The sequence below is a fragment of the Ylistrum balloti genome, unplaced genomic scaffold, assembly GCF_031769215.1.
Source record: "Ylistrum balloti isolate Yb309-2 unplaced genomic scaffold, AGI_CSIRO_Ybal_v1 Utg369636, whole genome shotgun sequence".
In the NCBI taxonomy this organism is placed as follows: domain Eukaryota; kingdom Metazoa; phylum Mollusca; class Bivalvia; order Pectinida; family Pectinidae; genus Ylistrum; species Ylistrum balloti.
This window is the reverse complement of record NW_026781899.1, coordinates 1,395,288-1,531,014: the sequence shown is the minus strand read 5'-3', so window position 1 is coordinate 1,531,014 and position 135,727 is coordinate 1,395,288. Positions and strand designations below refer to the sequence as shown.

Here is a 135,727-nt window from a genome sequence, read left to right as displayed (position 1 = left end):
AATTTTCATCAGAGTTACCGTTGTTTTTAAACGCCCTTTTTCAAATAAAGAGAAACAAAGACGTTCTGAAGAAATATGAAAATGATATCGACATCAGTATAGAGAACGACCAACCAAAAGCTACATTCCAAAAACAATGGGAAAGATGGCCTCCGTTAATTGTTTTCGTTGGTAACGATTTTTTTGAATGCATTTCCTGTCGAATTACTTGTTTATATAGATAAATATATATTCAATGTTTATGATATGCACTGATGATACCGTGTAATTACTTGTAAACCCTGAAGGCTTACATTCTATGCTTAACTCACACTAACATTTCCTTCAGTATTTCTTATTTCAGAATATTTTATTGTCTTGATGTTGGTGACAAATGGAATTGGGAAACAGGCAGAGCCTATGAAAGCCCGCTCCATACAAATTAAACAAGTAAACAGACATATCAATCAAAATTTAAGATATTAAATAATAATGATAGCATTCCAGGAAAAGAATTTAGAATACAGATTCAGTTGAATAATTATCTAACAGAAATGTCAGGCAAGCATTACCATAATTTAAATTATAGTGTGAAAGAATAGTAAGATTAGATAGGTAATATAATTATTTATAACAAGATGGAGTCAAAGTTTGTCAATTGATCAGGGCACAGGCTGCAGTACACGGAAACTGTGAAGCATTGTAAACATAACAAACTTAGCCATGCTTGGTAATGGCACAACCACAAGTAAATAGTAGCCATGTATATGCTTTAGAACAGTACACAAGGAATACTTTTTCAATCATCATTGTTTTACAAGAACAGAAGCATGCTTCAGATCAAGGTAGAATAGCATAATGTTTTAAAAACAATTCTAAAAGTTACAAACGTGATATATTTAAACTCAATGCATTGTTTTTGATGTGTAACCCCTGTATTTTCCGCTATCGGAAGTATGAAGCTCCCACGGGGCTCCAGGTGTGAGAAGGGTGTATGAAAAGATCCTGGGTATTTTTTAACACACTTTGGTTTGTCGTGACTTTGAGAAATTATACACCAACAGAAAACAAAAGATTAAGAAGTTTTGGATTCAGAAATTGTATGATATAAACATTTTATCATTTATTTTCACAAATTTATCTGGCAAAACTAGGCAAATGTTGAAGTTGTTAGAATATATAGCAAATTAATACTTCAGGAGAATATTTGGAACTGCGTAAAACATATCATATATTATCATTTTAACTTAAATTATCAATTAAAAAAAAATACATTTCTCGGTCCAAAGTTTCATCACTAACTTTAGTTAAAAAATATATTGTGGCACAAACAGAAAAAAAGAAAGAATGGGCAGATTGTGTAAAATGTGCCATGAAGGATAAGTTGAAGATTCACTTCATACTTGGATGTCCCTTGAACCGGACACTTATATACTGTCAAACCTCGTTATCTCGAACTCCAATCATTTCGTAGATCCCTGCCTAACCTTACTCAAAATATTCGAGCTCACTTGAACCGAATAATTGGTTCCCATTGTCCTACCGAGTTCGATATAACGGAGTTCGACGGTTTGCGTTTGGGAAATCAATACAGTGGTATCTTGTTCATAATTTGAAAGAAATACCTTTGCGAAATTATTTTCATAACGAAATGGAAATGTGTATGGTTCTCAAGTGGATAACCAGTTGGCGAATTGTTCGTTTCTCCTAACATTTGTATTTTCGAAAAAAAAATTTTTTGTTTATTTCACCGGCATTCGGAAACCAAAAAATTGAAACTTAATTTGGCATTGAGTACACCTTATTCAGTGTGTTTAACAAGATATTTACCATGCCATCCGGGACGGTATTGTTGACAATCTCAGTTATATCCGGGCGGTCGGCTACCATTTTCTTCATCACTTCCTCTACATTGCTAGATCCCATCAAGGCCATCCGAGGGGCTCTGTAGAAGAGTTCCTTAGGAAGCCCAATATAAAATTCGATATCTGAAAAAGTCATGGTTATTGTTATGATTTAGGATTCGATGTAAAAATTACATTGTCATATCTCAGTATTTGTTACCAGAGAAAATTCAGTTCACTACCGCTGTCTTGAATGTAAAGAGTCACTTTCGACATCGTATCACTATCTTGATGATAATGTTAAATAAGAAAATAACTTATTGGAACACGAATTGAAACGGCGTCAGAAACTGAAAAAGACCCATGTATTTCGATACAAGTAAAAATGGTATGAATTTCACTTGTTCAAGAGAAATGTACATAAATAGGTTTTAGTTTACTTGATAATTCAAATAATACATAGAAAATTAATGTTAAAACATTATCTTACTAGTTTTTTTTAATATCATCGAGAGTTAATTTTCTAAAAATAAAAACGCTATAGGAACCAACCGAACGGCTTGGCCATCTCATCGTTGAAGTATTGAGAGAGACTTCGTCCCTCTGGATCTACCCTCCTCACAATTTGATCTAAATATAGGGCGAAGGTCAAAGGGTGGTAGCCATGTCTGGTGCCTGGTGAAATAATTATAAACAGAAGTATTTGATACTACAATACGAAGAATTGTCATTATGGATTTACTCCATTGAGAAATAAACAAATTCCAGTACTTAACTTTCCTTCAGGTGATGGTTTTTTGTAAGGTTAGCTTTTAGACCTATCCGATAAAGGCGTCAGAATATGTGTAACAGGAACAAAATTAAATTTCACATATCATTGTTATTGCTTTTCTGAATAGTATGATTCAATAGTAATATGCTTTGCTATACGGGAAAAAGACAAATGAAAATGCAAATCTGCACACTGACCAAAATTTTAAAAAGGACGTAAACCCTTTATTTGAAATGTTCCAGTATTTAAAGCTTGGATAGAGAAATTTTCGAGGATATTTTCTGCTTAAAAAGAGGGTTTACGTGTTTTATTTTTTCACCGGAATGGCCAATTTTCACAAGATCGAGAAACAAGCTGTATGATTTGGGTTTTTTTTTTGTTCTAAAAATCATGAAAAGTGGTCCATCAAGTCGAAATTTACAATTTTGAAATCTGTGATTTATGCAGAAAATTAATTGAAATTTATCTTAATATTTCAGAGTCATACTCAAGGGAAAAGATGAAATTGTTGAAACTGTTAAACAAATTACGCTGTAAAAATATAATTTACAAGCGGAATTTCTTCATTCTTCTGTTGTCATATAGAAAATCTCTTTCAGCATGTAAGCAAGGTATATAAAATTACAAAAATCCAGGATATCAGGTTTGAATTTATTTTTACATCAAATTATGTCCTACGTCTGGTCAAACATTAGAGAGGACTACATACTTAATGGACATATCTGTGGTGACACATATCGATAGTGTGAGAAATATAACATTTAATTTCAAGGACTATTTGCAATATTTCCTTTTAATCTTTTGTCTTTATTTAATTGTTTTACATTTACCCTGTATCTATTATTCCTTGTTTATAACTTGATCATTACATATGTAGTTGCTTTTTTGAAATTGTACTTAATCATAATTCTGCACATGTGATTAAGACACATTTCAATGATAAAGATAAATAAACATAATTACCTTGACGGAGTGATCATCATTTTTGTTTTAGATATTGTAAATATGGGTAAGACAAAAACACAAAAAACTTTTAAAAATATCAGAAATCCGAAATCTTTAAGAATGAGATCAACATCAATTTTGAAGAATATATTTTTGTATACATAATCATTCGTATTAATAACTTATGTACCTGGTTCCCATAGAGGCTTCTGTTTGGCTAAAACTTCTGAACATTGTTTGGGGTCATCAAGAATAATTCTGAAAGAAAACGGTTCTTCGTTCCCGCTAAGACCAGCCTATATAGAATTGATGCATATACATGGAATTATAAAATGATATAAAATGGAAAATTGTAAAATGAAAAAAAGTTTCAAATACCTCAAAATTTGTGTGTATGTTACGTCTTCGAGAACCTGTACAGTTATTCTGTTCAATATTTTGACTAAATTATGAAGTTAACATAAAATTAGGTTGGATGACTTTTATCGTCCGATAACCTTAAAACACGATTATATTAATTTGATGTATTTTAGTACTAACGGCCCATGATTTGTCAAATTTCAAATCAGATGAACGTCAATGATTGCTTTGCTTCCTATGAAATAACACCCCTACCTTGTTGGAGATGTAAGTTTCCAGAGTGATGTTCTCTTTGCCATTCTGTCCAAACTCTGGCCAATATGTGGATATTTTTTCACCATAGTCTAAAAGCCCTCTACAAGACATATAAAAAAGGATAAGATGTAGACAAAGAGGTAGAATATACCAAATTGTGTTAAGTTCAGCTTGGTAGTTGAAAACATTGTTTATGATATGATAATACGATGTTCACTTGTGTGAAGTACTGGAGAATGACGGCATCGCCTCAAACAAAGCATAGCATGACGGCGAGTCATTACAGGGATGATGAAAATATATGCTATAACAAAGAAGTTCCATTTACATCTAAACTTGGCCTTAAACTAAGACTCTACTAAACCAAGACCAAGACACTATCTCTCTTTACTGTATAACGTGTTAACTAAGAATGGCTTCACCATGCCTCACGATTCTTGACTAGTGTCCGCTCTACATGGCTCCTTACGTTTCGGATTTACAACGGGAATTAATGATTTCAAAGATATGACTTTAAAATTACACTTGCCTTCCTCACGAGAACAATTATCGTCTTGTAAAATGTACTTTGTTTATGCACATTTATCGGGAAAACAAAAACTCAAATTTCATAAAATTAGGGCAAAATATGATTTAAAGAACACTTTACACGAGGACTCCTAAAAAAGTACCAGGAGAATGAGACCAAGTATTCCGGAAGGGTAAACGTCTTCTGCATCATTGACGACACTCGCCATGTGAACATTGGTCACAAAAAGTAATTTTATAAGTAATGTCATGTTTTCGAATGAGAACAAGGGGTACAATAACGGAACCAACACGAAACCAACGATCAGCAAAGTACTCCAGCTTCATATCGCCCCATGTAGCAAAATATTTTTCAATAAGTTTAGTAAGAGGTAAAGTTTTTAAATCGTCTCTGTATTATACATGATACAGACGCAGATTATACAAAAGATCATTTGTTGGAAGAGGATACGTGCTAATAGAGTTTGTACACGTCCAGAACACTGGTTATACAAATATAAATTTCAATGTATTGAAAGATTTCTAATTCAGAGATATAACATTATATACAAGGACGAAGGGAAAGAAAAATCGATTGAATTTTATAATAGACTCGGTTTTAGCAACGTTGTTGTGTTGTGTATGATCCGGATTAAATTACAATATTTACAATGATAACAACTCGCGGTTTTAGCCTTGTGAGATATATATTACCTGTCTACAAGGTGAGCTATCACAAGGGCTGAAGGACTTTTTGTAGAGGAAAAGAAACACGGCATTGTGTCCTCTCTCCATTTCATTCCAGCCTCCATCTCCACCCAGCCTCCCCATAGGTTAACGACCAACTCTCTTTCATAGTAAACCGCTACGGAACTGCCTTTATCAGAACCATTCTCCAAATTGGCCCTGTGAACAGCAAAACATAACTTTTGTTCTTTTTTCTATATATATAATTTTTAAATGAAATATTTCTCTTTACTTTTAATCATGCCGTTATCAACTGGAGGTTATCTAATTATATAAAATTGAAGATCATGAACTCAATTTCTCAAAACCTGTTAATCACACGTTTTCAAACGATCCCGACAAAATGGATGAACTATATAAACATTGTGTCATTTTAAAATAGTTCGAAGACGTGAGACTAAATCTACTTGATTCATGTTAACACTAAGATCATTTATGACCTACAAAACGTATTTTCAATCTTAAAAATTGTAATGGAATTATATCCATCAAAGTTACACATTTACTGTCTCGTCCATTGTGAGTCATCAAACGATTTACCTGAACACATCTCTGACTTTTTCAAATCCATCTTTGACGAATCCGTCGACGTAAGGTGCTTCTGGTGTTTCTTTCACGTCAGCCATCGTGCAGTCGTCGGTAGGTATGACCTTACCCAGCTATGGACTTCAGTATATCAGAGTAATTGTTATCATACACACGTACCTGAGTATCTGTTTAGACACCTTTGAATAAACATGTATGTACGGTTTACTCTCATAGATAAAATTAGACATGGCGCGTTACGTCTAAAGCTTCGGTTAACTAGTATTAAGACGTGTACATTACTTAATAACGATAAATTTTACTCTAATTTGAATTTGTCTTTAAATGTTTTGTTTAAACGAATATTAAAGAAAGCTTTAAAAAAAAGATTAACCTATTTTATCATGTTCACATTACGTCATAGGTATCCGCTATAGTCATTATCATATAACTTCATATGTGCCTGCTATAATCATTATCACATTACCTCAGTGGGTTATCGATTTGCCCACTTTTCAGCAAACAATAGAAAGTGTTGGTTTTTACCTGAGTTCATTTACCTGCGATTCTACCTGTGTTACTTATATACCTTATAACTTTACTGTAACACTAAAACAGACAAACTTATTAATTTGATGAAATTTATTTCAAAATGTCACCTTACATACAGAACTTTCAGCATAATTTACATTTATTTTATTAAGCACTAACATGTTACATACTTGATATTATTTAGCAAAATACATACCATAAAATGTTATTCAGCACAATACATTCTTATATAGAAATTTTACATATATTTAAGGTATCAACATACATTTACTTTTATCATATAATTGTAAAATGATGAAATTGCATGGCGTTGAATCCGTTGAACTTCATTGGCAGCTTGGTTTTCCTGGAAAACTCTGATAATGTTGAATATGTTGGGGTGCGAGTGATGGACATTCCGCTTCAGTTTCCCATGTCAAGCTTCCAAGTTGTTGGTGGTGCGTGGTCCCTCGGTCTCGTAGTGGTTCCAGGTTTGGCGGTCTCCTTCAATCCATTGAGTGACGACGTAGTCGATGAATGGCGTAGTGTTTACGGGTAAGTCCACATCCTCCAGTTCTTCCAGTGATTTGAACCACACATTGTCCACTCTCTCCAGGGGTATCAGAGGCAGTACAGCTGCGAGGCAAACAAGGCTGATGTCATCATTCTCTCTGTAAAGTTGCTGGAGTCCGGTCTGTTTGGCTTTCCTCCAGATGCACTGTGCAAAATGGAAGAAACGGCCCTCGATGGTCACTCCAGGAAAAACGTGGCATAAAGCGTTGTGGGTGGCTGTCTCGCCGAAGGCTATTGTTGGACGGAGAGGTGGGAGGTGGAAGTTGGCCATCGTAGTTTTCAGAAGGGTCAGGAATCGGGTATACACCTGTTGAGTCTTCCTGAATAGAAAAGTGTAGAGGAGTGGGTACATCTTCCCGTCAATCGGTCCATGGATTGTGTAGATTTGGTAGAAGAGCTTAGGACAAGTGAAGAAAGTTCCATCGCATTGGTTGTCTCGAAGGTGGTAGTAGTGGGCAATGGTGATTTGAAAAAAAAATATCTGGCTTAGCTTGGAAGGTTGGCACAACATCAACTTGGAGAGATTAAAGTGAACTGATACAAGTAAAGACTGTTCACTTAATGATACACGTACCAATAGTGATCATAATAATAAATGGCTTACTTATCACCTGTAGTCATCAGTACATGTAATTATGATGGCTTACATCACTTCTCCTTAATGATATAAATAGCTTACATCACTTCTCGACGTTTGTACCCATAGCTTGGGTAATAATGGCCGTAATAATAATGTGCTTTAATTGTACCCTGAGAGGTCAGCTATGTTGACCTTGAAAAATAGTTCTGCACATAAAATACACTATGCCGAAAACGCGAATGCCGTGGAATGTTCCGTTACTGAGAAATTGCGACTTTTCTGAAAAACACACCTTTGGCTGAGAGGCGTTGACCTCGTTTTCGGGCACCCAAACCTGTGACGTCAGAAGTTCAACGCTTTTGTTGATGCAGCCATATTGTCTTTACTGTGCTACATGTGATTGTGATCTATTTTGGGATTTTCCGTGGTAATTTCTTTGTTTATTTACGTGAAAGTACTTCACATCTTCGCAATATCTAAGGTAGTGAACGAGGGGTCGGTGAATTAGCGCTTAAATCCGCTAAAATGGCTTCCTATCGAGGAGGGAAGCGGTGTGTATGGTTGTCCTAACACTAACACGGATGGGGTATCGATGCATGACGTCGATAAATAAAACTGATTGTTGATTAAATAAAAGTATATTTGTTAGGTTGATATTCTGTTATTAATTCTACAACTAAACATTTTAAATTGATAGGCTAGCCTATGACTTGGGCGGTCATAGGAATATTATTCCTTCGTAATCGTGAACGCCTAATACTCGGAGAAGGCCTAGTCGTGAATGGGTCACGGGAATGTTCACCCCGAGAATTTTCATACTACTATTATATAGTATAGAATAGAATTATTACAATTTATAGAATAGGTTATGTGTGTATGTTGTTTGTATAAGGTGTATTTGGTTTTTAGATCTTCCAGCAGACGATGTTGTTTAGTTATTAATTTTGCGATCGTAAAAATAACAATAAGATCACCAATCTTGATTTGAAAACACAGTTCACAGTGTAGGGATGTCAGCTAAACTCATAATCACACCTGTGCCAGGTTAGGTAATTAGCACCTCTGTGGCTGGAAAAAACAATTGTGACACCTGTGAGGCGACACGCCTCTCGGCTAACAACAGACGCGTACCAGTGCTAGGGTAAAAACCAGTCAAATAATTGTTTAAACTTCTAAAACATCAAATTTTTATTATTAACACAGCGGAGGGTGTTATAATTGGTTGTTGACACCCTATCTATATATATCCATAGTGCTACGAAAATTCCCTGGAAAGAAAATTCCCCTCGGACGAAACTTCTTCGGTAAGAAAATTCCCGACACCTCGTGAATGTATGCATAGTCTTGCACAAACGCGATTTCCCGACGTCAGAAATTGTTGATCGAGACTTGAAGATAGTAAAATTAGTCCAAAACCACACCCAATTTTATTTTGTTTCTTTGAAACGACGATTCACTGTTCGACTACTTTCACGACTACTGGTGAGACCCAGTGAAGTACGTGCCAATCTATGTTGCCCAAGCGATCGTCACTTTTCGAAGGGTCATTTTCCTCCTCACTGGATACATCGTCTTGTAATTCCAGTTCAAGTCGGTAGGGCTGGATTCCGTCTTCAGACATATCATTCACACCATAATCAGACTCCTCAAAACTCGTGCTCAAATCGCTATCAGTTGCGGTGTCATTGTCACTGTCAGTCATGTTGACTGCCATTTCTGTTGAACTTATGACGTCACGAGTAGAAGAGCCTCGATTCCGCGGAAATGACGATTCGGCTGATTAGGTCTGGGCGGACAGGTGAAAATCGACAACTTTGAGCTTTAATAACTCGACACTGGGGCAACGGATTTTGACGGGGTTTTCATTATTATTATTTTTACGGCATTCTTAACATTATATCTAAATATAAAATTACTCTCAAGGTACACTTTAAGCTTTATTTATGATAAATGATATTCATACATATTTTAGAGGAGATGAAAACAGTAATTACGTAAAATTGGAATAAGTAACATTTCTGTATACTGTGTTTTGATACATCATTGCAGGGTGTTATACATATAATAATATATGTAACTCAGTTTTTCTTTGCTAACATTAGTATAGAACACGGGTAACCACAGGTAAAAAACACAGGTAAATACAGATGGGATAGTATGAAACAGACTATAATCCTTCTAACAACATTTCTCAATTTTTTGTTTTTATGAAAAGTGTGCAAATCGAGGTACAGCCATTACTTCACACGGTTCTGCTATAGTCATTATTTCATACTGTTCAATTATAGTCATTATCATATAACGTCATATGTGTCTGTTATAGTTATTATCACATTACTTCATATGTGTCTGCTATAGTCATTATCAGATTACTTCATACGGTTCAGTTATAGTCATTATCACATTACGTCATAGGTGTCTGCTATAGTAATTATCCCTTTACTTCATACGTGTCCGCTATAGTCATTATGACATTACTTCATACGTGTCCGCTATAGTCATAATCACATTACGTCATATGTTATCAGTTTACAAAAAATATTTTTTGTTTAAATTGATTTTTAACAAGGTGATGAACAACTTAAATTAAGGACAGATCATCGCACAAAATTAAAATCCATTCACACTTTCTCATAGAATTATGTTAATAATAATAATAACTCCATAATGAAAACAATGTTGATCATCATAGGTACAAAGAGACTTTATGTATTCATTTTAAATTTTTTTACACGTAAAGATTTTCGCAACCTCTTTTTACTTTATTAAAACCATTTAAATAATTTCAATGAAGATCTGTTTATGTATTCAGATCAGGTAAAACAGCTGGAGAGATGTTTAACGATAGCTTAGCAGCGTTAAATGTATCGAGTTTATTAACGTTTATATGTCTTCAGCGAGTGCATAAAAAGTATTTAAGATTTGAATATTTTCACATCACCCAACATGGATATGTAAATTTAATTAAAAAATTGTTCGCCTTATGTTTGTGTACTTACTGGCTCATCATCATCAACTGAAGCCAAAATCACGGTTTCAAGGCTAAACATCCGTTCCATTCCACACACCAGGGCCCGTATTAATGAAACCATTTTCATGCTCAAATATAAAGTTTGTGCTCAAGCAAACTTGTTTATTATTTACCTAAATCATATCAAATAATACAAATGTCAAATATAAACATTGATTATGACTTTGACTTGAAGTCCTTTCAAAATGGTTTTCAAATCTTCAGCATAATCAGCCTTATTCATCAATTCTAAGCTTAAACAAGACATCAGCCTTGAACACAAAATTCATGCTTGAGCATGAGAACGGTTTCATAAATATGGGCCCAGCTGATCTATTTCTCTGGTCCTTGGTATCTGCTGTCGTTTAATAGCCTCTTCTGACAATAATCTCTTCCCGTTGTAGACGCCGCCATTAGCCAAGATGTCGTGGAGTTTGGCAAGAGAGGCTGCAGTCCCATGTCCTAGGGCTGACCCCAAGGGATCTTCCCGTATGTGTGAATTGTTAAAATTCTGAATATATAGTACATATCAGATAAACCAACTTCTATAAATTTTGGTATCAGAATATCTGGATAAAAGGGAAAGAAAAATTATGAATGTACATACTATAACAATGTGAAAACTTACTCAGGTGTACAATATTAGACAAATTAATTACCCAAAGGTTATCTGCGGTACTGTCGACAATTTGAGTTATGTCTGGATTGTCCCCAACAGTCTTCTTCAAGGCTTCATTTAAATTGGAGTTTTCGACCATGGCTACCCGAGGGGCTCTGTAGAAGTGTTCCTTAGGAAGCCCAATATGAAATTCGATATTTTGGAAACAAGTACATACTTATGGTACAGTTTAGTGTAGATATTAGCTCACCATGATTTCGGTTCAGAAAATATGTTGCTTCTTCTACCCAAAGTCTGCACTGAAATGTTTTACTCAATACTTCTTTTGACTGAAAAATCACGACCGATGTCTAGAATAATAAAATATTTTTTCTGCTTCACCGAACGGCTTGGTCATCTCATCGTTGAAATATAGATAGAGACTTCGTCCCTCTGGATCTACCCTCTTAACAATTTGATCAAAGTACATAGAAAACGTGAATGGGTGTTAGCCGTGTCCTCTGCCTGTTAAAATATTTATACAGCACACTTGTTTATAATACAAATATAAGGGATGTATATTGATGAATGCATTTTTTCATGGGCTGTTTGTATTATTCTTCACTTCAGTCTGTTATCAAACTGGCCTTGAGAAAACTACCGTTTCAGTGTGTGACTGAATGTTATCGTTGATCATCATTTTAAGAAGACTATAGGAAAGATTAGCCTTTTGGGTAATTTGGTTTCATTTCAAATGACATGTCATTTGTTATCATGGTATGTCTCGAAAGTATTGTTCTACAGGAGTGCTGATAAAATTATAATAATTTTGAATATCATTACGATATTGATGACGTCATCTAGATTTGCCATTTATGAATTAGTTCTGAATAATCTGATATGAACTTTTAAAAGTTAATATGTAAGATTAAATTATTCAAAATTGTGACATAAGTCAGATGTTTCATCATAATGTATCTGCTTTTGTTAATTTAGTAATGACATCTACTGTGAACAATTATGTATTGACCAGTGGACAGAGGTATTCTATCGTTGCTGAACTACTACACATGTTCATGTATTAATTTGTTCCCTGGTTATATAAGTCTTTGCCTGAGGTCTATTTAAGCAGTCTGTATGAAGGTCAGTGTCACTTTATCTTGTTGTAAACAGCTGAATCTATTGCGAGTAATGTGTGCAATACCATGTCAATAACTTATGTATACTTCAATCCATGTTTACCTGTTAGCTAATGAGTAATAGTACTTAATCAGTTTATTAGCATTTCTAGTATAAATACGACCACATTTCTAGCCAATATGTATCGGTTCTTGAAGGCATGTAAGTGATCCATCTCTCCATAGCCTACACCTTCATCACCTGAACAGCGTTTGGACTTCTTCATCTCCACTCATCACCACACGAAACTTCATTTTAGATAATACAATTAAGAATTTGTAAAAAGTGTAAATACTATCGAAAAATTATCAAACAAGTTTGGAGACGATGTCCACAGTTTTGAATAAATGCCTGGTTCCCAAAGAGGCATCTGTTTCGCCAAAATTTCTTCAAACTTTTCATGGCCATCTAACATCAACTAACAGAAAACTTTTCTTCAGTACCACTGGGACCAGCCTTCATAAAATTTGTAGAAGAGTAACTCAGTCATGACACAAATGAGTGGATGAAGTATTTCTTCATGCTGAATGTCTCAAATACGTCTTGGTTTGTTTGCAGGTAATATTCAATGTATTTTGTGTTCTAATTTTACTGAAATACGACCAACGAGCAATTTGTTTGATATGCTAAAATTTGTTGTATGGCAAACATGTCTTATATCCGTATCTATTATTAAGTTGGAGCGAGTGATTTTAATGAAGTCTACCCAGTCACATCAGATAAACATATAATTCTTACTTTCGGACCTACCTTGTTGGAAATTAAGTTTCCAGAGTGATGTTCTCTTTGCCATTCTGTCCAAACTCTGGCCAATATCTGGATATATTTTCACTATAGTCTAAAAGACCCTTACAACGCACAAGGAGGTGACGATAACCATAGGTTAAAAGAAACTGGTATTTTGACAACTTTCAATCACAAGGACTTTCATGTAACAATATGTAATATTTGATATTAAAACAAAGTTCATTAATTAACTTTTTATGAAGAATATCAATTTGTTATAAATATTGGGCCTATTCTAAAAGACCTCTTGTCGAATCACCTAAAATATTCACCATTAACAGTTATTTGACTCACTGGTCAGTATGGAGTCAAGACCAAAAGACCTGAAAGTAACATTAGGAGTACTCTACTTTGGCGGTTTTGGTTTTTGTGTCACGTGACTGGTCTGGTGAGCTGCTGAACAAATAGTAACGAAGGCAGACCTTCATGTTAGAGTTTCCCAAGTTACAAGAACGTATTTGACTTTTGAAATTAGATATGGTATACGCTCTTGTGATTATTCTCAAAGCATCATTTAAATAACCGAAAAAACCCCGTTTATTCAGAATATGTGTGATAGATAGTACCAGAAAGTATACTGGTGTTCAGTACTTAAGAGAAGCGAAAATTACCTATAACTGAATCATCTCAACAAAGGGCACATATCATTACATTAATTCATTGTAGATATATATACTGTCAATTTCAAATTGAAAAAAAAAAAAAATCCCACAACTTGGTCCGAGGTCGTCACTATCTCTGCACCGTTATATAACGTGCATTTCTAAATGATGAAGAGTTCATCAAACAATGAATTCTACGTTTTGAGATCCTTCGTGTAAATGTTAAAACATACACATATCAACCCCCTCCCCCCCCCACCCCCACCCCCCGGCAAGAAATCAATTGAAGAGGTTCGAGGTTGCTGACCTGTTATAACTTATGTGAGATTACATTGTGTACATTGATAACGTCTCCCGGCGTTCGTTTTATAAGGTACCTGTCTACAAGGTGAGCTATTACGAGGACTGAAGGATTGTATAGAATTACTTTCTGGTAACGAAAGATTGTTATTACGTTTTAAGCTCCCTTAAAAACGCCATTTCAATATGAATCATAAATCTAGTAAAGAAATCTTCAATAACAAAAAATACTTCAAATGGACTAAATTTTCAAACAATCCTGACAAAATGATAAGGTTCATTAACCATCAGCATTCTGTAAATTCATTATCATTTGAGGACATCACCATAAATTCGTCTGCATTGTGTTTGATACATACATTTGTCTCCAGCGTAAACATTGACACCAATTAACAATTGCATTGCGTCGAAAATATAGCCATTCAAATATAATTGGGAGTGATATACCTAAATCTCTAACTCTTTCAAACCCATCCTTGACGAATCCGTCCATATAAGGTGATTGGTTTATCTTTGTTATCTCCGTCCTTCGTAAGTACTTGTGTAAATAATTGATAGTATGGGTATCAGACAGTATTCTCATGCGTCTGTTGTTAAAACTGATATCAGCAATGAACTGTGTTTAGTCTATCAGGATAATAGTTATCGTTTACGTGTACCCGACTTTGCACTTGCACTTTAGAATTATACATTTAAGGATACTCTCCAAACACTATCTCTTCTTACTTTTACAGTGTACGTTTAAATGAAATTACACAGGCCATACCAAGCATATCGCCAGTTTTGTATGCTTAGTTTTAGAGAGGAAATTTTTTATTAAAATGTGCAAGTCACGTGCGTCATTGTACAATCTCTGATGATTAATAATGATATTGGTTTTGTAGTCCCCGAGGTTTGCCGTAATCTTCATGTCACGTTTTAATTCATTCGAATAGTGACATGGTAAGAATGTTCTTTCGAATATATGGTGCATTGAAAATTATGAAATGTATTGAGTTTTTGGGTAAATGGTCTCCTCATGACATTGGGAGGTGCACTAATTTTGAAATTTCTTTCGACCAATTTGTATTTTTTTTCATTCATGTCCTAGGTTAAAATATTGAACTCGTTAGCATACGTCACAATTTCTAGAACCAGTTGTGCGGTGCAGTTTAGTTCATTATTTGGGCTATTGTGACGTTTTCCCTCTGTGTTCTAAAGTTCACCTGATTGTTGATCATCAATGATGGTTGTGAAAAAAAAACGTTTTGGTAAGGTTCGCATTTTGACGAAAAAGCAAAACTAGGCTTCGTATATTTCTTATCTATTTCAAAATTATTTATCATTCCAAATACATTATTTCAATGATGAATCCAAAAATAGTTTTCAACTAACCGAATAAAGTGTTTCAGTTATCAATTAGTTATTGGAGATTGTGTTTTCACTCATTATTTTTAGACCCTGTCTTTGTATAATTGCACGAAAGCATCTGTCTTCTATAAGATTTCCAATTACGGAAAAAATCAGATCATGGTTGCTATTTTCTTGGAAACTCCAGTTGAATTTACTTCTGAAAACAGATTATTACCACTATGGTGCAAGTTATTTGGTTTAGAACCATGTAAAATTGTAACTTTGTTCCCTTTAGTTTTCCGGTTACCGATACCGGTTCTGCTTGTAATCAATACCGGTGTTGTCAGTGACCGATACCGGTTTCCAAAATCATTAATATTATTAAATGAAATGTAGATTACATGTAGTTTCCACTATTCAGTAAATTAAATATATTTGTTTATGTGGTTAAACACCATTGTTACCACAAAAAGTTTCAAGTTATGTTCATTGTACCAATACTGGTTCTATTGGTAAGCGATACCGGTTCATCTGCGTTACCAATAATGGCAAGTCCCAACCACTTCAATTGGTTATTTTGGAATGCCTATACCAACCATGAGTTGACTTGTAACCAGATTTGAAAATAAGCTTCGTATTTCCGTATCATTTCTGATACAAAGGACAATGCGACTTCACACAATGTATCTCACGTTGTGAAGCTTGCTAAAAAAAATTGGAAATTCCCGACGACATCGGAAATAGTACATATACAGGATGTAAGCTTGTTGCAAGGCATGTAACGTAAAACATTTAATTATATAATAAGAGTCAGGGCTGTAAGGTAAACTAGTACATCGTTCACAAGTAAATAGGTAACATTTTACACGTAACGAATAGTAATTAAAAAGTAATATATTGAACAAGTAAATGTCACGGATGTTTGGAGTAGACTCGTATATGTATTATATACGACTTTGCTTGGAGATATTTCTAGGTACATGGAACATTCTATCGGACACAGGGATCATTGGCGAGATTAAGGAAAACTGAAAATGTCATGTTCACCAGATTGACACGTAACCCGGCTGACAGTTATGTAGACCAGGTATTGTGTACATAAAGGATAATCTTATCAGCTGTGTCATATTATAACGTAAGTTGATTGATAATACATTCCAGTGTCCGCTCTGTAATATCTACTACCCGCCTTCAGTGTGAGCTATCACAAAAGCTGACAAACTCTTTGTAGACCAAAAGAAACATGGCACGGTGTCTTCTCACCAGATTCGAATCCTAACGGAGGCATTGAAATAAATTATGCAATCCAGGCGACAATGTAGCGAAGATATTTTTTAATTCAATGCCTCCGTTAGGATTCGAACCCTGGCTTACTACTCTGACGCTCAGCCGATCGAACTAAAGAGAAGTTATCTCTGGCCGAGGGATATATTGCCTCTAGTATTTTACCAGGGTTGTATCTAGTTATGTTCATTGTTCATATTACACTGTCTCTAATACTCATTATGTCTGGATTAATGCTATTTGTCGCAATTCCTTCAAGATCATATATTGAGTTTTTCAGAAGCTGATTCAAAGGAAATACTTTCAAATGTCTATTCTTCATTTCATCTTTTTCATTATTTTTTAAAAGGTGACCAGTTTATATCAAATGACGTGTACTGAGTTCTCGCTCCCTCGCGAACTAATTGAGATAACATCGACGAGATCGCGAAAATCCGCCGAAATCAGACCTCAGCTTTTTTCATGGAATTTTGCATTGTCCTTGCGGTATTTTAGCGTTGTATTATTCATGTACAGTAAGAGCATGTAACAAGTATTGCTTCTATAAATATTTATATTAACTAACGTATCATGAATTAAAGATACGCTTCTTAACGGCTGATCAAGGGTATCCAGATATATCATGTCTCTAAGACAATTCTGTTATGCATGTCCTGCCTACAAAACCAATCATAATCATTACTTTGTATATTAGCAAATAAATATACATGCCCTCACTGAAAATCTTTAGAAAATGCCCTTGATTGCTTTACAAATTCATAGCCTAGGTTTCGAATTTACATACTTACTATTACCAACAAGATGCATTTATGAAATGCTATGACCCCGGTTGCAAAAAAATCTGGAGCGGGACATTAAAACTGTACTGTGAAATTCCATGCACTCTTTGTGAAACATTTATGTCTTCATCGTGCAATAGTAAAGGTCAATGTTTAAGTTTTTCCAATGTAGGTCAAAGGTTACGATCAAGGTCACATGGTCAAAACGTTTGGTGCCAGTGGAAGGGACTTGTCACAAGGAATGTACATGCCAAATATGAAAGCCCTACATCTTACGGTTCTATAGTTATGGCAAGGTTAAAGTTGGCATTAGACAAACAAACAGAGACAAACAAACAGACAGCACAAAATCAATATGCCCCCTATCTTTCAGTCCGGGGCATAAATAAAGAAATTAAAACATATTAGAATACTTTTGACAATGGGTAAAATTATTATCTTTTTTATGCGAAATCTCGAAAAGACAACGGCAAGTATCGACCTCGCGCCGTTATGTTTTCGTATTTAAATCTTGTCTACTTCCTTGCGTTCTCTTAAAGTATAGTACTGGTGTTAGTCTGTTCTCACTTTGTCGATATCGTACTAATGTTTGGGTAATAACGAGGTTTATCCATTGGTCCATGTCGACAATCCTTGTTATGTGGTATAACCGTAGTGTTGATGATGTGACATACCAATTTGGAGACAAGACATGAGTCACCTTCGGTAAACACTCGCAGGTGACTATTTACACACACTTAAACATATGTCATATATGATTATGAGTTGGATCACAAGAAACTAATGAAGCCATGTATGATTACTGTCACGAGAAACAGTTGACGTCAGAATTTTATAATATGGTCACGAGAAACAGATGACGTCATAACTGATAATATTGGTCACTAGAGAGTAAAGACGTCAGATCCTATGTGCTTTGGGCCACTAGTGTGTGTGTGTGTGTGTGTGTGTGTGTGTGTGTGTGTGTGTGTGTGTGTGTGTGTGTGTGTGTGTGTGTGTGTGTGTGTGTGTGTGTGTGTGTGTGTGTGTGTGTGTGTGTGTGTGTGTGTGTGTGTGTGTGTGTGTGTGTGTGTGTGTGTGTGTGTGTGTGTGTGTGTGTGTGTGTGTGTGTGTGTGTGTGTGTGTGTGTGTGTGTGTGTGTGTGTGTGTGTGTGTGTGTGTGTGTGTGTGTGTGTGTGTGTGTGTGTGTGTGTGTGTGTGTGTGTGTGTGTGTGTGTGTGTGTGTGTGTGTGTGTGTGTGTGTGTGTGTGTGTGTGTGTGTGTGTGTGTGTGTGTGTGTGTGTGTGTGTGTGTGTGTGTGTGTGTGTGTGTGTGTGTGTGTGTGTGTGTGTGTGTGTGTGTGTGTGTGTGTGTGTGTGTGTGTGTGTGTGTGTGTGTGTGTGTGTGTGTGTTGTTGTTGTTGTTGTGTGTGTGTGTGTGTGTGTGTGTGTGTGTGTGTGTGTGTGTGTGTGTGTGGAGGTAATGACGCAGTTTCTATGAATGAGGTTAAATATACACGAATGCGAGCGGTCAGCCAACAGTTTTCATTACAAGAAAACAAAAACAAAAACAAAACACTGCGGAATACCTAAGGAGTGATTTGTAACCAAACGGTAGCACACATTCAATATGAACATTATACGGTTACCACATAAATCATCATGATCATTTCCGAAATCTGAAACAAGAATTTTCTGTCTTACCAAATACTGTCAAAACCAGCCGAATAGAGTAGTTTCTCGTGTCATCATACTTAAAAATCATATTAAAATTCAACTTGTCGCTTTTTATGTAAAAGTGTGAAATTATCTAAGCATTTTTTTTTTAGTAAATTCGTTTCTTTTGAATAAACGCCTTTTGATAATTGTTCCGAAAAACAGTATTGATAAAAAAAAACAAAGAACATAACGACACGTCACCAGAACTAAACAGAAAGAGTTACATGAAGGCCTCTTAAAAATTACAAGGGGTTTTCCGGAAAAGCAAGAATATTCTCTGTCATTGACAAAACTCGCCAAAATTAATCTTGGACAATCCAGTTAAGTAAAATTACGTTCCCAAACAAGAACAAACTAAACAACAGCTAAATCATCAGGCTTGAGCATCAAAGATGTCCAACTTCATATAGCAGAAGAAAAAGCGAATGTTTAAATAACGAGGTACATCTGAAAGTAGATTAGCGGACTGAAATTTGCTTCTGTCTTCGTTAATATAATATATCAACATGACTCTTCATGAGCCAGTCTGAAATATAAATAGAAACAAAACGTCGTTAGTTTGACTGGCAGTTTATTTCCCATTGCGAAAATCAGCGCTCTAAAACGTTATTTTAGCATCACTAACGTCTTAGACCATTCGTCAGCTGTACTCTATCTACTTTTAAATTTGTGTTTAAATGTGCTATTCACATACGTATATTTGGGTACAATCTCATCAAAATCGTGTTTATTACAACACTGCTAAATCAACATTTTTAGGGATACAGGTTCTGGAAATAAGTCTGACAAATGCAATCACTATTATCGTCATTGACCCTTGTTGGTACCATTTGGGTAAAACCTTTTTACTCACTCAAAAGAGACAGGACGATAATTTATATAAAATAAAAGTTCGGATGAAATAAACTTTCCGGATAGATAAGCATATTTTACTTCATACATATTTCGAATTAATGATACATGCATGTAGACTAATGCCCCCTTTTCCCCTGAGATCAGATATTCTTGTATGTGCAATCCTTGAAAAAGGATGAAAGTTTTATCTGATTCATTCATCTGACTATAGGTAATTATATTCAGCCCTCCCCCCACCCCTCCCCTAAAAAAAACAACAAAAAAAAATCACATCCGGTCCGCTGAGAATAGCACATATCAACGGTCTACCAAACATTATCACTGAGTTCAATCGACTACGTCTGCATGTTCTCGTTACCACTGTACATAAATCTCGTAGACTTCAGCATCACATCAGAGACACGTGCACGCAGGCGCTATAAATAGATAGCATGCACTGTTATGATACACAACACCAGGAACCTACAAGGGGTCTTAACAAGTTATTTTAGTAGCCGGTACTAATCCTCGTTTAGCAAATCCATCTGGTCAATTGCCATGGCAACTGGAGATTCGGTCATCATTTCGTAGAACAAGCTTTTGGATATTTTTTCATCGTTTCACTTTAAAAGAAAAAAGTGCTAGCTGTGAGTCATCGGTTACGTCACAGAATTATCAGGAAACATAGGAAGGTGGCTGTGAATTCCAAGCGAACAAAGTAATTGTTGTTAGTTACAAGTGGTGCGGTTATGGACTAGAGAAAGGTAAGTTGATCCTGTTTACTACAAAATTGATATATGAAGAAAGTATATCTGTTTTTAGTACATATTTGCAGGGTTGCTGTAGCAGATTTTAAATGATAGAGTTTCTGTACATTGAACACGCTATACAATATCTAACTCCTCAGGAAATCGGATATCTTAATATTCTAATCACTTACAATATAGATAAATGAGGTAAAACTTTTGAATATACGTTATTTCTCTGAGTCGTATTTACAAACTGTTGATATATATATATATATATATATATATATTTAATTCAAAAAACGATAAAAGCTTTGTGTATGGTAGATATAGAAAATCAAAATGTAAACATGGCAAATGAAATCGTATGAAATATCTAACGTTTTCTGGCCTGAAAACACCTGAAGATGGCCACAAGGCCGGAAAACTTATATATATATGCATTTGTGAGAATTGTAAGTAATTTGATCTCGGTTACAAGCATTTCTTAAGGTGGAATGATCCGTCTTGACGAACAATAGACAGATTGTGTCTAGAGATGATATCGTGGCAATATTATGTGTCTAAGGAAAGCTACATTACAGATAATCTATACAGCAATTCTTTCACAAACCTTCATTAAACTTTAAGGATGAAAAAACACTCCAATATATCGAGTGACGCTGGTGAACGTTCCAAGTACATACGGAGTAGTACTAAAAGTCAAACATTTTGCTTTTTAATATCACTTTTTTTACTTTCTGTGACTTACAATATCTTTGTGTTGTGATTCATGGTAATAATCCTCAAACGAAAGAAAAACAAAACAAACAAACAAGAAAACTAACAAACAAAAAACAATGCATTTGATATAATTCCTATTTTTAGGCGAAGTAAATTTAAACTGCGGGTCTCTATAATTATAAACATAGAGAGTCCCAGATATTTGTGGAGGAAACGTAACTTTACCCTATAACGACCCGCGGTTGTACGGCGGTATGTTCTGGAGTGGTAGGGCTGTTGATGGTTTGGCGTGGTGCCATCAGATAGGCAATACGACCCATTACCATGGCAGGAACTAGGGAAATCCTGGTGAAGATGAGTCAAAATGATTAGGTTATACGGTACTCAGTCGAAGTCAAAATGGATTAAAATGTCTGCGTTATACTTATCAACTCTATTTTTTGAGAGGAATGTTTGAGACTAAAGAGCTACAATTCAATATATAATGATAATGATAATTTTAGGTAGGAAACATATTCATTAAAATTGCTATACGGCTACTAGGATGTCAAATTGCATATTTTTTTTATCTTTTGGCAGTACGCAAACCAAAACATGTCTATATTTATGTGAACATAAGATAAACAACTCAAAACACTTTCAAAGATTTATTTTCGTTTGATGTTTACAGTAGTACCAAGTACCGGCCTGGAACAGAACGATGAGTCGCCCAAAACGTCAGCCCGTGAGTCAGCATTTGCTTGTACATTGTAATTTATGCGTGAATAAATGGTTGTACAAAATACACAAGTGTAAGTGAACAGCTTTTGTTAATGTCTAGCTTTACAAAATTTATATAGAAGGCGCCATTCACTTGCGATTTCGCGTAGAAATTCAAAATTGGAGACAGAATGAATGAAACTGCATCTATAATATCCTTCACGTGTCGATCGGATTTAGAAATTAATTATCGGGGTAATACATGTATCTTTTTGCTCAAGCATTCCATGCTTTTACACTACATTTCGGCAGTTAACTTCCTTTGTGAAGGGTCCTCAAGGCTACCAGAGACTTTATAGTTGTAATACATTGGCACATATTACATCAATGAATGCCAAAAGCTGTTCATTTCTGTGATAATGAGTTTTGTATATAATATTCTGGGGTTTTTTAATAATTCTTTTTACGTATGGATTAGAAAATTTAAAACATGATTCTGAGAGCTGGTATCACTAACAAGTCCCAAGTGAATGTAGCCCGGTTAAAAAAAAACCCAAAACAAACAAGACTGTATGGTTCTACTTCGAGTCTCCATATTGTAAGCTTGCATAATTGAATAATAATTCATTATCTAAAGTGGGTTGGTCCAATACTTTTAGAAGCTCATATAAATAAATCTGAGCACAACATCAATAGGACGTATAGAATTTGATCGCTAATGCCATCTTCACCATTAATCACGATTTGATAATTAAAATATAGTTAAAGGTTGTATATAATGTCTTGCTTTAAATAGGTGCCGTTCGCAAAGTCGTTTGAGAAGGCCGGAAGGAAATATGGTTTCAACAGAGAAAAAGTGAGAGGTAAGCGAAATCTAAAATTGATATGATCTTCAAGCCTATATTAGTTTATGTGTTTCAGAATACATTGAAATTTATTGATGTATTTTATGTGTTTTATTTTCGGTAAACATCATTGGTGTGTTGGTAAACGCGTCAGTGACACGTCGATAAACAGAATTGGCGCCTTCGTAAAGGCCATTGGCATCTCAAATTCTGCAAAATTTAACATCGATCTAAGAAAGTCAAAACCAAACATCAAATTGACATGAAAGGAAAGAGACAATGTAGGAAATGATAATTATTGATATTTTACAGAACTACACGACACGTTTTGTGTTTTTGACAAAAACGGAGACGGTCTGATAACGGCAGATGAACTAGGAACCGTCTTGTTTAAACTGGGACAAAGACCATCTGCGAACGTCCTCAACGGTCTGATGCGCTCCGTCGACGTCGATAGTAAGTCGTTTGGATATGTAACCTCTAACATTAAGGCACCGCCACCTCCTAGGGCAAACTATGATTCCATTAATGAGAAGGATAGTCTCTACAACGTGTTTATGTACAATGTAAACATATTACCAGGTAGATCACCAGACACGATTTTAGGATATTGGTTGGACTGACCCAAATAAATGACATACTTATCGTTTATCAGGCCGATTTTTGCTAGGTCTTACAACGATTGTTTGATACTTAGGTTGTCACGAGGTAACTTTATATCACGCATTTTTCATGTTAAGATTTAAATTCTAAATGCAGTTGCACCTCGTTATCTCAAACTCGAAAACAAATCTCGATGACCCCGTTTAATTCGAAGTATTTCGTTGGTCCCTGTCTAACTTTACACAAAATATTTGGACTCATTTAAATCGAATACTCGGTTAGCTCCAAGGTCAAGATGAGTTCGAGATAACGAGTTTGTTTACATCTTGATTTTGTCGGTGGAACATTACCGCAAACATTTAGCATCTTGATATAGACCAAGAACATCTGCAGGAATGTTTGACGCAGTGTATTTGATAAAAAAAACTATTTACTATTTTCAATTCAAATCTTGAAGTATAACGATTAAATATGAATAACAAGGAATACAAGTGTAGTTTTTTTTAATAGTTAAATTTCATTTTCCTATTGAGAGCTTGGTGTTTTTCAGGAAGCGGAAGTATAGATTTTGAGGAGTTCCTGGAGATTTTTACTCGGAAACTGTCGATTGACCCAGAAAAGGAATTACATGAGGTGTTCCAGGTGTTTGATAATGACAAGGACGGAGGCATATGTCCGGATGAGCTTTACACAGTACTGCAAAAGTTAGGCGAGAACATCACTCGGGTACGTAGCTTAAGATTGTGCCAGAGACCCACAAGAACATAGCATTTTTTATCACGAATTCTGAATAAGGTATAGTTTGATTCGAATGATAAAGGTGTATGATACTGTCACAAAAATAAGGCAATTAAGTCCAGCAGAACACAAACCAATGTACAGTCGAACTTCTTTATCACGAACTCGAAGGGACCGTGGAGAAATTCGAGGAAACCGAGTGCTCTATTTAAGTGAGTTCGAATGTTTTATGTAAAGTTATGCAGGGACCGGTGAAATGCTTCGCATTTAACGGGGTCTTCGATTTATAGGAGTTCGAGATAGTGAGGTTCGACTTATGTATTGAGTTTTAATGACATCTTTTTATATGAAGTGCTTTCTGGGTTATCATTTATAAGTTTAGAGCACTGTTTTCCTTTTTAATCCAGACATTTTTTTTTCATTTTTATGACGGATATATGGCTAGAACTTTCAATTTTTTGGTAGTTGAAGATCATTAAAAGATATATTTTTTTGTTTTCTTTCTCGACAGGATGAAGCCGATGCTATGATAAAGGAAGCAGATATTGACATGGATGGCAAGGTTGATTATAGAGGTAAATATTCAGTATATCAAAGTTTCTTACGATAAGCAGTGTCTTATTTCATTAATGTTGTCATACTCTTAAATGTTACTACAAGGATAAATGTCGAAAAGGTCAAACAGACTTAAAAATATTTTTTCAATCGTAACTGTTCCTTTTCTGGACAGTACCAAACATGCTTCCTTAACATGTTGCGTTCAATGTGGTTATTGATTCGGTATTCTAAGGCTTGTTTTCAATATCATTATTTCCATGACAGATGTTTCCTTATCAATAGATATTGACAGGTGATAGAATAACAAACAACACGCGATCTGAGGACAAGCAGGTCAATAAAGAAGGACACGCTCGTTAATATGACTGGTGGTTTTGATATCATTAATCTGATTATCATTTTGAGAACATGACACAGTTTTAACACACGCTAGATGACTTCGATGAAGCAGAAGACGCTTACCCTTTTAGAACACCTAGTCGTATTCTTGTACTCATTTTTATCCGAGTAAATTCTTCCTTGTCTGTAATTTACCCTGGTTTCATCAATTCTGAATTTTAATATGTCGGTATTACTATTTTTCAATGATTTTCATGAAGAAGTATTTTGATGTGTGGCCATATTTGAAACATTTACGCTAGTATGAAATTCCATCTCATGTCCTTCTTATTTTCTCTCTCCTTTTGTTTATTCCACAGAATTCAAAGCGATACTGAACGTGAGATAGTAATCAACAATGAAAGGAAATTATTCAGTATCTTATCGTCTGACAGTCATCCATTAGGTGGTATGGATGTTCCGGATAAATGGATTTACACTCTTTAATCCGGCGTAATCAGATTTATCCGGATAGGCGCATTCATATGATACATTTTTATGTTGATTTAACAGACAAATGGAACAATATGGTACTTGTAAATACAATACATTATCTGTATAATTTTCATAAGCGAAATGGACTCGACAATATATCAAGGAAATCTGCATTTTAGAATCGGCTTTGTATAACAATTTATTGATGTCTGTGAGTTTTTTTTTATTTGCTGTTCAGTTATCGTATTCAACGCATTTTTGTGTACCTTCGCTCCCAAATGGAGTTTACGCTGTAAAAAGCATACATGTAGATTATATGTGTGACGTTTAGACGATGGATAAAGACTATCCAAAGAGCACAGAGATTCATGACGTCACAACAATATGTGTACACAACAAAAGCAGTACTAGAGATGCTTGAACCTATGGAAGCAGGTATTGTCAGAAGAGTACACGGACTTAAATGAAAAACATGGACATAAGACCATTAATCATGATTTATCATCGACATATATACTTATATATACTAAAAAAAACTTTACATTTTTTTACTTTCATTTTGTTAAATTGAGGATATGCCATATACTAACTTACATTTATTGATTAAAGTAAATGTTGATGTTCTAAGCTGTATTTTTCTTGATGTTGTTTTCAGACAAGATGACGCACTAGAGGAAATGCTTACTTATAGAAATGTTTATAAAAGATAATCGTGGACAAGACAAAATCTGCTATATTATAGTCGTATAGCAGTCTTAACTGAAAGGGACAATTTTATTCGCTCGTTATCACGAATGGTATTGTAACCCGCAAACAGATACGGGAAATGAATGCATTTGTAATGCGCAAGAGGTCCATATGGTCTGTATCATTAACTTTAACGAAATCCACACATTGTATAAACAATACTGATTGCCGTTCAATCCAGTATGTTTTACACCAAAGTGGAATAGAATCTAATCATTTCTACAGAAGGAATAGGATGTTGAAGAATTGGATCTTTTTTCGGTATTGGGTCCTGTCCCTTTTGCCCTAGAGAGACATCCTATCCATCTCTTGGGGGTCAACAATATGAGTTTATACAGGACTGATATTTCTTTACTGAAAAATGCTTCATAAAAAACTGGGCGAAAATCCTGGCATTTCTTTACAAAAAGGATTTGAAATACTTTGCTATATTTGCTCTATTGGGTCCACCCCTCCTGCCCCATAGGGCCGAGACCCACCATATTTACAAAAATTGATTTCATCCAAGGATACTTCTGACCAAATTTGGATCAAATCCAATCATTCCTACAGAAGAAGGATTTAAAATAACTGACCAAATTTCCCTTTTAGGGCCACGCGCCTCATTTCCCAAGGGGCCGAGAACCACCATTTATATATATACTTGGTTTCCCTTCTCAATTGGACGATTCTGATCAAATTTGGTCCGTTCAGTCTTCATGTTAAGTTTCAATTTTTAGTAAAATGTTTACAGATGCTGGACGACGGACAGATGACGGAAGACGAACAGATGACGGACGTCGCACCATGAGATTAAGCAAATCATTCGATATGCATATTAATAACCAATCTTGCATAATCTGTTGGAGAATCTATGACTATTTAGGCCAAGACAAATGCTACAATAAAACATTTAAACACGACAAGATGACATGAAACTAACATTATGCTGCAACTGCCTACTGTTGAAGATACCGTGGAGCGATTACGAATTTTCACATTCAACGCATCAGAGCCCCAAATAACTCAAACTGATTCAATAACCAGAAAAAGATCGAAGTCGAAATTCTGGTTGTAACAATATGAAATAAATGACGGATGGTTTTTGTGCAGTCCTAAAGGTGGAATTTTAGTCACTATGTTGTCCTTAACCTACATGGCTCGTTTTAATTCATTCCAATAGTGACACGGTTCAGAGTGTAAATGAAGGCATTATTTAATACAGATCCAATGTTGAAATGATATATGAATTTCATTGAATTTTCGGGTTAATGCAGTGCTATATTTGCTTTTAGACATTCATTTATCATTTCCCGCTCGCCTCCTCAGTTTCAACATTTTAGGCTTTTAGCATCACTGACGATTCCTAGAAGGACGAAACAGCTGTATGATGTAGTATTACTGACGAGTCCTAGAAGGACGAAACAGCTGTATGATGTAGTATCACTGACGAGTCCTAGAAGGACGAAACAGCTGTATGATGCAGTATCACTGACGAGTCCTAGAAGGACGAAACAGCTATATGATGTAGTATCACTGACGAGTCCTAGAAGGACGAAACAGCTGTGTGATGTAGTATCACTGACTAGTCCTAGAAGGACGAAACAGCCGTATAATGTTGCATCAGTGATGCATCCTATAAGGACGAAACAGCTGTATGATGTAGTATCACTGACAAGTCATAGAAGGATGAAACAGCTGTATGATATAGTATCACTGAAGAGTCCTAGAAGGACGAAACAGCCGTATAATGTTGCATCAGTGATGCATCCTATAAGGACGAAACAGCTGTATGATGTAGTATCACTGAATAGTCCTAGAAGGACGAAACAGCCGTATAATGTTGCATCAGTGATGCATCCTATAAATTTGCATTGAATGGCGCTATATACTTCTGTCTCCTGTACAATAATTTGTTTCAACTCAATAATATGAACACATGACCGAAGGAATAGATGTACTTTCCTACAGCTTGGTGAGATTTTAACCCAAAACTTCAGCGTTTTGTTTTCAAACAATTTCTGACGAATTCCTTCTTCAAAAACCATCAAATAGGTTTATGAAAGATCGAGCGAAACATTGGGCTTCTGTAAAATAGAAGTGATGGAATTAACATAAACGCAAACATCATACATAATGTAACGAATAAATCTCAAAATAGACAACAATATATGCTATCATTTATTCAAATTTCGGTACAAATTGACAAAATATAAAAACTAAAATAACATATCATAAAATAAGCAAATTCAATATATATTCTATGTGTATTACACAATATACTATCTGTATTAACATATCACACAACATACTATCTATATGAACATATCACACAACATACTATCTGTATGAACATCACACAACATACTATCTGTATGAACATCACACAACATACTATCTGTATGAACATATCACAAAACATAATATTTGTATGTACATATCACACAACATACTATCTGTATGAACATATCACACAACATACTATCTGTATGTACATATCACACAACATACTATCTGTATGTACATATCACACAACATACTATCTGTATGTACATATCACACAGCATAATATCTGCATGAACATATCACACAACATACTATCTGTATGAACATCACACAACATACTATCTGTATGTACATATCACAAAACATAATATTTGTATGTACATATCACACAACATACTATCTGTATGAACATATCACAAAACATAATATTTGTATGTACATATCACACAACATACTATCTGTATGAACATATCACAAAACATAATATTTGTATGTACATATCACACAACATACTATCTGTATGTACATATCACACAACATACTATCTGTATGAGCATAACACACAACATACTATCTGTATGTACATATCACACAACATACTATCTGTATGAGCATAACACACAACATACTTTCTGTTTGAACATATCACACAACACACTATCTGTTTGAACATATCACACAACATACTATCTGTATGAACATATCACACAACATACTATCTGTATGAACATATCACACAACATACTATCTGTATGTACATATCACACAGCATAATATCTGCATGAACATCACACAACATACTATCTGTATGAACATATCACACAACATACTATCTGTATGAACATATCACACAACATACTATCTGTATGAACATATCACACAACATACTATCTGTATGTACATATCACACAACATACTATCTGTATGAACATATCACACAACATACTATCTGTATGTACATATCACACAACATACTATCTGTATGAACATATCACACAACATACTATCTGTATGAACATATCACACAACATACTATCTGTATGAACATATCACACAACATACTATCTGTATGAACATATCACACAACATACTATCTGTATGAACATATCACACAACATACTATCTGTATGAACATATCACACATCATACTATCTGTATGTACATATCACACAACATACTATCTGTATAAACATATCACACAACATACTATCTGTATGTACATATCACACAACATACTATCTGTATGAACATCACACAACATACTATCTGTATGAAAATATCACACAACATACTATCTGTATGAACATATCACACAACATACTATCTGTATGAACATATCACACAACATACTATCTGTATTAACATATCACACAACATACTATCTGTATGAACATTTCACACAACATACTATTTGTATGAACACATCACACAACATACTATCTGTATGAACATCACACAACATACTATCTGTATGAACATATCACACAACATACTATCTGTATGAACATATCACACAACATACTATCTGTATGAACATATCACACAACATACTATCTGTATGTACATATCACACAACATACTATCTATATCACACGACATACTATCTGTATTAACATATCACACAACATACTTTCTGTATGAACATATCACACAGCATACTATCTGTATGAACATATCACACAACATACTATCTGTATGAACATTTCACACAACATACTATTTGTATGAACACATCACACAACATACTATCTGTATGAACATCACATAACATACTATCTGTGTGTACATATCACACAACATGTATGAACATATCACACAACATACTATCTGTATGAACATATCACACAACATACTATCTGTATGAACATATCACACAACATACTATCTGTATGAACACATCACACAACATACTATCTGTATGAACATATCACACAACATACTATCTGTATGAACATATCACACAACATACTATCTGTATGTACATATCACACAACATACTATCTGTATGAACATATCACACAACATACTATCTGTATTAACATATCACACAACACACTATCTGTATGAGTATAACATATCGCATGGTATAATGAATATAAAAAGGTTGTTACATCTTGAAGCAAGCTACCTATTACACAAGTAATATTTGATAGCACACTCATCATCATTGCGATGTCTTAGTAAAAACGGCTTGATATCACGATAATAACTTTATCTCGGACCAACGGGTTCAATTTCCGGACAAGGTCCACAGGGACTGAACTCTATTTCTTTGTAACCGAAAGCACGAGGACCTATGAAGGCTAAAGCGCGCGGCGTCCTGAGCATTTGATGTGATGGAATAGTAAGAACGGTAACTCGTTGGCCGTAGCGCACGTTCTCTGTTGGAATAGGTTCGCCTGTATCACTGTCCACAACAGTGATAAGATCTGGTACACATGATACGACCGTGGTATCGTCCGTTTGACTTGATTTAGTACCGATCCTCGCAATAAGGTTTTCATTCTGAAACTCGATGAGACCTTTCTTGTCAGAGAAATTGTCGGTACCATCTATCTTCAACATCCCTTTATTAAAGCCACCAGTGGTCTCTCTACAGACGTCACTGATTTTGCCGACGATGGTCAGAAAGCCACTGGTTACGTTTCGTATCGCTTCAGTCGGCGATGTATTATCGCGACGACTCCGTAGGACGGCCCGGCCTAATCTCCAGGCGTAACTTATCGAGTAGTGGATCAGGGTATCGAGTTCATCCTCTACGCGAATGCTGGATAAAGTAACACCAGCACTACAGCCCATTTCTACTACAATTCTACGAAAGTGATCTTCCAGTGTTTTAGCATCATCAACTTTCAAAACCACATCTTTTCGTCCTTTGTCGTCAGCAAGTGTTGCTGGATAAGGCTTCACACCATATATCAAAGAACAGTCCATTTGAAGTTCCGGGAATGCCCGTCCCATACCATCAGCATCCAAAACTGGGATTCCTAGTTCTGCAGATACCAGTAACGGCTCTATACAGTTAAGTCCTCCGACCTCAGCCGATGTTAAGGCTACTATTTCCTGGTCGCCGAGATCCGCTTTTGAGCCTGTAGATGTGTTGATTGGTTCATAGTTTTGTATGAATGTTATGCCACTTTCAGACTCAATTGCTTGGTTGAATTCAGAAGACATTTCACCATTGCGATAACCATCTTTATACAGTTGTTGAAGGCACGAAAGTGACTTTGCAACTTCCCCACATGCCAGCTTCTCAGTCGTTATCAGCGGAGCGCCCATTGCAGCGACAGGAACAACAATGCCGGATCGACATCTTTCCAATAGTTTTTCTTTCGTGATGATACGAATTCTCTTCCCCTCTTGTATTGCCATTTTCGCCAAAAGTCTTCCGAGGTAGGGGCTACCACCTCCACCACACCCAAGAATTCCAGCGCCCAGTCCAATGCATTCCACGTCCCATGTAGATAGTACCCATTCACCGGTAGCTGAATCGATTTCTGGATCACGCTCTATCTCTGTGGTGTCCCCACTGTCAATCATTTCTCCAGTTGCAGTCGAAGTCTGTTTCTCTTGCAGATGAACGTCTTCCTTTTCGATTGAAGTAGGTATAGCAAAGTCGCATATTTTATTTTCAGATGTGAAAAATGTATTGAGATCGCCAACGACTTTTATCTGTATTCTTGTAGCATTGCCTGGGAGATATGATAACGGGGTGTCATTTTTCTCAGCAAGCTCGACATCCGCTCGACTTGCACCCGCGTCAACCGCCAAATCAACCGCGATGCCTTGAGCTTCTTCCAGTGCCCTTTCCCTCGCGGTTACATAAAACGACCTCCTGATTTCTTTTTCTGCATTTTCAATTTCGTCTTTTGATGCGCTAATGCCCAATTCATTTCTTTTGGTTTGAATGGCATGAGAGAGTTCCTCCTGGTCTAGAAAGTTCGACATAGAGTATACCTTATCGACAGACCCAGACACTTGGCTAAGGGCTGCACCCACAGCATTTGCCACATTGTGATAATCCGGTTTGAAAACTTCACTTGCACCATGAAGGCCTTTTTTGTGACCTAGCAATATCGTTCCACCTCCGACCAATATCACGGGCATATCGTCACCCGATACTTTCATCTGATTGATCACTTCTTCCACCATCTCACGTATTTTATCGATAATCGGGATCGGATGAATGTGAGACACGTTTCCCGGTGATCCGATATGGCAGAGTTTGGCTGCAACAGCCACGTCTGTAGCCGTTAGTCGCCTATCCTTCATGTCGGATTTCGTTCCGAACACAATTGCCTCATTTTTCAAATTATATCCAGCGCTCCTCGGACCGACCCTTACTGGGTCGACAGAAACGTAGGAGCCACCTCCGAGACCTATACTTTTAATGTCTGGCATCCGGAAGTTGGTCCGGATTCCGCCCACCATTACTTCCGAGGATGCTTCTCGAGGGAATCCCTTCCGCAGTATGCCGATATCTGTCGTGGTACCACCGATATCAACAACAATGCCATTCTTCACTCTAGACAGAAATGCTGCTCCTCTCATGCTGTTTGTGGGTCCGGACGCAAAAGTTCGGACGGGCTGGCGTAGAGCATCCTTCTCGCTGACAACTGTGCCGTCATTTTGTGTAAGAAAAAATGGACAGTTCAGACCAAGGTCAGATATTGCCATTCGGAAACCCTCTATTGTGTTCGCACTCAAAGGCTTCAGACATTCATTCAGAATGGATGCATTTTCTCTTTCCAACAAACCGATCTGCCCGATTTCACTTGAGAGTGTAATACTAGCATTAGGACACACATCGAGAATTATCTGTTTCGCTGTCTCTTCTTGATCTGTTTTTATCGGTGAGAACACTCCACAAACGACGAAGTTGTTGATTCTGTTTCTCACACACAATGCAACGTTTTCTTCAATCTCTGATTTTAAAACTTCAGTTATCACTTTCCCGTCAAACTCATACCCACCATTTACCATGAAAACTCCACCATTTACACAGTCCCTCAGATTGTCGTTGAAGTCACTAAATGGAGGAACAGACTTCGATGCCGGTCCACAAAGTCGGATGACTGCAACTCTTGCGAGATTTTTCCTTTGTACTATAGCATTGACAAAATGCGTGGTCCCTATATTCAATTGAATAATGTCAAGAGGGTTGCTACTGGAAGGGTGAGCGTTCAGGATAGATGTTGCCACGGCGCGTTTTATTCCTGTGGTAATATCGCTTGTAGTTATACATTTGGCAGACGACACAACTTTCGGCGGGACGGTGTTGACCTGGACAAGCACAGCATCAGTGTTCGTACCTCCCACGTCTACGCCAATAATGACCTTTCGCTCACTGTCAGCCATTTTTGTGTTGTTGCTCTGAAAGCCGTTACAAAGGATACTGTTAAGAAGTACCTAGTGACTAGCTATAAGATAGCGTTCAAGCACTTACCTTGACGTGTACAAGTTGTATAGACAGAGAAGAACGTTTCAAAAGATTTATAACCCAGTTTTGTTTTCAAGTAATGTCAGTGAGACCTAACAATTTGTATGCGGCAACACACGTGACGAAAATTACGGTACCAATGCGAAAGGATACAGATGTATGATATCAAGCGCTCATCACGTGTATTTTGTTGCGCAAATTATGTTCGTTATATTAACTTATCACTAATACATTGTGTACACTGAGTAATACACAGCAAAATTATATCAATTTTTTACAGGTACAATTGAATAAGTCACCACTCACTACCTCATTGCGCCTAGACATGGTTTGGAACTTGAGCTAATTAGTCAAAGTCAATCAAATCATGAAAAATATGTTTTAGATGGATATTTCATTTCGAGACGACCCCTTCAAAACCAGTGGACCATGCATAACAGAAAACGAGGCTGTCGTGAATTTTGTATCTCGATTTTATCTTTGTTGTGTATATACAGCTTGCAAATCAGTGTATTTACTTCCAAAATGTCACATCAAAAAAGAAGATAACGCTTGTAAATAATGTCTTGTATTCCCATGTACTACTTGAGTTGAACCTCAAGCTCTGCTAGTTAAGCTTATTTGAAAAAAAACATCGTTGGTTTGGCTTCTTTGGGAAAAAGCCGTTGGCTTGGCTTATTTCGAAAAAGCTCCGTCAGCTCACCCCTTTCTTTAACAAAACGTTATTAGCTAAGCTTCTTTAGAAAACAACTCATTAGCTCAGCTACTTTCTGAACAAAACGTCATTAGCTTCTTCAGAAAAAGGTCTGTTAGCTTAGCTTCTTCAGAAAAAAGCTCTGTTAGCTTAGCTTCTTCTTTAAAATCGTCGTTAGCTTAGCTTCTTCAGAAAAAAAGCTCTGTTAGCTTAGCTTCTTCTTTAAAAACGTCGTTAGCTTAGCTTCTTCAGAAAAAAGCTCTGTTAGCTTAACTTCTTCTTTAAAAACGTCGTTAGCTTAGCTTCTTCAGAAAAAGCTCTGTTAGCTTAGCTTCTTCAGAAAAAGCTCTGTTAGCTTAGCTTCTTCAGTAAAAGCTCTGTTAGCTTAGCTTCTTCTTTAAAAAAAACGTCGTTAGCTTAGTGTCTCTAGAAAAAAAAGAGGAACTTATACGGCTATAGCATTCGTGCAGAGGTACCTCCCTTCGTTTCAGTATGTTTAATATAGCGATAACCATGGCTGTTGATGGGGCACTGCGGCTTCAGGTATGGGACACAATACCCTTACCATGGTGTCGTGCTAGTGGACGTAACATCCGTTAAATAATAATTTTTAACTGCCGACGAATATTTATTTTAGCCCACCTTGATGATGAAGGGCTCTGCGTCCGCTCCCCATCCTTAAATTTTGTTTGTGCTTTTTTAAGTGCCTTTTAATTTTGAGACTGAGTAGAAAAATAAAATGGCCGACAGGCGGCCGTCTTGGAGGTTCATAATGGAAGATGGATATTTTCTCGTTTCTCATTTTAAAGTTGCATTTGGTCCATGGTTGTGTTGTTTTGATTTTGAGACTGTTCAGAGAAGCAAAATGGCAGACAGGCGACTATATGAAATATAATAAAGAGCAAAAACAGAGGAGTAAATGAAACTTTTTAAGAAATAGCGATAACAAACTTGCAAAGTCAAAATCCAAGATGGCCACCTTTCGGCCATTTTGTTTTCTGATTAGTCCCAAAGTTGAATGGCGATAACTAATGACTAAGGGGGACCTACATATGAAATTTGAGAAAGATGCATCCTGTCCTTCTCAAGAAATAGCGATAACAAAAATTGTTAATGGTCGGACGGACCGACGGAGAATTTGATGGTAGGCTAAAAATGTGAAAATGTTAATCAGTGGTGAATGACAAGAGGTGCTCTACGCAGATTATTGAGGTAGGGATCGAAGGTAAATATTACAAGGTCACTATGCCGTTCTAGAAACATCACACCATAAAGTGATAAACGGATGGACAGAGTACGCATCTCTTGCCCTCTCTGGAGGACTGGTGACAAAGAGATAGACAGATAGACAGAACAAACATCTGTAGTCCCCACTGGAGGACTAGTGATAAAGAGATAGACAGATGGAGCACACATCTCTTGCCCCCTCTGGAGGACTGGTGACAAAGTTATAGAAAGATGGACAGAGAACACATCTCTTGCCCCCTCTGGAGGACTGGTGACAAAGTTATAGAACAGATGGACAGAGAACACACATCTCTTGCCCCCTCTGGAGGACTGGTGACAAAGTTATAGAAAGATGGACAGAGAACACATCTCTTGCCCCCTCTGGAGGACTGGTGACAAAGTTATAGAAAGATGGACAGAGAACACATCTCTTGCCCCCTCTGGAGGACTGGTGACAAAGTTATAGAAAGATGGACAGAGAACACATCTCTGGTCCCCTCTGGAGGACTGGTGACAAAGAGATAGACAGATGGACAGAGCACACATCTCTGGTCCCCTCTGGAGGACTGGTGACAAAGAGATAGACAGATGGACAGAGCACACATCTCTGGTCCCCTCTGGAAGACTAATAAGGCAATTCTTATGAAATAATAAACAAAAACATCATGTTCTGTATTATTTTTTAAAAATATTTATTGAAGCAAATACTTATTTGCTATGATATACATGTGTTTAATACAAGTAAATAGTATATTGTAGACTAGACTCGATACAAACTATCTATATATATATATGTACATGATATTGCACACTGCTTGAATCCATTAATATTGACTGAAACAGGAAGTGAAATCACCCACCACTTAATACATTCAAGCCAATATTTAACCAGTGAAAATCAATTTTGCTGTTTCACTATTATCAAACACGAATAGCTCTTTTCAAATTTATCCCGGATATGAAACCAACCGAAAACCAATCTTTACACATCAGATGTTAGCCAAATGACATGTTTTTAAGATTCCCAATCCACTACTATCATGTATGGCAAACATTCACTGAATATTTACAGAATATAAAATGGCTCATCATATATACGGTATAGGTATTTGGTTTCATTTGAGATTTTTCATTTACCTTTCAAAATGTTTAATAACTACCTTTAAAAAATTGAGTGAAAATTTCTTCAAATGTTATGAAAGACAAAGCATACATCAAACCCAATTTTTCTTTAGTTTTTATGGAAATGTGTGAAATTCTAAGAAATGTAAAACAAATTTGAAGACAAATTATCTACTCTCAATGAACAAATTAAATATCTTATACAATGTATACCTACTGAGATAAATGACAAAACAGTTATCTAATGAAAAATCAGTTTCATTATGTGATATCTACAATGAAAGACAGATGTCTATTTCAACAAAATCAATCAATGATTGCTACAGTCTCAGTGGCAGCAGCCATTGTTTGTTATTGTTCATATGAAATAGGAGGACTGTGGAAGTATATGAATGGAGCTAGAAGCCTTTCAAAAACTTACCTCAAAACCCTGATGAATTTTGAAAAAATATGACTAAATTGAAATTACAGCGATATTTGACCTCTAAAGAATGTATATACAAGTTTAAGTGGTGTGGAATGTTATATATGAACTCATAGTACTTCTTATTACTTACTCTAAAAACTTTTAAGTTTTGATGCGTCTCTTAAATGGCAAGATAAAAAGAATGTGATAAGATGTAAAATTGAGTTTAAATGGTAATACTTTCAGTAAACTATTAAAAATCAAGATGACTATAAATATCAACATTAAACATATTTTGTCAGTTAGCATTTATTGTTGGTCTTCTGCTATCACACAAAAGAAACACTGGCGTACATTAAGCTGGATTTCATGTGGATGTATAGCTAGGTAAAGTGAAATGTACAGAAAACAAACATTGTAAATGTACATATTTTCATGTGAACCCTATTCTAGTGCATTTTCCACGGAAAATGTTGTGCAAAAATGTGACTGTTTTATTATGATCATAGTGTTTTGTCTGCGATATTTGTCAGAAACAATAATGTGCTGAAATTTGATGGTGCTAAGATTTGATGGTTCTAATATTTGATGGTGCTGAAATTTGACAGTGCTAAAATTTGACTGTGCTGAAATTTGATGTTGCTGAAATTTGATGTTGCTAAAATTTGATGGTGCTAAATAACCATTGTAAGTACGTTTATAATATACACCTGATGAATATCAGTGAGTAGGGTATCTGACTGGGGTGTTTGTAGTATACACACCCGATGAGGTCATCTTTAGGGACAGTAACTAGGACGTCGAAACTGTATACACACTTGATGAGATCATATTTCTTTTCATTTAATCCCTCTCAAAAGAAGTGATTCACAATACTTGTCAATCAAGTACACTTATACAAAAGTGCAGCTGTTTACAAATCAAGAGCAAATTATTTGTCTAATTATTGCCAAAGTGTATTTAGTTCTCCTTAGCTATTGGGTGGGTGCATTGTATTCCAACCTTCTATTAATTCTTTACTCCTAAATGGAGAGCAGGGAGCTCCAGCTCACTGCATCCCTGCTCATTCTAGTTTGTGTACACATCAAAACTGCCTGGCTTTGTGTCTGGTTTCTATTAGACCATCTCCCTAAACAGACCATATCTTATGTCCAAACCACTTATCTAAAATGTGTATAAAGTCCACTTGTCTATTAACACTGTCTCAAAGATTTCTTCCTTGGACATCAATGTCGGTCATTTCTGACTAATCAAACAAGACCATTCTATACACCATGTGTGCAGTCAGATATCTGTTACTAGTGTAGTGTGTCATTCCCTAATAGTTTGGTTTATTTATATTTACCAAAAGAGACTAGACAATTGTTGTATTGGATTAAAAGATGATAAAACACACCAGAATACCAGTACTGCTGACCTCTGAAGAGTGAAACATCAGGTCATGACCCGCTAAAACAAGGGTGAAAGGTCAAACCATATGTGTGACCTTTTTTTAAAAATATCTATTACATGTGTTACTTTCTTGACAAATACCAGTGTTAAGGCTTTTTTCCCCAATACTTTATCTTATGTAGATAACTTAAATCTTATCAACAATTTTAAGGGAGATAACTCCGAAAAAATCACAGACATAAAGGTGTAATGCCACTGAAATAATAATTATACTTTCTAGTAAACAAAGTTTAAACAACAAATTTGAAAATAAACATCATTTTCACATGATACATTAACAATACATTTGGATATCAAAAGTCAACCTGTGGTAAAGTTTAAGCATATAATTAAAAACAAGGCCAAAGGACCTTGCCCATGTCTGATTCTTTAAGAAAGTTTGAAATCTGTCCAAATTTTTGAAAAAGTAGTCCATTTATTTTGATGAAAGAAAAATTGATCACTAATACTAGTTTTCATCAAGGATGAGGTTGAGTTGATAACAATTTCTTTTTTACAATAAATAATATGTCAAAATGTAACAAACAAGCACACACTCTCATCCACAAAGAGAATGTTCGGATCACAGAAATAGCCATTAAATAGCTCAAATATATCTAACAAAGCAATACATTTAGATTGCTATATATTTACAACAGACATATATATCACTATGGAATAGACCCTTTTACAAGGAATCACAAAATAGATCTTTTCTATTTGAATCAGAATTTACATAAATTCTGGATCAAAATTTTTACATCGTACTTCATACCCATAATGCCCTCCTGACCTATTAATATCAGTAACAGTAGTCCTTCAGCCTCGACACTTATATCTGTAACGGTAGTCCTTCAGCCTCGACACATTTATCTGTAATGATAGTTCCAAAACATTACCGGTAATGGTAGCTCTTCATTCCCAACAACATTACCGGTAATGGTAGCTCTTCATTCCCAACAACATTACCGGTAATGGAAGCCCTTCATTCCCAACAACATTACCGGTAATGGTAGCTCTTCATTTCCAACAACATTACCGGTAATGGTAGCTCTTCATTCCCAACAACATTACCGGTAATGGTAGCTCTTCATTCCCAACAACATTACCGGTAATGGTAGCTCTTCATTCCCAACAACATTACCGGTAATGGAAGCTCTTCATTCCCAACAACATTACCGGTAATGGAAGCTCTTCATTCCCAACAACATTACCGGTAATGGTAGCTCTTCATTCCCAACAACATTACCGGTAATGGTAGCTCTTCATTCCCAACAACATTACCGGTAATGGAAGCTCTTCATTCCCAACAACATTACCGGTAATGGTAGCTCTTCATTCCCAACAACATTACCGGTAATGGTAGCTCTTCATTCCCAACAACATTACCGGTAATGGTAGCTCTTCATTCCCAACAACATTACCGGTAATGGAAGCTCTTCATTCCCAACAACATTACCGGTAATGGTAGCTCTTCATTCCCAACAACATTACCGGTAATGGAAGCCCTTCATTCCCAACAACATTTTTCACACTTCACTACCAGTAATGAAAGCCCTTCAGTCTCACAACCGTAAAAGTGGTTCCTGTCTTCTTGATATTGAAGGACAACATCATAACATTGTCCAAAGGTTCCATTTTACACTGACCTAGATTTGACCAGTATAAGATGTAAAATCCCATTTTGAAATTCTGTCCTGACTTATCTTTAGATACTGTATCTTTGCTCACTTCCATCCACAGTCAACATAATCACTGTTCTAGCATCCACCCACACAAGCCGAACCAATTTTAATAGATTTGTTAGATTAGTCACTGGACAAGGAGGAGTTGGTGCTGATTTTACGCATTTTGTCTGCTGAGACCCAATCCCAAATAAAGACGAGGATGCCGTCTAAAATAGAAAATATCTATTATTAGTATACATGTTTATTTTTAGCATAAAATGTTAAGTAAACAAAATTATGGGAAACATAAATTAACGATATTCAATAATAAATTACATATTCAGATTACGAAAACTCAAAATTGGAACAAATCAATCACAGATAAAATAAATCATTAATTTGGGAGAAAATTAATCAACGACTAGAGATCAAACAAATCGTATAAAATTAAGGAAGAAAACAAATCACAAATAAGAAATGAAATCAGTAAATGATCACGTAAATAACAAACAAGGGGCCTGCGGGTCTTCTGGTCATCTAACAACGAAATCATAATCAATTTCTGAAATTATCGCCATTTCAAAAGAATTATGCTTGAAATCAAATTGGGTGTCTAGGAATGCAGTTAACTTGAACTCCTATAATTTGAAAACCCCGTTTTAATTGAAAGCATTTCTATCATTGGTCCCTGCATAACTTAACACAAAGAATCCCATCTCATTTGGATAGAAAATTTGCTTGAAACCCATTTGGGCATCTAGGAATACAGTTGAATTTAGTTATCTTCAATTCGTATAACCTGAAGACATTTTATCAGCCCCTGCCTAACATAACATAACTCATCCCATCTCACTTCAATAACATACTCGGTTATCACAAAAACTTTTCCATGTTCTCGCCAAGTTCAATATAACGAGGTTTGACTGCACTAGTATTGGAATGCAAAATTTCAGCAAAATTCAACCATTTAAGGCCTTGCCCCCCAGTCCCCTCAGGTCTAATCACCTTTCTAAATCTAAGATATGATTGACCACTCCTAATGATGATTCAGACTTAATTTGGTTGAAATCCACAGAGGCATTCAGGAAAAGTAGCATTTTAAAGGAAAATATTACGGATGACAGTTAGCATATGACAAGGGATGAGTATAATGAGGTTGATGAATGTATGATGAAACATGACGGCTGTAGGTCATCTAAGGGTCAAGATAACCTAATAAGGATAAATTAAATCAAACAGAATCAAACTAATAAATTAAAATAAAATAAAATAATTCAGACATGCAGTATCTGCTGGGATTACAAGGAAAAAGAACTACACCATGAGACTCTATACATTATACAATTCCAACCAAAACTTCATGTTCAGTCCCACAGTTAAATATTTCATAGCGTTGACACTGAAATATAATCAATGAATTAGAATACTGAAAAAAAGACTCCACACATGGTTCTGTTAAAATGGATGAAATCTGAAAGAAAAATGACCTGCAAATTCTATAATGATATATTGGAGGCATACTGGAATATTATTGGGATTTGGGGTTTTAGTTTCATATTAAATTGGAAATCCTTAATATGGTCTCATACCTGTCATCAGGAACTTCTTCTTAACTTTTAAATCTATATGTACTATATTATATATAAAAAATATGCTGAGCTTTCATTTTAAAGCTTTTTAATTGTATGTAGACATTTCCAAATCGACACCATTATCCCCCCCCCCAAAAAAAAATTCTAATATTTCAGGTTTCCATGGTGATAAGGCAACTTTGATAGCTCATTGATGATCTTAACTGCTCTCAATGCGAAACAACATATTCAAAATAGAAATAATTTGTTCATTACATGTACCTAGTGAGTGATACCACACATAATAACCCAAGAAAAAATTTCATCACCCACTCAAATAACAGCTGTTATATTGATCAGAGGAAAAACAGAGCACAGTCCATACTGAAGTCGAATAGTGGCATTCTGAAAGGAGTAAAATCTTATTTACATGGAGGATCAGACTTTTTTCTCAAATTTCTCAAAATTCTCAGAATCACCTATTACTAAAATTCATTAGATGTATTTGAATGATGTAGTTTGTCAAAAACTGTTAAGTGCTATAGGCAGCTTTGTAACTGTTGGAAAATTATGTTGGATGTGTTGTTTTCCCTTCGTTTTCGTAGGAATAGCTCCTTTGCTGGGTTTGTTGCGCCTTTAACAGTCATGGTGATTTTGAGGCTGGGTCTCCTTATAAAAGATAGTGGCTACCTCACTGAACAACATATGGGAGGCCCATTGTATGCTGTAGGGAATGCTGGACCACACAACTCGGATGTTCACCTGAGTCTATGTTGATCAATACTCTAACCAACTAAGCCTCATGTCATCTTTGAGAAAGCAGGTGGTAGACACTGGTGACAGACTTCTTGTCCCCGAGGTTTGTCATAACCTGCATGCCATGTTTTAATTAATTCAAATTGTGGAACGGTTCAGATTAGATGTATTTGATGCTGTTCTAATATTATCAGATATATAAACATTACAAAATTCTTAAATTATGGGGCTGCTGCACCTCCCTGTTTACAATTCAACTATTCTTTCCAACACTTTGATTTTCTTCAGTTGCCTCACAGGCTTAAAAATTTTGGCCCTTAGCAACTGTATGATGTAGCATCACTGATGAGTCCTAGAAGGATGAAACAACTGTATGATGTAGCATTAATGACGAGTCCTAGAAGGACAAAACAGCTGTATGATGTAGCATCACTGACCAGTCCCAGAAGGACGAAACAGCTGTATGATGTAGCATCACTGACGAGTCCTAGAAGGACGAAACAACTGCATGAAGTAGCATCACTGATGCCTCCAAGAGTCCAGCTGTATGATGCAGTTTGATTTATAGTTTGGCTCTACTGTAACTAACTCAAAGTTATTCAAAGGTGCTATTCAATTGTGTGTCTTTTGTACAACCTCTGTACAGGACATATTAAATAACTTTACTGATAGGATGTTATAACTGCTGAAATAGAGCATCAACTGAAATCTATGGTTTGTCAATCATGAATTTGGTGTTGATGACTTGTCTTCAAACAAACTACACCTGTAATTCTATCACCAGGAACTGAAAACAGAAATTACCTACAAGTTAAGACAGATATGTTATCACCAGGTTAAAACTTCTGAAGGGCAAACACATGCTTACAAAACAAACTGGACCGACCATTACAGGACATACTTCTCACAAAACTCTTGTTCCACAGACATATTACAAACCCAATTTTCATACTGTGTAGTTACTCATCTTAGGCAGAAACTTTATTATAAATCAAATCAATGAATTTTATCCAAACCAAAAAAAAAGAAAAAAAAAAACCATAAAATAAAGTAAAAATAACCATTATAAATTTTAGGCAACAATTTGCACCTTTAAAATAATGTTTTACAACTATTGTGAAACAAGGTTTTCCAACTGATGTCAGCTGGTATTGAATCATGCGGAAGGTCTTTACTGTGGGAGGAAACCTGAACACCCAGGGGAAACCCACATGGTCAGGCTGGTGACCCTATATCTTTCCATGTCCATTCAGGGAATCAAACCCTGGATGGCTAGGTGAAAGGTGAGTGTGTCACCACTGCACCACCCGACCACACGAAAACTTTTGTAACTGAAAAGTTGAGTCACTACACAGTATTTATAACTTTTCTGTATATTTACCTTGTACTTGGTAAGTTGTATATCAAAACCATATATACAAGTGTCAGGTTACCAAGGTAACAACCTTAGATACCAGTCACAGGTTACCAAGATACCATCATAACAAATACTGTACCTTGTATACATATTGTGTAACCATGACAACATATGACACCTTCAATAGAAATTACCATGACAACAGCTCACAAGTTGTTTTCCCTTTTTAACATAATCAATGCAATTTTAAATCCCAAAAATAACATACCTTTCCTTTAGGATTTATTTTCTGAAAATCACTTTCCTGGTAATGAAAATACACATTTTTTTTGAAGTACAAAGTATTTGTTTGGGGTTTGAAAAGACAATAATAAGTTACTGTTTGTTTAGTAGTCCACCAAACAGCTGATGACTGGAGTAAATAAAGCATTCAAACCATTTCTGAAAATCACTCATATTGACAATTATGATATGTTCTACAACAACCTCTTATTAGATGTAGCAAAATCTAAGACTCGAGAGAGGTTTCTGATACTTACCTATAGAAAATCCTACTTATTACACCTGACTGGGATATATTTTGTAATACCCAGATTCATTTCTGGTATTTTTTGAAAAAAACATTTTGACATCATTTTTTTTCCATTGTTAACAAAATTTCTACCGAAGTAATGGTAACCTTGACCTTAACATTAGGTTCTTAAAATACCATCAACATGATGCATGTTTCAAATTTAAATTAAGTATAAAACTTTGATAAACATCTAAAATTAATGACAGTTTCTTATAAATAGTAAAAGTAACCTTGACATAGAGAGCCCAAAAAATCTACGGAAATATCATAACTAGGAAATTGTGATAATGACCTTGACATTGATAACCCTAAAACTGTAAGATACTATCACATCTGACATTTGTTAAATAAAAATTCACTAAAAAATAAAGTAACTTTTGAGCGAATACACTGAATCTCCCGATTTTGACCAAAATTCAAGAGATTCTCAAACCAGGGTACTTTTGGTACTCGCATTCTTTGGGTGACTAATGAGTATGCAAAGCTTTGATATACAACATCCTGAATTGCTAACAGTGGAATCAAACTCAAAGTGACCATTAAAGATCTTGTACATGTAGTACTAACCTGCCAGAACTTGAGTCTGTTGTCAATATGGGAGTAGGTAGCCAGGTATTTTCCTTCTGGAGACACACATGTGGCTACCACTGGGCCCGAGTGGGCAGTGGTCATCTGTGGATAATATTTTTAATATTTTAATAACAATATGACAATAGTGGCACATTAGTGTTGTGTAATTATAAACATACTATCTCACACATTCTGTTTTATTTCAAAAGATATTTAATGATAAACCAATTCATCCTTGATACTCCAAGGGTTACGGTCACTTTCGCTCTCTGCACCCCTGGAACATGCCATGGCAAAATTGAAGGCACAAGCAGTAATTTGATTACTTATTACAAGACAATATCATATTTACCTGACATTTTGAATGTTGTTTGAGATCATAGAAAGCCAAGCCACCATTTTTTGCTCCGACCCAGATCCTCTTCGTGACTGGACACACAGTGACCATGCTGAACCTGAAAGGAGAAAGTTTTTTTTTTTTTCTTTTTTAAATTTTTTTTTTTTAACTTTATTTGTTTTACAACTGTTGCAAAACAAGCTATCAGCTTATATTAATCACTGTTGTTGGTCCTGATGGAAGTGTACGAGGGGTCTTACTGAGAGAGGAAACAGAATACCTAGTAAAAACTCGCATAGTCGGGCAGGTGAGCCCATACCTTTACATGTCCGTTCCGGAAATCGAACCCCGAACAGCTAGGTAAAAGGTGAGTGCGTTACCACTACGCCACCTGATCACCCCAAACAAATCTGTTAGTATTCAGTAAAATGTTGTGTAATTAGTACAATATTGTGAAGGATCAGTGATGAAAAGTTCAACCTTGTCTCACAAAGTCAATCATTATCTATCTGCATACTGAACACATTCACATTTAGATAATATCGTGTGTAAAATAAAGATTTTGTGAACTATTAAAAGTTAATATGGAAGTTAATTAAATAACTAAAAATTGTGCTAGACATAAGTCAGATGTTTCATCATAATGTAAATAATTAATTTATTACTGACATTTACTGTGAATAATTATATATTGACCAGTCGCCAGAGACATTCTGTCGTTACTGATCTACTACACATGTTCATGTATTAATTTGTTCCCTGGTTATATAAGTCTTTACCTGAGGTCTATCTAAGCAGTCTGTATGATGGTCAGTGTAATTTCATCTGGTTGTAAACAGCCGAATCTATTGCCATTTATGTGTGCAAGACCATGTCAATAACTCATGTATTATTCAATCCTTGTTTACCTGTTAGCTAATGTGTAATATCACTTTATCAGTTAATTAACATGGCTAGTATAAATACGACCACATTTCTAGCCAGTATGTATCAGTTTCTGAAGGCATGTGAGTGTCCCATCTCTATAGTCTACACCTCAATAAACCTATAACAACCCCAACAGTGTTTGGACTTCTTCATCTCCACTCATCACCACACAAAACAAACTTCATTTTATTTGCTTCCTAGAGTTAATAGCTCAAATAAATACAGAACGAGAGGAAATTTCATTGCCAAAACACTTTATACCATACAAATATACCTATCTAGCTTTGTATAACTGCTCCAACACCAAAACGTATCTATGATACAGTATCTAGTCAATATAATGTTGTTGATTCAGGAAAACAGATATCCCGTAAGATCAGGAATTCAAAGGTCGCTTTCTTGGTGTTTTGTTAAGTTACAAAAAGCTTGTTATCAAATCTTACTCAACAAATTTCTATATACAGTTTAGAATGTATTTAGAAATTATTCACGTGCTGCTAAGATATGAAATGGTGACTTACCGACAAATGGCAGGGAACAGATCCATCAATCCTTTTGACTTGAGCTGACTGGGATCAAGACAGTGCATTGTGACATCCATCACCTACATCGACCAAATTAATAAGGTTTTCTTTATTATAAGACAACATTTTAGAACTATAACAAAAAAAATAGATTTTGCTTAGGTTAATACACTTAGAAAGTTTGGGAGTGTATGGGATGTGTGTGTGTGTGTGTGTGTGTGTGTGTGTGTGTGTGTGTGTGTGTGTGTGTGTGTGTGTGTGTGTGTGTGTGTGTGTGTGTGTGTGTGTGTGTGTGTGTGTGTGTGTGTGTGTGTGTGTGTGTGTATATAAAGTATACAGTCTTGTGTGTGGTGGTGTATGTGGTATGAATATGTGTATATAAGCAATTATGTTTATTGTGAGAATGTGTGTACATGAATGGATAACTTATGTATATATCACTGTGTATATGTCACTGTGTATGTGTGTATATGTCATTGTGTATATGTCACTGTGTATATGTCACTGTGTATATGTGTATATGTCACTGTGTATATGTCACGTATATGTCACTGTGTATATGTCACTGTGTATATGTGTATATGTCACTGTGTATGTGTGTATATGTCACTGTGTATGTGTGTATATGTCATTGTGTATATGTCACTGTGTATATGTCACTGTGTATATGTGTATATGTCACTGTGTATATGTCACTGTGTATATGTCACTGTGTATATATGTATAAATCACTGTGTATATGTGTATATATCACTGTGTATATGTGTATATATTACTGTGTATATGTGTATATATCACTGTGTATATGTGTATATATCACTGTGTATATGTGTATATATCACTGTGTATATATCACTGTGTATATATGTATATATCACTGTGTATATGTGTATATATTACTGTGTATATGTGTATATATCACTGTGTATATGTGTATATATCACTGTGTATATGTGTATATATCACTGTGTATATGTGTATATATTACTGTGTATATGTGTATATATCACTGTGTATATGTGTATATATCACTGTGTATATGTGTATATATTACTGTGTATATGTGTATATATCATCACTGTGTATATGTGTATATGTCACTGTGTATATGTGTATATGTCACTGTGTATATGTGTATATATCACTGTGTATATGTGTATATATCACTGTGTATATGTGTATATATCACTGTGTATATGTGTATATATCACTGTGTATATGTGTATATATCACTGTGTATATGTGTATATATCACTGTGTATATGTGTATATATCACTGTGTATATGTGTATATATCACTGTGTATATGTGTATATATTACTGTGTATATGTGTATATATCACTGTGTATATGTGTATATATTACTGTGTATATGTGTATATGTCACTGTGTATCTAATTTTTTTTTCATTTCGTATGACATTTTATTAAACTTGTCCCCTTACAAGGCTCATAAAGAAAAAAACTTTGTGTTTTGACTTGTTTCGTAAAATGCAATGAAACTCTGTAAGAGTATTTATTTAGGTATCAAATAATATACGCTGATACACGAACCTCCACCAGGTGATCAGCGACATCGTTTGGCATTTTCTCCACCAGGAGTTCCACCACACGCAGTATCTCTTGTTTACTCTTCACAAGGACATTATTGTGGATGTTGGAATGCTGAGACTGAGCTGTTTGTGCCAGAGCGTTGTAGCGTGCCACTTCCTTAGCTATAGTGATAATGAAAGCTGGCGGCCTCGCTGTGGCTATGAGAGAGAGGGCGTGGCGTGCACTTCTACAGGCATCGGCAGCCGGGGTCAAAGGTAAACCATATGTCATACTGCTGGAATTGTAAATATAAATTTCCTATCTTTGTTCCATTACATTAACAAAGAATTTACAGTAAAATTGTTAAAATTTTCGTCGTTTCTGAGGAATTCAAATGTCCTTGAACCCTTACAATTAATTTAAGTAGATTGATGGAGCTATACTTATCCATAAATAAATTGTCAACAAAAAAGTGATTTTTGAAAAAAAAGCAAAAAAAAAAAAAAAAAACTTCACAATATGTACACTGTATATGACTATACAGTGTACTGATATCCTAGAAAGAACTACCAATTTGAAAACGCTGTGCTTGATTCAGCTTCAGAAAAACAATTCTGAACATTTTCTGACAAATTTCAGTAACAGCTATACGTCTGAATAAATTCAGATGAGACCGATATACTATAAAACACTTATATGTGATTTTTTTTTGTGTGTTAATGTCATGTAAAGGAGTGGAATGAGGGACTGACATGACTGATAAATATTGATTAATTCTATCTGTGGTGAATATGGCTTACTGTGGTACTAGTCTTTCAGCATCTGAGCACAGCTCCAGTAGACCCATTAATACAGCAGATACGTCCAGATAGGGCTCCCACACAGTAAAACCACGTCCCAGGAGATCCACTGACGCACGTCTGATGGGTGTGTGAGCAGGCAGGCGCCGGCTCGGGGGCTGCTGTAGTAAATACATCAGTGCTTTACCTGTTAAAAGAAATACAGAAATTTTCCGCGACTCTGTCATTTTATCATCATAAACAAATTACAAAACCGTATTTTATCAATGTCAGTATAACTTAATCTTAGAACTATTATCCTGCAACAGCCCTGTTTGTGTGAAGAGGGTGGGGGAGGGTGTGGGAAGGGTGGGGGAGGTGGGGGGAGGGTGGGGGGAGGGAGGAGGGGATGGGTAAGCAACACATAATTTCTCATATAAAATCAGGGGATAGGCTTATCAAAGGACAATGAACTAATAATATTGATTTATAATCTTTGGGAAGAACAATATCTACAAGTTGTTGGATCTTTACCAAGCATGGGCTTACTTTCATTTAAATACTGTAATTAAAACCAATATGCTTACTCTGATTTAAATAAACATTCAAGTCGTTCTGTTAATTTCAATGGCAACATGATACAGCAATTAAAATATACAACCATTTCACAAAGATTCAGGCAAATGGGTGAAAAGTCATAAAAAAGTCGGATATACAATTGATGGACCAGACCACTGACCAAGCAAAGTGAGGAAACATTCTAGAGGCGTCTTGGGGCATGCCCCCCGAGAAAATTTTGAAATTTTAGAATGAAAATGGTGCCATTTGGAGGAGTATTAGGGAGTTTTAGTATGTCGTTTTATACTGATAAATTGTGTTATGGTAGTTCTACATCTAGGCATGGTAAGCGTTTGTACATCCTATATTGTTTTTTCTGATTTATTCTAATGCATTCTGATGATGCCTGGTGTGGTATGTCTAAGCAAATCAGTACCGATATTCCGGATTTTCAGTGGATTTTTGTCACTAGATTATAGATGCAAAAAAGTCGACAGGCAATTAAAAAAATGGATTTCTGAGGGAGAAAAGTAAGAATTTTTCCAATGGGCAGAAATTTCATATACTTAAATATTTTACTAAAATGAGTTAAACCCAAACGGAAGCTGGAAACAGACAGAAGCCTACACAAGCCCTTTTCTTGGAGGCAGTGAAATAATACTTGATATTAATTGTGAAGACGTTAATTACAAACAAGAGCCCTGAACCCCTCCTACACAATCTGAAAATTTTAATGCTACTGATCTGTAGCTACAGACTGTAACAAATCAGGCTAGGGTATAACATACTGGTATGTCTGGATAGGGAGTAGTTTGTCAGAGTGAAGCCGTCCTGGTTGATTGCTGACGATACTTTTCTGGATTTCTTAATATCCTCGTTTTTACGTCGTGATGGTTCCATCTCGTGTCCGAATTCAGCTCCGACCACACCTAACATGACAATAGCTGTTGCCTGCTTACGACGACTCTCAAATGAGGTTGATGTCTTGTTGACTGGGTAGTCACCTGAAAGAAACTTTCTATTTTATACTTCAAAGGACAAGAGTATCAGTGAAACTGAATGCTCCCCGAAAATGACTTTATTGAACACAAAAATTAATCAAAGGGAATTATTTTTGTAGTTAAGAAGTTGCAGGCCCTGAATTTGGTATACTGTACATTCTCTTAGTATGATCAATGTATTCACCAAGTTTCAATAATACCTAAATTATGCAAAAGAGAGTTATGGTTCTTGAACACTGCACTTCTCCCTATCGAGATCTATCTACCTATCAAGTTTCATGTTGATACATCTTGTAGTTTTTGTGATATGCTCCGGACAAAATTATGATGGACGGCAGGATGGACGAATGGACAGACAAATGGACAAAGCAGGTATTACATGCTCTCCATTTGGGGAGCAAAATAGTATTATTTTCAACAAATGATTCTTTATGAAAGCTTATAACTCAGTGTAAAATTGAATCAAAATAAAGCACCAGCATTTGAACTGACCTATCTGCAGAAATCAGAACAAATTTTTTCTGAGGTGCATTGGAATTTTATTTCATAGTTTCAAGCAGAAAGATACAAATGTTTTTTGAGGAAGGTAAAATTATTTTGTAAATATTCCTTTTCACTACAAAAAATAAAGTTTTAAAAACGGATTCTAAGTTTAGTAGCAATACCTGAAGCACAAGCAAATTTTACTTGGTGGTTTACCTGTAACCATTGGATCCTCATCATCATAATCCTCGTCTTCATCTTCGGCTCGCGAGCCATCACTGGCCATTAGACTGACATTCTGATCCACATAAGTAGGGAGGTAAGGAGACCAAATGTCCACCACCTCTTTCCTTCCTTCTGGTCCAATCCTACGAAGCTCAGCTAGCAACAGTGCTTGAGCTGCTTCCCGAATCTGTACCAGAAATTATGACAGAATATTATCTTTGATTCTATCATATTTTGATCAGCCATTTTACAATACTTGTCAGACAGTCCATTCTTAGAGCATAAGACACCTGTTCTGTCTGGGCTGTGTTTACATTTAGACAGGTAAACTTACCTCCAGACACCTGTTCTGTCTGGGCTGTGTTAACATTTAGACAGGTAAACTTACCTCCAGACATCTGTCTAGTCTGGTCTGTGTTTACATTTAGACAGGTAAACTTACCTCCAGACACCTGTCTAGTCTGGTCTGTGTTTACATTAAGACAGGTAAACTGTGTCCTGCCTGGTCTGTGTTTACATTAAGACAGGTAAACTTACCTCAAGACACCTGTCTTGTCTGGGCTGTGTTTACATTAAGACAAGTAAACTTACCTCAAGACACCTGTCTTGTCTGGGCTGTGTTTACATTAAGACAGGTAAACTTACCTCCAGACATCTGTCCTGCCTGGTCTGTGTTTACATTAAGACAGGTAAACTTACCTCAAGACACCTGTCTTGTCTGGGCTGTGTTTACATTAAGACAAGTAAACTTACCTCCAGACACCTGTCTAGTCTGGTCTGTGTTTACATTAAGACAGGTAAACTTACCTCAAGACACCTGTCTAGTCTGGTCTGTGTTTACATTAAGACAGGTAAACTTACCTCAAGACACCTGTCTTGTCTGGGCTGTGTTTACATTAAGACAGGTAAACTTACCTCCAGACACCTGTCCTGCCAGCGCCGTGCTAACATCTCCAGTTGAGGAGGCTGGATACTGGAGGAGCCAACCATTTCCGGGAGTAGAACACAGTGGAGTGCAGCGAGAAGACTCCATCCCTGTTTTATCTGTGATTGTTGCATCATGGCCATATCTGACTCATCCTCACTACCACCTTCTGAACTGTTGTCCTCAGCCACTAATAACCCTTTATGAACCCCAATCTTGGTTCTGTCAATACCACAAATAATAATGTATTCATCCAATCAGAAAATTGTTCCTTTATAAGGACAGAGATAATATTGTGTTCTGCATTTAAACAAAGGATAACATCATTTAAAAGATAAACTTTAAGTTTTGGGCTTATGTAATAAAAATGTAGATCAATGAATATAACTTCTATGCAAAATCAGGAAACTAGTTCAATACTTAATCCAGCTTATGAAGCAACACAGCATATCAAACATCCTAATTAGTTTAAATATTTCCATGACTTTCCTTTCCTTCTTTCGGGGGCTCTCACTCTGTTTTACCTGCGTGTTATCACTCTGTTAAAACATACGTTCATTTTTGGCACTTAATTCTTGGGGAATTTGACCCCCAATTCATAATAATAGAATATTCCCAATTTGTTTCAGCTTCTCTCATATCGTTGAGGGTCTAGCTGGTGGTGAATATTCTATTTATAATGCTGTTTTTCTAGGGCCACTTGCAGAGTCTAGTAGCTTCTCTGGTATCGTCCAGGGTCTAGTAACTTCTCTGTAGGGACTCTTAATCTAGCTCCGAAACAGCTCAGAGTCTTGTTTTAAGTTATAATTTTCTAGTAGTTAATAGTGATTATGAATAGAGTGAGTAGCCCCTGTTACGCCAAACCGTAGCTTGTCTATTTTCTTTAGTGTAATAAACATTTAACTGTTTTTGTGCGTTCTTGTTGTATATAAACTATTCGTTGAAATTCTTTGAATATCCTGATCATATCAAAGTTACAAAATCACGAAAAACTTAAGCCTGAACTATAATGCTTGTTCCTATTTAAGATTTGAATGCCAGTATATTCAGTTAAAATAATTAATTTTTCAGTTTTAAGGGTTTAGATAGGGGTAAGATAACACTATTGTCTCCCTCACCCTTTAAGATGTTTTTTGATGATGCGCTTCGTAGCAAATGTTGCGTGACTCATGCTCATTAGTGTGTTAGCTGTAGATATAACACTGAGGAGATGCTGTGTGGTTACTCCACTGGAAATCTGCCATCGAGCCTTGCTAGAAAAGATCTTCATCTCCTGCTGTTGGAAACTCTCCTTCCCTAACACAGCGCCATCTGATGGACGCTTGGTCAACGGACCATGCTCGTTTTCTATATCACTGTCGGTTGTGTAATCACCACTCAACCTGTTACGCTCTATTTCACTGTAAGTCGCCGACCTTGCCTGCTGTTTCAAAGTCACCTTTCCTCTTCCTCTGCCAGGCATGACTGATTTTTGTGGTTCAGGCACGCCCATTTCCTCATGACAAACCTTTTTATGCCAACCCGGTAACATGAGGGACATATGGCCGCTGCGAGATATCAGTCCAAATGATATAGGACACCGAGGTTTTAACAACCCTAACTTGTTAACACACAACTTGTCCAAGTCAGGGTCAAGACCCCAGGCATGGAGACAGGACATGAATAACTGCGCAATCTCCATCGTCAGGTTCGTGTCAGCTTGTCCAGAAATGTTGATTTTTGGCGAGCCTCTTCGCCCGAGACTTGGTGACTCCCGCGCACTTCCTGAAGGAGAGGCGCTCATTCCAGAAGAGTCCACTCTGGCTTGAATCTTTTGTCCCACGCTGTCGGCTTTCTCTTTAATCTTCGCCATCATACCTTTACAGATTACACATAACTCCAATAATACATAATATGTAATATAAGAAAGTTTGTAAAATATTTTCTTAAAAACTATTTGAGTTAAAATAAAATGTAACACTACAGTCTACTGTCAGCTTAGGTACGTAGACTATCAGAAATAACCAGAATGTGTTAAAATTCTACAGAATACAATATCTTTAAAATTCATTTTATCATTATAAAATACATGTTGAAATAATAAGGCTAATAGACATATTGAATGAAATAATTATCATCGCATTATGTACTCCATATTTATAACACTTCGGTACAGTGAATTTTTGGGGCATTAACAACAGCACATTAACCCTATAAATGTCCTTTACAACACACACAGTATTAATCGTATCACTCGTACAGCTGATGGAGGACCAGTCAAACACACCTGATTTATCACATTTTTAAATGTACAGCACACTGACGTCTATTTTTTGTCCTCAAATTCTTATTATCATTAGGAGATATAATGTACAATTCTCTTTTTGTGTCTTAAACAATTTTAGTCTGGTTTACAATTTGACACTGTTTTTTATATCGTCCAGTTATTTTGAGGAATAATGTCTTCTATAATGTGAGATATGTATCTTAAAACTGTAGAACAAACAATTTGCTGGCCTAACCAAGGTACAAATCATTAAGAGACAGTCATTTGAGAAAAAAATTGAATTTCAGAGTAATAAATCAGAACAGATCAACCATGCCCTCAAGCTGCTTTGATCACCAGGACAACATTGGGTGAGGATGGAGGGTCCCAACAAACCTGCTATCTTGGCCTGGGCCTCGTTTATGTCCCCACTAGGGGCATCTGTTGGTCCCGGTAAGAAAAAGCCCTTTGCCTCAAGCTCTCCTGGCGACATCAGGGCATATTCGTCAGTAAGCAGCTGGACTGTTTAGAAAGTAGGGGAGACAACCCATCACAAGGAAGGTAACAATACATCAAAAACAATCACCAACATGCACTGTTAGGAGGTAGACCGTTCAGCTTACCATGAACTGTTGATACACCACTTATTTAATTTGTTTTCATCATATTACCAGTTGAAGCCTTATCAAATATGCCATTAAACAAACAGACGACCATTCTGCTTGCGTTAACTGTAATATAAGTGTGATTATAACAGGAAAATATGCTTGCCTGTACAGCACATTGAAATGAAGTTGTAAGCCATAATCACAAAGACTACTTTTATCATTAAGTATCAGACCTGATGACCATTCAGCTTAACAAAAGCATGTCATTAACAACTAGGACAGATCTGCCTAAATATGTGATTATTTTAATTTTTATGAGCATGTATTACCTGTAACCCAGGTAAAATACTAGCCACAATATACCACTCAGCTAGAGAGAAATCCTCTTTAGCTCGATCGTTTGAGCATCAGACTATTAGGCCCAGGGTCCCGGGTTTGTTTCCTAGCAGAGGCATTGAAATAAATAATGACTTCTGTAACATACCTGTAATACTACCCTCTATTTGACTGAATTGAAAAAAGGCCGCTGTACTTACGGTATTGTAACTGTTATGTACCTATCTTACTAGTATTGATAATATCTAAGATATAATTATTTCTCCAACAACATAAATTGAAGTCCTTAATTAACCATTGATAGTACACACATGGTCAGAAGAGGTGGGAGGTCATCGTGCACGGTAAACAACCCTTAGAAACTAATAGACACAATCTTATAACAAACATGCAGTTAGGATTCAAATGGCATGCAAACATGTCTTCTCAATCAGTAGTTTTTAATCCCAGCATACCGTATAGCTGATGATTTTCACAGGACAAAATTTTTGCAATTTTCTTTATGAACAATTGAATAATATTTCAACGAATAAAAATTTCGTGATCTTGATGTAAAATGATATTTATACATGAATGTGTCTCATTATTTCATGGATTATATTTTTGCGATCACATTAATGTACAATGAAACAGCAAAAATTTTGTCTCCATGAAAATAAGCTGCTATAAGGTACCAGATCATAAAATATTTTGTTTCAAGACGTAAATGGCGTGAAAATGTTACAAATCTAAAGAAAATAGATTTCTGCAGCTGCCATATTTGCCATACAACAGAGAGCATTTATCTCTGCCAATCTCGCAAGTTTATATTGAGTCAAACAGAAAAAATATCAGCCCATTCAATGTTTATCTATGGATTCTTTGCACGAAAGAATCTATTTACTTTAAAATAGAATTTCCTTTCTATCATAATGTCAACAACAATTTATCTCATAAGCCCCGCCCATTTGCCTGTAACCCACCAATCAGAGACTCTGTATCAAAGAAGATGATGTGGGCATCAGGATTACGGGTATTGGTCCTCACGCCCTGTATGTACATCGGGTAGGATTGCGGTTTGACTAGGTCACAGCGAGCCCCTTGTGCCTGTTGTTGCTGAACCATCTGTTGTTGCAGTTTCTGTTGGGCCAGGTTTTTGAAAGTCAAGAGATTACGACGTTTGATGGCCTGGGCTAGCGTTAGATTGGGATTGATGAGCTGATCTGTAGGGGCGGCATTTTCATCACAATTATTTAGAATTTCTTCTGCTGTAATGCCATGTACCACCCTGTCTAGGTGCCCTGTTGGAGAAATACAAAAAAAAACAGACTAAAGAGAAGGACACTGCGGGTGGTCTACAGTGTATGGGTACCACTTAAAAACCTGACTGGAATCTCAACATGACTTTCCCTTTTCAGTTGATGTTTACAGGTATAGTCAAATATGTTTTCATGTTTCAAATTCTTCTGTTCAGTTTAAATGTATAAATAACTTACAGTGCATCTGACTCTATTTTTCAATTCAAATTCTTGAAAATTTTTATAAATCTTAGATGAAGTGGAAAATTGAGATGCAAAATAAAGCCAGTCATTGTATCATTGGATACTGTATCCAGATTCAGGTAAAATTTTTACATGTCTACATTTCAGTTTAGTAAAAGATCAAGCACATTTTATACACAAGATAAAAAGATCTTAAAGGTTAGATATCTTTGCCATTAGCCTTTACGTATCTAACATGTATCATCATTTGCATATTCATAATTTTTTTAATATTTTTCTCATATTCAAACAAATCTTCAACAAAAATACCTGTTTCCATCTGCCAGACGTACACTGTGCCATCAGAACAGCTCACAACCATGAAGTCATCAAGAGGGCGCCACTTTATGGTCTGTACGGGAAATAGGTGACGACCAGCGAGCATAATACATTTTCTCTCCTTCAGACTCAAGAGAGTTACTGAATGATCACTTGCCACTGAGCAAACGGATGACAAAATTCTTGTCTGAAAAAAATATAGGATTGCACAAATTTGACTTCAGTTCACAAACTGATATATTGTATATATATTTCACAAACTCTACATTCAGACTGCACTATTTACTTGAAAGGTTGCTTTTTTAAAATTTACATTTGACTTATTTTTCAAGTTAAGTACAAATAATATTCAAGAAATGTGAAAAAGTTTTCAAATAGAGAGATAAAAGAGACTCCTAAAGCTTACATTGCAGGAGCAGGGCGGAACAATGAGCTGAGTTATCTCCCCTCCATGCACTGTAAATGTATGAAGCTTCAACCCATTGTACATGTCCCACAGCATAACAGAAAAATCAGCTCCACCTGACAGGAGGTGACTCGGCTCGTATCGTGAACTGTCATTAAATGGGTATAACAGACATGTCACTCGACCATCATGTCCTCTCAATATACGGGTGGGAATGTCTGAAATAATATACGAAAGAATTTCAAAGAACTTCAAAATTGTAGACATTTGAAAGAAACAAAAAACAATACAAGTTCCACATCTACTTTGATATATCAGAATATCTTGTGTGATTTCAAGGCTGGTCTTAAAATGAAACTGATTAGCTTTCCTATCTTAGTGTGCAGTTGACTGTTATTCAAAGTGATTTGTGACTACACACAAATTTCAAATATATTTTGTTCTGAAATGAGATACTTTCTTTTTTCTTTTTTTTGAATGAAAAACATATCATACAAATGTTTAAGCCAATAATGATCACTAATTTTTATTTACATATTGTAACTGGTAAAATGATAATCACCATCTTTGTCGATCTTGAAGTCAAGCAGTTGGGTAATTATACTTTGGGTAGCAGGTGCAATAACTATGCTCCCATCCTCCCTGCCACACGCTACCTTGCCTTGAGATGGGATGTAGATAGTGGACGTGATATGGAGTGGTCTCCCTTCCTCGTCACACTGACAATACAAAATCATGTATGTTTTAAATTCATTTTTCAGTTATATTACCGAATGAAAAATAAACAAGTATTAGACATAAAATTCCTGTCATCTGCACAATAATTTCATGCGATATTTATGAAAATATAAATTATTTTTACCAAACAATAATGGACCCTTTGCCAAAAAATGAAAAATTCCTCTGTGCCATCAACCTAGAAACTTTCGCTAAATATGACTTACCAATCCGTCAATGATACCAGAAGGAGGCTGATAGAGGCTGTCCCATACTTCCTGTAGAGTTGTGCTGCATCGTGGAGGCAAAGCTGTACAAAAACGTAGATAATAATGTCATACATTTGTCAGTCGTATAACGACACAAAACTCATCAGTATACGTGTACTTGGGTTACTGGTTATAATTTTTCAATCTAAAGACTTCGAGATGAAAAAAATATCAAGTTCAGATTGTCCTACCTGGAAGGCGGTCAAAACTTTCTTGTCTGACCAAGGTCATCTGTCGTTCTGTCACAGTAGGCAGCGTCCAAGCAACCAGCTGACCTTCGGAGTCTCCACGGATCAAAAGTTGGGTAGGATTCTCCTCTTGACCTTGGTGAAAGGTCATAGCCGGAGAACAGGCCATAGACTGTCGGAAACACAAACAAGTTTAAGATTTGTTTGATGTCAATGTGTACCTATACTTATGTTACTTACCAGGTACATATGATATACATAGCCATCATTTCTGTTTCACATCAAATGTACATCATATTTGTACTTTTCTTTTAACTATAATATTGTTAAAGAACTAATCGAAAAAATGTTCAGTTTTACAGTGTACTGGAAAAATCCATAGAGAAACCATATTATGGATTAAAGAATTAATCATGATATTCTTTATACCTGTATGCCACAAAAGTTTTCAATAAAAAAACACAATGAAGTGAATGACAATGGAAAGCCATGAATATCCTGACTATAATATCAGTCTTTGTCTACATAGTAAACTTTCCACTTTTGAGATCCAATGATAAATAGATCAGAAACAATTTTGTGAAGAAATTCTGGTACATCATGCAAAATCATATAAAATTCTTTACAGCTTTAATATTTTATTATCTTTTTTTTTTTGTTTTTTTTTTAAAGGGATTTTAAAGTTTTTTTTTATAGGAACTTAATTTGATTTTTTATATTACTTGAATTTCAGTAATTTTCACTAAGTCATAATTTTCAATTTGTTAATGGAACAAATTACTGACAAATGAACCTTATTTAGAAAGCCCTCGCTATTGTAGGGTGTAAAAGAAGATTACCAGTTCCGAGTACATGTCGAGTATGTAGTATGCATGTGGTGATGACGGCTGGTGACTCTGTCGGTGGTAGTCAGGGCTGTCAGGTGTGGCACTGTAAAACAAGGACCAACATGTCACAACAATATTGTACATCTGTCTACAATAAACCTCAATAAACCGGTCATAACAAGCTCTGTTTCTATGGAAAGATGCAGATTACGTGTACAATTTAGTGGGTATAGTCTCGGTCTACAAAATCAATGTTCAAAATACTTATTAGGGCTGAATAATCAAAAGTGGCTTAATTAACATGGCTTTACTGGTTCCAGTGTCACCAATCTTACTTAACTTAAGGAATTTTAAAATTCCCCATAGGAAAGCATTACATAAATTAAGGAAATTTTCTTAAATTTAAGTTTTTCTATGGCAGTTAAGATCTCCTAAAGTTAAGAAAGATTTGTGATATTGAGGCCTGGTCATTTACGGAACCAAGTTAATACAGCAATGGTTACCAACTTTAATGTAGCCTGATTATCAAGTGGAAGGATTCCAGTTTCTTCACAATCTCTGCTAATCCAAACCATTCTGACATTCTATCGACTATTATATATCGGCTTGGAGTCAACTCAAAGCTGATATATAAAAGTTGACACAACGTCAGAATTATTTGACTAAATCTCTGCTGACAGTCACTTGGATTTGGGTTACATTGTACGTTTAATATGAACTGATTGTACTTTTTGTTAAACATGTAAAATACCAGATCTTTCTATCTACTTAATCAAAGTACGTTTGGAGACAGAATTAATCTACAACCAAAACGTCATTATGATTGAACATATAGCTCTATGACAAACTTAAATAAAAGCTGTTCAATATCATCTTCTTAAAACAATGCATCTGTATTCAACAGAATTTTTGACACATTTTCATATTTCAGTTTTTAAATTCTCACAATTTCTATTATTTTTTTTTTTTTATTCATAACTTGTAAAGATAAAAGCTGTTAAGATATAGCATGTTCAACATTCACAACAAGCCAAGAATAAATTAAAGAGTGCCACTATGTAAATCTGACAAAAACAATGACAAAACAGTAGCAGCTTTAGTTAGAAGTGAAACATGTGACATTCCTATAATATAAAAATATTGTTAAGATACGTTACAGAATACATGTAGATGACAGATCTGTCCTTCATCGCGTCAAATATCATTTATCAGTACATATACACCAACAAATAACTAAAAAATTATTATTTTTGACAAAAAGTTTGAAGCATACATGTTGAATAAATCTTACACCTGGTATGGATAGGAATGATTCAACTCTGATTAATTCAAATTTTTCCAACAAACAATTTAACACTGGTATCTATTCAAATGTTGAAACCTTGTATTGGAATTCTACACGATATTGTTGCAGTTTTTTATTTTCAAATATGTTCAAATCAAACTGTACTGTGATAGTAACATATATATTTCCAGAAGAGAGTCAACATTTTTGTGATGAAAAAAAATAAGTACACTTTTGAATTCGCACAATACAAGGAATTAAAGCCCAATAGAGAAATATATATCACACTGTAGAATTTCATTCAAGCACAGATCTAAGAAAAAGGTGAAGAGAAAGGCATTTCAGTTGAAGAAATTTAAAATTTTCCAAAGTGAAGCTTAGTATGTTTATAATTAACAGTCAAATAAGAAATTGTGTTATATCAATGGCAATCTACAAACTGGGAATCCAACTTACAAAATTAATGGATATCATGAGGTTAGTTATTTTAAAAGAGAATATATATGTATATAAATAATAAAAAAAATCAATAAAATAAACAAACAAAAAACAAAAAAAACTTTCAGATTGAAGTAGTACTCTACTGATGTCAAACTACTTGCTTTTTTAACATAAGCCCAAACTATCATAAGGATATTTCATATTTCAAGATGGCTGCCACAACAACCATCTTGAAAATAGCAGGATTTTTAATTATAGGAACCATCTGTATACAACAGGCAACTCAGAGTTAAAGTCCTGTTTCAATACAACTTTCTGTGCAGGTGTTCCGAAATACAATAAAATTATTTCTTTACAGATGGCGACCTCAGCAAAAATCTGGAATGAGGCAAAGGTTTAAATTTCACGTAAGAAATTTCAACCAGTATTAAACTGATGATCAATTCATCCAGTAAGTAAATTATAAAATTTTCTCAACATTTTTTTCCCTTTTTTCTTTGTGAATATTTATGTGAAATATGAGAATATAACAGATACCTAATCGATCTTGTCATTTCGTAGATAGCATTGTAAACTGAACCAATTTATACTTAATATGATTTCCTATGTACAACATTTCTGTAAAGTATGAAATATGAAAATATTAAGTGTTAATAAGAGCTGTACTTACTAACAAAATTCATTTGTTGAGTCAAAGACACCCTCGATACTCCAGAGGTTACGGTCACTCTCACTCTCTGCACCCTTGGAACATGTCATGGCAAAATTGAAGTCATAACCAAAGTAATTTGATTGGTTACAGAAGAAAAAAACTGACCAATCACAGGCTGTTATGCTCCTTTTGAAGATTACAAAAGAGCGACACCCAATTTAAAGCCATTCCAACATACCGTTATGCAACCTCAAGATCCTTTGATGTACATCAAAGGATCAAACTAGTTTTTTTCATCTTTTTCTACAAGGTGTCACACATAGATCCTTCAATTTTCCATGACATGCTCCAGGGGTGCAAAGAGCGAAAGTGACCATAATCCTGGAGTATCAAGGATGAGTCAAAGAATACAGAACATAGAATACAGATATGGATATATAAAAGCCTTGACGTCTGTGCAAAATTCAGGCATAAACAATCTTCACAGCTTAAACGTAATACCGTATCACACACACAAGAGTTGTACAAACTTTTCATGTTTTGTGAAATAAATTGTATATTCTTTATAGAGGTTTAGCATTAATTGTTAGTATTTCAAGTCAACATCAGCCAAAATAACCCTTGACCTTTCCCAGTCATGATACCAGGGTTGTGGGTACTTACATGTTTTGGGGAGAGATTTTTGATACGTCACAACTGTAAGTTTACATGAAAAGATATGCAAATCTAATTAAGTTACTGTGTAAATGAATTCGTATTTAAGTGTGAAAATAAACTTTTGACATCCTGATAAAGAATTTTCATGTCTACTCCTCAGCCTAAAGACACTAGAACTTCAAATACATTTACCAGTAGAAGTTCTACATGACTGTAAATATATGTACATACTTTTACTTGAAAGGACCAAAAATACTTCATGAAAATTTACAAAAAACTTGAGTTTTTTTATCCAAAATATTCATCATGACTTAAAATTTTTTTGCCAATAATTAAATCTCAAAAATCTTTATTCAAAGTTCTTTTGATTTCATTAAACTTCAAATCTACAACAGGTATGATAAAAATATTACTTTTGTCTGTTGAGATTGAACAATTCCTAACAGTTACCTCCCCTTTTCCAATCATACAAGACTGGAACTTACATGGTGTATGCTCTTAACTCTTGCCAATATAACACAATAAAGACTGTATTATTCTAATGATGAAATGAAGAAGCTCTTGGACAAATTCCAATAGGTCAGAAAAAATACAGATTTATAGTACTCACTACTCAGGTTTATAAATTTCAATACTAAATTCCAGTAAACAAACAACATTTGTCCCTGCTCTGTTGTACAAGTTATGATAGTTATCATATAACTGTCATGTTTCCTACATGCTGTAATGTTACACCTGAACAGACAGAATTCAAGCACAGAAGTTTATATATAACAATTTCTAGCCTCGTTTAGCGTCTCACAGGTGACTATAGCAATCTAGTAACCTGTACTACAAGTTTTGACCAATCACAAGCGCAGATTGTCATCAAATTATTAAACACTTATAGATCTGTTTCGAGATGAATACAAGGATTTATTAAATCTTAAAGGAATATTTCCCTCCGTCAGGTTGTACAACATTCCTACAGATAACAGTCTAAAACACTAATCGGAGTGATGGAAAATTAAAACAACCTAATCATATGAAAAATGACTTTATGTCATTAAAGATTACAATTCCATAGCAACAACAAACAAATCAAAGAGATCTGTATGACTGTTTGACAAAAGAAAAAGAAAACTTGGAAACTAACATAATTTTGACAATAAGAGAGTTCTACTTTCAGAGAGGTCAATAAATGGAGAAGTATACTAAAAATATCTTACGAATAAAAAATAAAAAAGAATCCATGCATAAAAAGCCAAGGCTATTTGGATTGATCCACATGTACTACTGTATGTTGTAGGTAATACTGAAACTGTCACCAAGTTTGTCAATGGTTTGATGCTATTTGCTACTAATTTTAGGCATCGTACTGTAATGTCCTTACAAATATAAGGAAATGTCAGTGTTTTGGACCAAAGTCTGTCTGGATTACTGGTACCTAAGTCTGTCAGGATTACTGGTACCTAAGTCTGTCTGGATTACTGGTACCCAAGTATGTCTGGATTACTGGTACATAAGTCTGTCTGGATTACTGGTTGGTAAGTCTATATCGGTTACTCATATGTATTTCAAGTCTGATATTGATACATACTTCTCAGTAGAAAATTAAACTAATATCTTTTTGCAGCACACTTAACGACTACACATGCAGACTACTGGCAGCCGACTGTATTCTCCTTTACCTGGAAAGCACCTTGCCCCTCAGAAGGCTTGTAAAGGAAAAAAAAACACTACAGTTATAACTAATTTAATTTTACCTATTTTCCAAAACATCTCAATTTTTCTGTTGATCATTTCAATTAATGAAATAGAGAAGACATACAGTATTTTTGTCCACCTTTTATTTAAATATTTCTTTGTTCGTTTTAGTTTCATACATATTACAGATATTTCATCTATTTTTTTTTTTATAAGAAATGTGAGAATTGCTTTTTGATACCTCGTAATTTCTTTTCCTACACATTAAAATTAAAAAGAAAAAATTACCAAAAATGTTTTATCAATGTAAGATTTTAGTACTTCTAGTTTGAGGAATGAAAGTTTTTTTCAAGCTGAGATAAAAAAAAAACTGAAATTTATTATTTTTTTTATCATTCAAGAAGAAAAGTATTCTGGTTAAATGAAAGAAAAATCTTTTTCAGGGTGACACGATAAAGTAGTTAACTGGAAACCAGAGTGAGCTGAGCAGAGTTGTCTCCACTATTTCTTCTACACCAAATATCATTCCCCTATATTAAATATTCCTGGAAAGGAAAATACATGATTGACTGACAAATTAACATAAATAATTTAATGTGCTCATGATTATAAAAGTGTGTGACCAACAACATCAATCAAATAAATTAATTCCCTTTTCTAAAAATTGAAAAAATAAAATTAAAACTTTTGAGTGGAGTCATTAATATTTTTTTCAAAAAAAAAAAAAAAAGTGTGTGTGGGGGGGGGGGGGGGAAAAAAATAAAAATATTATATAAACTTGCTTATAACTATACAGAATTTAATTTTAAATGTTTAATGGCTAATAAAAAAAGCATCTTCAGTTGTGGTACATGTGCTTAATCTTGAACTGCAAGTAAAGCTGAAATGCTAAATTATATTTTTTCCGGTTGAACCGTTATGTTAATTTTGCTTGAATAAACGGGGTAATATCAATGTAGGCAGCAGTACGTTCTCATGTCCTTCTTAAAAATGGCACTTATTTTATATAACAGGACCAGCCATGAGGTACACACTTCCTCTAATTCTGTCTGATATATTACTGTAAATCAATAAGATTTCGTGAAAACTTTTTTTCACAAACTTACCCCTAAGACATATTAGCGAATACATGATTTCGTGAACAGTGATCTAGAAAATTCACAAACGACGGGCTAATAGACTCAGATATCGGTAATCAAATCAGTGCGGATATCATCAAGAATTAATTCTATAAAATTAAATGCGAGAGATTTGAATTCGCAATTTACTCTTGTTGTGTATTAGCCTGAAAATAAATCCCACATAAATGGAAGTGATTTGCAGTATGGTAGATAATTCTTATTGATATTTTCACTAATTAGGTCGTTATCAAATGTTTAACGATGAAGTTTACAGTTTGAACAATTTTGGTGTACTCAACTGTTATAGTCTGAATTATACAGGAATCATTTAAGGAAATTTTCATACATTTTGATGTACTCAACTGTTATATTTTAAATTATACAGGAATCTTTTTAGGAAATTTTCATACATTTTGATGAACTCAACTGTTACATTTTAAATTATACAGGAATCTTTTTAGGAAATTTTCATACATTTTGATGAACTCAACTGTTACATTTTAAATTATACAGGAATCTTTTTAGGAAATTTTCATGCAAAGACTTAATACCTTTTAACTTCAGTATTTCTTCATACATAATGACTTTCATGTCAGAAACATGCATTTACCTGGGTAGGTATATTATACACCAATGTATATTTCAGTACTTGGTAAATTGTCTGAACAGGTAAGTTGTACAGGTAAATAATTAGGAATACTAACTTGGTAAGTAAGTTGTATAGGTAAGTATTACCCAGGTAATGTAAATATAAATATTACCTGGTATGTAATTAACATAGGTATGTCGTATATTTCAGAGTAAATGTTTACATGTTATGTAATTTATACAGGTAAATAATCATGAATACTTACTTGGTAGGTAATTTGTACAGGTAACCTTTGCCCTCATTACTCCACACGATGACTTTATCAACACTAACAAAGTCTCCACCTGACCACCTCTCCCCACACCTGTTGGACTCGGAACACAGGTTGGTGAAGTCTCCTGCATCATAGATCTGAGGAAACACCAAACAGTGAATCCTTAATTATAACTAATGTGTCAAGGATACTACACTATAGTAACTGAATGGAAATCATGCTAGCTGGCTGTCTGTGATAACTTATTAATATTTAATTAAAGATAAAAAACTACTTCTATCTAATTCTAACACCAGAAATGATTAACTATATTTCAAAGAATTTTGTTCATGAAGGAATGTTTGTATTGTGAGGATTGCTCTTAATAGACGTTTTTTGTGGAAAAGAATTGAGGTAACTGATGTCAAAATTGTGGGGAATTATACTGGTTTCATTTAACAGTTAGCTAATTTTGGGGAATTTAATTGGTTACATTTAATATGTGTCTATATTGAGAGGATTTCTATTGGTTACCTTTAATATTTGTCTTCATTGTGAGGAATTCTATTAATAACCCATAATATTCGTTCATATTGTGAGGATTTCTCATTGTTACTATTTGTAACAATTACTGCCCATCCCAGTTGAACAATCAATGCATACAGAAAGTTTCATTATCCTAGTGTAAATAAATGCGAGCAAAGTTATCATTCAGACATGAATTTTTAAACAAAGGGCAATAACTCTGTAATTTGGGGTTGTGAGCCCTGAATTTGGTACATTAAACATTGCCTTAGTATATGTATAAACTATGTTTCAAAGGCCTTGCGTAGCTGTTGGCAAAGTTGTGTTCCAGGATGGATGGAAGGATGGATGAAAAAATGGATTGATGGAAGGACGGACAAAGTGGCTACTAAATGGTAGATGTTCCCTTGAAAATTTTCAAGGGAACATTAAAACGTAGCATGTTGGGAAGTGTAATTCGAACATATTCCACTTTCAATTTGAGACACTGGATTCTCTGGTTTCTACAAAAGACCTAAGATCTATCCATACAGTATCACCAAGAATGATAAATAGAAGTTGATGTATTTTGATTCACAAGTCTTTGTATGTTTTAATGGTATGCTGTAATACAAATGCTGTATTTCTCGTCCCTTCTACGGCCAGGGTCACTTTGAAACAAAGTCTCCTTTTAGTAGCTATAGCCTACCTTACTAAACAACATACAGGCGATCTGACACATGCTATTCAGAACATTTGAGGTGAAGTGTCTTGCCCATGGACACAACTTTGACAGCAGACCAGTAAATTGCTCAGCTTCTCAAGAAACACAAACAGCCACAATTTCGGAGATTTGAATCACACACTTCAAATCTTCAACTGAGGTTGCAAAAGCCAACATGCATCCAACTGAAATATTGTGGCCCCTACATACTGTAATACAAATCTAAACAAACGCAGAATATTTCTATGACTTAAGTATGAAGTGAAAATGTTTTACATATAAAATGGGTGATATCATAAGGTGAAAAATATATTGCTCATAAAGACAAAAAAAATTCTGAAAAAAAAAATGTCAATGTTGGTTTTGAAAGTCAATTTAAAAAGCATTATATTTCATAAAATGCAGGGAAAACAGAATACATACATCATGTTAAAGTTTTCCATAAATATGTTACTGGTGATAAGTGAATAATGAGAAAAATATCTAGTAATTTGAGATATTCCTCTCTTACAAAATTCCTAGAAGATTGTCGGTTGTAATTGACTAGGGATATCTGACCTGTGACTACGTAAAGAAAATATCATGATACATCATAACTACAGTACACACCGACCAAAAAAATTATAATGTTCCCAAATTCATCGGACATAAGTCCTGTCTACTAGAAGTGTATCTACGTAAATATGTACTTAGATTGTTAACAATTTGTGAGAAACAGGTTACTTAACTTTCTAATTAAGACTAGGACATATTAATTCAATGTTTGAAGGAAATCAATTACCCGACAGTATATTCAATTTCAAAAGGTAAAATTGTCATTAACGAAATCAATATTCTGTTTCTGTGTGATTGACTTCAACGTACGTCTAACGTTTTCCATTTCATCATAGTATAATTTTATCACAATATTACTTATCATCAATCTTTGACATAGGAAAAATTTGTCAAAAATAACTGAATGGTTCACTCCGTCCAGGACGGGGGTTAACATTATTCTGGATTCTCAAAAAGATGTTAGAATATTACAAGATAAAAACCAATCAGATCCTGAGTTATAGATATATAAACACCGTGATCAGCAAATATGTATGACAGTAGACAGCAACTAACCAGCCAATATGTATACAGTATGAGCTATTTCAACAGAGATCAGTTTGACTCTGCCACTTTTGAAAACCTTGGATACTGTAAATGCTGATGCTGAAAAAAACAGATACAAAATATTCACATCTACAGCAGTGGTATTAGTATGGACAGCCAGAAATTGATTTCCATTGTTTCTTTCTTATTTGGAGCTTAACGTCCTTGTTCTGGTTATAACCGAGTCTAGGACGATTTCCATTGCCATGTGTTGTAGAGGTTATAAGCATGAGTGGTAAAGATGTGTTAAACCAATCATATCGACAGATACATTTTAAGTTATCCAATCAAAGTCATCTTCACATAGCAGTACCAGACATACAGACCTGTATGGAAAATAAAGCGCTATATGATATGTAAAATGTACATGAGTTGATTTGTGACTACGTATATATCACTAAAGTACATGTCTACATATTGTTACAATGATATGTAAAATGTACATAATTTGATTTGTGACTACGTATATATCACTAAAGTACATGTCTACATATTGTTACAATGATATGTAAAATGTACATAATTTGATTTGTGACTATGTATATATCGCTAAAGTACATGTCTACATATTGTTACAATGATATGTAAAATGTACATAATTTGATTTGTGACTACGTATATATCGCTAAAGTACATGTCTACATATTGTCACAACGATATGTAAAATGTACATAATTTGATTTGTGACTATGTATATATCGCTAAAGTACATGTCTACATATTGTCACAACGATATGTAAAATGTACATAATTTGATTTGTGACTACGTATATATCACTAAAGTATATGTCTACATATTATTACAATGATATGTAAAATGTACATAATTTGATTTGTGACTACGTATATATCACTAAAGTATATGTCTACATATTGTTACAATGATATGTAAAATGTACATAATTTGATTTGTGACTACGTATATATCACTAAAGTATATGTCTACATATTGTTACAATGATATGAAGTAATATATACAGCAGAACAAGAAAAAAATACTCTCGCTAATTAAACAATGAAAACATACTGTGTACCGTAATTATGTCACTAATCAAACAATGAAATTATATTGTGTACCATAAATGATCTATGAGAAAGTAAGAGAATGGGTTAGCCTAGAAAAGTAAAACAACTCAAAGATTTGTGAAAGCTAATCCTCTAAAACGAAAACCAACTGTGTTCAGTGGTTAAAGTATATATAACAGTAAAAAACAACATTGATTTATAAATATGCCACAATGCCAGTCTATATTTGCATAAAATATTAAGCGTATTTTCATTATTTGGATGTTATGAAAATATGTCAAACTTTTTTCGCAAGATTTATTTAGATTAAAAATTCTTTTTCGGAAGTTTACATTGTTTACAAAAAATCTTACTAAGCATTCCTTTTAAAATTTTCACTTTGAAATTGTTGAATCAAAAAGTTGGCAAATATTTTGTTAGCAACTTAAAAATTTGTATCCTTTAAAAATTATTTATTTATCAAAATATTTTGTTTGATATAGGTAGACATTGTTGGCCGTTACACTGCCAGGGGAGGTAACTCAACAGGGGATGATTCTATCGTACATGCACATGGAATCACCTAGCACCAGTCACCTTACCCCGCCATACTTTTGACTGCAACAAGTTCTCACATCGTAACTATAGACCTTGAAAACCAAACAGCAACACATCAGTTAATCATTCCAACAAGCACAAATTTAAAACGGTTTCACACAGAAACCTAAGAGGGCATCACAAACATCTAGAATGGAGAATAAAATGACCCCATTACAAGGAGTATCACACATCACACAAAACTAAGTCTAAAATCATGACATCATTTCCTGACATATTGCTTTACAGCAAAAACAAAAGATATGTATACATATCATTTCAAACGAAATATTTTTTTAAAAAATCACTAAAGAATCAACACGCCAACGAAACGAAGTACAAAGTCTGGTAATGCTTCAACAGATCATACAAACAGCTGAGAAAAATCATTCCAAGTAAATTTCTTCAGACTGAAGTGTAAAATCACTCTGAGGAATGAACCTATCACATCAGAAAACAAAAGTAAAAATGTAGGGAGACATAATTCTTATCATGGTACACTTTCTATTAATAAAAATATTTAAAAAAAAAAAAAAAAATGCTGTGGTGGCCATTTAAGTCATTCATATGAGCAAATGGTGGAAGTAACCATAATTTTCTTAATATATGTTCCAAATGGGTCAGTAATGATCACTTGTAAACATTTTTCAAAATCACTATTGCAAACAGACTTTCAGGTTGATAAAAAGGATAGTATATCAGTAACAAGGTGTTTCGCTCTCAGTCGCGTGTCATATCTATTAATTTTTCTCCTGCAAATTTGATCTATAAATAAAACACTAATAAAATACTACAATTCCTTATGTAATATCTGGAAAACTTGTTTTGTTGCAGTTTAATTTGATTTTTTATCAATAGTTTCTATCCCATAGGATAGAACCTTAAAGGCACGTGGTCAGCAAACTGCAGTTGAACCCTTTGGTAAAGTTGGAATTAAGTGCCTTAATAAAAACAACAAAAAAGTAATGACTAAAAATAATGCTTTAGAATCAAGTCATTAACACTAGAAAAACAAGAGGCCCATGGGCCTTAACGGTCATCTGACAAAAAGCAAGCCAAACTCTAACAACAGTGAGTCTGCCGTTAAAACAGTGGGCTTTTTTCATTTGAATAAACTTGGTAGCCCTTCCTCCCAGCATCCTACAGGCCCAATATCAGCACTCTGAGCCTTTTGGTTACTGAGAAGAAGTCGTTTACAGATTTTAACATATTTGAACCCTGTGATCTTGAAAGTGGGTCAAGGTTATTCACTTGAACACATTTGGTAACACTTCCTCAAAGCATCCTAATGGCCCAATATCAGCACTCTAATCATTTTGGTTATTGAGAAGTCATTTGCATATTTTAACATATCTAACCACTGTGACCTTGAAAGTGGGTCAAGGTAATTCCTTTGAACAAATTTAGTAGCATGTCATCCCAGCATCCTACAGGTCCATTATCAGCACTCTTGGACTTTTGCTTATTGAAGAGAAGTTGTTTGTATATTTTAACATATTTGACGCCTGTGACCTAGAAAGTGGGTCAAGGTCATTCATTTGAACAAACTTGGTAGCATGTCATCCCAGCATCCTACAGATCCATTATCAGCACTCTTGGACTTTTGCTTATTGAGAAGAAGTCGTTTGTATATTTTAATATATTTGACCCTGTGACCTTGAAAGTGGGTCAAGGTCATTAATTTGAACAAACTTTGTAGTGCTCTATGCCAGCATGCTATGGGCCAAGTATTAGCCCCCTAGGCCTTCTAGTATTAGAGAAGAAGATTTTTGAATGAAAAGTTTACAGACAACGCACGGCGCACGGACGAAGCACGATGGTTATAGGCCATCTCGACCCTTCGGGTCAGATGACCTAAAAATTTAACAGGTCAAAATTAATGGAAATTTCAGTCAAAATGAACTCTTTCACCAGAAGCATTTGATTGCATGTACTCTGAAATTCAACCAATTTCAAGCAGGCTAAACTTGCATTCTTTCTATTGAAGTATAATTGTGATATTATCAGTGTGTAATGATATTAATGAGTTTAATAAAAGTATATGATGATGTATGTACTCATCTATATGTACATTGAACAGCAAGGAATAAAAAAATAACTCCTTCAAGTTTATTTAATGTACATACAAAATGTATTAGGTATAAAATATTAAAAATGTTGAGTGCTGTGGGTATTGTCTGGAAAGAAAATATGGTGTCAGAGAAGAAAAGTCAAATGTAGGGTTATATTCTATAGGTTAAGTGTATTACCTGCCAATATTTGGAGCAGACGATAAGAACGGTTCTCTGGTTGAATGGACAGCAAGCAAGAGTCTGGGCATTCAGACATTTTATCTGTTTGGATTCATCCTCGTATACAGGCTGTGCCTATTAAAAAAAAAAAATAAAAACACAAATTTTAAATAAACAAGAGGCCCATGGGCCTTAACGGTCATCTGACAAAAAGCAAGCCAAACCTATTTTAACATATTTGACCCCTGTGACCTTTAAAGTGGGTCAAGGTCATTCATTTGAACAAACTTGGTAGAGCTCCTAGTATTTGAGAAGAAGTTGTTTGAATGAAAAGTTTATGCATGGCGGACGGCGCACGGCAGACCCTTTGGGTCAGATGACCTAAAAATGTATTGGGCAGCAATATTAAGCTAGAGTTCAATGTTTAAAAATTACTATTGGGGAAATTTTTTTTACAGAGAACATGTAATTAAGATTAAAGGGAGCGGATTCTTATTTATTGAGTTCAATAAACAAATGTATACACTTCTACGCCTATCTTTCCAATTCTATTAGATTTGAAGTAAATTTAACAAGATGTCACTGATACAACGTTGTAATATTTCCACAAATCAGAAAGCTAGGATTAGTATTTTCAAAACAGCTAGTTCCACAGACTGTGACAATAGGCTGAAACCTTCACTGCTTTATGTTCGGTCTAAAAATTTGAGAAATGTAAGCAATGTTAAATGTCTTACTCTATTCTCTGTCCCCATCAGACTCCAGACCTTGACTGCTCCAGAATTAGATATGGCCACGATGACATCATCTATGGGCATAAAATACCATATGTTTGCTATACACCTAACAAACACAATCAAATTACCACTGAATGAGATCAAATTATACTTGTAATGGATCTAAAGAAACAGTTGGATCACTGAATGTCTAAAAGTATTGGATAAATAGAAAAGACCGACAGAGAAATCAGTAAAACGAAACCTTTCTTTTACTGCCCAGTCAAAATAACACTGCAAATCAACAGTGTCTGGATCACATCAGCCAAAAATATACAACTCAAAAAGATTATAACTTTTTGTATCTTATTTTATAATAATCCAATTAATTATTGTTATGAAAGTTTGATTCCATGTGTAATCAAAACGAGATTTTATTCAGTATATAAGTCAATCGCAACAGGTTCAGGATAAGTTGATTTTTTATTAGTGTGAAACGTCTACCAGTTTCGCCCCAACAGTGGGCTTCTTCAGGACCCTGCATACCAGGTGGTATCTGGGCAAGGGATATAAAGAACCAACGGAACCTCAATAAGAATTTACGGTGTTGGCTCTACGCCTGGATTTATGATTTTATTCACATGCTCAAAATCTCGTGACCTGGAATGTTCTACAAGTTGAGGAGGCATATTACCTTGTCGTTTCACTGGTCGGAGAACACAGCAGGCACTGATCCAGTCGGGAGCAACTTTGGAAGACAGTGAGTAGATTTTTTCAAATGTTAAAGGGTCGATAATCAAAATCTCTGGATAGTAGCCATTACATACTAGCCGAACGTCCTTTCTGAACTGATAAGCCTGTGTAAAACATTAAACGCAGTGTTGTTTCATTTTTAGCAACAAGTGCAGCAACAAGAGCTAACTATAACATTTATAACTCTTAAATGTACACAGAATTAAGACTTTATTTTAAAATACAATATTCAGATGATACTTTTCATTTATTTTTTTTCTTTTTCATTCTGTCAATTTATTCCGTCCTCATATAAGCTGCACGCCTGACCGCAGAGGAAAACAAAAGCAGCTTACAGAGCCTTTTTAAGACTGAACTCCTTTTCAGTAAGTAGTGGCTACCTTACTGAACAAGATATGGGAGGTCTGTCACATGTCAGAGCAATTGGAGGTAAAGTATCCTGCCTATGGACACACCAATGGCCCAATGACTGCTATTCTTTCTGAGGGACACAAACTGCCAGAGTTAGGTAGAGTCAAACCACAAACCTTGGATTTTTATCCGAGGTTGCCTCGGGCAAATTTCTGTAGACATGTTGTACATGTGGTACATGTATAGCATTAATGAAAGTTGCTTTAAAAAAGTTATTGAAATTGAATTCAACCTGTTTACCTGCATATTAGAGTGGATGAATGACATCTTTGTACACTCTATACACCTGCCATCGGTAATGTCCCACAGGCACATCTCTCTGTTAAGATTAAATCATTAATCAAATCAAGCCATTTACAGTACTGCGTATCTACAGTTGCAGTGATATAACTGTTGATAATGATATGGAAACTTAAGATTTATCAGGAAGTATAGAGACATTATTGATATTTTATTGATCTCTGCGAATTGTTCTGTTTTGATCAGTATTTGTGGTCTCCGATGAAAATTTATATTATACATATATATTTTGTACAAAAATTAAGAACAGGCAGAACATTGAGTGTTATGATAAGACCAGGCAGAACATTGAGTGTTATGATAAGACCAGGCAGAACATTGAGTGTTATGATAAGACCAGGCTGTACATTGAGTATTATGATAAGACCTGGCAGTACAATGTTTAGAATCATGATTTTAAAAAATTGTGCATTATCTATCAAACAAATGCTGTATGTAGGTAACAAGAACTATTCATAGTATAAAATGATGACAGTATGAGACAGGTTTACACATCTATAGGTATCATAAAATAATAATATAGCCAGCTTACCCGTTCTCTGAAGCACTAACGATATAAGGTAGGTTTGGACGAGAACTGCCAAGAGCCAGACAGCTGATTGCAGAAGTATGTCCAAACAACATACTACGAGGGTAGATCTGAAATCATAATAATTATGAAAGCAGTGTGACATGACTGTTTATATTAATTTGTTTTAATTTTCTAAGGAAACTCTTGTTTGCTAGATCTAGCTATTCATTCTATGTCAAATTGTCAATCAACTGCATAATAAAAAACATGATATTTGTGCAATATGGCGTCTTTTGTAGTAAATTGTCCATTTTTAAAGCTAATTTTTTTTTTCAATATTTCAGAATGGGAAATGAGAGAAAAATACTATTTCGTATGTGAGAAATATTTCACCATTGAGATCACAAAATGTGGTCAAACTGTAGTCAAAGCCGCAGGTTTTACAACATTTTGTGACCCCTCAGGTGGAATATTTCTTTTCTACACTATAACACCTGTCTATAGTGACAACCTGTATACAACAGCTAGATTTGTCTACAAATGGATTGTGACTATGTCTTAAGGAAAACTACTGGTTCTTAACTGTCTCATGTGACCGTACACCTATTACAGCTACTTACCTGTCATCAGATCTGTAATCACCTGTCTTTACCTGTCTACAGTGATCACTTGTCTATAATAGGTGCCACCGTATATTGTACCTGTCTATGATTACCACTTGTTATAACAGCTACTCACCTGTCTAAAGTGACCACCTGCATATTACAATTTACAGCCATTTACCTGATTTACCTGTCTATTGTGACCAGCTGTTATAACAATTACTAACATTATGATGGTGATCTGACTTTGTAATATTTCCCAAATGATCTAGACCTCCTATCCATATAGTACATATGTGATATATATATATAGGCATCATCCATATTCGAATGGTTACAATCGCTTTCATTCTCTGCACCCCTGGAACATGTCATGGTAAAATTGAAGGTACAAGTGTTTTGGTTGGTTCCACGAGATCAATTCTGAACAATCATAGGCTTATATGCTTGAAGATTACAAGGGAATGATATCAAATTTCAAATCCAATGTAATATACTATTATGCGACCTTGAGATTCGTTTGATGTACATCAAAGGATCAAACTAGTCTTTAGTCTGGTCTACAAACAGTATCGAGGATGATATATAGGAGACCTTTCATAGTCCAATAACATTACAAGAAATTAATACATGTACATCTACAGGAATATCTCCCTGACTGAAAAATTGTAATCTCACCTCCCAGGTCTTTGTGACATCCCAAATAGCGATTTGTCCATCGTTGCAGCCAGTGATAATGTTTCTCTGATCTGGTGTCATCAGTAAGGTGGAAATACAGTGTGTTGGGGCATTCCTTCCCCATAACACAATCGGCACCACTAAGTTACTTCCGCCTGTCATTGTTATTGACCTACAACAAATTTTATATTTAAACCAACTTTGTGAAAACAATTATACTGTCCAGTGCCAGAAAAAAGACATCATTCAACTTTGATCCTTATAACACAGCAGTGTAAACTTTTGAAAGAAATGTAAACAAAAAAGTCCTTATTGTCTGATTTCAAAAAGAAATGACAAAAATAGAAAACCTAGACAAATTCTTTAATTTTAAGCACAAATAAAATTTTGGAAACTAGAAATTTCTAGCACAAGATGTTACTAGTTCTCTTTAAACAAAAAAAAAGAAAAAAGAAGAAAAAAAACAGAGACCTAAAGAGAAGTAAATGCTTGTTGGTAAGTTACTTGAAACTTTGTATGGATAAATGGATAGATGCCATACATATAGTCTGTAGCAATATGATGACGTAAAATGTGTAAAAAAAAAAAAAAAAAAAAAATACCAAGGAAAAGCACATTCCTGGTTCTTCAGCATGATAATCAACACCTCTATCTATCAACTGAGCTGAAGAAGTATGCTTTGTCACCTTCACGACAGACATCGAGACTGACATTTAGCATGATATATGGTCCACAACCTGCCCCTACCCCGCCTCTTAAAAATGTTTGATTATTTATTTGATGTTTGAATATAATACTATTTCGCTGCAATGATATATCAACTTTCTCACTTGAATGATAGTGATAGGTAATTATATATATATATATATGTACAATAAAGACACACATTTATCTTGACATCAGCAGACCATGCAAGTCACTCATTCAGTATTGAAAAGACTAGAGAAGTCTTGCCTCGGGCAGAACAAATCTGAACAGGAAGTGTTTATATACGTGGATGAAATACAAAACACATTCTGGGCAAAATAACCACAGCATTATAACCATTATAACAGTACCATCACTAAATAGCCAATCTCCCTTTGAATTCAAAGGCAAACTATCTGTCCATATTGAATTTGACACTTCTGAACGTGCTGTCAAATGGGGATTCCTGTCACAAGACATTATAAAGCGATCAAAATTAAAACAAAGATATGCAATAGAACACAGATCATTAATAACCACAGACGATGTAACGAAATCTCACCTTAATGAACAGCGGACAAAAATCAAAGGTATCCCTGTCAAATTCTCATCGTAAATCAATACTGTATTGCTAAGCAGGTGATTGTAATAATCAGAGAATTGCCGAACAACATTTCCGGTTGTTCTTGTTCCGCGTATGAAAAAAAGTTTATTAAAGAATACTAAAAACAAAACTATTTAGTCGTCTCAACCATGGTAAAAAATCTTATATTTAGACTTATCGTTTTTTTTTATAAAATTTCCCTTGAAACATCTGTAATTAGTCGTCAAAACAGTTATCAATAGTTTGCGAAAAAGCGCGGAAGGATACAAAGGGAGGTAAGTTTCTACTTTCATTTTGACCTATATAAAGGTATCAATCTACTAATACATGTAAAACAAGAAGAAAAATAAGATTGTGTCCAATAGATACGATATTCCTTATTTAAAGTATTTAAAACCAAATTTCCGTTCAACAGAAACTTATGTGCTGTGTTTTTAAACGATGTTTCTCCAAAAGGACATCTCTTTCCAAAAAAAAACAACAGTAGAAAGCTTGATAATTTTCAATTCATAGTGCTAACTTTTCTGGCAAATAATTTCTCTTAAATTTTCATATTTATAAAGCAAACTGCATGTTTAAGGTATTTACAACTGAAACACCACCCTTTATTGTGTACTGCTTTCAGTACGGTATATAAAGAAAATCAGTCATCCATAAATGAATTGATTTAAAAAGGCCGAGTAATTTTGTAATTGACTCGTGTAAGTTTTTTGATATGTCATTTTAGTTCATTACAATTATTTTTTGTTATGAATATGAGATTCACTTCTCACTGACTGACATAATTGCTATGGTTTATACTATATGAAATGTATTGTTGGAAATTTAGAATAAAACCAATAGCATGCAATGCAGAATCTACAGATTTGTCAAAATTGTCCACCAGGTACCGGTATTGCATTTAAAAATATTGAACCGCCAAAATCATTTTCTGACTGGCAAATTCCTAACACAAGAGATCAGAAGATGCAGTTGATGAAAATTATGGGAAAGTTTTCTTGGGGCAATAGTGATCTCATTAAAAAATATTCTATTTCTTTGTGCAACATGAGGCATTTGATGCTCAATAGTTTGCCTGTTTTTTCCATACATTGTTCTCATTGAAGAATGTGGCATTACTTACTTGGAGTGATCAAGGTCTACATGGCAGGTGTTGTCGATGCAGCAGAAGACACTTACTTTTCCGGAACACCTGGTCTTATTCTCCTTGTACTTTTTACGGAGTCTCTGTGTAAATGTTTCCTTTGTTGACATTTTTCCCTAGTTTTATGGAATATGAATTTGAATTATGATTATGTTGCCATGTTGGTATTTTCTTGATGTTTTTTTTCCAACAAGATGATAATACAAAGTACCCAGTTAAATAATCAATACCAATTTCTAACCACAATCTTTGGCCAGATTTTAGTATCCTTTCTGGATTAGGATTCTGGAAGCTCTTTTCTCTGTCTCTTCTTCTGCTCCTTTCTCACCATGTCTGCCCTTTAAAACTTGGTGCTATGTGTGTCTCCCCTTTGATAAAGTCTAGTGTGCACGCTAAAAAAATCCTTTCTGTTGATATAACAGAGGTGCAGTCTGATGTTCCTCCAAGGTCTTATCTACTGAGGCTAGCTTGTATTGCTTGTGTATCATACACAGATTGAAGGAAAAATTGCGTTAGAATTGAGTCTCGGTCATTATACATCTTGTAAAAACTCCTGGAATCCTTAGTTACACTATTATGATATGTCTGCTTTCTTCCTTCATATATCATTGTTCAGTTACCTCAACTTTCTTCCAGTAACTGCTTTTGGATGTCATGAGGCCTTGCCTTCCATCTGTTACTGTTCCGAAGATATCTTGATGTCGTAACCTGCTCTCGGCCTCAAGTTCATCAACTGCATTTGATGCTGACCATGTCCTGCCTTCTACAATTCCACTCAGACTGACCTCACCTTAGCATCTTTAGAATCTTTCAAGGTCAATACCAGCACGCTTTGAATTCTTTGGAAAAATATTTATCAATCTTTCAATCAAGCCTATCTTTATCATATCATACGTTTGACAAGTGTCGGGCACCTGTTTGAAATGGGATTAAAATAAAGAGAAATAGTTTTGTTATGAAAATGCATGTGATCTGTTCATTTGTTTTAAGCATTACCGGTAATTGGGAGAAGGAAAAACTATCCTGACAGTCATTTGCCACAATATATGAATATCAATCAATGGATTTATAAAACAAATAAATACAGAAAAACGGATTCCAACAATTGCAAGAGGATGTGATTACATCAAAAGTTTGTTATACATAGTACATAGCCATCACTAAATACAAGTACCTAGCTTTGTCCGAATATCTAAAATATCATATATGCATATTGCAGCTGGACACATATTTACAGACTGTATAATGCATTGCTACTATTTTAAGGCAGATATCATGCTTAGGTATATATAGGAACATCCACTGTGTTTGGGATACTCGCAATGATTGATAAAAATGGAAAGATGTCTTAATTCTTTGTGTTTTTGTTGCTGTGACGGTAACAAATCATTTTTGATATGGAAAACAATAAGCCTATATATAGACCCGAGCCAGAGTATAAACTGCTGTGTTTGTGTGTATAGTGTGCATTACATTTAAAAAAAAATAAAGCAAAACCAAAACGATACGAAGTTGAAAACATTTTTTTATTTGATTTTGATCACAACATTGATTAAACTTTTTTACTGTTGAATTTTTAATTAATTTAGTAATTTGCAAGCACTTTGTCATTATATACCTGACTGAACCACAATTACGTTTATGTACTTTTATACAATAAAATTCAAAACGTCAATGATGTATGAACTGGTAAACCTTAAACAATGATGCCAAAGGATTGCAAAAATATTTTGATAATGAAGACATGTACAAATTCACCGAACAGAATCTTCGGACATTTTGAAAAATAATCAGCAGACATTTGATACAATCCCTAATATGGCAGTTCTGAGAATATTATTGTATAAAAATACCAAATTCGGCATAAGTTATGGTTTTGATAGAAAACAGAAAGTAATGTTAGTGTAACAGTAATTGGCAGCTTAAAAATTAACACACAACTAAATGGCAATGGATCTAGAAGGACATGAAAATGAAAATGACAAATACTCGCATGTAGTTTCAATTGCATAAAAAACTTAATTATCATTTTGCCATGTGTATTATACTAAATTTCACCTGTCACAAGGAGTTTATGACAGATAAGGACTGTATCTAAAGCCAACAAGATCATGAATAGTACATGGAGTGGTTTACCAATAAGATGCTGAAATCTGATTGGTTGAAGAACTATCAATTTTAGTATTTAAATGCAAACTCCATTCAACCACAGAAAAGAAATATAAATTCTGTGAATGTCTTTTGTTTCAGTTTGATGATTGGTAGAGAAGGTACACATGCTTGGAAATCTTCACACGTTGAACAAACTGTGGAAAATATACAATTTTTTTCATGGACTGAACTAAAAAAGCTGAAATATCACTAAAGAGGAAAGTTGAATATCATGTCAGGGATGTAATTTATATCTCTAACCCCTTAAATTTGTGAAAAATAAAAATCAAACATTCAATTATAAGAGTAGATTTAGTGTTATGGATGATGATGATGATGATGATGATGATGATGATGATGATGATGATGACGACGACTAAGTGCATGTGACCATCATTTTAATTGACAATAATTGTGTCCTGATGATGATGATGATCATCATCATCATCATCATCGTCATCATTATATCTGATAGTGATAGTGTGATGTATGATGTCAAGATGTGTTGATGATGATGATGATGATGATGATGATGATGACGATGACGATGATGACGACGACGATGACGATGATAAGGTGTATGTAATTATCATTATAATGGTGAGTGATAGAGTGATGATGATGATGTTGTTGATAATATCATTACAGTTTGATATAAAATCAGCGAGTGTGAGAGCGTGTGAACGTAATTTTACGCCATTAAGTATATCATGGAAAATCTCCAGAAAATAAAAAATTTTAAAAATGAGTATTTACTTTTGGACATATTTATTTTTGTGACTGAATCTTCTTAAATAATACTTTAGCTTGTGTTATTCAAATTTCAACCCATATTTTGACTGCATAGATGGCCTTGTAATCAACTAAAACCTGAAATTACATGATTCAAATTTCAACTTGTGTGACTCTATTCAAATGTTTGTGTTTGCATAGTTCCAAATTTAACCAAAACTTGTAATTCAACTTATATGAGTGTTTATATTGTTCTGATTCCACGGAACTCATACAAGATAGTACAAAAGAATAGCATCGTAAAATACAAACTTCGAGTTAGATGCAGTAAAGTCAAACATTGAATTAAGCTAAATCAGCTGTTTCATTGTTAACTCTCGTTGTAGCTCCTTTGTTCTGATTTTACACCAGTACATGTGCAATATATGATTTATATTTTGAACGATGTAAATGTATTCTACGGGATTTTAACCAAAAACTCAAATCTTGATTGTGGATTCATTCCTAGAGTACAAATGTTACATGAAGGCAGTTGATAAAAATAAAGTACTGTTATTGTACTAATACTGACAGTTGCACATTTCAATGTAAAAAAACCCAAAAAGACATAAAATTTTAAAGAGAAGTTACCGTCATACAATAAAAAGTTTTACTTTCACTTGGGGAAAGGAATACTGATTTCTTAAATTAAAGCATTTAATGTAAAATATGTGAAAACACTGTGAAATTTCTTGTACCACACTAGTAAATATACCAAAAATAATCAAAACCACTCTTCATATCTTCAAAAATCCATTTCCAAAGGAAACCAACTAAGGCTAACAGTTTCCAAAGGAAACCAACTAAGGCTAACAGTTTCCAAAAAAAAAACCAACTAAGGTTAAAAGTTTCCAAAGGAAACCAACTAAGGTTAACAGTTTCCAAAGAAAACCAACTAAGGTTAACAGTTTCCAAAGAAAACCAACTCAGACTAACAGTTTCCAAAGAAAACCAACTAAGTTTAACAGTTTCCAAAGAAAACCAACTCAGACTAACAGTTTCCAAAGGAAACCAACTAAGGCTAACAGTTTCCAAAGGAAACCAACTAAGGCTAACAGTTTCCAATGGAAACCAACTAAAGCTAACAGTTTCCAAAAAAAACCAACTAAGGTTAACAGTTTCCAAAGGAAACCAACTAAGGTTAACAGTTTCCAAAGAAAACCAACTAAGGTTAACAGTTTCCAAAGAAAACCAACTCAGACTAACAGTTTCCAAAGAAAACCAACTAAGCTTAACAGTTTCCAAAGAAAACCAACTAAGCTTAACAGTTTCCAAAGAAAACCAACTCAGACTAACAGTTTCCAAAGGAAACCAACTAAGGCTAACAGTTTTCAAAGAAAACCAACTAAGGTTAACAGTTTCCAAAGAAAACCAACTAAGGCTAATAGATATTGGAACTATCATTATTAAATATCAGTATATCAGTTATTGGAAATGCAAAAAAATGTCTGTTTTTATTTTCACATCAACCCCATCAAAGCTCTCAACATCATCAATTTACAGTATAACTATATTTTATCAAATAATCGCGAGACAAAATTTCTTCAAAAGGGAAGAAATTTCACAAATATAAACAAAATTAAAGTGTGCAAAAACTTGACACTGGTATCACAGCGAGCTCACAAGATAAACACTAAATTGTAAAAGTACAATAAGCTATTTCTTCATGTCATGTAACATCTCAGGACTGGAGCCATTGAATGCTGGTCACCTTAATCAGCTTTCTATATTGGTGAAGCAAGGACTTGGAACAGGGGTAAATAGGGCCTGAGTGGTTCAAAGCATGGTAAGAGAGGTTAGTGAAAAAATCTTTTTGTTGCTCATTGAAACCCAAGGATTTTCAAAGCAAAATAAACACTTAAACATGAGGCCCATGGGCCTTAACGGTCATCTGACATAAAATACAAGATTTCAACTTGAACTTGAGAAGTCGAAAATGTGTTTTAAAGATGGCGGCCATGTTGGATTTAGGACCAACCTGAAATTAAGAAACTTTTGTCAGGATCAAGTCATGATCATTTCACATAAGTTTCAGCTCAATCACACATGTAGAATTTGAGAAGTTGAAAATGTTTACGACGGACGCCGGACGCCGCCGGATAAAAGGCGATCGAATAGGTCATCAGACTCTTTGGTCAGATGACCTAAAAAGTCAACTGATCTGTCCACAACATATCTGCAGCCATCGAAGTGATAGAAAATGTTCCAAAGTTTGTTTTCATTTCGTGTTTTGAAGATCTTAACAAGCCATCACTTAACTGTAACAAAGCTTTGAATTACTGAGACCAGATTTAATGTATGGTATGGCCTAATCCAATATTTTTCTCTCAAATAAGAAATTGATACAGTCATCATAAGTACTATTCATATTCATTTACTGGATCACAATCACACTGTAAAATACTATCTTCTAATGCACTTCACAAGCATACAAACTACTGTCACACCACACTGTCTCTACACTACAAATTGTATCATTGAAATTTTGAGATCTGTAATAAAACTTTATTTTCACGCCAATTTTTATTTGAATTTCAGATTAGTTGTAATATCTAGAGTAAATTTAGCTGAATTATCAGAAATGTCATTTTATTTTGTTTTTATTTTCACAGGAAATTTTCTAAAATCTGATAAATTTACTTTAATTGCCAATATTTCATGGCATTTAAACATTTTCAGTTTCAGTCATTGCCTGTTTTGATGAATTTCAAAAATTTCAAACGGAAAAATAGTTCTTAATTAATCAATACTTTGGAATGTGAGAATGTTAACTGCTGCAGAAGTACAAGTAGGTGTGTGTCCTTTAGGTGTTTCAAGATTATTCAACAGGAAGAGGTAGGTTGGTGAAAACATGATATATGCTAAAAGACATTTTGAGGAAGAAATCATTAATACAAATAAGGAAAACAGTATGCAGCTTTCCAGAACCTGGAAAAATTCTAGCGAGAAGTTTGCCGCAGATAGGGATTGAGAATTTCTATTACCGGGTAGGTACAATTAAACACATATATGTAAGTTTCTTTCATAGAATACAACAATGCAATGTTGTCAACCTAACTAATTTCATGAGATCAACCTAATATTATCTGTAACATCATCGCCTGATAAAATCATTTAAAAAATCTGGAATCTCTTGATATGTCACTTTTTTTTTATAGGAATTACAAAATGACAAATCAATTTTTTAAAGATAAATTATAAATCAAAACAATGATTAATATTTAACAAAAATATTGTCTTAAAATACAAACAAATTTAAGTTTTCAGTCATACTGGCAGTGAGCCTATTATGTTCAAATCAATTTATTTTGAACTTGAATATATTTATAGACTAGGTATCTGACTATTATCAATAAAGAAAAATGAATTGTATGTTTGTTAAACATTCAAACTTTCTTTGTGAGTGTTATCACAGCGATTTCTCTTGACGTGAATGTTCGCATAGGAATACCCCAAAAGTTGGTGCCCTGTGAAACGTAGACATGGCTGTTGGGTCCGTGCGGATAAAGCCCAACATAGTAAGGATTGGCTAGGTATGCGCCAATCACCAGAGGAAACATCTGACCTCCATGTGTGTGACCTGAATAAAATAGAGAGCCTAGTATTAATATCTTTTCCTGTCTTTTCATCTCTAGGAATAAAATCCATCAGTATGTACTGAGAGTCATATTTGTTTTGAAATGGAGGTGGTTGTTAGCATAACTAAGAATAAATTAGGGATCATAATAAAAAAAATAAGTCAAATTTATTCTTTGATTTTTTATTCTAATTATGCTTCCCTGCTTTGTATATCTTGGAAAGAAATCTAGCTAAAATCATGGACTATTCAGTGATAGGACAATGTCCAATAGAGTATCTGCAATAAGTTGCACTTCCATCAAGCAGTACTGTGCCTAATTATTTCTGAAGACCTCTGATACATACTTGTTCTACTAAAATAACACTTTTCCCCCCACCAACTATGAATAATCTTAAATGTTTTCACAGATTTGAACTTTGGGAAGAACATCAATGAAAACAAACAAAAAGAAATGCTATACACACCTGATAAAACGACGTCAATTCTATGTTCTGAAGTAAAGGCCATTTGAGCAGCTTTAGGTTGATGGGAGAGTAACAATACTGGTTGGCCCTCTCGACATCCTTCCATTGCCTTGTCCAGATGAAAGCCATGGTCCTTGTAACTAAACAAAAATGTGACTTTCCATGAAATCTTTGTAAGTCTTACAGTTTACAATGCAATAAAGGCATGTTTTTAACCATTAAACAGCAATTGGAAAACAGGAATATGTCTGAGGGTATTAAATCCAATTTTGTACAAAGTAATGTCCATGTTCTGATAATTTGTACTATTCATAACAGTGATATTGGCTGTTATAAATGTTCTTAGTTAGACAAATGTTTGAGAAGTCATTACATATATGTTTTATTACATAATTATTCCATGAAAAAAAAAATAATAAAAAAGCAACACCTGCTGCATTTTCTGTTTCAATCTCCAAATAAATTTTGTTTGACAAATTGTTCCGCGATCATAATTTTACACTCTTCAGTGTGCTTTCTTATGCTATCCTGCTTTATAATGCCTCAAATCTTCCACAGTATTGTAAAACAAATTCCCCTGTCAATCCCTTAGCCATCCAGGAGGCACTACAGTCAATATTAATTGAATGAATGAAATCAGTATGTTTTCAGAATTTTCACATGACGTCCTTCTTGACGACACTACTTCTGACACATTTTCCTACAATATTCCAGTCACAGGACCATGTACTTTACAACTATAATAACTTGTTTTTATTCTGCTTTCCACTTTGATAACAAAGTACCTGAAGACCAACAATCTTGACTTCTGTTTAAAGTTGTCAGTGATAAGGTGTTTCATAACACTGTCCATGAACAGAAAAGGAGTCATCCATTGGAAAATGCTATATCAAGCTTCTCTCCATAAAAATTTAGCAATTGACTACATAAACATTTAGGTCCTTTGAACTGTTTTTTTTTTTTAGATATGAAGCAGGGTTTTCCATAAGAGCGGGTTGCCGGCCAATTTGACCGGCTACTTTGATCATTTGGCCGCCTACACCAATCCAGTTCTGTAATAATGTTCCGTACACGACTACATGTACACGGCAGGCCAGCCTCCTACTTTCACTACACAGCCTACTACTAACAAAATTATGGAAAACCCTGTGAAGGTTTCAGTTCCTCACAACAGCTAGGGTCAACATGCAACACAGTTTGTCACTTTTTTAAATGAAATAAAATCAGCTGATAAAGTGATCTTACTGTATCCGTGAAGCTTCCAAGTCATCTGTTCCCACCACACAGATCTGTTGGGAGGATGGAGCATTCTTGGGTAGGTGGAAATTACTATTGTGGAGCACAGTAACACCGACTGACTTCAAATAACTAAACCATTCATCCACCTCCAATGCATAGTACTCATGATTTCCTAAAACAGATGTTTAATTTTGGTATACTTCACTGATTTAAGTGTGAAACAAAATCTACTGATATTGAATACAGTAAGTAAAATTACAATAAAGAATGCAGACTAGCATTCCAAAAGAGGAAGCATTGGCAGGTATATAATATAAACTTTATTTGTTTTACAACAATTGCGAAGCAAGTTATTTAAACTTATACTAATCACTCTTGTTTTCAATTTCTTTAACGCGCGAGGGGCCTTTTAAGGAATATTAGGAATGTTCAACTTTAAGTTGTTTGCTTTAATAAGCAGACAAGACTCAAGTGTTTTATGTAACTATTGTAACAATTGTACTAATTTATAACTAAAAAAGCATTGTAACAATTGTATTTTTTTTGTTTTTAATTTCTTTAACTTTTCTTAAATATATAACAACTTGATATCTTACAATTCATATCTGATATTGTGCAATGTGAAAAAAAAACTGTACAAAAAAACAAATACTGTCATTTTCTGAGCCTCTTGACAACATGATCATCTTTAAAAGAGAAAAACATCACCTGATCTCTAATAGACAAGGGAAGGATTGAAAATTATTTTTTTTTGTACAGATATATTCTTAGAATACTAATAAATATTTAATTAATTGATTGGTAAAGACACCATGGTTCTAGGTTTTGTTTGTGTAGCCATGGTAAATACTAGCCACAATATACTAGACAAGGGAGAGAAAATTCTCTTTTTTTCGTATCAGATATAATCAGTAAGCCTGGGGTTAATTTAATTAATTGATCAGTAAAGATACCATGGTTCTAGGTTTTGTTTGTGTAGCCATGGTAAATACTAGCCACAATATACTGCTCGGCTAGAGAGAACTTCTCTTTAGCTCGATCAGTTGATCAGTAAGCCTGGGGTTCCGGGTTCAAATCCTAGCAGAGGCATTGAAATAAATAATGACCTCTGTTAAATTTGTGTATGCTTAATATTTTATGGAAACAGTGACGATTACCTGTTACAAAGAAGGTTCCATATTTGGACTTTATCTTCTTTATTGGAGATGCTGCCTTACGTAGTTCATTTAGTCCACCATCTATAAGGTCCCCGACAATCACCACCACGTCTGCAAACAATTGATTCAAAACTCATCAAATTAACTTACTCCATATACAACATACAGCTAATGTCAGTATAACAACTTCATGACAAACATTATCATGACCATGACAAAAAATTGTGATGTTGATAAATGAAGTACTGCTAAGTGCTTTCACAGGAATTTCATGGGCATATATCCTTAAAATTTAAAGGCCATTAAAATTCATAGACTAATTTTATGGACATTAAAAACTGCAAATTTTTATGGGTTTCTCATATTTTCACAACTTTTTGAAGGCATTTTCATTGATTTTTCTGTAACATAAGGGATGATACATGTATAAGTGGGATGATCATACCAAAGTGTAAGCACACAGAATTATTAGTAAGGATGTAGAAATTACAATTTTTATTGAAGCTGAACCTACTGAATCAGATGTAGCCTGAAATGACACTACATAATGTGAGATTTAAAATGTTTTCCTAGAAATAAAAGTTTCCACCATCTGTCTTTTCATGTACATAGTATTCTTAAGCTTTGAAAAAATGTCTTTTTTTCAGATAACAAATACAACTGACACCTTTATGTGCTTTAACCTCACTGAACAATTTTCGAGGAAGGACTATGAAAGTAAAGATTGCTTTTATGTATAAATGTACGATGAAGACAGTGAATACTATTTAAAGATAAAAAAAGTGTTTCTTGACCTACTCCATACAAATTTTATTTAGAAGTGAATTGGTGGATCATGTCGTTATCAAGATTTGGTACTAACCAGACTGAATGTCATTCACCATCTTGACAATCTGAACCATTTCTCTCCGTCCATTCACCGGCCCCAAATGTATATCAGATAAATGTGTTATTGTGAGTCCTTCCAAATTTTGTGGCAAGTCTTTTACAGGTATTTTTACATTATTTACTGTAGGAAGTTTTCTGGTATTATAAAACCCGTACATACTTATTGTCACTGCATAGAACACTGCCATCATTACGGCTGCTCTATGTCTAAGTGTCTGATCGGAGACTAGTTTTATAAAGAAGTTCAAAATTGTGACCAGTACGAGACCTGTTGCCATTTGAACATGGAATCCGAGCATGAAGTAAGATACAATACTGTACATGTGTGGATGGGTTTGGACAAGGAACACATTACACAAGTAACATCCATGAGCTAAACAAAAATAGGCTGCAATAACCAATTTCCAAATTCGTGCTCCGGTGTCACTTCGAAATCTACATCCCGATTCTGGATTTCTATGCGACGGTTTCTTTATGGAGAAAATATTTGCCACATTTCTCCATACAAAATAGGACACACAACCAAGTACCCCTTGAATAAAAACGATAAACTCGGCTCTAAACAGCCGTCCTTTCAAATTATTGTCGTTCAAGGACACGACCCATTTGTTGAAGAAATACATTGCGATTCCAACGCTGGTAAGTCCCAACGATCCTGCCCAAATGTATCTTACGAATTGTGTCATCTTCTTGTCTTTAGCTTTAACCTCCTTCGATGGGGTGACGATGGAGCACCCGATATTGATCATATCATTGTAAGTAGGCTAGGCCTTGGTGTCATCCTTCACACACACCACTGTTTGTTGTGATCATGAGACCTTTGAAAGCACGCGACCGGCGATGTCGTATATATCATTTAAAATAAATATGATCGTTAGTAAGCTAAGTCATGAATGTAGGTAAAACTGACTTATCTACTGTTGCTTTAATATAATAAGATATTGTGTCCCTTCCCTGTATCTTTTTCTCAAGCGCTTGGAAAATTAATTTATTCCAAAGTGAAAGTAGGAAAATCTTTTCGCAAGTGTGTAAGCGACATAAATTTCCACATCATCAACAAATATCAAGCACACGTGAGTATAATATAGTGGTGAATCCAAAGTGTTAAATTGCAATACACATTCAGATTGGATATACAAAATTGGAAATTCAAAGACAGATTTGATGTTCTGCCTAACAATGATGTGCTACCATTCAATATAAATCGTATGCATAGCGATAGTGTACATAAATGTACATGTACAATCACAGAGGCTTGCAATGTCTTACAAGAGTTAGTCATTGGCCTCCACAGGTAAGTTCTCAGATACAGACAGATGTGATGCAATGATTGAGGGGATGGGATGGGGAAGTAGGGGTTTGTTAGCGGTCAGAATACAACTAAAAAGACATTGGTAATTAACTCGTGTATATAAACCCTGTGAACAGTAACAGGAACAGAAAACTGCAAGGTCAGGCCAGGGTTCCATATTCTCCTAGATGAAGGTTCTACTGATTGAATTCATGGTCGCTGATGATGTATCCAGTCCAGTTCCGCTATATTTCTCTCTCCTTTTTTCAAAGTCATTGCTTACAAAGACACAACTATTTATAACCCAGGATGTGGTTGCAGATGATTGACCCATGCCAGTCAAAGTCCACTTAATGTCATATCTTCTTCTGTATTATTAGCTTGTAAGTAAATTACTTTGCATGTCCTTGTGACAAATGTAATTTTTGAAAAGACTTGTACGTGTGTAAGATTTGAAACCGGATATGGGAAATGTTTTATTTGTAGTTTCAGAATTTTCTGACAAAAGTAAACAGTAAATTTTTAAGGAAATATTGGTTTGACATGGTACATGTGTTTGCCAAATATTTAACCACAGTAATGCCCTGTACTTCTTATGCTTCTTACCAGTTCAGATGGTCCAACTGATTATGCGTAAGTGGACAGCAATATACGTAACATATAGATTCAACTAGCAAAATTACCCTTTATAGCTGTTTAAGCAGTATGTTGTCCAAACCAATTAGAGAGTGAAAGGTTTCTTTTGTGAATTCTAGCAGGATACTCCTACAAATTAAAATTTGGTGTCATTGACTGGGAAGTTCTGATTTTGTGACTATATACATATATATATATACACTGGTCTCAACTAGTGGCAGCTTCCATTTAGGCAAGTAGTCAACCATTGCCTGCCTTTTACAGCCATTGAGGTAAAAAATCTTTGCCTCTCGCGACTGCTAATAGCTGTTGGATTTCCTTACTGGTAAAGAAGAATTGTTTTGTTTTCATTTCTTCCAGATTTGAGGTTTTTTGTGTTGTTTTCCTAAAATTTGCATCTTGATGATTCTACCCATTGTATGACACTCAATTTGAGTTTTTTTCCACTTTAGAGTTTGATGTGACTGACAACAGAGAAGACCAATATGTCGATACAGTTTTGTGTTGGATGTTTTTAACGCAAGTCTGAGAACAGTGGGACCTGAAGTAGCACTAAACAAGATGGGCAAGAAAGATACTCAAGCTAATAGGGGAGCACCAGTGGACATGTACCGAAAGCAAATAGGTGAGAGAGGGCTAAAAATAAGGTCAAGTGTCATAGTCTTGTAGATTTGTGAGAAATATCATTGAATGTAACATTAAAGAAAAAATAATTTGTTTATATATTTGCTTAGCTTGAATGGTCAAGTCATCATATATATATATATATATATATCAGTAGACTACTTTCCGCATAGTGTGACGTGCAATTGTTTTTGTTGCGATCACATACGCTCAGTGTCTAACGTGCAAAACATACGGAGATTGATATAAAACATTTTTGATATTTTAATCACCATCTTCTATTCGGCAACTTGGGATGGGTTTTTGTCCATTATAAAGGGCCTTTGGCATCCATTGGACGAAGGGATTACCGAGACACCTAAATTTACACCACTGTTCTCGATATATAACTTTGTATTTGTTTTATGTTCTATGTATGTGGTGTAATTTATGTAATATTTGTGTCTTGATAAAGGGGCAGATTGCCTAGAAAATTGGACAAGTCGGTGGTCCGTACTGTTGCTATTGGACCATACCATCGATATTACTTACTAGATTCTATATATATATATATATACATATATAAGCAAAGTAATTCTTCTTTTCAGGTAAACAAGATTACAAGAAGAGTAAAAGTGAAGTGAAAAAAAGCAAAGATAGGGCTGGTAAGCTCCAATCAGCCTTGGGAATTAAGGTAAGTCTCCGGTAGTGTTTATCTACGTGTAATGGGAGTTATGTCCCTTTACTTTTCAGTATCTTTACAAATACTTTATGATGCCCCTGGTCAGAAATACTATATCAATAATTTGGAGTTGGGACAACATTATTGTTGTAACTTTTAAGCTCAAATTTCTCTCTAATTGCATGTTTTTTTTGTCTACAGGATGTGGTGCTGATGCTGACTGGATTCTTACTAGTCATAGTGGCAGTGTATATGATTCTTTATGTTAGTCTGGATCGGACATCATAGGTCATGTCACTTATCGTCATGAAATAACTTTAACACTATTCATGAAAAATGGGCATTGCTGTATCAACGACTCTTATCCTGTTGTTTTCACAGACACAAATAATGAGTGATATGTTGTTGTCACAATGAGTAAATATACTTAAAATAGATGTGTAACATTCCAGTAAGTTCTTGTCACTCGAGGAAGTCCTGGAATGTCTGATAATTTTTTATGTCATGTTTTATATTTTAAATCAAGGTAGCATACAGGAAACACAGTCGCTGTTCCTGAATGACTTTAAAAATTAGATTATACACAAATATATTCCTCAAAACATTAAACTGGTCTTTGAATTCCAATAATGTGTTTGATGACCTGTACATGATATATCCTGATTTGGTCCCATGACACAATATGTGTGGGGCTACTAGAAACTAGAATTTCATTTTTCAGATATGTACCCCCACATCCCCACAGCCATGCAAAAAATATAGTTGATCGTCAATTTTGTTAAAATAATACATTTTCCAAGTAAGTTTGTCACAAACACAGATGAATTTCGTTGAAATTGATTATCAGTAAGATATATTTTTATATTAAGAATTTGCTCCATGGCGTAGAAAAAACAAATACTTACATAGAGATGTTTTTAACCATTTGTTGTGTATCGGTTGTGTTTCTCGATAAAAGTGTGATAGGAATGACTAATGAAAGATGCACTGTCACCACTGGGGTTGAACTAGCGATCCTTCAATTTGTAGTTGGACACTCTCTCGCTCGACTAAGGGGAAATTCACCCTAGCTGAGGCTAGCAAGGAAACCTTCACTCTCAACTTCTACAAATATATGTATTATTAGAGCGGGGAAAATACCAGCTTTCTATAAATGCTCTTCTGAAATACAAACTCTGACGGCAAGAAATGAATCTTACTGTAGCAAGAGTAGTGATAGATTTTTAAAAATACAGTTTGAAAGAAACATTTGAGCACAAAGTATCCATATTTGCAGCTGTTATGTTGACAGAAACACCTTTGTCTAAAAACGAAGGAAATTTTCCTTTATGACTTAGATGCAAGTATCTTACAATACCTGATTTTAAGTGATTATTTTTTTTCATGTAGACAAACCAAAATGTTTGCTCAACAAATAACTATGTACAAATGCACATTAACTTTATGGTATCATTTGTTTGTGATATTTTAACAAATATGCAATTAGGAAAATGTAGAAGGTTTGAAACAGCCATTTCCTTTTTTTTAAAGAGAGTTCAGAAACATTTGATTAACTTCAAAGGTCAAGTAAATGAGTTTATCTGGAACCATATTGACAAAGAAATGATTCCAGATAAATTTTGTATATATGTGATGTTTTACTTGTAATAAAGTTTTTTCCTTGTTCAGTATTGCAGGAATATTGTTAATAACCTCACACGTTTTAACGTTTGCCCTAGCATTAAAACAGATTGAAGTATTTGTATAAATTATTAAAAAAAACAACATAATATTAGACTAATGAAGTAGTAAAATTGTAACCCCAGTAGAAATTTCGCGCGAACAGCATACACACTTTTGTATTTACCCAATACTCTGCATAAAATCTATGATCCAGTGACTTTTACTACCGATGAAGGGAAGGTGTGAACGACACACTTACTATAGTATTGAACAAAGTATTGATACTATTGTATTGAAGTATTCAAATAATCGAGTCAAGTATACAACGACCTCTGTGATTGGTCGGGGGCGGAGTTTAGACAACCTGAATAGTTGATCTGACACCCAATTTGTTCCGGTAGGCGGAGTTAATGTACACTATCAGTTACATAACAATTACTAAGTAATCGCTGGAAAAATGTCCGACGACGGCAACAGTACGCAAAATTTTCTTCGACGAAATTATGTCCGATACGAACGATATGGGGAATCCTGTTTTTGTACAAGGCGATGTGGTTGTGATGGATAATTGTGGATTCCATCACCATAGACAGGGAGAGCGCATTTTAAGAAATATGCTGAAAGAATATGGCGTGTCCCTGGTTTTTCAGCCGCCTTAATACAACGTAACTGAATATGTATTCAATGTCATGAGACAGAGGCTTCGGGCAAATACCCGACTTGTGTCAGAATTTCTGGAACTTGCAGTAGTAAATGCTCTAGATATTCCGCCCAACCAACTTCAAAGTTTTTCACATGTTGCGGATATGTATAATTTTCGATGGAAAGATGAAAAATAAAATAAAAAATATATGGGACCACAGAATTCCTTTATTTTTTAATGCAGTATGAATTATCGGCATATATCAGGAGGTCCCAGGTAATTCGTAATTCTTTGTTACATATAGCCAACCCTCCCCCCCCCCTTTCAAAAAATAAATAAATAAATAAATAAATAAAACTAGTACAGAATGACTATATGACTATATTCACTGTTAAGATGTTATGAATTCTCCGGTCCCAGTGATCTAACCTGTTGATATATATTTTGTACGTAAATTAGTTTAGTACTGAGTAACTTTCGTTTTCTCGTTGTACCATCGATGGAAAAGCAAGGTATCATTGGGTGTAGAACGAAACAAATGGGACAACCCAATTAGGTCTGATCTGAAGCCACCTGTGACTTGGACTCTTCCAATTAACCTCTCGCGACAGTCGAGTGTTTGTAAAATGCCGATGTCTGCACAGTATTTTTTCACCTGGCTCCACCCACAATCGATCTAGACTTGGCTCTGCCAATCAGAGAGCTTGTTGCATAAATTTAAGGAATTCGATTGGTGAAGTACTTCAGTACAATACTATCAATACTTCGTTCAGTACTACAGTACTTGAAACGTTCACACCTTCCCTTCATCGGTAGTAAGTTCCGGATTTCCAGATGTGCTACATTTAGACGGCATGGCTGGGAGTTATCCCGTCAATTTCACCTGTCCTAACTGACCAAAGGGGAGATTTTTTTTTATGTTAACAATAGTTTCAAAAAAGATTAGAATGAATTTTTAAAATTTACAGAATAGGTAGAGATTTTGCAACTTTAGGCGGAATATTCCTTTAGCGTTTTTGTGCTATAGTCACCACCAGTTACCTGGTGACCGAACCTACAACTTCCTCATCCAAACTCATCCTTCCAGGTCCTACACGTTAAAGCCATTAGACGAAAGAAAATTGATTTCATCATATCATCTCTAGGTTTTTCTGGTCAATTAATTTCTTATATCACACACAATGAATTTTCAGAAATGCTTGGGTGTATGTAGACTTATTGGCGTTTGGTGACGGATAATTGTAAAAATAATTACACTATGCATATTTGTGTATTGTGTTGCCTAGCTGTCAAGAAATTATATAACAGGTACATACTGTCCAGTGATGTACATGTCTGTGTGTTGTTTCTGTGTGAATAATGTTGGTTAAGTGTACATGCTGATTTTTTTTTCGGGTTGGAAGACTGCTTTTTTAATATGTGTGTATCTGTTTATTTTTTCCTGATAAACGTTTGCTGTCCAAATGCAGATTTACCGTTCACATGCCTTGCGTTTTGTACATATATACAATGTACGTATCCATGGTGATAGTTTTGATTACATTGGCCTTGACCTTTACCTGTAATAGATGACTGAAACAGACACATATTAAACTGTTAAGTTTCCCTACTAAAGTGTTTGTGATTTGTCAGAAACAACTTCGTAACTTCAGGATTAAGGGGCGAACGTTCGCTTTATTTCGACTTCGAAGGAAAGTAGCGAATGTTCACAGTACAGTCGAGTTTTCGCTTTAAGAACGTTACATTAATTTGACCTAAATGCATACAGGACTCAGTGTTAAAAGTTTCACATCTTCGCATATCTAAGCTTCGTTTAACAGATTTGGAGTTTGAATTGCTAAAATGTCGGTATTCTATCACTGTTTTTATAATAAAAACAAACAAACAAACAAAAACAAAACAAAAAAACGCAGAGTGGTTTATCGGATAGTGCACATGTATAAGAAAAGTTTAACATCGTGTTGTCGACATATGGAATCTACATTCTTCCTCGAACTGCCCTTTACATGGTTTTTTTTTCAAATAGTCAATATTTATCACAATGCTTGTTAGTGTTATACATTGTAACAGTCAAAGATCAAAAGATCAAAGATCAAAAGACAAAAAATCGGTATGGTAGCAATCATATCCAATCAAATACAGAAAATGCATTTGTTACGTGTCACTTAGACGGAATAATCCTTGCTAGAATCATTACATTTCACAATCATTGTAAGTTGCTTATGTTTGGGCCACATATTGTAGCGCCATAGGTGGTCGGGTGGCGCAGTGGTTACTCACTCGCCTTTCACAAAGCCGTCCGGGGTTCGAATCCCGGAATTGATGTGAAAAGGTATGGGGTCACCTGCCCGACCTTATGGGTTTTCCCCGGATACTCCGGTTTCCTCCCACATTAAGACTCCTCGTGCGCTTTCATCCGAGCCAAACAAGAGTGATTAATATAAGTTGGAAATATTTCCTTCGCAATTGTTGTAAAATAAATAAAGTTTATCATGGCGTCATTAGATTAATTTTCGTTAAAGAAGCATTGTAGTCCGAAGGGTTCTGAATACCGCGATATTATTTTGTCTTGGTGGGGGATAGATAGTCGGAATCATTCGGACTAGGAGTATTTAAGACGCACGATGGCGGGACTAATATAAATGATATTAGGAATCTTTAGAACGGGCCTTCCTGGGAAATATTTCTATTATCACAATACACAGTCCTGATATGCGATTTTGGCAAAGTTATCATTTCCCCACTGAAGGAAGACCATTTCCAAAATATTCATATATATACATGTAGACGATTCCTTCAGATTTTCATTACTCTCTTTCAAATACATATTTTTCTCCAGTTTATGCACATCATTCATTTGTATGAACAATGAAAAAATAGACAACTAGACTTGACTCTAGATAAATTATTCTTTACCCAAGCTCTAGCAGTGTTCACTACTTTATTTGTCGCAATAAGACTTTTAATTGTAAAATTTGGGGGTCGGATGACGCAGTGGTAACGCACTCGCCTTTCACCTAGTTGTCTGGAGTTCGATTCCCGGAATGGACGCGAAAATTGAGGGTTACCTGCCCGATCACGTGGGTTTTCTGCGGGCACTCCGGTACTCTCCCACACTAAGACCCATTGTGCACTTACATCCGGGCAAACTAGAGTGGTAAGTTGAAATAACTTCTTTCATTATTGTTGTGAAATAGATTAAGTTGATATTTATATTAAATTGCAAACAAATTCGGCTCCATCACAATTTGGTGTAGAGTAAAATTATATGTACGAGTTATCTCTCTTTGGTCGCATTATACAGTTATACCGTGTACTTGTTTGATTTTATTGTAGCTAACCCACGAATTAATTCAAATTAATAAATGTCTTATCGACGTTCCTATCGTCGGAAAAAATACTTTCTTTTTCTTTTCTAATAAGTATGACATTTAAATTAAATCGGGACATATTTTTATTAACTATTTCGAGTCGATGCAACATTTATAAAAATCTAGGAGTTGCCTCTCTTCGGACAAATTGTGTATACAATGATAAGAGGTGTCGTTGTAAGATTTTCAAGGACATTGTGAAGATGTGATTCAATTTGTAATAGATGTTAGGAAAACATTTCATGGCATCTAGTGGTACCTCTACCGGCACGGGTCACCATCAGAATTGCTAGTAAATACAAAATGCTTTGTGTTGATTCTGTTTCTTGCCTGGCATATAAAAACAAAAACAAAACAAATATTCAGAAAGACCGGACAGTATTTAATATCTTAGATGTAAAAATATGATCAGAATAATATTTTATAGATATTTATATAAATGCCTAAATGCCTACGTGTTATTAATCAAAGTATTTTAGAAAATGGTCTAGTGCTATAACCGCTAATTTAATGAACTTTATCATTCGCATCTGATTTTGCTATTTCATACACCACCCTGTTAGGAAGGAATACAACTATTATTGATAACAACTTCTTTTGTCTTTTAAATATGATTTCAATGCCATCTTCCGTAGGTTCAAATAAAGATTGCTGTCGATAACTAATATTGTTTTCTTGTTCTAGATTTTAAAATTAAGCAACAACTAAGTATCGGTCCTCAGACAGAAGATCCTGTAAGAAAAATAGATATTGGGCTCTCAGAGTGGGTCTTGAACGCAAAAACCATATCATGTATATTTTTTACATTGAGCCTGTCCTGTCTTCGGTACATGAATTGGGAACAGGTCTCGTGCATTAAAAACCAGTGTTAAGAAAGTATAATCGAGAGCGTTCACCTTCAAACAATACGTCATATTTTATATGGGAGGGATAGGAATTTTCATGAAAGAAAATGCTCTTTAACGCCATATAAAGTCGAAGCGCTCTAGCAGCATTTCATCATTGACAACATCAGTAAGAGTTTACTAATCTTATAAGATGTTCTTTTATGGTATCAAAGAACAAGTATATACAACTGATATGATCTATTGTAATTACAGTTAAGTCTAATAGCATAGGTGTATCCCCTTATCAATGAACACAACAATAACGTGTAATTGGCCCACAGTCACAACCCTCGTGTAATACCCACAGTCTAATCCCTTGTGTAATTCACACACAGTCACACCCCTCGAGTAATTAACCAACAGTCACACCCCTCGTGTTATTGACCCACAGTCACACCCCTCGTGTAATTGGGCAACAGTCACACCTCTCGTGTAACTGGTCCACTGTCACGTCCCTCGTATTATTGGCCCACTGTCACACCCCTCGTGTATTTGGGTCATCGTCACACACCTCATGTAATTGGCCCATTGGTACACACCTCGTGTAATTGGCCCACAGTCACACCCCTCGTGTATTTGGGTCATCGTCACACACCTCGTGTAATTGGCCAATTGGTACACATCTCGTGTAATTGGCCCACAATCACATCCCTCATATAATTGGCCCCCAGTCATGTCCCTAGTGTAATTGGTTCATAGTCTCACGCGTCGTGTGATTGGCCATCAGTCACACGTGCGTGTAATTAGCCCACAGTCACATCCCTTCGTGTAATTGGCTTACAGTCGTATTCCTGGTGTAAATGGCCCGGAGTCACACCCCTCGTGTAATTAACCAACAGTCACACCCCTCGTGTTATTGACCCACAGTCACACCCCTCGTGTAATTGGCCCACAGTCACATCCCTCGTGTAATTGACCCACAGTCACACCCCTCGTGTAATTGGCCCACAGTCACATCTCCCGTGTAATTGGCCCACAGTCACATCCCTCGTGTAATTGGCCCATTGTCACACCCCTCGTGTAATTGGCCCACAGTCACATCCCTCATATAATTGGCCCCCAGTCATGTCCCTAATGTAATTGGTTCATAGTCCCAGGCGTCGTGTAATTGGCCAACATCCCCGAGCGTCGTGTAATTAGCCCACAATCACATCCCTTCGTGTAATTGGCTTACAGTCGTATTCCTGGTGTAAATAGCCCACAGTCACATCTCCTGTGTAATTGGCCCACAGCCACATCTCCCGTGTAATTGACCCACAGTCACACCCTTCGTGTAATTGGCCCACAGTGACATACCTCGTGTAATTGGCCTACAGTCACATCCCTCGTGTAATTGGCTCATCGTCACACACCTCGTGTAACTGACCCACAGTTGCACCCCTCGTGCAATTGGTCCACAGTTACATCCCTCGTGTAATTGGCCCATTGTCACACGCGTCGTGTAATTGACCAACAGTAACACAGCTCGTTTAATTGGCCCCGTCACACCCCTTGTGTATTTGGCTTACAATCGTATCCCCGGTGTAATTGGCCCGCAGTCATATCTCCCGTGTAATTGGCCCGCAGTCACATCTTCCGTGTAATTGACCCACAGTCACAATCCTCGTGTTATTGACCCACAGTCACACCCCTCGTATAATTGGCCCACAGTCACACCTCTCGTGTAATTGGCTCATCGTCACACACCTCGTGTAATTGGCTCACAGCCACATCCCTCGTGTAACTGACCCACAGTTGCATCCCTCGTGTAATTGGTCCACAGTCACATTCCTCGTGTAATTGGCCCACGGTCACATCTTTCATATAATTGACCCAGTCACATCTCCCGTGTAATTGGCCCACAGTCACATTTCCCATGTAATTGGCCCACAGTCACATTTCCCATGTAATTGGCCCAGAGTCACAATACTCGAATAATTGGCCAACAGTCACATCCCTTCATGTAATGGGCTAACAGGCACATACCTGTTGTAACTGGTCTAAAGTCATATCCCTTTGAATTGACCAAAACTCATGCCTCACGTGTTATTGGCCCACAGTCGCACGCCTCGTGTAATTGGTGCAAAGTCACATCCCTTTGTATAATTGGCCTGCAGTCACACCCCTCTTGTAATTGGCGCAGAGTCACATCTTTTCATGTAACTTGTGCAAAGTCACATCCCTTTGTGTAATTGGCCTTCAGTCACACTTCTATTGTAATCAGCCCACATTCACACCTCTGTTGTATTTTGCCAATAATCACACCCGTGTTCTAATCGGCGCACGGTAACACCCCTATTGTAATTGGCCCAAAGTCACACCCCTCGTGTAATTGGCCCAAAGTCACACCCCTCGTGTAATTGGCCCAAAGTCACATCCCTCGTGTAATTGGCTCAAAGTCACACCCCTATTGTAATTGGCCCAAAGTCACACCCCTCGTGTAATTGGCCCAAAGTCACACCCCTCATGTAATTGGCCCAAAGTCACACCCCTATTGTAATTGGCCCAAAGTCACACCCCTATTGTAATTGGCCCATACTCACATCCTTCGTATAATAGGCTGACTTTCGTATCCCTGGTGTAATTGATCCTGTAACATTTCCCATGCAATTGGCCCGCAATCACATCTTCCGTGTAATTGGCCCGCAGTCACACCCCTCGTGTAATGGCCCACAGTCACACCCCTCGTGTAATTGGCCCAAAGTCACATCCCTCGTGTAATTGGCCCACAGTCACACCCCTCGTGTAATTGGCCCACAGTAACACCCCTCGTGTAATTGATCAACAGTCATACCCCTATTGCAATCGGCCCACTGTCACACACCTCGTATAATTGGCCCACGATCACTCCGGTTTCCTCCCACTGTGCGATCCCCTGCGCCAACAAGAATGATTAATATAAGCTTGTTTCGCAATTGTAGTAAAGTAAATAAAGTTTATATATTGATAAATTGATGAAATGCAAGATCGACATGGTTCCTTATATACGTTTAGTTGGCTTACCAACATGTCGCTTATTTTATCATTATCGGGCTTTATTTAGTGTCACGTTCATATTGTTTCCGAAGTGTCCTTAGGGATTGGCCTTAATTACATTTCATTCAAATACTGTTTACTCAGGGAAGATTTCTGAAACATGATTTCGATAATAAAAATGTTATATAACACCCTGAATTTAATTTGAAAATAGAATTTATGTATGTATAGATTATATTGTAAAGAATTAAGTAGTACGTGGTACAGAAAGCGTAATCGTAAGACACCTACTCTTCCGGAACACCTGGTCTTTTCTCTTTGTACTTTTTCATTTGACATGTTGGTATTTTCTTGTTTGTTTTTCAGAACATTTATGTTTGTTTTTTCTTCGTTTTAAATATATTACAGGATACTATAGTTATCCAGGAAATATCCATTGAATTACAAAGAAAATCCTGTTGACAATACTACCAAATATTCTTGAAGATTATAGAAGAGTATATTTTAAGTTTTTAAATCATATTATTGCATTCTGAAATCTCTTACATGAAAATGTGATAAAACCGTTAAATAATGCGAAAAATATTTCTTCTAGATAATTATGGCTTAATAAGTCATCCAGAAAAAATCCAATGGGTGTGACATAAAACACATAGTGCAGGAAAACATGTGTAGTAATTAAAATCAAGAAATGTTGGAATTTCGTCACTGCGTTAACAGAGGCGTACATCACATGGAAATCGTTATTTTTGTGGAGGTATTCTTGTTATTTTACTGATCTGACGTAGTTCTTATAGAAGTATACATTTAAAAAATCTGATATCCAAATTTAAATTAAATATTTCAAAATTTGTAACATATCCAAACGAGACTTTTCCACTTTAAAAATAACATTTGTACACAATGTCCGTGTTACAATAACTGGAAAAAAATTGGACCAACTTTGTTCACCTTATGAAATGTCCGTACAGATTTGACCCAAAAATTCTCCTGAAAAAGCAACCATTTTCGGATAAGACAAAAACGGAAATGATGAAGGAATTTTTGCCAAAGGACTTTACAAGAACACAGCTGAGTAGTGTTTTCTTTACGAATTTAATGCCAAATACGGTATAGACCAGCCAATGAAATAAAATTGCATCATACAGCTATTTTATCTTTCTCGGACTCGTCATTAATGCTAGGGAGACATAGTGATTAAAAATCTGGAGAATAACTGGAGATTCTAACGCTACCCGGTGACGCTGGTCATTTGTCTAGTGAAGGTAGCCGAGTAGTCATGGAAAACGTCACACTGGTTGTGTTACAAGAACTTCTTTTCTATAGGTTAGCAAAATTATCGGTCTAAACAGTTATTTTGTGAAAATATTGTACAAGAAACACAAATTAATAGCACTGGGTTTTCTTTGCTAATTCTAAAGTAGATAAAGTACAGACCAAACAATTAAAAAACAGCTTTCTCGGACCTGTCTGTGGTGCTAAGGTTCTAAAGAATGGAAATCCAGAAGTTGGCAAATTTTCGTTCTAAATAGATGTTAAGTGATATGAGACTCTAACTACCCCAAACATCAATGAACTTGGTAAAGTTCGGACGCTAGATGCTATCAGAAGGGTGCCGATTGGATGTGTGCATCCTGAACCTATACCGCTACTTATAAATATGATATTTGTTAGTGAATATCAGCTGACTGATTTTGATAACTTCTCATACATATTTAATTTTCCGGAATATTTGCATATTTCATTTTATATAAATTTTATATGTAAAATCAAGAACACCGTTTCTATTCAATACATTCAACGTACAATACTTCAAGTTAAGCTATAGGTATAGTATAATGCTGGTATTTTTTAAACAGATCTAGAAGAGAAATTTTATTATTTATTTGACGTCGCAATCGAAAATATTTTGTTGTGAAAATGCGAGACAAAAGCGTTATTGAGTAGCGAATTAAAATTTTCAAAAAGTACTCATTCTGTCAGTTTACGCAAAGGATATAAATATTTATATAAATATATATTAATACAAAAAAAAAAAAAAAAAAAAAACAAAAAAACAACTCATGGATGTCAGTTTGATAATACGAATAATTGTCTCAAGATGCAGAAGACTTCGACATCGTGTTTTTGTGATCTGCACAGTTTAATAATATAGACACGTGGCACGTAATTCTTATTTATATTAAACGGGAAATAATTATATTTTCTATTTATAGGAATAAATATTACTGAATACTGATGTACAACAATAGGAAAGCAACACGTATCATGAGCGTAGCTTAAGAGTAATATTTCACATTGTTTTATCGTCCCAGTTTTCGATAGACTAATATCATTCGACGCGGTAGAGATGTCATTATTACATAATCTTTAATGGTATTAATACTGTTTAATAGCGTTTTATTTGTTATACTCTGTATCTAGATTGATAGACTGGAACGACAACTGCTGACATAACAGACAACCTTGCCGGGTCTACAAGCACACTAACGGTGTTTTAGGAAGGTATGACATGTACGCAAGCAAGACTAACTGTCCCTTTTCATAGACGTAACGAAACTAGCAAGGGCGTCGGGCGTACCTAGCCAATGAACTTATACATTCTCATATAGATATGAAAGTTCGACCCAAGAGACATCTCTCTATCTGACACGTATAGTCGTGTCAGCCATGTTGTCCCTGACAGAACATATGTTTCCCCCATGTTTTCTTCGTGCTGCACACCACTAGGAATGTCGAGGGCTCCCGTTTGGGGGCGCCCTTGTAACTACTCCGGGACTGTCATGTCCCACGCTGTTTATACCCGTCATTGACCAATTTCTTGCACCTGTCGTTTAGAATTTCGTGCACAATAATTATATGTACAATGCATATAAAATATATACGTTTAAAAAAAAAACATCATCTATTTCATTTAGTATGTTTTATTTGTTCCGCTGCAACTCCATTGTTCTGGAGGATGGTGGTTTACTGTGTTAACGGTATATAGCGAATCTTTTTTCTATGATCACGTTCACTTGGGAAAATCGTTTGTTTGGTTTGTTTGTTTGTTTAGCTGTTTTGTTTGTTATATATATATATTTGCTTTGGATTGTTTTGCTTGTTTTCGTTTTCGTTTTCATTCCAATAGATCCGGTATATGTTCATTAAATCCGGTACTGTGCTAAATGTTTAGTAGCTTGAGTTTTTCATGATTATAGATATAAAAGGACGTCGTTAAAACTGATTTAAATGCAAATCGTCATTTTTTCCCAAGAAACAGACAAAAAAAGAAAAAAAAAGAAAAGAAAAGAAAAAGGAACATACTATCGGGTCCTAAAATCAAAGAAAGACATCCTCCGAGTCAGAATTCCTGCATTTCAAATAAAAGATTTGTGTAATTTATCCATGCAAATTTTTATTAAAATTTGCCGTATTCTTCCAGAATTATACACAAAAAAACATAAAACCAGAAAAAACGTTGAAATTGTTAACGCTACTCACCGAGCGGATCATGATGTCGACTACGTTACAAAATGTTGTCGATAAGGATTTCCACAAAACGTCATATTAAACGATCCTCTCTACCTTACAAGTACAGCTACAATATCAAAGTACACATAGTTAAAAATGTATTCAAAATTCAGAGACTGCCTTTGAACTTAATACTGTCTGATGTTCTAGATTCCGTCAAATCTGACAATCATTCATCCTTTTGACCAGATTTAACTTATTTTGTTAATGAACAGAAACGTTTTTCACCCATACGAATCGTTCAATACAGTGTAGCAGTCGAAACATTTGTGATAGTAAATTAAATCAGAAGGAGAGAGAGAGAGAGAGAGAGAGAGAGAGAGAGAGAGAGAGAGAGAGAGAGAGAGAGAGAGAGAGAGAGAGAGAGAGAGAGAGAGAGAGAGAGAGAGAGAGAGAGATTCACCTTTGCTAAACTTATATTGAACTACATGTAACAAGACATCGAAAAACCAAAGTAAATACGATATCCTGTATTTACACTTAATTTAATTGCCTGAGTTTTTTTCGCTGAAGACCAGATTTGAAAACGATCATTTTTTAAGAAGAACATTTAATAATACGTCATACAACGGAGCTTTCCATAACGTATATCACTTTCGAAATTGGTATGAACATTGTAAATGTTGTTTTTTCATTGACTCAATTTTTTTTGTATAAAAAATTTAAGTTCCACGGAAGCCACCAAAATACTATCTAATATAATAGATTGTCACGGTATCAGTTTACTCCAATACCAAAATTTTGAAAAAAAATATTATCTACACTTTTTACAGTAGTAGTACTGTTCAGAAAAAGGCACAAGTAATTGGTATTCGACTGAAATATAGTTATAAAATTCACTGACGAATTGGGTTGGAGGTCATCCAATTTATGAGATCTATTTCGACCCTTTTTGATTTTAAGTAAACACCTCGGAGGTTTCAACAATTCAGGCCCTTAGGATCGCTGAAGAGTCCTAGAAGGACGAAACAGCTATACGATGCATTTTAATTCACTATTTTGCTACACTGTATTTCATACTTAATATTTATTGAAGAATGCTTTTCACTTTATGTGTCTTTTCTACTACTCTAAGTACCATTAGATCTAATAAACGAAATGACCACTACATTGGTTTCCTACGTATTGGTCAAATTACACTTTTGAGAAATGCGGTGAATTATGGAACGAGATTGTGTATGATTATCCGGTGGCCAGTATCTGGCACTGTTGATGGTGAGGAGGCTCTGGAGAATTCATTGTCCCTAGCTGTGTAGATGAATTTGATTGATATATCAGCGACCAGCGGATAGCGCGCGCGTGAAGAAGCTATCCAAACCTTAATGACCCGTCTAATTTGTTTTTACATTACATTCTGTTTGAGTCGCATCGTAACATGTGTATTTTCTCTTCATTGAAACAAAATGGCGTCCAGTGTAGAAATAAACCCGCTGGGAACGAGCGCAAACAGGAGAAATGATCTTAAATAAAAGATGCGAGCATGTGTTTTAAGAATTTATCCTGTTCGCGCTCTCTCCTAAAATGTCAATGGAGAGTTTATTACCGACGAGAGGACCAGATCCCTAGCGGGATACCTACCCCCTCCCCAACTACACTTGGTTGACGAGTCTCCCAGCCTAGGGTAATATACAGCGTCGTTAATTCACGACATGAAATCATCATATATGCATCATCTTCTAGTCTATTTCAAACGGCTTCCTCTTCCTGCACAAAATCAATTTACTTATCAGAATTCTGCAGCAATAATTCGCAATTAGTTTTTCTTTCCTGTGAAGGAAAAGTTTGTATTGAAAGAGGCAGAAACCATCCATCGTGGTTAGAATATTCATAAGCCACATCACTTTGGCTGCCGATGAAATATGACCTCCGCTTCCATTCGTCAGATAGGGGTACGGGCTTGACATAAATCGTGGAATAAATACGATATAAATACGCACGAGCTACTGCATTCCACTATCTGTTCATGCAGCCCTTCTCTCCGACATGGACCGATTTTATAATGACTAAAGATGTCCAGGAAGTGTCTAGCATCGTTCTTGGCACTGATATTGACAGCCGATATAGGTGTAATAATCAGAGCAAGGAATAAAGCTAAGGACATTGAATGTCGATTCTTCAAAACAGAATAGTAATTCATATTTAGGCTTGGCGTTATTTGTATTTGTTGAGCGTTCGCTTGTATTTTTTTTAAATGCCAATATATAAATTTAATCATAATCCAAACTTAAATTCAATAAAACTAGATCAAAATTTGAACGAAAGATAAATTTACACGGATATTCCTGAAAAAAAGTACAATGAGAATAAGACCAGGTGTACCGGAAGAGTAAGCGTCTTCTGCTTCGTCGAGGACGCCCGGCATGTGAACCCTGGTCAACCAAGTAAGTAATGTCACGTTCTGAAATGAAAACAAGGTATACAACAACGGAACAAGCAGTAATGGAAAAGAGGAGAAGATAACTCTTGAGGGGTTAGGGATTCGCCGTATTCTGTTACAAGGCGTCGGTATCTAAAACGGAATGCTTGTTTCATTGTTCTGAAGTTTTAATTAGTGTACATTGCAGAAATCAGCATTGCACGGTTGACTGATTTTAATATTTTAACATATATTTCTGTTTTACCTGTGTAGTTATTACAGCTGTTAAGTTGCTTCAGTAAAAGCAATTTAAAAGTGACATTTTCAAATGTAATTTATTTTAACACTCGGTGCTCGGTAGTCACCTCTCACAGAAGTTATCATCAAACACCGGAAGATATCCAATTTCAAATAGAATAAGTAGTCATCTAACTATTTTATTTACAAAGTACTTTCAAAGTTCTTATTTTCAAAAAAGTGCTATCTTCGTAAAAAATTTAGAGGCGGGTTGTAAATCGAGAAAATGAAAATAAAAGAAAACTTCGAAACCGCAAAATTTGAACAATGGGAATTGGAATATGGTACAAAGACTATATTGGACAAGCAAATAGGGTAGTTGTGGAATCGCACAACGTTACGTGATGTGCAATGTGCGCACGATGTCTGCACAATGTTAGTATAAAAGAAAACTTATTGAAGTTATCTGCCGCACTTCTGTGCACAATGTTCGGTTATATCGTACAAAGATGTTGTGAAATTCTATCGTGAGATGTGATCTCGATACCTGTCAGACTAAAAATAACATTTGTCATCAACGATCAACAGTAATTGAGCATATGGTCACTATTTAATCATTACTTCACGAGTTTTCCGTTTTTAATATTCAATCCGTAATATCAATCAACCATTTTTACCAAACCGCACAAAATGGGCGATCCTATCTGTGCGTTGGATTCTGTTTCGTGTCTCTGGCATGGTATACGGGTGATGTACGCACGATGTTGTACGAAGTTCTTGCTGTCTATTGCGATACCACAATTGTACATCTTATAGAACAGCAGAGGTGCTGGTTCAACGATTAAACAAGTTGTCATACTTGATGTAACTGTTAGAGAAGACGTTGACACAATTATGCCTATAAAATAATGATAAAACTGCACAAGCCGTAATATTTCAAATCAATGGTTAAAATGTGTTTATTTTGACAGGAGAGCAATTCCGGTTTCTGAAGTATTAAGTTTATAGATCCTGCAAGAGTCGTCATTGATTTTACCATACCGTTTGTTATATCAGTATTCAGAATGCGTAGAAACAAAGGGAAGCTACTCATGGTAAACCAAGCGATACTGTAGTTGCCTTGTTTCAGGGCTATACTGTAAAGGCTCTTTTTGTTGGGTATTTTTTCTCACGATTTCACTAAGCTTGAAGAAAAATGACGAAACGATAATTGTTTTCTCGACAAATTTGATTTTCAAAATATCTGTTTTTCCTTGTTTTTTGCATTGAAAAGGAATAGCACAATATTTCGTTTGATCTAACGCTAGAAAAAACATGAATTTATCGCATTGGCTTAATTGAATCTCACAGGTACCACCATGAAGAAAATGAAGATAAATGTATTTTAAAGTTTCCAACAGTAAAGAACTGGAAATGTTATGAAAGTGTCATATCTGGTTTACATTTCATAAACAAAATCCTTTTCATTTTTGATACCTACGTTGATCATGCGTTCGTATTTCGTTCTTGTGTGCTGTTATTTCACCTTTTAATAATATTATGACATGTTTTTATCAATTATAACCAGGATGCTGACGTTATTGTAATAGACTGAGTGTCAAGGCTATGTCGCGGTTTCGAATGATACAGGTTTGATGAAGACTGTGTATAAGATGCTATAGGCCAAATTATCTCATTTGGAAATACTGTATATCGGAAATATTTTGCGCGCATATAATTTTTGCGAATTTATCAACCCTTTCAATATCGCAAAATTTCAATGTTTTTGTCTTTTTATTTAAGAGCATGAATAACACATTTTTATAGCAGAGGTACCTACATGTACCTACATGTACCTGAGGACTCTCTAGTCGTGTAATACATCTATAGAGCTGATGTACCTACATGTACCTACATGTACCTACATGTAGGACTCCCTAGTCGTGTAATACATCTAGCTGACTCCCTAGTGTAATACATCTATAGAGCTGATGTACCTACATGTACCTAAGGACTCTCTAGTCGTGTAATACATCTATAGAGCTGATGTACCTACATGTACCTGAGGACTCCCTAGTCGTGTAATACATCTATAGAACTGATGTACCTACATGTACCTGAGGACTCCCTAGTCGTGTAATACATCTATAGAGCTGATGTACCTACATGTACCTGAGGACTCTCTAGTCGTGTAATACATCTATAGAGCTGATGTACCTACATGTACCTGAGGACTCCCTAGTCGTGTAATACATCTATAGAGCTGATGTACCTACATGTACCTGAGGACTCTCTAGTCGTGTAATACATCTATAGAGCTGATGTACCTACATGTACCTACATGTACCTGAGGACTCCCTAGTCGTGTAATACATCTATAGAGCTGATGTACCTACATGTACCTACATGTACCTGAGGACTCTCTAGTCGTGTAATACATCTATAGAGCTGATGTACCTACATGTACCTGAGGACTCCCTAGTCGTGTAATACATCTATAGAACTGATGTACCTACATGTACCTGAGGACTCCCTAGTCGTGTAATACATCTATAGAGCTGATGTACCTACATGTACCTGAGGACTCTCTAGTCGTGTAATACATCTATAGAGCTGATGTACCTACATGTACCTGAGGACTCCCTAGTCGTGTAATACATCTATAGAGCTGATGTACCTACATGTACCTGAGGACTCTCTAGTCGTGTAATACATCTATAGAGCTGATGTACCTACATGTACCTACATGTACCTGAGGACTCCCTAGTCGTGTAATACATCTATAGAGCTGATGTACCTACATGTACCTAAGGACTCTCTAGTCGTGTAATATACATCTATAGAGCTGATGTACCTACATGTACCTGAGGACTCTCTAGTCGTGTAATACATCTATAGAGCTGATGTACCTACATGTACCTACATGTACCTGAGGACTCTCTAGTCGTGTAATACATCTATAGAGCTGATGTACCTACATGTACCTAAGGACTCTCTAGTCGTGTAATACATCTATAGAGCTGATGTACCTACATGTACCTAAGGACTCTCTAGTCGTGTAATACATCTATAGAGCTGATGTACCTACATGTACCTACATGTACCTGAGGACCCTCTAGTCGTGTAACACATCTATAGAGCTGATGTACCTACATGTACCTGATGACCCTCTAGTCGTGTAATACATCTGTAGAGCTGATGTACCTACATGTACCTAAGGACTCTATAGTCGTGTAATACATCTATAGAGCTGATGTACCTACATGTACCTAAGGACTCTCTAGTCGTGTAATACATCTATAGAGCTGATGTACCTACATGTACCTGAGGACTCCCTAGTCGTGTAATACATATATAGAGCTGATGTACCTACATGTACCTAAGGACTCTCTAGTCGTGTAATACATCTATAGAGCTGATGTACCTACATGTACCTGAGGACTCCCTAGTCGTGTAATACATATATAGAGCTGATGTACCTACATGTACCTAAGGACTCTCTAGTCGTGTAATACATCTATAGAGCTGATGTACCTACATGTACCTGAGGACTCTCTAGTCGTGTAATACATCTATAGATCTGATGTACCTACATGTACCTGAAGACTCTCTAGTCGTGTAATACATCTATAGATCTGATGTACCTACATGTACCTGAGGACTCTCTAGTTGCGTAATACATCTATAGATCTGATGTACCTACATGTACCTGAAGACTCTCTAGTCGTGTAATACATCTATAGATCTGATGTACCTACATCTATCTTTATGATCGATAAATATCGGACGGCATGTAAATCTAGTTTGACTGTTCAGTGAGATCTCCGATGTAAGAATCTAAAATAAAGTCCTTTCTAAAGAGGTCTACCAAATATCTTAGACAGTGACTCCATGAAATCGCAAATAAGAGCAGGAATTGCAAAAGGTATATTTTGGGGAATTTTCGAAATTTCGGGTTAATATATCAGAATTTCAGATTACTAACTCGAAAATTCGAGTTGCTATCTCGAAATTACGAGATAAAATAAAACACAACATGGCCGGAATAAGCTTCCGTAAATATATGATCTCAACTTCCCCTTACATATATTTTTTCGCTTTTTTATTCACTGTTTATTAAAAATAAATAGCTGGTGGATCCGTTGCCGGAATGGGCCTGATGAAATCCCATGATACTATGTCAGTAAGCATTTAAAGTTGGCTTTTAAGCTGGCAATGTACCTTTACGTGATATGTCTCTAGACTACACAGCTGTACAGTTAGACAAAGACAAAATGAAATAGGCCTACCAACATGTGAACAGAATCATAATCCAAATTCAATGAAACTAGAGAAAGATATGGAAAAAATAAATTGACAATGAGACTCATGAAAAAAAATAAACAGAGAATATGATCAGTTGTTACGGAAGAGTAAGCGTCCTCTGCTTTTTCGACGACAACCGCCATGTAAATCTTGGTCAATACAAGTAAGTAATGTCATGTTCTAAAATTCTCAAATGAGAACAATGTATACGACAACGGAACAAGCAAGCCAACTAACCAGCATCAAACAAGGTCGGAAGGTCTTGCTATCTAGAAATGGAAAATTCACAACAGGGAAATTGAAATCACTCTTATACAGTTTGATGGAAAGCTGCACGTGTTCGTTGTAGGAAAATATCGAGATAAACGACTAATGTAGAGAAGAGTGTCGTGTTATACAGTATGACTAACTAATATGGAAATATTGTAAATAGACAAAATATACATTGGATTAAAATTTGTTTGACAAATCAAGACTAAATAGCTAGATTGTTTGGGTGATTAAACGTTATTAAAACATAAACTCTTGTCGATAAATTTTGTTTGTTGTTTTCTTACTCTGTTGAATAAAGATAGTTGAACATTCTTGAAATATTAACCATTTCTTTGTCTCGTGACACGTCATGCCTTCCATTTGATAAAATCTCGCCGTATCGACGAGAAGATTCGAGACTATTATATCATACACATGGACTGAACTGAAATGATGATGTACTTATATTTAGTCCACGTTTCCAAACGATCATACGATTCTGTCGGATTTGAGGTGCCATCCTGTAGATGTTTATTTCTAAAACACGAAACTCGCGGCCCCACAGCGTGTCCCGAACCGACACAACTCCTGCAGTGTTTCTGTGTCGCGGACCTCTCAAGTTTTGAAACATTTATGAGTATCACCATTAAGTAAGCAACCCTGTGTTTTATTGTTGATCATTGCGTGGGGTCATTCCATACTATCTGGATACTGTACACCTTAGGTACAGTTACAAGACACATCCTGTTAAAACATTTGCTATCGTTGCTCGATAGCTCAACTTTCACCTGGTCACGTGATACACACAGACTGAGCTGTCACTTTCACTTTTCACTAACCGGAAACACTGGGGTATAATGCCCGCCTTTTCAGAATTGGTTTTAATTGAATTTCCGGTTCAGATGATAACTTTCACACCAAGGGTGCTGATGGTACTTATCACCCATTTTGTAGCTTTTGGTGTGTGTAAGGGAGCTGTCAGTTTTTTTTTCGTGAAGGGAGCTGTCAGTGCCTGTAGTTTAAGGCCAGGGAGATGTCATTATTCCAGGGTCCAGGGAAAGATTGAATGAGCGGAGGAGGGAGTGAACGGCGACCATGATTTACAGCAGATATACACGTGTTGATTTCTATATCATAAAACAGCCTATCGGCTTCGGATTCTAACAGACCTCACATCTCGACCAGATGTGTTGCTCCGAGCTCCGTATTACATTTCCACACAAAATGTCTGACATATGTTACAGACTTTAATGTGTTTGGTCAATGCCTGATTACAAACAGCGGTCAGCGCACGAGAGAACGCGGTCTAGAGTTTCGTCTTTACATGCGAGATAAGAAAACTTTAAATTTTAATGAGAAATGCTAGTCAAAGAATAGACACATCTGTTTCGCTGTTCCAAGTAAACGTTTTTGACATGTTAACATTGAGATAAGCTTAATACTAACGATTTAGTGCCGTCAGCTCGACAGGGGCACGTAGGTATAAAATGTAATGTACTTGTAGAGTAAATGACCAACAATTTTGAATTTCCAACTTTTTAAGTGAAAAAAAAAATCCTACATGTCGGGGTTGAATTATTTGAACACGGATACAAAAATACGTGCAACACTAGTGTTTGATGAAAGAAACAGAAATGTTTGTCGAACGATTTTTTTTAAAATTTCAGTGAACTGAAGTTGAACTATCCCAACAAACTAATTAATTATGCCTTTCGGCCACATTTATTGCGTTTCAGAATAAGTCGAGTCGGGGTAAGTTTTTTAATTTTTTTTTTAAAAAAGACATTCGGTAACATTTCTGGTAGGTGGCGCTGCTCTGATCCAAAACAGACCCGTTCCATCCCATAACGTTTGTTATGACTAGCAGTTAATAATGTGACGGGTATACCGACCAGATTATTCTGTCAAAATCCACTCGCATGAGCACCTTACTCCAGTCTGTATCATAACTGTAATAGTGTGCTTAAGTTTTTCACAAACCCAATTCATCTTCCCCTGTGGTGATAGGTTCAAGTAAAACCCTTCAGCGGGGAATGTCTGAAACAGAATCTATGTCGAGGAAGCCTATCTGATAAAATTGACTATATCGCGAAATATTTAAGATGAAAGATGATAGTGTTTCTAAAGAACCCCAAATTGTAAACATCTTATCCCAATTAGATATTAGACGATCAAGTCTGATACATACGTTAACACACATCACATACATTTGATCCAATTAAATCGCCAATAAAGGGAGATAATCCGTGACCTCAAGTGACTTTTCTCCTTCTATTTTCTGCCAAAATCTTTCTGAACATTTGTTGCCATCATTTATCCACTTAAATTTTTGTTGGCGTGCTGTTGAGCTCTACGGGACGTAAGCGGTCTATTATCTGCCTGGGGGAACATAAATAACGGTAGTAAGCGCGAGACTCTCCCCCGCGTGAGGATAGGGAGGAGATGTAGGGAGGGGGAGGAGACTTGATAGACACCTTGTGTCAGAATTCTTTCACAATTACCCTAACCGTCCTTTGTGTGCGGAGATCTTTATTTTCACAAAATACCAATAAAATATCTAAGCCGACACACCTGTAAATACTATGTAGAGATACACATGGCTTAAATATCTTCATGTTGTCGATAAAAGTAGTTATCCTAATAATATACAGAGTACCTGTACCTCTAATACTAAGAGACAAAAAACAGAAGAAATCCGAAACGAATATTAGTACAACATGTAGTGGAAACAAGATAAGCTCAATCCAACGTTGCTGTAGGTTTCCCACATTTTATGATTGCAAACAAAAATATCTTCGTCTAGTTTTAAAATAAATATATCACCTTACACTTACAGGGATATCCACAGAAGCAAGGCCTTGGGCAGTCCAATTAACGAAATCCTTTTTCAATATAACACTAATATGTGTTGCATGGATGTGTTTTTGCTGTAAGTAAATATTTGAAGTAGTTAGTCTTGCTGTAAGAAAAGAAATGACATTTGGTCGAGTTTTTTTTCAGTAGCTATTCCTAAACAGATTGTTCCAAATTTAAATTTATAGGTTTGGGCATACTCAATCACTATTGTGAACAGAAACACGACAAACAAAACAAAACACAAAAATCCCAAGAAAATAAACAAACAACAAGTAAACAAACACACAAACAAACAAGTAAACAAACAAAACCTTAATATATCAGCAATTGTCGAAATTCTGTGTAGGGTTTTTATACAGATGTTCATTTTCGTATCAAATATGTCCGTTTATGTCGGGAATATATCGAATATATTCTCTTGAATCTTATTTTTCATGATTTGACGGAAAATGAGAAATAAAATAGTCAAATAAACGGAACGACTTCTGCAGAAGAATTCAGAAAGTTCCTTTTCTTTAAATCAACGTGTTACCCACAGTACCATAGCTTCGCAATACTGATGGTAAGGATTGTGCCGTAAAGCGGACACTGTACTCATATTCTTACAATGGGTAATTGGTACATGGCACAAATTCTTATTTCGAGTTGTGATGGTGAACATTTTCGCCTTATTGACGAATATTGAAAGAAATATAACTTTACACTTGTAAGCGTCTAATTCTAATAATTGTTAATAACTCTGTGTCAGCAGACGTAGCTATGTCGCTTGGCATACTAATATTAAAACGTCTGACCGGTCAAGCACATGATTAGTGCTGGTCAGGACATGTTCAAGAAAGTCCATGATCGTTACTGTTCCTCAGAGAATGGTGGGTCAAAATAAACTGATTATATCAAGGTCATAGCAAGGTTGAGCCGATGTTATCCGCCATAATTGTCACGGATATCACACGAATCTCGGGATAGCTGAGCAACCTGTCATAGCCAATTTCGATATCGCAACTCTGAAGCACACCTACATATGTAGCGTCGAATTCCGCGAAATGGTTGTGATATCTACGTCTGATAGACATCATATTCACATATACAGGGCCACGTCTCATCCCGGTGTCAGAAGCACGATGTACGTATACACCTTTACTGCATGTCATGTGCCACGCTTGATTTGTTCTTTCGAAGGAAAAACACAACGTAGGGACAAGCCCCCGTATAATTATTTTCAAAAAATCTATTTTGTGACGTTATGGATGCAAGATGTTCGAATAGTGACGTCATCGTACACGACACCAATCAAATGACTAGGAACGGTTTATGTTGTATGGGCGGCTTAGAGATTCAGTGACAATGCCCTCGAAATTTTGTCACGTAATAACCTACTATCATAGTGACCATAAATGAGCTTTAGCTGAGTGAGCTTTTGGTGAATGAGCTTTAGCTCAGCGAGCATTAGCTGAGTGAGCATTCATGGCATCACATTCATCATAGACGGCAAAATATCTTCTAGTAAGGTTTCAATGAAATTTTCTTAAAACGACATTCATATTCATTCTAAATCATCAAATTAAATCTATTTTCTCGGCTTTTAATTTTCGCGAATCTTCCTACCTTCACTATTTCGCGGTGATATAGTTTCGCGAATATTACCATTATTGCGATTATTGCGCTGTAATGTTGACATGTTCTAGGTGACTTATTTTCGCAACTTTACGAGAGTTTTGCAAAAAAATAGTCGCTTGAGAATATTTGTTTTTATTGCTACTCGTATCTTATATATTTTACGTTGTAATACATTTGTAAAACTTCTGAAGCTCTAAAAATATCACATATTTAACTTAATATTTGAAAAAAAATTGACAATGCACTTATATGCCTGCTTACTGCATGTCGAATTTCAGTGTGATGTTACTCTATATTTTTTAATTATAATTGATTCGTTTTTTATTTGTATAGCAGAAGAGATCTGAGTTATGCATGTGTGTGTAATACACAAATAAATAGCACTTCGAACACATGTTAGGGATCGTACTGGCCTGGGATATTCGTTCTGATGTGTGATCATTTTAACACGCCGTGTAATTAAACAGACGATAGAGACGTGATTACTCTAACAGAACTTTAATTACGTTTGATATGCCTCACTAGAGTATAAATCCGTGCAGTCGTGACGTACTTGACAGGCTAGAGGCGATATGGTCCGTCCGGAGCTTGCGGGGTACCGGACCGGCAACTAGCCGACAAACTTAACTTCCGCTCTCACAAATAGCAGGATTTTAAATGGAAGCCAAACAATTTTCAGGTTGAGTGGAAGTTTGATAACATTTGAAACCAGCATGAATCCGGTACATTGAGCCATTTACACGTTTAACCACTTGTCTATGAGACTATTTTATGTCATAGAGGTCTGGAAATCTCGTCAAGTCTCGTAAGGAAGTGACGTTCGTGACTTTTACGAAAATCGGAAAAGGTGATCTTCCTTATCACATTTTAAAACAAAGAGAAATTGTAACTACCACCACCAATGGCCTAGCTAACAACAACAACAACAGCAAAAACAACAACAAAAACAACAACAACAACAACAAAAACAACAACAACAACAAAAACAACAACAAAAACAACAACAACAACAACGACGACGACGAATATAATGATGTGGAAAAACAATGAGATATCCTTTATAGAAAATAAAAAAACAAAACAAAAAAATCGATTATATTGTTTGTTAGGACCATCACATGTTTGACAAAGCCCGGCATGGCGACTTATCCATGTCGTCTGTCACTCTCCTCAGCCCGCTGTATGACGTCCAGGGGACTTAACCTTGTCTCTCGTGTTCTACTTGGACTTAATATAAAAAAAGATCATCATTCACTGTAAGTTGGTGCATTAACACTTTGTTGACACAGTAATACACACCGCGTGGCACGCATTGCATTCAATAAAACTAAACTCCTTGATTATTGTATCGATATAATTGTAAATTCAATCATTAGGGCTGGTCGTTTCGTCTCTATCAATAGCAGAGTCTAAATCCCGGTCAATCCGATCAGCCGCATACGGGAACAATGTAAACAGGCATGCGCTGTTTGTTTTTGGATTATTTTCTTGCACGCTCTTGTTCGGAGGAGGTGCGGAGGTAGATTTTAGGACAAATGTGATAGGGCTTACTGTCAAATACGTGTTTAACTGGTAGTTAGTAAATCCTCGTAATTGAGTATAATGCACACCATATTCTACCTCGGTGTCAGGGGGGATATTGCATTCAAGCTTTTGATTGATAGAGATTTTTATTCATCGCAATCACATGGGTTCTTAGCATGCAGAACAGGCAATGACAATCGGATTTCTACAATGGAGATCTGTACCACTATACATGTGTACAAAGATGCACAACTGGAGACTTCTGTGCACAAACTGATTCATTTCAAGGACGTTTGTCTTAAAAATATGATCAATTGCAATTTAAAGGTCATTATGTGCTATCTCTGGTACAATCAGCAGGCAAATATGCACAATTCATTATCGGAATCGTGTAATGTCACTACAAAGTGATATCTCCCAATCTTCTTTCTCTTCCAACCTGTTCATAAGATATAACGTCGTGACATTTTGTTTGCGCATGCCATTTTGAAGCAATGAAATGCACGTGTAAATTTGTTGAGTGAAAGCATGATATTGTAAGTATTTTTTAACTTTACTTATTAGTTTAAAATATCTATACAAACAGTTATAGGAATACAAAAATAGAAACGATATATTGCATTGGAATAAAGTATTCTGCATTCAATGGAATGGTGATTATTTCACAGCAATTTGCAACGGATTGAAGGACGAAGACCAGGTGTTCCGGAAGTAAATGTATTGTAAGCTTCATTGATAATGACTCTATTACAGATTCGTTGGAGAAACCTGTTTTTATCAGGGCTATTCCTTATAAAAAGTAATGCAACCTTCACAATGTGAGACAGTTAAATAACATCAAAACAATCAGACATATAAACATGCACGTAGCACAGGAGATATTCAAAGACTTTCTAATTTCGTTATCTCGACCTCGGCGGATCGTTGAAAAATCGAGTATTCGAGTTCCAGTATTTTGTCCAATGTTAGGCAGGCACTGAGGAAATGCTTAGAAAAAAAAACGGAATCTTCGAGTTATGCGAGTTCGAGATAACGAGGTTCCCGAAATGAGAACAAGATAACGACCACAAATATTTCCATTTGTCTGCATAAACATCGTTAAGTCTCTGTCGAAGTCATTTGCTGTAAGTTTTCCCCTTTCGTCGTTATTTTGGAAACAAACTTTAGAATATCGAACCTACCACGACATTACAAATAAAGAGTTACAGTCGTATCACAACCAAAAATGAAAATTTAAAATCACGTCAGCGATTACCAACTTGTCGGCAAGAAAATTATTTTGAAGAATTACGTTGATGAGATAATGGCTAAAGCGGATAATATAGAGGATTTTGAAACAAAACAAGGCAAATGGATTTTTGTTTGTTTGTTTGTTTGTTTTTTTTTTCTCGAAACTGTCATTTGTTTTGTGACACAAATGTACCATGTAAATCTAGGTTCTTTTGATATTAGGGTTTATTAGTATAAAAATCGATTAGAGACAAGGACAACATGTCACAGATTAACAGCTATTGATACCAACGATGTGATCGTACAAGGCTATTGCTTCTACCAGTTATGTAATTGTCGCGAATTTTAAAAAAAGATATCCAAGTCTTCTGCAACATGCAACATTCGGAAACCGATGTTGTTAATTTGCCTGTAGACAGCTAGTATTCATCGTGATATTGGGACCAGTAAAACAGGAATCCAATCAACAACAATGGAGGTTTTTGAAAATAAAATAAACAATTGTTACAAAACTAACGGTAGAAAATTAATGGGAAAGATATAGAGGTTGTAGATCAGTTTTGTAACATAGGCTTGGTAACTTATTATGGATCTATACTTAGGAAAACATAATAATATTGTTACACAAGTAGAATGATTTATCGCCTTCTCAGTCGTAACGTAAATATATACATGTATATTTAATTAAAAGACCCAGCCATCATCAAATTCTTACATATGCACTTTGAATTCAGGTTTTAAGGCCAAGGATGAAAAAAGACATCTCAATCCTCATGGTTTCTTTTGTACTTGGTCGTTGTCCTTATCAAACACAGATTTCCTATTGTCAAATATTGGCTGCAACTTTGAAGGCTAATAACTGTACATTGATTTATTAGAATTTTAATACATAGACTCCCAATTGTACAACAAATTAGATCTACTTTTGAAACATGATTTATATAGACTGGGTTATGGTGATGTATGGTTTGCACATCAAGTAGCGATAAAAAATATGATTTAATTCTTTGTAAAAAAATTCAGTCGAACTTCGATATCTCGGACTAGTTGGGACCATGGGGAAAATTCGAGATAACCGAGTATTCGATTTAAGCGAGTTTGAATATTTTGTGTAAAATTAGGAAGAGACCGACGAAGTGCTTCGAATTAAACAGGGTCTTCAAGTTTTACGAGTTCGCGATAACAAGGATCGACTGGTGTTTATTTAAGAAAAAAGAAACCTTTTGGAAAATTCAAAGCGTTTATCATGAATCAGTATGGTAGACCAATCTGTAACAGTCTTATCTTAACACACTTCTAAATTTTAAAAAGATGACATTAAAAAACCCTCTTTCCTCGTACAATTGAATGCGCAAACCACGAGTGTTGAATTTGTAGATACCGGGGCATTTATATATCTCAAAGATTTTGAACACTATGTCAGAGAAATGAAGTTGAAAATGAAAATTATTATATATTATTATGTTCTGCATACCAGTTCGCTTCTCGAACCATACTTTTACCCTCAGAAATTTATTATCTAAAGCATGGGCTATTCATTTTTATATGTTCTTTGAATAAAAACGGTTCGACAAAAACGGGTTTTAAAATGTAGTTGTTGTGTTCGCCGCCATTAACACAAACTGGATATGTTATCATATATATACATATATATTCTAATGTTATATGCTGTTAATTCCATACGGAATAAAATGAAATTGAATATTTGCCTTTCACCCAGACGACCAGAGTTTGATTCCCTGATCGCTCGTGAGATAGCATGACGTCACGTAGGTTTTCCATCAGAGTAAGACCAATCGCGAGCTTCTATCGGTCAAACATAGAGACAAATATATGCTATATGTTTGTTTTGCAATGGTTGCAAAATAAATAAACTTTAAAATCGAAAGGATATTTTCATATCATCGTCTCATTGCCGATTTTAGATTTTTGTCACATACTTTCTGATAATTGCTTATCGCTGTTTGCCTATGTTCGAAGCTGTCATAAAAATATTGAAGGTTTTCGTTAAATTCTGTAAAATAAAGTGTCTATTAAAAAAAAGAAGAAGAAAAAAAGTAAACCTTTTGTAAATAGTGTTATGTTTACAGACAAAGGTTAGAAACTATACTCATTCTACCACCAACAGACCCAGTGATGCTATTTGCTTCGATGTTCATAAGTTCGATTCAACAGTCTTATAATTGAAAACGAGAGTGATATGTTTAAAATGGCTACATTTTTCATCAATTGTTAAATTAATCCCCCTCTCTCTCTGACACGGCTTTAAATTGAATCAGGGAAGATCAATATTTGAAAAAATTAAAACAAAATCGTTTGTTGATAAGATTTGCACTTGAACTCCTTAACCTTGAGGCGACTGAGGATGAGGACCGAGGATTAAAAATCATTTCGCTCATATATTCTGTCGACATGAATCCTTACAAGACTCCAGGGGTGTCACTCGATATATATAGTTCCGAGTCCGAGGCAGCGTGTCGGAAAGGCCCCGGAAACCCAGGGAATTACTGCTTACATTTGTCTCAACATGAGCTCAGTCTACTACTAAACTTCAGGAATTTAAATCTAGATGTAGTTTTAGGAATTTTGTCTTTGTCTTGGTGCTTCTACACCAAGATGGCACGCGCATAGTTGATAATTATCACAGGTAAAAATCCTTTTGACGACTGACACTTGTAATCAATCAAAACTAGAATACCTTTACCTTGATCTTATATTAAGGCTTCGCTTTGAAATATTTAGTCTATATGATTCTTCACACGTCTCTTCTTCTTCTTTGAACTTGTTATTTCAAATATTAACAATATAGTATTTCTTTACACCTGCACTGCTGTTAAAGAAATTTCTTGCAGAAGCTTCCAAGATGAAATTTCGGAATTCTTTCATCAGGGAATTGAAACCGAACTCGAGGCTGTAGAATATATGGTGTCAGAGATTTGATGATAATTCAATATTATATGTTTTTACTCTCCTGGTAATTGAATCAGCGACAAATTTTATTTTGAACACGCTGTCATTCCTTGTTGCTTTAAATATTTCAATTAGCCTTTTACAATGACACCTGAAGAGTGAATTGGTTTTATTTTTCATGTAAGGTTGTGATAACGCGTGCTCGGTAATTCCTGTTCTGTCATTGGTCCAACTTTATTAGTCCCCGGGGGTCGGGATGATGTCACTACAATGCCTTTACGTTGGCTGAACCGTTAAACCTGTACTTGGTGCTTGTATAAGATATTGCTCTTTAAATGCACTTTTAATTCAAAAGACTTGTTCTCAAGGTAGGCTGTCAAAACCAATCTTGCGAGAATGTTCGCTAAATATTTTAAGAGCAGTTCTGCCATGAAATTGATTAGATCAACACAAATTTGAAATATCTTACTGTATAAATTATATTGCTGTTGTGAATATTCATTAACGCCTTCGTTCTGTCCAATATCAAAGTTGTTTACTTGAGAGCAATACAAGAAAAAAATCTGGCATCATCTTTTTGGTACGTACTGTGTTCTAGTTCCTTGTATGATGTAAACATACGAACCTCTTCCCTATTCTCAAATTTTTCTTTTGTCTGAGTAGGATTTGAAATTCCATAAATTTCCCCTCGTAGTTTCTATGCACTTTGTCTGTTTATCTATATTGGAGAATTGAGCGAATTTCGTTGAATAAATGATAACGGCTTTCATCCAACGTCCATTTTGGACCGTAAAGTCAACATTGTATCGAAATTGAAGACTTTCTGTTGTTCTAAATTACAAATGTACCAAAACTGGAAAACACGATATCTTTATTTAAAAAAAACATGTTTTGTTCCATTCAAAGACTTAATTTTTTTCTTATAAACACCAAAAATTTAAGAAAAAAAAGATCGATTCAGGTCATAGCTGAGCCATGTTTGTTTCAACTGCCCGGATTCTAACACAATCGCTATGATGCATTGTCACAGAAACGCTGTTTATGTGCCCTGTACATGCCAAAGCAGTGTGGGAACACTGCTTAGACAGGCCATTGCAGACATCGTATATGCAATCATTCTGTAGGGACAACCTGTGCATCGTTCAGCCTTGTAGCACTGACAAACACAGACAGGTAAATACTGATAGGGGACGGGTACACCTGTACAGCCACACCTGTACATACCTGTTGTCACATCACCTGTCGTACTCAGACCCCCCAATGCGTTGCAAGCATAAACCATAGCGTGCAAATAAACATGCGATTTAAGTCAGATGAAACTTAGGTCAACTGTCAGTTATGGTCAGTTACCACCTTTAAGGAAAGTCTACTTACATAAGAAAAGAAAATTGATCTCTTACTTAAAGATATATTCCGCTCGTGCTGCATCATATTTATATCAAAACATACAATTATCAGACAAGACAGATATGCTATGTTTATTTGTCATTGAATATTTCAGTTTCTTTGAAAGCTGAACAATCATAATTGGAAGTTTACAAAACAAAAAGATATTATTTTGTTTTAAAAATACCTTGATGGAAAATCATGTCACATGCAAAACATTTGTTAGATTTTAGAGTCGAAAACTTTCTGTAACATTTTATCAAACAAAATATAGTGTCTACGGCTACATTGCTGTTTCGTGAACATTTGTAAGTAGTGACTTAGTGTCCCGATATGCATTGTGAAAAGGGGATGATAAAAATTATTCCGATTCAAATTCTCCTGATTTCGCTGTTAATAATACAGGAGAAGAATGCAAATCAACAAGATATTATATTTCATATCGACAAAAAATTAGAATTAAAAAAATTATATACACAAGAAATTAAATTTTAATTAATTTATTTTTTGAGCAAAAAATATACCATCCGGAATTCCCGACAAGAGCAATTGGTATTTTGTTTGTGAAACCCTCTATAGTTCTGTTCTTGTATTCAAGAAAGAACTTACATTCATTTTCAGGGAATGTATATGATAGATTAAAATTGATGGAATTATTGAAGGGAAACTTGAACGAAAGACACTTTTTCCATTAGTTGTTGAGAGTTAATCTTATACATGTGAATTATTTTAGACGTCTCCCCGCACAGCATACTTATTCGCCCATTTAACGAGGAACTAAAATGGACTCTCACGTGCACAGGACATTACGGCTGAGTATGACCATTGCCCGGTTACAACGCCGTGACCATGGGTGATAAATCGAGGACCAACACATGCGACTGTAGACTGACCAGCCGGACACAGAGGCACAATTCATTTATCACAAGTGACCTATCGAATGTGTCCAAACTGGAGTGTTTGTCATTAGAACCAACAACAGCCGGTTGAGAGGCTGGGTATTGACCCCGTCCGGACAAAGGTTAAAGGTCAATATATAGCGCATACATTAAAATCACCGTGAGATCAATATCATTCACAATTTCTACCAAAGTATTTTATAAAAATGTAAAAATAGAAATATGCAATAAATTATATCAAATAAGTTGCAGGTTACATGGTATCGAATCGTTTTGGATGTGTCGTTTCTGTGACAGAAATTGTCTTTCAGAGTAGTAAGATGCCAAGACATTCCAATATCTTGTATAAGACCAAACAACACTGCTTTAATCAATTTCAGATCGAGATTGTGAGATCTATCAATTTCAATCCGAGATGAATCTTTGTGCCGCTGTTAACTTCTGGGATCTTAATAACTCCGGAAATACGTCATGGTATGCCTACAGAGTTCCGAATGTTCGGGTAGAGGTTGTCTTGTCAAGCTCTGTTATATGTTGTCAAGTTAAAGCCAGTTCCCCCACGGCGTTCTAACAATTTGGCGTTGCATGCTTGTGCAGAATATTAGTAACAATATGTTGCTGCAGTGAAATTTTAATTCAAAAGTGGAATGTGTCTTTTTTGAAAAATCGAGAGGTTGCCACTTTCGAAATCCTAACAGAAAGCACACCATACGTGAGAGCGTTTTCGTGAAGAACTTTGTTCGATATATTAATTACATGTTAAGAGCCGTGCTTGACAAGTGTCAAAGCTGTACACAAACTGTTGACTCTGTGCTAGCCGCGATAGAGCAGGAATGGTACGGTTGATGTGAGGCCAATATTACCATGTCAGTACTTCATTACAGACGTCACCTTATCTGCCACCAGGGGGAGCTACTGTGTGGTGAGTATGATCTAACCTGCCAGTCACATGAACCCGAGACCAAGGCCTACTCGCGCAGTGACCGCTGATTGGGGACAAAAACAGACCCACCATGGCAACCTAATTGTTTTTCTGTCAACAAATCTTAAGGGTGTATTGAAAATATAACAAAATATAGGCGTTGAGAAATGCTAACAGTGGCTGGTTCCCAGGGAAAGCCTACCTAGCTCGTTGAGTTGTTTCAAAACGTGAAGCGTGCGACAGATGCAGTCAAAATAACAGATTGGCATGTACTCCAGTCCCCTAACATGTTCATTTAAAAAACATAAAGAAAAATTAATGTTTTCACACACTGCTAGGGTTGTACTTGAAACCGAAACCATGTTCTCTTTCGAAGCGAAAACATTATGTTTGTAAAACTAGTTTTTGACAAGCAAACCAAATTGTATTTTGTAGTGTCGTCAGGGAATAATTAATCACCCCAATATGGTTAAGGCTTCGTGCGCCAGAAACATAATTAATGCAGAGGTCAAACATATCACATGAATATTTATTTTTCTGCTTTTTTCTGCAAGTACAAAACAAAATCTTGAAATTTCATTAAAAATTCAAAAATAATTCATTTCAATTATTCATAGTGATGATTCGGAATAAGACAGACTTCCAGACTCTTCAATGGGAACGCGGCGCCATATGTAGTGATCCTGTGATTTTATTGGTGAACTTCTTGATAATGTTCTGCAGAAATTAGCTTTGTATGTTTTCAAATCCTACAAGAAAAAAACATTCTAATCGAGACTAGGTGTTTACTCTTATTTTTACCCGATAAATGATGATACAGACAAATTGCCAGCGGTTTGATGTCAGAAGACTATTTGTACATTTGTTGATAATTAAGGATAGGTTTAGTACGAGGGTAACCCAAGGCAAAGCGCTGCCAGGGCGCCGCCTTTGAGAAACACCTATACAAATAGCCCCCAGCGGCGATCGGTGTTTTAGGCCATACCACGTACAATAATATCTTATCTCCACTGCTACACGTGTTCTACAAGTCCCAATTAGATATATTAAAATGGATCATATTTAGAAATGGAGTTGTTTAAAAACAAAGTGTAGAACGTTCCCGCGAGAGTTTCGCACGTGCCCTGGGAGGTAGCTTTGAAGTCCGGTACTGATCGCAAAGATTGATACTGTACATCGCAGTTCGGTGCGAATCATGTCTGACAAACTAGGCCATTAACACTCAAAACAGTCCGATATTCTTAACTCTTTTGATAACACACAGAACTGTGTAAATAAATATACAAAAATCTGTGAACAAGTTTTCTCAAGCCGCAAAACAACACACAGGAAACTGATGAAGGCAGTATTCTCATACTGTTTACTAAAGGAAATCAATATTCCTTCGTCCCGATTATTTGTGTATTAAATTCATCATAATATACCAGAATTCTGAAATGTACATATTTTCCGTTTGCTATAACTTGAATGTTTCAGAGTATATCACAAATTATCTATGTCAGTATCTTTACATGATGAATCCGATGCCATTTAAAAAGGATAAAAAATCCAAAGGAAAATAGCGAACTTCGCTCACTGTTAAAGTTTTGGATATCGTACCTTCTGTTTCAGTACATATGATACCTTAAGGTGATTTGTTCTTGTTCAGATTCCTCTCTTCATATTTCTACCTTCCCTTTTTCTGTGTCCTGTCTCACTAACAACTTTTTTGTTTCCTGCCTTAGTAACAATTCTTTGTTTCCTGCCTTAGTAACAATTCTTTTTTGTTTCCTGCCTTAGTAACAACTTTTTATGTTTCCTGCCTCAGTAACAACTTTTTATGATTCCTGACTCAGTAACAACTTTTTATGTTTCCTGCCTCAGTAACAACTTTTTTGTTTCCTGTCTCAATAACAACTTTTTCTGTTTCCTGTCTCAATAACAACTTTTTATGTTTGCTGACTCAGTAACAACTTTTTATGTTTCCTGTCTCAGTAACAACTTTTTATGTTTCCTGTCTCAGTAACAACTTTTTCTGTTTCCTGTCTCAGTAACAACTTTTTCTGTTTCCTGTCTCAATAACAACTTTTTCTGTTTCCTGTCTCAGTAACAACTTTTTTTGTTTTCTGTCTCAGTAACAACTTTTTATGTTCCCTGCCTCAGTAACAACTTTTTATGTTTCCTGTCTCAGTAACAACTATTTATGTTTCCTGCCTCAATAACAACTTTTTATGTTTCCTGTCTCAGTAACAACTTTTTCTGTTTCCTGTCTCAGTAACAACTTTTTCTGTTTCTTCGATGAAGCAATGGGCGCTTGCTCTTCAGGAGCACCCAGTTATATTCGCCTTGTACTTTTTCGGGAGCAACCGTGTGAATCTTTCTTTCATTCGTATGTTGTCCTAGTTTCACTTGATTTGAATTCAACTATGATTTTATTAAATTTTTATTCGTTGTCTTTATTAAAGCAAATGTATGTATTGTATTGTGGAAGTCAGCATCATCACTTGATTTTTCACATGCTAGATATATTTCAGATTAACTGTATTGATATTCAGCATGCAGGTTCTAGAGGTTTAAACAAAATGACGTGCACGGTAAAAATCTTTAATTTTCGTTGATTAACACAGGAATTCTTTTGTTTACAAAACTAGTTGAAGAATATGTAAATCAGTAAACAAAAATTATTGATCGGTTTTATGAACGGAATGAAGTGTGAATAGAATTTTTTCAAATACTTTTTTTCTAGTTGGTAATGTCAGTAGTATAAATGTATTTGTAAGACAACAAATAGACGAATTCGGAACGAATTTTTCGATGCCTTTACGGTTACCTTTATCAGAAAAAAAAACAAACATTGTGAAAGGTACTAGCACTGACGTATTTGGTGTACCAGATGGTCGATAAAATACATTTTAACCTCGAAATTTGAGACCCACGAAAAAATATTATTTGAAAGTTTATGATTTTCGAACGATTCAAATACATCATGCTTTACAGAGAATTGCAATAAAAACGTTGTTGTGCTTTTAAATACTTATCAACTGCTATCGATGGTACTGTGTTTATAGGTATTATATTAACATAATTATGTTGTACTGATAGGGGGCAGATGACTAGAGGGTTGATACAGCATTTCAGAATTCATAATTTCACTGCTCAGTTTTACAAAGATTCACTTATGTTGCAGACTTTCATTGTATCATAAACGCAAGAACGCATCACAATTCGTTAGGCCGTCAACGCAAGAACGCATCACAGTTCGTTAGACCGACAACGCAAAAAGCAGCACCATTGATTACACTATCAACACAAGGCAGCACCATTTACTACACCACCAAAACAATACGCTATTAACTAGAATTTGCATCATTCATTACACAATAAACCCTAAAAAGGAAGCAGCATTCATTTCACCATCAACGCAGAAACGCACTGTAATTCTTTACACCGTCAAAGCAAAAACGCAACATCATTCCTTACATCGTCAAAACAAAAAAGATGCACCATTCATTACACCGTCAAAACAAAAAAGATGCATCATTCATTACATCGTCAAAACAAAATGGCAGCACCATTCATTACATCGTCAAAACAAAATGGCAGCACCATTCATTACATCGTCAAAACAAAAAACGCAGCACCATTCATTACATCGTCAAAACAAAAAGGCAGCACCATTCATTACATCGTCAAAACAAAATGGCAGCACCATTCATTACATCGTCAAAACAAAATGGCAGCACCATTCATTACATCGTCAAAACAAAATGGCAGTACCATTCATTACATCGTCAAAACAAAATGGCAGCACCATTCATTACACCGTCAAAACAAAATGGCAGCACCATTCATTACATCGTCAAAACAAAATGGCTGCACCATTCATTACATCGTCAAAACAAAATGGCAGCACCATTCATTACATCGTCAAAACAAAAAACGCAGCACCATTCATTACATCGTCAAAACAAAATGGCAGCACCATTCATTACATCGTCAAAACAAAATGGCAGCACCATTCATTACATCGTCAAAACAAAATGGCAGCACCATTCATTACATCGTCAAAACAAAAAACGCAGCACCATTCATTACACCACCATTGCAATGAGGCATCACTGTTTGCTTTTATATGATCTCATAAACATGGAGACCATCGCAAAATAATAGTAAAGCTGTACTGTGCTAGCTATACTGTTTTCAATGACAATACTAAAATTGGCTACAATAGATATCATGGTATTATCACAGCTGGGTGACAGCAATCTACGCATTAAGAATATGATATACACGATAATGTAATTAATAATCAAAGCTATATTGATACTGTTTATGTACATATTTAAATTCGATCGTGCTTCACGCACAAGTGGTGAGTCTGATTAATGTTTATACTACACAAATAAAGACTTGATATGTATTCGAGTCACATCAGTATCGATGTGAAATCTAACTGAAATTATCCTGATTCAAATACCCTAGTATCAGTAGGCATCTACTTATATCAATGGCGATTTCTTAATCGCTGGTTTCTTAGTGTTAGTATTTCATTTTCATTTTGTTTATAATGTTGGTACCATGTCGTATTTGACACAATGCCAGGCGTTTAGTTGACTAACGACCATTAAAAAAAAAAAAAAAACCCAAAAAACAACAACCCCCAATAAACAATCAAACAAATATATATTTTAACAATATAAGTATTTGTCATTTATCCAAGATATTAAATTTGAAGTCAATATGATTAATCAAATAATTTCATTTTTAAAAGATAGAAAAAAAAATTTAAAATGATAATGATAGATTTATGAATATAAGCTATACAAATACATAAATATTGATGACCCTAGCCTGACATTAATATATATGTAGATATAGAATATTCTCTACTATGTATTTCGTCAGATCATTCCTCGTCCCGCCTTTCCAATCATTGATGTTGAGTAGATATGATCGTGTGTTATCTTATATACAGGACGCACACTTACTAATAAATGATAAGTGCGGGATTAATTGGATGATAAGTAACCAATGATGATTGATCTTACTTCTGATGTTCGACATTTAATTACATCTATATATTCCAGATCTATCCATGTTTTATTTAGTCCGATATCTATTCATTTAGATAATACCAACCAAATGATCCATTCATTTCAATAACGAAGAGAAACGAGACAAGCTACTAACAACAAAGGTTGGTGCGTATTCCAGATATAGCATAATAACTACTCTCTATTTTTAATTTGTTTATCAAGTATACATTTTTTTGCAGTTCATCTTTCTATAGGACAATTTACATATTATGATAAATCTAAAAAGGTTTTCGCATAGTGTAAATTTATCTCCAGGTTTAGTTGCTATGCGAAATAAATTCTGTCAAAAAAAAAAAAAAAAAACGAAAAAAAAAGTGTGCCTGAAACACAAAAAAAAAAAAAAAAAAAAAAAAACCAAAAAACAAACAAACAACAAAAAAAAAAAAAAAAAAAAAAAAACAACAACAACAAAACAGACTTGTTTAAATCATTAATAATCTTTAACTCTGATCGATGTCTTCAACCATCTATCCGGAGTTTCTCTGTTGGTATTTTGGCCTAATACAGCCTAAAATAGATTATCATATTCTAGAACACAAAGACGAATTATTTTTGTTTTCTTTCAAGTCATTAATAATTCTATCTATGTTTTTATAAAACTGCGTCTGACTGCAATATATAAAGGGTTGTTTAATATACAGACTATTATGATTTCTTAAGCGAATATCGATCTCCACCGATATGGAGTTGGAAATATCGATTGTAAATGTCAAACGATTTACAGGAAAGTGTGTAAAAAGAGGTTTCAGTTTCTACTTCTAAACAACGCAATGCTATGTCAATTGAGGGTGTATTATTGTGCAAAAGACACAAAGCTAAATAAGAACCTTTTAAGAATTTTAGTGTTAGATACCAAGTAGAGCCAGACAATGATTTAAACTGCATCATACAGCTGTTTCGTCCTTCTAGGTCTCGTAAGTGATGCTAAGGGCCTCAATTTTGAAACCTTGGAGGCGATTGAGGAAAATCCAATGTGATCGAAAGAAAGGTCAAAATTTAGACGGGGAGGTGCAGCAGTTCCATAACTAAATACATTTCGTAATTACAATGTATATGAAAGATATTTATTACTTCAATATGAAAATATGTCATAGAAAAAGTACCTTATTTTCATATTTTATACTGAGTGCACATTTACGTTAAAAATGGTACTTTGATTTCATGAATATCCCATTTTTGGCCCTTGTAATTGTACCGCTTTAAGTTAAGTACAGATGTCGTTAAAAGATGAAATGTTGGAAATAAAGAATGTTCATTCAAGGTTTTTATTGCCATTCCTACAGGGCCTCTCCGTCATACTATACTGTTCATTCCATGTTCTGCCCCCTCCCATCCCTCTTGTAGAAGACGATACATCATATGTTTGACAGAAGGACGCAGAGCGGTGCCGTCCGATTTACATAATACCATTATAATAAGGTGTCATGTTTGCTGTGTAAATTCCACCGTAGGACGTGATGTATAAAAATACGTTAAGGGATTTTCCCATTAGCACGCTATTAAATCTGACTGCAGAACGTCACGCCAGCGATCCTGGACTGAATCACTATCATCAAATACTGCAGATACATCCGGGTACTTTGTGTTACTCGTCACGTCTGATATTGTGAAGACAGTGTTATGCACGTGTTGAGTAACAAACCCAGCTACCATGCGATATCCACGTTTTTGAGGCTTAAGTGGCGTTTTTTTTTGCCTGACACAAATTCTACCCAAAATATTTTGAAGGAGAAAGGATTGTGCAAAAAATACTGGAGTATACTTACGCAAAATTTGGTGATTCGGTTTCCATCCAATCAAACACAACGATAATGGACTAAGTTATGAGAATCTCTCATTCTAGGAAAAAGGGATTAAATATAAAGATAGATAGATAGATAGATAGATAGATAGATAAAGTAGAAGACGTCTTAAGGGATTTTGGATACAGTAACTGATTTATTTTTAAAACGCTATATTAATGGCTTATGAAGCGTCGTCTAATATTCTAGGAAAATGGAAACAACTACAGTGAAAATTTCACAAGGAAAGATATTCATAATTATGAATATCAAATGTTGTTTTTAACGGAAAATCCTATCCACCTCTGGCTCATGAAACTGTTTGAATTATCATTAATATATTTAAAATTAAATGAATAAATTTGATTTTCAAAATGAAGGCATGCTGAGAGCATGAGATTTTCCATGGTATTGTAAAAATCGAAATTTGAAATTAAAAACTTGTGTTTGGGAAGCGTATGTCAAAATTAAAGTCAAAACATTAACAAAAACCTGGAAACCAAGAGAACAGTCGATTTAAGGTAAAATGAAAATACAAAAGAGCAACATCTATTTTTTCAGTATTGTGACTAATACAATGTACACAAAACGCAACTTCAACATTACGGTTGAAGAGAATTATATTTTTGTACCATATTTTTAAACGTAAAATGCAGTAGTTCTAGTCTCCTTGTCCTTTTTCAGTAGTTTCCGTGCAAATCTTTCTTTTGTTCATATTTTGCCCTAGTTTTATGGAATCTGAGTTTGAATTATGATTACGTTGTCATGTTGGTATTTTCTTGACGTGTTTTCGAATATTAGACCATCTGTCTTAAAATGTTCTGAGGATTTTAACAAACAAGGACTTCATTAGACAGCCACAAATAAGGGTACCCTAATGTAACAAAGTTACATCTAAGTAATCGAATCAATAAATAACAAGTATGATCAACCTTTTCCTATTCATTCATTCCAGACGTGATTGTGGAGTATACTACCATAGTCAGGAATGAAACCTAAATCAAACAGCCGGAAAATATGAAATAGTCCTTAATTTTAATGTTATACCTCTGTATTGTTGTTTATACAAGAATAACAACATATGGACAAAGAAATACATTTACAGGGCGACTCATGAAAAAGTATAATAAGGACAACACAAGGAAATATTCAGGAAAAATAAGTGTCTCTTGTTTCATTGACGACGCCCGTCTTATAAATCTTGGACAATCCAAGTAAATAATGTCAGGTTTTACAAGTGAGAACAAGGTATACAACAACCGATCAACCGGAAAATTAGCGAGCATCAAACAAGTGCAGCTTTATATAGTACAAATAAATACAATGTTTCTCAATGAGATTACTCTATGACGACTTTAAAACAAGTGCATATGTTCTGAAGTAATGTATCTTTATTGGAGTATGGAACAGCAGATTCTCTGGCAGTGCTCTAAAGTTCCGCTGGTGACCAAAAGCGTGGCAATGCATTTGAAAAATGAGAAAAGTCAAATCGGCTGCACAAAATATGAAAATGTAGATAACAGATGTATTAACCGCCTCTTTGACTCATTTTGGTAATTTGTGGTTTTAAAAATAATAGTCTTTTAAATAGTTATTATAGTAATTATAGGGTTGCTGCACCTCCACGTCTGGATTTTGACTTTTCTTTTGATTGCTTTGAATATTCCTTAGTCGCCTCTAAAGCTTCAAAGATAAGGTCCTTAGTATCACTGACGAGTCCTAGTAGGACGAAACAGCTGAATGATGTAGTTTAATTCATTGTTTGACTTTATCTTTACTGTAAAATATGAGAAAATATCGTACAATCTTCGAATGATACAAATTAAAAGTGTTTAAATTATCAACATGTGCAAAGAACTAGATGTATGCAGGGTTATGGCAATCGCCACATACAGGGTTCACGAACACAAATCTCTAAATGATTAAAAGTGATTTATCGTGGTTGACAACCTCTTCCCACGGGATAGTTCTGTCCTCCATTATATGTTTGTCTTACAATATGAACATACCATTATATAACTACCTATTTAGAGATCTGCTGATTAAACATATTGAGCGTGAAATTCAAATTTGTTTTTGTTATGTTTCTCGGCGTTTCATCACTGCATAAGAAGTCGTTCATCAGTGTAGGGTAGCCTACAGCGATTTCGATGGTGTTACAAGATACACCATAACCACCGAATCATTAGTAATTATATTGTACAGTTGATAGTTCTCATACAAGTGGTAAACTATGTGTTTATAGAGTTGCAGATATCACTTTCAGAAATGTTCCTGAGAAATGTATGTTAATTTACGTCTAAATATGATAGTAAGTGAACAGTGTCTCTAATAAAGGCGATATTATTAAATGGGTT

The 135,727-nt window shown here is 35.3% G+C and overlaps 6 protein-coding genes across 10 annotated transcripts in view; 2 read left to right on the top strand and 4 right to left on the bottom strand.

The window, feature by feature from the left end:
• Positions 1-6,035, bottom strand: part of LOC132553457 (beta-lactamase domain-containing protein 2-like) — a 6,812-nt gene extending 777 nt beyond the window's left edge. Inside the window, exons 1-6 of the mRNA XM_060217708.1 lie at positions 5,950-6,035; positions 5,377-5,568; positions 4,156-4,255; positions 3,731-3,836; positions 2,376-2,498; positions 1,810-1,967 (exon numbers count right to left, since the gene is read on the bottom strand). Of these exons, the coding sequence (XP_060073691.1) occupies positions 1,810-1,967; positions 2,376-2,498; positions 3,731-3,836; positions 4,156-4,255; positions 5,377-5,568; positions 5,950-6,035 (765 nt within the window). The remainder of the gene's footprint in view (positions 1-1,809; positions 1,968-2,375; positions 2,499-3,730; positions 3,837-4,155; positions 4,256-5,376; positions 5,569-5,949) is intronic.
• A 14,437-nt stretch (positions 6,036-20,472) lies between these two features.
• Positions 20,473-26,372, top strand: LOC132553147 (neo-calmodulin-like). Its single transcript, XM_060217369.1, has 7 exons — positions 20,473-20,783; positions 22,159-22,212; positions 22,984-23,050; positions 23,345-23,488; positions 24,186-24,361; positions 24,885-24,948; positions 25,630-26,372. Exons 2-7 carry the CDS (start codon positions 22,189-22,191, stop codon positions 25,656-25,658), a joined length of 504 nt encoding a protein of 167 aa, XP_060073352.1. The 5' UTR covers positions 20,473-20,783; positions 22,159-22,188; the 3' UTR covers positions 25,659-26,372.
• A 4,595-nt stretch (positions 26,373-30,967) lies between these two features.
• On the bottom strand, positions 30,968-34,114 carry LOC132553569 (uncharacterized). Its single transcript, XM_060217827.1, has one exon. The coding sequence runs from the start codon at positions 34,112-34,114 to the stop codon at positions 30,968-30,970; it is 3,147 nt and encodes a 1,048-aa protein (XP_060073810.1).
• Positions 34,115-36,795: 2,681 nt separating this feature from the next.
• On the bottom strand, positions 36,796-78,411 carry LOC132553027 (WD repeat-containing protein 7-like). Of its 4 annotated transcripts, XM_060217242.1 has the most exons (27): positions 78,363-78,411; positions 77,114-77,285; positions 75,855-75,961; positions 75,263-75,341; positions 74,553-74,715; positions 73,880-73,950; positions 73,161-73,277; positions 66,954-67,099; positions 60,270-60,360; positions 59,434-59,602; positions 59,201-59,283; positions 58,819-58,975; positions 58,257-58,474; positions 57,842-58,037; positions 57,014-57,331; positions 55,504-55,629; positions 53,981-54,719; positions 52,863-53,084; positions 52,583-52,592; positions 51,929-52,124; positions 51,017-51,232; positions 49,692-49,878; positions 48,913-49,186; positions 47,357-47,439; positions 45,924-46,026; positions 45,569-45,673; positions 36,796-40,970 (listed from the first exon to the last, which is right to left on the bottom strand). In XM_060217242.1, exons 2-27 carry the CDS (start codon positions 77,273-77,275, stop codon positions 40,785-40,787), a joined length of 4,524 nt encoding a protein of 1,507 aa, XP_060073225.1. In that variant the 5' UTR covers positions 77,276-77,285; positions 78,363-78,411; the 3' UTR covers positions 36,796-40,784. The 4 variants fall into 4 exon arrangements, with proteins under 4 accessions (XP_060073225.1, XP_060073217.1, XP_060073233.1 ...); XM_060217234.1 differs by lacking the exon at positions 52,583-52,592 and having other exon boundaries at positions 52,853-53,084; XM_060217250.1 differs by lacking the exon at positions 52,583-52,592 and having other exon boundaries at positions 48,913-49,183; positions 52,853-53,084.
• A 7,302-nt stretch (positions 78,412-85,713) lies between these two features.
• LOC132553192 (transmembrane protein with metallophosphoesterase domain-like) lies at positions 85,714-90,583 on the bottom strand. Its single transcript, XM_060217424.1, has 5 exons — positions 89,773-90,583; positions 88,911-89,021; positions 87,760-87,925; positions 86,515-86,654; positions 85,714-86,050 (listed from the first exon to the last, which is right to left on the bottom strand). Exons 1-5 carry the CDS (start codon positions 90,545-90,547, stop codon positions 85,857-85,859), a joined length of 1,386 nt encoding a protein of 461 aa, XP_060073407.1. The 5' UTR covers positions 90,548-90,583; the 3' UTR covers positions 85,714-85,856.
• A 273-nt stretch (positions 90,584-90,856) lies between these two features.
• On the top strand, positions 90,857-94,945 carry LOC132553059 (triple QxxK/R motif-containing protein-like). 2 transcript variants are annotated; one of them, XM_060217268.1, is made up of 4 exons: positions 90,857-90,871; positions 92,178-92,350; positions 92,937-93,022; positions 93,212-94,945. In XM_060217268.1, exons 2-4 carry the CDS (start codon positions 92,287-92,289, stop codon positions 93,296-93,298), a joined length of 237 nt encoding a protein of 78 aa, XP_060073251.1. In that variant the 5' UTR covers positions 90,857-90,871; positions 92,178-92,286; the 3' UTR covers positions 93,299-94,945. The 2 variants fall into 2 exon arrangements, with proteins under 2 accessions (XP_060073251.1, XP_060073260.1); XM_060217277.1 differs by lacking the exon at positions 90,857-90,871 and adding an exon at positions 91,041-91,092.
• The last annotated feature ends 40,782 nt before the right edge of the window (positions 94,946-135,727 follow it).

Coding starts and splice junctions, on each gene's coding strand:
- LOC132553147 (XM_060217369.1), top strand. CDS start 22,189: ATGAGTCGCCCAAAACGTCAGCCC. Junction 22,213..22,983: donor GTCGCCCAAAACGTCAGCCC/GTGAGTCAGCAT, acceptor TGCTTTAAATAG/GTGCCGTTCGCAAAGTCGTT. Junction 24,949..25,629: donor TGGCAAGGTTGATTATAGAG/GTAAATATTCAG, acceptor TTTATTCCACAG/AATTCAAAGCGATACTGAAC.
- LOC132553569 (XM_060217827.1), bottom strand. CDS start 34,114: ATGGCTGACAGTGAGCGAAAGGTCATTATTGGCGTAGACGTGGGAGGT.
- LOC132553027 (XM_060217234.1), bottom strand. CDS start 77,275: ATGACAGGCGGAAGTAACTTAGTGGTGCCGATTGTGTTATGGGGAAGG. Junction 55,630..57,013: donor TGATACAGAGTCTCTGATTG/GTGGGTTACAGG, acceptor CTTTCTAAACAG/TCCAGCTGCTTACTGACGAA. Junction 53,085..53,980: donor ATCAAAAAACATCTTAAAGG/GTGAGGGAGACA, acceptor TGGTATTGACAG/AACCAAGATTGGGGTTCATA.
- LOC132553192 (XM_060217424.1), bottom strand. CDS start 90,547: ATGATCAATATCGGGTGCTCCATCGTCACCCCATCGAAGGAGGTTAAA. Junction 89,022..89,772: donor GGTGAATGACATTCAGTCTG/GTTAGTACCAAA, acceptor AATTGTTTGCAG/ACGTGGTGGTGATTGTCGGG. Junction 86,655..87,759: donor TTGGAAGCTTCACGGATACA/GTAAGATCACTT, acceptor ATTTTTGTTTAG/TTACAAGGACCATGGCTTTC.
- LOC132553059 (XM_060217268.1), top strand. CDS start 92,287: ATGGGCAAGAAAGATACTCAAGCTAATAGGGGAGCACCAGTGGACATG. Junction 92,351..92,936: donor CATGTACCGAAAGCAAATAG/GTGAGAGAGGGC, acceptor TCTTCTTTTCAG/GTAAACAAGATTACAAGAAG. Junction 93,023..93,211: donor AATCAGCCTTGGGAATTAAG/GTAAGTCTCCGG, acceptor TTTTGTCTACAG/GATGTGGTGCTGATGCTGAC.